Below are 141,680 nucleotides of genomic sequence, written 5' to 3' on the forward strand. Positions count from 1 at the left end.
ACAATAAATTCGACAACTGACATTCCATATTTATTGTGTCTTCCCTTGCACCTTCCAACTGTCCAACATACCTCATCTTTAGTTCTTCACCCAACCTTCGTAGCTTCCATCTTCACCATAATCGTATCATCTTTCATAATATTTATCTAAATTATATATAAATACATTAATACTCTTAGAATTATATTTTTTACTTTGAGCACAAAAAAAATAGTAAGAACTCACTTAATTAAATCTTTGGGCTGTTCAGTGCAACTTGCCCTCATTTTAGTATTTAAGCTAATCTCAAAGGAATCTTTTTGGGTAGCTATTTTTTCCTTTAAAAAAATCTATTATTCCCTCAGTCTCATATTAGTTATATACCTTAGTAAATACTTTTTGCAAATTACTTGCTAATATATAAAATGAAGATAAGATTACCAATTTGTCATATTTTATCCTTATAATCAATTTTTCTTTTTGAAAGTGTAAATAAATTTATAAAGTTTCTAAAAAAAAATTAAGAATAAATTAGTAAAATTATCCATATGTATGATTACTTAAGCTACGTGTAATGAAAAAAATGGATTACTAATATGATATGGAAGAGGTAATAAGAAAAACTGAACTTGCGTACATGTGTCATGTGTGAAAGACTTGCACTCAAATGACTTATTAACAACTCCTTTTGTCTAAATTTTATTTGTCATAGTTTAATCGATACGAAATTTAAGAAAGGAAGAACATCTTTAAAAAAATATAATTTTTTAGATATTATCATAGCATTTCTATAATGATTAAATTATAGGAGTAACTTTTAGTTTAACTAAGTATTCATAAAATTTTAAAATAATTTAATCTCATACATTGAAATGAGTTGGCAGACGTCATATTTTCTTCATTAAAAAAAGTTAGATGACGTCATAGTTCCTGCATAGAAATTCGTGTTAGCCGCCGGTAGTTAAATATTTATTTGCACATGAAATTTATATCAAATTATTTATATTTTAAATAATTTAATGAGGTAATAGTACATAATTTGTGATTGAGTGCCAAAAATTATTACTATATAGAAGCGTGAAGCCAACCAAACGACCAAGGGCAATATTGTAAATATATGTTCATTTAAAGGGCAAATATTAATTATATTTACTGAAAGCAAGTTAAGTGGGTTAAAAGTCCAATCAGAACAATTATTTTATTATTATTATTATTGTTATTTATCTTTTTGGTGTTCCCGAGGACCAATTAGGACAACGACCAGCCAATTCTAGATAATAAAAAATTTAATATTTCTTCCGTCCACTTTTAATTGTTATAATTTTAATTTTTAGAGTCAAACTATAAGAATTTTGATTAATATTTTATAATGTATTTTTCATCATATTGATATACACAAATCTGCAATTTATAGTAGTTTTTGTATACTTTTTGACTATCTATTTTTTTTAAATGTCTTATTAATATAATAATCTAACTTATCTTTGAAAATTAGTAAAATTGATTTTCAAAAAGCGCAACATGACGATTAAAAGGGGACGAAGCGAGTAATTCTTCTTTCTCCATACATATGGCAAATTTTTTTTCCGGAACTCTGATATTATTATTTCATTTTATAAAATGTTTTCACAAACATAAAAATACAGATCCATTTAATAATTAAATATTCAACTTTGATTCTATAATGTAGCTTAAATTATACATATATTGAACTTCATGTGATAATGAAACATGCTACTTAGTTCCATTTTTTATGTGTGTGATAAATAAAAAATATTAATCTCTCCGTTTCAATTTGTTTGTTCAATTTTGACTTGGAATGAAGTTTAAGAAATTAAGAAAGATTTTTTAATCTTGTGGTTTTAAATTAAAAATGTGTGAAATATAGTAAATGTCTTTTAATCTTGTGATCTTAAATATATTATGTGGAGTTGGAACTAAAAAAAGAAAAGGAACATTACTTTTTAATAGATTATAAAGAAAAATATGACAGATTAATTGAAATGAATAGGATAGATTTCAAGATAATAATACATAATAATTCATGATTTTTATATAAGATATATAATTCAATCTAACAGACAAATTAACATTGAATCCTAATAAATTTGTGTCATTATAGTAAAAACTAAATAAATTAAATATTAGACTTGAGTGTTTTACAACTTAAAAAATGAATCTACCCATCCTTAATACCAATTATACTTAAAAAATATTATTGGGTTAATTTAATATTTTTTATTCAATATTCAATATTCAATATTCATATTGAAGTTCGATTAATTCTAATGTACGCCGAAATAGGGCACATTCGGATATAGTGGTCCCTACTAAGAATTTTTTTCATATTCAAAACTCAAAATTAAGATATTTAATTAAGGAAGGAGCAACTCAATGCAATGATGCACTATATTCTTTGATGGTAATTTCAACATTTTTTATACTAATTTTTTTATCAGAATCAATATTAATTAATATTGACCAAAATGCTATAGAAGTGCCTTTTAATATTTATTAAATAATGATTAATAATCGATTATATTGGGCCCGTATCACGGACCTTAAGAATCTATAGAAGTGTGAAGACAACCAACGACCAAGGGTATTTTGGTAATTTTCCACTATATCAATCTCTATAATAGACAAATTCAGGAAGTGAAATTATTGGTGTGCTCAAATGCACATGTCCAATCAAATACATGTATTGATAGTATAAGTGCAAATGATCTTTACTTCTTAAGCAGTTTCTTGCCTATTTCTTTTTCCATCAAATTGAATTTTTAATTATAAGAAAAATTGTATATCTTGATTCATTTTTATGATGGGAGTTGCATATTTCTGAGAATTTCTTTTCTGAGAAGCACTGAGTTCATGAAAATATAATTTGGTTACTTTAGAGGTGATCTTTGAATTAATTTAATTTAATTACTTCAGAGTTAATATATGAATTGTCGTAGTAGTAGTATTTGTAGCTATATCACATCTATATAAGTAATAAATCAACAGACTCCGCGCTAAAATACAAAAGTTGCTTCAAAAAAAAAAAATTATTGAAAAAACTTTAGTATGAATGAGACATAATTGACCTCAAATAATTTGAGATTGCACTTGATCAATTTTGGTGTATATCTATTAGTAACTGATTTATAAATAGTTATATGAAAATGTAATTAATACTCCCATATGTATAATGTTCAATTTATAAATAGTTAATATACAAATGTAATTAGTACTCCCATATGTATAATGTTCAATTTATAAATAGTTATATGCAAATGTAATTAGTATTCCCAAATGTACAATGTTCATCTACGTAAATATTTCACTTTAAAAACAACATTCAATATAATGACATTCACAAAATATATAGATAACACGTTTAACTGCTATATTATTTATTTATTTTATATAATGGTGTTTATATGCGATTGTCTCATTTATATTAATCAATTTTAGATCACGAATAAGACCACACGTTGGGCCCGTGCTTAGCACGGGCAATTCTTATCTAGTTCTATATAAACACATGCTACTTTCATCGTTTCAATTTGACTACTTGACAATTTGTTTCAATTTATTTTGTTTGGCTTTGTTTTAACACAAAATTTTAAAAAATAGATTTAAAATATATGAAATATATTAAAATATCTTTGCCTTAAATTTTTTTTGATAAAAAATATAAGTGACTTTACGTTTACCATAAACAAATTTATTTGTGCATCTTGCCAGTTGTTCTTAATGATATTCTATTCTTGTATTTATTCAAGAAAAAAAAATGTGAACAGGAATTATGACACTATTTGGATAAAAAATTGACTTGTTCAACATTTAACAGTTAAATTATTCAAAAATAAAAGAACATTGAATTGGAGTTTCTCTTTGTGCAACATTAATTTCTATCATATTTAGTTAAGGAAAAAAGAGTCAATTTTGTCAATGATATTGCATAGGGCAAATTATTATTTTTTTCAATTTTTTTCCATCCCATAAAATCGTTAGCTATTTTTTTTATTTATTTACGTGAGAGAAAAATTGACCCTTTCCCCTCTAATTAATTAAAAATAATTTTATCACTTGAGATTTTTCGCCACATAAAAGATTAGTGATGCAGTTTTTTGAATATATGACAGGATAAAGTTCAATTTAATTACAGAAGAAAAGGTAATTTTGGCTACTTGGATTCTAGTTTAAGTATATTTAATGGAACATTATCAAATTCTTTTTAGAAGAAAAAAGAAAGTTAATTTGGATAAAGTTCATCATCATTTTCGAATAAATATTTTTTTGAGACCACTAAGTAGGAATGTATGGATTTAATGTTAAAGTAATGATATAAAAAAAGTTTGATTCGATTATGTACATTTAACATATGGAACAAATTAAAATGTGAATATATTTGATAACTTACATTTTTAAAAATTTATTACGTTTTTATATTTTGAATTTATTTTTACACGATAAAAAAACAATTATGAATTTCTAATTAGCGATTCATGAAATTGTCACGTTTTTTTGTTATAACCAACTAGTCATGAAGTCAATTTTAAGTGACTATATATGTATGTATATAAAATGCAACTACGTCAACCTAACAAGTTTTTGTAGGAGGTTTCTGGGTATGAAGTCATTGTTATTAGGGAGATATCAATGTGGACTTTTCAATATAAATTCGAATTTAATCGGACTTCAATATAGATACTGAACTAGAAAGAAAATAATTTATGTTATATCTAAAGAAAGATAGAATATATGTACTTTGTTTTACTAGTTTACATAATCAACAAAGTATTTGGTGCATTTAATATAGATACATACTTACTAGAATTTTGTTAGCAAAGGGGGAAATTAATTAAAATATACTAAGAGACCTTTAAGTGTTAATTAATTAATATTTGTATGCTTGACATAGTTTTATTTGTTTTGTCAAATATTTTGTATTATACGATATATATTTATCCAAGATACACAACTAGAGAGTTTGGTTGGCACGTCAAATCATACATATGTATAAATGGTATTTTTATATATATATATATATATTTATTTATTTTTTTTTTTTTTTTATTCTTTTACCTTTCTCGCAAAGTTAATTATGGACGAGTAAAAATAAATGGAGAGCTTATATATCAATTGCTTTCTAGAGAATTTTCATGAGAAAATTTCCACTTCAATGAACCCTTTATGATTTTCATCTGTTTTGGGGCCAAAATTAATTATTTTTTTAGTTTTCTATTCGATATTTGATATTTGTATTGAAATTCAGCAAAAATTAAATTTGCACTGAAAAATTTCACCTGAATGTAAAACACTTTCTAACCAACGCGAATAAAGAAATACTCATCAATCCATCAGTTCACTTATTGATGGGACCATTATTAAATATACAATTATATCTAAAAACTTGGCTTGTTTACCTAGTCAAATATCTTCTTTAAACCACTTTCAAAGATTATATAATACGTAGTATCATGTAGCTTTTTGCTCATTGATAACATTTTTAATGGACTTTTTGTCAAAAATCCTCTCACCAACATATCAAATTCCGACGAAATGTCCATCGAAACTTAGCAATTATGTAACAATAAATATCATGCCTAGTATGAATCATGATGAGGCACAAAAATTACTAATAACTATATATTCCTAATCTCATGAAGTTAGATAAACATAAAAAAGTAACACATTTAGATTCCTTGTACTTAGATAAATTATCCAAATTCCATAAAGGACCTAAAAAATAGACTGCCACTAACACAAATTAGTCTAATTAAATGTGATCTACCTACCCCATTTTAGCTTATTGGAAAACAACAGCCAATGAGACTTTACTCATCATGAAACAAGTAATTTCTTAACCCGTTTTATTTTACGCGTTTTAATTTGATTAGATATGAATTTAGGAAAAGTAAAAAATGTCTTAAACAGTACTAAAAGTACATTTAAGTTATAAAAATGCTCTTGAATCTTGTGATATTAAAAATATCATTTGAAATGCTAGAATTTAAAAGTTACTTAATATATATAATATTATTCTTTTCTAAACATTTTTTAAAAGAAAAACACATAAATTGAAATTCAGAGAGGGAGTTGCTAGTAAGTCCAATTTGACTCACTCTTTTGGGTTATTATTTGATATATATACATCAGAATTTTCACCATAAATATACAGTAATTATTTTTTTTACAAATATATCAAATGATGGAATTAAGATAATACAATTTAAAACAAATGAAAATCACTACCAAGAATGTGGTGATATTGATACATAGACGAATTCAGAATTTTGAGTGTATAAATTCTAATTTTTTAAAATATAACTCATTAAGTTATTGATTATTTATACATATATTTAAGTGACATACAATTTTGACCAAAATTACTGGTTTTATCGAATTCATAGCTCCGCCTAGGATGGAAAAATCCCCTCCACCCCTAATGCTATCAAGCGATCACAGATTCAAGGGAATCCCACTTCCTCTCTAGTAAATCTGAATTAATCAAGAATGTGGTGATATATTAACACATAGACGAATTCAAAATCATGACTGTACAAATCCTCAATTCAATATAATTTATTAAGTTCTTGATTATTTATACATATATTAAAATGACACATAATTTTGACCAAAATTACAGGTTCTACCGAATTCATAGCTCCGCCTTTGATAGGATGGAAAAATCCCCTCCACCCTAATACTATCAAGCAATCACGGATTCAAGGGAATCCTACTTGCTCTCTAGTAAATCTGAATTAATCGAGCTAGTAATTTTCTAGTATCAAATGTCTATATATATATATATATATATAAAAAAAAAAACAATTTGAAAACCATACATACTCCTTTAATTATTTCGTCATCCACCAGTAACACATGAAAACATTCTACGATGACTTCTAAATTTCAAAAGTTGTTTATCCTTCACCGGAATATTATCCTCCGGTAAAACTCCGCCGGTATATTCCACGTGGAGGGATTGTGTTCGTCTATGATGACGTTTTTTCTCTATCTGATTACCACCATCACTGTCAACCACCATCTTCTGATCATCAATTGATGACATTTCGTAATCTTTACTAGTATTTTTTGGATAGAAATTTTCGATATCATAAGTATTAGCAGTACCAAAAGAGAGACATTCATATTTTCGACGAGTTTTCGTTCTCTTAATGGTTTTGTATACTAATGGAATAAGTCCTTCCATGACACCTTTTTTTTTTTTGAAGTTGAAAGAGAAGGAGAAGAGGAAGAAGAAAAATGAGTTATTTGAAGACTTTTGGCTTAGCTAGTTTTTGTTATATATTAGGGGTTTGGTGAGAGTTTCCAAGTTTTATTTTTCTTCTTATACTAAAAATATCCGGAGGTTAAGTTATACCGTCAAATCTTTCTAGAACAGTTATTATTAAAAAAAATATCAAAAATAAAATTGATATTGATTTCAAGTCAAAGGTCAATAAAAAAAAGGATTTCTAGTGGGTAGAGTTTTTATTTTGTAAAAACCAACCTTAAAAAGTCTTTTTTTTTTAAAAAAGATTTCTTTTTTATTTTGTAAGAAAAACCTTTGGAGGTGAATTTTTTGCAAAATTTTATAAACCTAAACTGACCTCTGGAGGGCGATTTACATTTTTGGCATTAAAAAAGTCGATTTTGTTAAAAAAAACATATATTAAAAAATCAACATCCAAGGTCGGATTTTTCTAGGAGTATCATTTTTTGGAGGTCAATTTTTGTTGTGTTTTTAATTAGTAGAGTGTAATAACATTTTACTAAAATGCCAAATTCTTTTTGGCATTTATTTTTTATATTATGTTATACTGGTATGTTTTCTATAATATATATATTTTTTATAACAATCAAAAGATATTCACACAACAACACTGGTATATATACAGATTTAACTGTATATAATATTAATCGAACAAAAATTTTGTACCATTAAGTCAGTCAAATAATATCTTTACAAAAAATCATAAAATATATAATCTTGAAAATAAGATAATATATCTCCAATAATATATATGGAAGCACTACAATAAAAATGATCTTTAGTGGCAATAAATTCTTAATTGCCGCTAAATATATACTTTTAGCGGAAATTAACACTCTTTGTATATGTCCCTAAAGTTTTTAGCGACATTGAATCTAATGGTACTTAACTAATGTCGATAAAGACTTTAGCACTCTTTATTAGTATGTTTATTTATTGCCGCTAAAACTTATTTTTGTTACGGTGAAGTATATATATCTCTTTATTCTTTCATTATTTCTACATTGACTTGATCATATATCTTGCCCCCCAATCATATCCTATTCTTGTATTTGTTTATAATTTATTCTAGAGAAAAATGTGTATATGAAAATGACACTCAATTGAAGATTGACTTGTTCTTCAATATTTATTCATTAAAATAAAAAGCACATTGATTTGGATGTGGGATTTATCATGACATAAAAGATTAGTGATGCAAGGTTTCTAGAAGATATTAAAAGGATAAACGTTAGAATAATCTTTAACTAATATGCATCGATAGTGTAAAAAAATTATATACTATATCATTAGAGATTTAGTTATAAATAATTATTTATAATCGACGTAGCTTTGTGATCTACAAAACACGATAAGTAACTTGTTAAAACAAGTAAAAACAAATCAATAATGTTAACTTTTTTAAATGAGAGAAGGAAAAGGAAAGTTTAACTACTTTAATTTTAGAAATTTGATTATTATTATTATAGTATTTGATGGAATTTTTCTTCTTGATTAATTATTTATTTTCTTATTATTAAATGATAATTAACACGATTATTTTTCTTTTATTGACTTAGTTTAGCTTATGTGTATCCTCATCCAATTTGCCTTGTGAAAGATTACGTGTGTACCAACAACCTAAAACCTTGTTTAGTTTAATTAAGAAATTTCCTAATTGTGATCTTTCTTTGCTATATCTCAACATTGTATGTAGTTTTCATAGCTTAATTAACACTAAACATGACTGATTTAGTTTTAAATATTCGCATTTGGTGTATGTCTATAAATACACAATTTTTGTTATTTTTTAGAGTTGGTGAAATTAAAGTATGAAAAAAAGAAGAATTCAAACCCTTGATAAAAAAACCCACATAGTGATTCTGAATCGTCTATCTCTTCTACACAATGATTATGATTTAAAATTGAGTTATTAGAACATCAATTAGACAAATCCATTCAAAGTACTAGATGAATGAAATATATTGTATTTTCTTGCTAAGAGTCAAATAGTGGGAGTTCTTGCTTGATTTTTTTTTTTTTTTTTTTTGTATTTCACTTTCTAGATTACCTAATCCACTTTTGCCATAAAAAAAGAGTGATAATAACTGTTACTATCAAGTTAATAATGTACTAATTAATTAGTACTTTATATAAAAAAATATATTAAGTCATCTAAAGATACTAAACAAGTACTTGAAGCATTTCGTGAAGATATAGCTACTTCTTATGCCTCAGTTTATGTTGCACTTCTCGTTTTCGAGATTCAAATTATGTAAACTTCGAACGATATGTTATAAGTTGATCTAATCCAATGATTAGTTAAATTGACTTTCCGAATATCAAAATATTTCATAGAGGAAATAGTAGAATAGTTGGACTTTGATGTACCTTTTTTTAAATTTTTTTTTTTTTTTTTTTTTATATTGATGACTCTTTATTACAATATATTTTTAAGAGATGCACCTAGATAAGTTTGTTGAAACGTCAAATCATACGTATAATTTATAAATGCTACTATTTGATATATGTTCTGTATATGAAAATGTCCAAATTAGTCCATATACTATTTAAAATTGCTCAATTTTGACATTTGTTAATTACAAATTTTTTGTTTGTAAATCCTCTTATATTAGTCCTTATCTTAAACAAAGTTTCACCATGAATGGATTCCATGTATTCAAATTCTTTGAAAAAAAAAGTGAGATAATACTAGTCAAAAGGTTAGACAAACAATTAAGTTATTCGATTTCGAATAGTACATTAACAAATTTTACACTTTTCCAAATATGTGTCTGTTCTATTTTGCTCTTTTGTTTTTTTAGAGTTTTCATATGGTGTTCAATATTTTCTTTGGGACCTGAATAAATATTGGATTTGCGCTAAGAGATGTGAAGTCCGTTTTCAGAATAAAACACTATCTATCAAATGTGATTTCGTTTCCACTTCAAACTCAAAACTTTTAGTTAAAAATGGAACGGTATTTGATGATTGCTTTGCTTATAGTACTTTTACAAGGTAGCAGTAAGATCTGCGCACACTCTATCCTCATCAGATTTCACTAGTGGGATTACACTCTGGTATCTTCCTGTTTTTGTTTCTTCATAGTAAGTAGAGTTTGAGCTGAATTGAGCATTTCAAGATTTCATTTTTTTTTTGTCATAACCAATTCAACTGTTGAGTTAATTGAGATGTTAGATGAATTATGATCATGTTTAGATGATGCAATCGCGATTTTCGTGGCACTTCAATCTCCTGAAATTGAAGTAATTGGACTCACAACAATATTTGGTAATGTTCATACAACTCTGTCCACCAGAAATGCTTTACATCTGGTAAAGTTCTTTCCTTTATTTCATTCTATAAACCAGTACTGGACACAGAGTTTAAGAAAAAACGACTTTTCACACATACTAAATGACTAGAAATATCACTCATGATAATATGGGATGTTCAGTTCTCAAATATAGAAACGTGTCGTTCTTTTTAGAAGAGACTAAAAAGGAAAGGGTAACATATAAAATGGAATGTACGTTTAGTTCTTTTGCCATAAGCATGAATGTTGATTTCGGGTTTTGATGATTCAGTTGGAGATAGCTGGGAGGACAGATATACCAGTGGCTGAAGGCTCACACGTTACAGTCACCGTATGTCCTACTGCTTATCCTTGTTCAGTTCTCTGTCTTATTGCTCATCTAGACTTATTTAGCTGTCAAATGATGTATGAACTTTCCATATTACCAGACAAACGAATTGAAACGGAGGGAGTATAAGATTTACAGAATGAAATGAACACTTCTAACGTTTACAGTATTTCTGATTGTGTACCTTTGTTCATTAAGCACATTCAGAGCTAGCATAGAACTTTTTCCCCTCACATTCCGCGGACTTGTTTATATTCATGTAAAGGAAGGCGTAAAACTTCAAAGTAGCGGATATGTTCATGGCACGGATGGACTCGGGAACCAAAACATTTCTCCACCCAAAGGAAAGCCTATTGAACAGACTGCAGCTGAATTTCTCATTCAGCAAGCTAGTCTTTACCCTGGAAAGGTCACTGTTGTGGCCTTAGGCCCCCTGACTAATATGGCACTTGTAAGAATCATACTTCCCAACTTATAAACACAAGATATCTTATTGGTCAATAACACACGAGAGGTGCGATTTTCCTACCTGATCAACTATCAGGTGTTTGTGTTTCCTACTTGATCTATCACCAACTATTTATCAAAACACGCCTCGAAGTTAATGAGTTAGTTTCCATGTGGACGAAACTTTATGAGCAAATTAAGTTATCATGTGCCTTTTGGCGATTGTATTCAAACACCTGGTCTAATCAGTTTCGAGGTGTGCTTTGATAAATAGTTGGTGATAGTTTAGGTAGGAAAATCGCTAAAAAGTAATACTTCAAGTGAGTGTATTTTGACCATTATCTCTAAAAATAATGTTCACCATATTTTGTATATGAACAGGCTATTCAGTTGGATCCTGAATTTTTCAAAAAAGTCGGTCAAATTGTTGTTCTTGGTGGTGCTTTTGCTGTAAATGGAAATGTGACTCCAGCAGCTGAGGCAAATGTAAGTTGCTAATAGCTACATTCTTATATGTGCTTCAACTTCTCAGACTTAGTTTTTGATTTTTCTTTTTTACTCATACCCTTTTTTATTCTTCGTCTGCGCAAGATCTTCAAAGATCCAACTGCTGCTGATATTGTATTTACAAGTGGTGCTGATGTTCTTGCTGTTGGATTAAATATTACACATCAAGTTGTCCTTACTGGTAATCTTTTCTTTGTTGCTTGAGTTTCATTTCAAGCCACTGTCTCTGTTGCTATTTTGAATAGAATATGATTAATAGAAACAAATACGAAGAGAGTAGTGAAGAGGAGGTGCGAGAGTTTGGCTATAGCAAGTTTTAGCAGAGGTCGAGGTATAAGCCAAAGAAGAACGAGATAATGTGATTAGATAGGACATGACTAGTCTTCAACTTACTGAGGACATGATCCTAGATAGAAAGGTACGGAGGTCGAGGATTAAGGTAGAAAGGTAATAATCCTATTTACACATAATTGAGTATCTTATTCTCCATTTTTAACTACTACCTGTTACTTTTATCTTGTTATTTTGCGGTCTTAGCTCCTAGGGTCCTGTTTTAGTTAACTTCTCTAAATAGCATCTATCTTATTTACATTTATCTACTCTTGGTAGATTCTCATCGTGGCGAATTGGCAAAGTCCAATGGAAAATTTGCCAAGTATCTCAGCAAGCTTTTGGATGTCTATTTCGATTATCACCATACTGCATACAACACGAGAGGTCTGTCTGTCTGTTTCCATATTTCTTATTTGGTGTCTGCTCACTTTCTTTACGGGCTCTATGTAGGTGTCTTCCTTCATGATCCAACTGCCTTACTTGCTGCTGTTAATCCATCACTCATCACCTATTCAGAAGGTGTCGTTCGCGTTCAGACTGTTGGCATCACAAAGGGTCTCACAATCTTTTATAATAAACAGAAAAGGTATTTGGTTCATAGTGCCTTATAAGTGTTTGCTATATTTTCCTATAACTTACATATTTCATCTGCTATTGAATTTACAAGGGTTGTTGAAGTCACTGAATGGTCTGGAAAACCCTCAGTTAAAGTGGCAGTAACTGTTGATGCTCCTAAAGTTATCGAATTGGTGATGGCACGACTCGTTAATTCATAGAAGTATTCATATGCTACTATAAGAACACTTATTTGAACAATGCTATTGTCTTTCTGCACTCAATATTCAGAAACTTAACTGCCCCCTAAAGAGGTGGTTGATGGGAAGGTTGCAGTATATAAGCTATGAATTCGGGTTACATATCGGTCACCATGATGATTGCTTGTTTGTTGTGACTGTGGCATCTCTATTAGGCGCTATAAGGAACGGAATCTTAAACTATAGACCGAGTACTACTCTCAGGAACAAGGATGAATATATGTAAGAAGTAAGCTTCTGTATCTTAAGCAACACAGCTCATATACAGAATATGAACTTGCAAAAATAAGTTACAGATAGACAAGTCGTGTTCTGATAGATTTAATCTTGGTGTAAAGATTTGACATTTGAGCCTAACTCAATTCCAAAAGCTAGATCACGAGAGGAGGATTGCCCAAGTCCATATAAGGAGGTCGACCACATGTCCATTCCCCAACCAATATGGGACTCTAACCCAGTCTAATACCCCCTTCACATCCAGGCCCAACTGAAATGTGGATCACGATCTCAAACATGGATAGACCTGGCTTTGATACCATGTAAAAATATAACATTTGGGCCTAACTCAACCCCAAAACCTAGTTCCTAAGGGGAGGATTGCCCAAGTACATATTAGCAGATCACCAGTTGTGGGACTCTTTTGTCCAAGTTTTTGAGCTTCCTAGCAGTCTACGGCAGCTATCGGCCTTAGACTTGGACTGATCTCAGTCTTCAATTAAACCCTTCATACTTTGATATAATCAATTGATGGATCAAGAGGACAATGAAGTGAAAATAACTTACTGGATTGTGGATACTATATAAGGTATTATAATCTAATATCTATAGGACCTTCAACTTGACAATAAGAGTCATGTGATCAAGCAAATAAATTTCCTGTGAGAACCTCCATACATTTACATAGGATAGAACTATTGATAATATATTCAATTTCTGTTAGTATACACAAAAACTAAGATGAAGCTAGAGGGGAAGATTCTTTGCTACATTTGTGTGACTTTACTTTAACCCCTCAGGTTTTGCTTCATAAACACGACGGAAACCTAGTGAAGAAACATAAAAAAAGCACAGATTTCCTGAAAGATCTTTGCTTTAACAAACATAAACAGGAAAACAAGTTGAGACTCAATCCGCCGATTCAACTATATCAACTCCAACTGGATTGACAGTGTCTCTAAGACCCTGCCATCAATACTGCAAAAAAAGAGCACATTTCCACTTCTCCATTTGGAAATGCTCACACAAGTAGCCACTCGAGACCACATAACCACATACACTCGTTATGCTGTTTTAATCGCAACTGGTTTACCTCGACCCATGGAGAAGCCCCTGGTGCCATCTGGCATGCGAGGGACAGAAGCTTGCTTGACTGGTGCTGACTGATCAGAAAGCATTGAGGGTTGCCCTGCTAGACTAAAACGATTGATGCTTGATAGTGCACTTCCCACACTGTATGCACGCCTCATACTTGCTGGGGGAGTACCTAAATGACCTCCACGACTGGTTTGATGAAACTGAGGACGTCCACGTCCCTGACCAAGTCCCTTAACCCAACTGCGATTGAGTCCTTTCCTCTGCCCATCGACGCCATGCTCCTCCTGTTATTTAAAACACCAGTAAATAAACTCAGAATCATTCACTACATTACATATTCATTTTTTGAAAGATAACAACACTTACAGCAAGGTCATTCAGGTGAGTATCAAGGTGGTGCCACAGGTCGTCACTATGTTTCTCGCTGGCCTCTGATGAAGTATCGTCTTCCTTGAAGCTGACCTCACTCTCGTAACCAACTTTCTTCCCTCGAGTTTGACCAGATTTTCCCTGTGAGTTCAACCAAAATCTATAAATGCTTAATAGACAAGAATTCAAGACTTTAAATGGAACCAGAAGCTCTAATTCCCGAGTTTCAATGGCTGCAGTTGGTCCTAAGATTTGTCCCCAGACAAATTTTTCAGTCATAAAAAAAGATGCAGCTTTAGATTAACTATCAGGATAGTATATGTCCAACACATACCGTGCACCTGTTCAGTATACGGACTTTCAGACCATTTCGCCAGTTATCCTCATCATTTAGCTCCATAACCTACAAAATAAGATTGCAAAAGGTTAAAGGGTGCAACAGAGAGATGATCCGGGGTATCATATTGAACAAGTTTTGATTTACTTACCGCCTTCTCAGCCAATTCAATACTTTCGTATTCCACAAATGCATGCAACTGCATTTAGATATTTCAATTCAGATTCTAGAAATGAAAAAGATATACCAAAGATTAAGATAGACTACTCCATTCTACCACCAAATATTTTGGTTTCTTAATTTGCAGTTAGAATTATTCATTATCAAGCTGTACTCAACCGAATTCTTTACAACTTCAACTTGAGATTCATCATTTCATATATTTTTGATGTGCACCTTGTTACTATACAATGTGCTATCTGACTTTCCAGTTCTAGACGCTGCAGAAGCCCCGCCATTTAACTGTGGTTGGCATGTACGAATCATTCTTACACTGACAGAATCAATTAAGAAATGATCAGTCTTACGAAAACTGTTGATTTGTTTCTAAAAGCAAATTTCCTTAAACGATCTTGTTTATACCTTCCAACAGCTGAGAAAATCTTCATGAGGTTCTGGTGGCAGTGATCATCGGGTAAATTCTCAGCAACCACTATGCGAGACTAAAAGAGACAGAATCAAAGTAAGAAAAATGACAACCCGTAAATACAATGAGAGCAGTAATGATCCTGGCAGAGCCATGGTTAAGAAAGGGGGTTCAATTGAATTATACTGCGCAAATAGGGACAAAGGTAACTTTTTTTCATATATATATAAAAAAACTTCTGAATCCCCTTGACATAAGGGAAATAGTTCAAAATTGCTAAGTTGCAAGTTCGGATCTTTTGAATCCCCTTTGTTCAAAATCCTGGCTCTGCCACTGAATGTGAATATTCACAAACTCGTGATCAACTGTCCTTGTTCTAACAGATCGATACATCATAACTGCACTGCTCAAGACAGAAATTGAAACACTAGCCATAGAAAAATGAACTTACTTGCAGCTCTTCCAAGTCCTTTTCAGACAGCGGAAATTGGCGTCTAACCTTTCTTCCATCTTCACTAACCACCTAGAAACAGAGAAATCAATTATGTAAGTACGTAAAATGACTAAAGCTACAAAGAAATTAAATGCAAGATATCAAGACCTTCACATGCATTACAGGTAGCAAAGTGAGCGTTCAACATCTACTATATATACATAACAAAAATTTTGACCTTGTATATACAATAGAATTTTCCGGCAAAGGAGGTTCAGATGAACCCCCTTCCGCCCCTGATGGGGATGGTAGATGTGAGGGGCGGAAATGAGGAGGTGAAGAGGAAAAACTCACAAGCTTTGTTGAGCACTGCAGAATTTTCGCAACGTAGGCATGATTACTCGTAAGAGCTTTAATCTTCTTGAATGATGCAACCACAGACATTGGTACTACAACATCGAATAAAAATCGAAAAGAAACCAAAAGATTCATCAGATAAAAATTTGAACTTTGAAATATCAATGAAGACAAGATTATTATATTACTCTAGAAATCTTACCATATCCTTCTGGATCCTTGAACATAATCCTTATTAGATGATCAGTTGTTGCCAAATTTATATCACTAAAATAAAATTCCACCTGCACAGAATGTAACAAAGAAAAAATTGAAGTTTTTAAATTTGGAACATTACTTTAAATGGATTATTCTTAATCCAATTTCCAATACCATTTTCAATTTTTTTTTTTCCAAATTTCACCGTTGGCATAATACATAAATGTGTCTTTTAACTTCGTTTTAGCTAACATCTATGCCCTCCAGCTTTCAGTGAGCACAAGTAGGCCTTTAAATCTGTATAAAATTGAACAAATAGACACACATGTACGTCCTACATAGTATATTACACATAGCACGCCAGGTAGGATGTGAATTGTCACATAGCACGCCATGCAGAACGCATGTGTTTACTTGTTCAATTTTGTAAAAATTTGAGTGTCTACTTGTGCACACCCAAAACTGGAGGACGTATTTATGTATTATGTGATCACATTTTATATCCAAATGTGAATTAAACACACAAACAAATTAATCATACCTGATTAATAATTTTTTGACAAGCTTCATCACTTAACCGTTCAGAATCGGCACCAATAACCACCACCGCTGGCAAACCGCCATGATCGACAAATCCCCTTCCAATTCCGGCACCATAAGGATATTGCACAGGCAATTGAGACGCATAAATATAATTTTGTACAGGAACATGCGTAGTGATCTGATGAAATGTAGCAGACGGTGTTGCAATAAGATGCACCACCGTCTGTCCATTAACGGGCCCTGATCCAGGCCCAATCCTACTCCCGGGCCGATTATTTAAATCGGCCCGGGAGGATTGAGGATGTGACATTGTCGCCAATGAAGGCGAGGAAGATGATTTAGCGAACATAGCTGATGATAATGATGGAGAAGACGAACTTCGTGGAATAAATGCAATTGCACGGGCGTTGAGTCTTGTATAAGAAGGAGATAACGGAGATGAAGAAGAAGGCGTTGATTCGAATGGATGATCCAGATCAAGTGAAGCTGATGAAGATGTAGCAGTTGAATTCAATGAATCGAGGAATAATGTATCATGTTCTATAGCCATAACAATGCACAAATGATGTAATTTTTTTTTTGATGTATATAGATATAGATACAGATTATTATTATTTTTTTCGAGATCGAGTGTTTTTTTTTTTATTAATTAGTGTTATCTTTTTTTGCTTTTTCTTATTTCTTCTTCGTTTTCGTTTTCGTTTTCTCTTTCCCCCTAACGTGACGACGGGGGAAAGGGGAAAAGGAAAAAAAAGGAGATTCAATGGAAGTAAGAATCAAAAATGAAGAAGAAAATGGTGGGGGGAAGAGAATGGAGAAGAGTTCTCGGTTTTGAGTTTGATACTACAATTAACTATTTATACTTTTTTTAATTTCACTGATTTTATTTTAATTTTTAAAATTATTTGGACATGTGGAAGAAAGAGGAAGAAAAAACGCGTGAATTAATTAGATCCTATAATCGGATTACCGTTCAATAAAGAATTGGTTTGCATGCATGGGAGCTTGGAATATTTTTTTGAGGTTATATGGTTTTAAAATTAAGTTATGCAGAAATTAATAAGGAATATATATAATTACTCAAAAAGACCATATGGTCAATTTATTTTTTTCAAAAAAGAAGAGAAAAGAACACTTGGATCCCAAAAAGAAAAATTATTTATAAGCGGTTATCCTTTACTTTCATACCCCATCCTGATTTAACTACTAATGTGTGTGAAAATACTACTCATATCCTATCTAATCACTTCTCCTTAGTGTTTTTTTCGGCCTACCTCTACCTCTCCCTGTGCCTACTACATCCAACCCCTCGCACCTTCTCATAGGAGCGTATGCGCATTTCCGTTTTACATGTCCAAACTATTACAATCTTGCATCTCTCACCTTGTCTGTCATTGAAGTCACTCCTACATTTTCCTAGATAACAAAACTACACAAATTGGACCCATTAGGCAAAGTATTTACCTAAATTGGACCCAACTCAAAATATTACCTTATTGAACCCACAACCCAAACTATTTACCCGACTGCCCCCTTGTTCTATTCATTGAACCACTACTTCTTCATCCTTGGTATATATATTCTGATGATATCTATAAACTCTGATGGTATCAAGTAGTAATTGAATATTTTTTCACTGAAACATTGTTTGTTCTCCTTGATGTCCATATATATATATATAAACTCTGATGGTATCAAGTAGTAATTAAATATTTTTTCACTGAAACATTGTTTGTTCTCCTTGATGTCATATATATATACTCCAATGGTATATACTTCAATCGTATCAATGAGTGACTGACATAACTTCAGATTACCGAAGACCTGACCTTAGATATGATGGATGTGGAGGGTCACGTATTAGGGTGAAATGTTAGTAGGTAGGTAGTGGAGTGTTGCCTTGTTTTCGAGAGTTAATGGTTTTGTTGTTTGTCGTTGTACTAGTCGATCATATTCTTGTTAGTTCTAGTTTTTGATATTTATCTTCATCTGTCTATTTCGACTACTGCAGTACTATTCCGTTGTTGTTCATATTTTTTCCTTGTAGGCTCTGCGCTGCCTCTCCTATTAGTTGTTATGTTTTGTCGTTGTTTTCTTCTTCTTTACACCTGAAATTTCTGCACTTGAGTTTTAAGGGTCTATCGAAAACAACATCTTTACTTCCACAAGATAGTGATAATAAGGTCTGCGTAAACTCTACCTTCCTCAGATCTCACTTGTGAGATTTCACTGAGTACGTTATTATTTTTGTAATTATCTTTACAAGATAGGAGTAAGATTGCGTACATACCATTCTCCCCAAAACCACTTGTGAAACTAAGTGGCAGAGCAATACAGACAATTACTGGATCAGCTCGGTGTTACCATTTCAGAATCAAAATCGATTAAATCTTAAAATAGTACCATTGAGTTTGCTAAAAGGTATTGGACAAAAGATATGCAAATTGATCTTTCTCCAATATCTCTTAGAGCGTTGTTAAACTACAGTAAATTTGTTGTCGTAGGCTCATAGCAACTAATATGTATGGTGGAATTGTTATTAGTTAACATATACCAAAACCATTCATTCCTTAAATTTTAAGGACTAAAAATGTATTAAGAGTACACTTTGATGGTTAAATTAGTCATACTCCCAAACTTAAGGGACTATTTTGTTAAAATCTCCATTGTTATCCTTCATATTTTAATCTTAACAAGAACCCTTTCTTCTTCTACCTTCACGCCCCTCAAAAAGATCAAAGAAAAAGTTAGAACTCAAGAACAGTAACATTGATTTGTTTACAATAATTTGTCCGTTTTTGTCTATTTGATCCTCGCCGAGGACTCTCCGATCCATTAATTTCGTATTTTCATATTGTTTTTTCAGCTTATAGGGAGATCAATTACGAATAATCTAAAGGGTCTTTGCATAAAGATATGCAAAAGACCTCATTTTCGTTGTAAATTTATTATTTTTTTGTTGTGGGGTTGTTCAATTTCGTATTTTTTTTGTGGGTTTTGAATTTGGGAGATGGGAAATATATTTGTGAAGAAACCGAAGATCACCGAAGTTGATAAAGCGATTTTGTCTTTGAAGACTCAAAGGCGTAAGCTTGCTCAATATCAGCAACAGGTATAAGGAACTTTATTTTTGCCCCTTTTTGAAATTTTGATTGCAGTTGTCTTTTTGGTGGGCTAAACTTAAATTGCTTAATTTAGTCAATTCTTTGAAAGATAGATCATGGGTAGTTTTTGGATTTGTTTGTTTGTTTTCTGGGATTGGTTTTTGTGGAGAATTAATAGGTGAAATTATGAAATTATAAAATATGACAGCAAGAAGGCGTTTGGGTGTTTTTTGCAATGCACAATTATAGCTCAACAATGATGTTAATACTAGATTTATGATGTTGAGATTGAGTTGTGGAACTATGTGTTTTTTCTTGAGTCTTTCAACAATAACTATGTTTAGGAGGAATTAGTTCTCTATATTTGTATTTGAGCTGAAGGTCTATTGGAAACAACCTCTCTACCTTCAAGGTAAATGTATTGTCTGCGTACACTTTACCCTCCCCATACCCACTTTGTGAGATTACACAGGGTGAGATTACACGGGGTATGTTGTTGTTATAAGATTGATATGCAACGAGTTTAAGTGGAGTAAGATGATTAGTGAGGGTTCATAGCGGATCCCGACTTGTTTTTGTACTGAGGCTTAGTTGTTGTTGGTTCTTCCTTGACCATGACGTGATGCGTAGAGGAGCTGTGCATCAAAGTTTCTATATTTCTGAATGAATCGACCAGCTCTTCCACTTTGAGAAATGATTAGCATCTGAACTTGGCATTACCTAGAATATTTGTAAATTTTACAATACGCATTACATATCCCGCATCTCAGTGGTCATTATATAGGGGAGGAAGAGATGTTGACAGCTTGTTCTTACTTTCAACACATAAAAGATCTATTACACGGTGGTCTGATTTGAAAAAAGTTTGTACCTTTCATACAATGGTTTTTCATTTTTTGTAGAAGTTTTGATTAAATACTGCTTCGTATGATGCTGATAAGAAAAGTGAGCCTTTGATGGAGCTTTTGTCTTCTGTAGTTGCCATCCAAGGAAACAATCTGTCAACTGTATTCCTGGATGAAAGAAGGTTATAAATGACCTAATAGAGAACTTTCTTTTCTTTTCTCCAAGCCAGAAAAGAGAATCTTTGAATTGCCTAAATCTTCAAAACCATATAGCCTAGATATAAGTTGACTTACCACTTCTAGTTCGGAGCAATTACCTTCTATACAAGACCTCAAGTCTCAGCATCAACCATTGCTTGAAATAATGGCACTTTGTTGTTTATATCATATTTCTGTTAAAATGAATACAAAGTAAAAAAGGGCATTCTCAGTTATCATTGAAACTAGACATGCAGCTAATTTTAATTGTTATGGGAAGTTTTAGAGGAGAGTGACCCATCCCCTGATTATGCACTAAGTCAGAATGCTAACACTCCTAAAATATTGAAAGTAATAAAGGAAAGAAAACCCAAAAATGGGTATAAGTTGGTTTTACATGAGGTAGGGGAATTCTATTAAATGTTGCAACTGAAGGATCAAGATGATTGTCCACATTAAGAACTTAAAGGTTCTCTCCTTTTTCTTGGTGCCAAAGGCTCCACTTAGGCCTGATTTACAAGATGTCCTCAAGGAATATTCTACTGGATGCATGTGTTGGTTTCAGACCTGCTAATACCTTCTGTTATTCTTTGCTTTCAGCTGGATGCTGTTATTGAAGCTGAGAAACAAGCTGCAAAAGACTTGCTACGTGAAAAGAAGAAAGAGAGGGCCCTTTTAGCATTGAAAAAGAAGAAAGTGCAAGAAGAACTATTAAAGCAAGTTGATGTTTGGCTCATAAATGTTGAGCAACAAGTAAGTAATTCTTCTTAATTCAGTTCCATACTTTTACTACCATGCTAAATTTCCTTATTTCTCTTAAGCATTTAATTGTTTTCTGATTCTATGTGCAAATCCTTTTAGTTGGCAGATATTGAACTGACAAGCAAGCAAAAGGCTGTCTTTGAGAGTTTGAAAACTGGGAATAATGCAATCAAAGCAATACAAGGTGAGATCAACCTAGAGGATGTTCAAAAGTTAATGGATGATACTGCAGAGGCAAAAGCTTATCAAGATGTAAGCTCTTTTGATATCTCATCCCCTTCTCACTTATATTTGGTAGTGTCTACTCAGTCTTGTGAGATTTGGGAGTTCATTCATGCTTGTATAGTGATAGTAGTTTTGATGCAATACCGGAAGAGAGATGAGAGAAAGGTAAGGGGAAGAAAGAAAGTTAACAGGAAAGAGATTATAGCAAGGGGGATGGGGCAAAGACGAACAGACCAGGGAAAGAAAGGATAAGTGGAGGGAGAGAATTTTAAGAGGAGAGATCATAATAGGGTAGAATTCATGTATTTATAAAACAAAAGTATTAAAGGCGTCCTACTTATGTAAGAGTCTCGAACAATCTAGAGGTTTTGATACAATTAAAGCTCTATATGTATCTAAAGACACAAATAAAAACCAAACCAAGTCTACTTGATAACAGTTGGTGATGGAGTGAGTGATCAGAGATAGAATCTGAATATGAAAGATCTAACATAATCCGAAATGAAATGGAATTAAAAAAATCTGGAAAACGTGTAAAGATGTTATTTGTGGAGAATCTCGTGTTTTGGTTGAGATTCTCGACTCTTTTGCTTCTATCTTGTATAAGGGTTCCCCCTAGTTTCAAATTAATGAAATCATCACTTTAAACAACCACAATAACTATGTCTCAATCCCAAGGTAGTTAGATTATCTGTATCAATCCTCATTATCTTTGTTGCTGACCTTTATCAATCTTTTTTTGAAAAGAAAAAAACTTTGGTTCACTAGCACTAGAAATTCTCTACATTTTTTGACAAACAAATCCCTAAAAAGACTAAAAGACTCATAACAATCGTTATTCCTAATGTAAACATACCAACATGACCAAACTTTAATCCCAACTTATTAATTTTGTCTTAATGGTTCTTTTTCTCCATTGTGCTCTGGTTTGCACCAAGTCTGCACAGAATCCTAGAGATTGTAGGTCCTGCTACACTTCTTTCCATATGATTTTAAATCTGTCTATCCCTTGTATTTCCTTCAATCACCATGGTTCCACACCTACGTAGTGCGGTGAATAGTCTCTTCTTAGTAGACTTTGCTATCATCAGTTCTTTTTCTTGAAGTTCAGTTAATTTTTCTGCCTGGGTGTCACTGCTGCCACTTGATATAGCCAACTGTTGCAGTGATCTATTTTACTTTTAGTTTTGCTGTTATATCCTACTAGCTGCTATCTGATTATCTCCTGTATAATACCGGACAAATCCTGTTTCCTTGCCTGGATTCAATGTGTATAAATCTCTTGAATCAGTTTGAATTCAACACCACCCAATAGTAATGGGCTTCCACCATGTTTGGCAGAGTTTTTCTGTGCCTGACATACGTCATTTCCAGCTAAGGATATTCTCTATGCATAATCTCTTCTTCTTTTCATATAATGGAACTGGTGGGCATCAATCTATTTCCTGAAATGATTTTCTTTCCATCAGGAAGAAAGTTTCTTGATATTATCCCTGTTCTCGCTCTTACCTATGTATTGTATATTCCTAGTGTTTCTGGGTGAAGGAAGGGTATTAATATTCGAGGATAGATCAACTTGAACAAGAAACGTCCTGCATGACTACCTATGCTTGAGGTGGCCTCAAGGAATTGCTCCCAATTAGATTCTGCCACTAGGCACTTGTCCACCGAGCTCCCTTTGACTAACCTTTTTGCACTGCGTTGAACTAGTTTGCAACATAATTTTGTTAAAAAAGAAATTACGTGGAGCAAGGGATCACTGCTGATGCATTTTAGTCTTTGAGCAAATAATTTGACTAGGTATTATGAGAGATCAGTTTGACAGTGAAGACCGCTCCTTTCCTTTTCGTTTTTTTGTGCATGACTGCTCGTATCCGTTTGCAGGAAGTTAATGCTATTCTTGGAGAGAAACTATCTGCTGAAGATGAGGAGGAAGTTTTAGCAGAATTTGAGAATCTGGAATCTCAGGTCTGTCTATTTTTTATGTAGTCAATTGGTGCTAAAACTTGGTTCATTTCTTTGTGACTAAGTACTCTTTCTGTTGATGACACCATAGCAGCTTTGCCGCAGCTATTTCTGGTTAAACTACTAATTACCTTAATTTTTTCCCACCACAAATCATCTTATTTTGCATACTTATTCTGGCTATACTTCCCTGTCTTGGTTGAGAGATAATCAAATGCACTAAATGATCACCTTCGCTATAGCACAACAACATTATGGAGTTCTAGTATAATACCCTTTTAGTTTTTAGTGATGCTTTCTCCTTATTTGAAGGAAGCAAAAACTTTGCAGGTATTGAATACGATAATGTTATAATTCCACCTAGAGGTCTAGATGCCTTCGATATAATGATGCTCCCTCCGTTTCATTTTATGTGTCTTAGTTTGACTGAGCATGGAATTTAAGAAAGAAAAGAAGACTTTTGAATCGTGTGCTGTATCCTTTTCTAAAGAATCACTCTAATATTTTACCTGACGGTGGATAATTTGTACAGTTAACACTTCAAGATCTGCCAGAAGTTCCTTCTGCAATACCTTCTGGTGAAAATGTTGAAGAGAAACTGGATCTACCTGACGTACCAACTAAAGCACCAGTCATTACAGAAGCTGTTATGGAGGACACTCAAGATGCTTCAACCGCCGTGTCTGTGCAAAAGAAAGGTTACCATTTTTTCTCTATTATTCTCACACCCACCTTCTTTTCTCAGTTATCTATTTTTCTGAGTTTTTGTTTGAATTTGCACAGTTTTGGAGGAACCAATACCTACTTGATCCCAGCGCAACTTGGTTGATTCATAAAGTTCGAATTTGATGAAATTTATCAAAAAGAATGTCAAGTTTCAGAATGCTATAAACGTTTTCTCAATGCTAAGAATTTGTTATCTTTCGACTTTTCTGTCTCATCTCTTGTAATTTGTGCAGATTGTGGTTGTATTTCTGGGGATCAGATTTGTACAGTGCTTTCGTGATTTGTTGACACATACCAAGTCATTTACCATTGTCTTCATACTCATATCCTACTAGTTTCTTATAATTCTGCTACTTTTGTTGCATTATGCAAGAAAGAAAGCTTATTGTTCTTGTTTCTCAAACATTCTTGTAACTCACATTTTAGATTGTCCAAATGAGCCACATGACAACTAATGCCTATTGACTATACTTAAATATGTCTCGTCTTGTGGTTAATGAAGTGGATGAAAAATATAAGAATCACGACTTTGTATATGACTTTCATCACCCATTTATAGAGGTTTTAGTGTTTTTTTTTGTCAACTTGTCTGCCACTGTATTTTGCTCCCTGAAGGTGTGCACGATAGTCGAATTGTGCATGCACGAGAATAAATTTTGTATTCAATCAAATATCGGGCATATAAAAATGATATTATTGGAGTGTACAATAGTATTCTTTTTTCCTGTAAATGTAACTTTAGAAAATCTAAAAAAAACATTAATTATTTCTTTTACAAATTTACTATTGCATTAACAAATGATTTATACAATTATCTAAAAAGTGGATGTGTTTAGTATACAAGTAAAAAATATTATCTTAAAAAGATAAAAAATGGGATCGGCCGTATGTAGGTGGGGTTGAGGGTACGAGTGAAGATGAGGTGTGATTCAATAACACCCCTAGAATTTGTTATTCCAACTTCCATTACGAAAGTAATTTTTCTTATTATCAATGAACTTATTTTTCTCGAGAAAATATTTTTCGGACCATTTAATCTCTCCGCAATTCCCCCGAACTCTGCTCCTCTTCCCATGCACGTCCACTCCCTCTGCTTCACTCACTCTGATTTTTTCTTCACACAAATTTAAAGCTTTTTGCAAATTTGACAAATGAATCTGACTGGTAATTGAAATTTAGAGCGATATTTGATTACATGGATGGAATCAAAGAAAATGATGTACATGGATTGGATCATAATCCGAGTTGCACACAACCTGCTCGAGAAAAGGTTTATCACAAGGGGACGCATAATCTCATTCACAACAATAATGATGGCTCTTTACAAGAAGAAGAAGAATTATACAATGATGGAGAGGGTTCCCATTTGGTTAATCGAAAGGTTGAAGGCGTTGGGGTTGTAGCGGATGGTTTAGATGATAATCATCATCATCATCAATCGCCTTTGGCGGAGTTTGAAGGAACTGGTGGTGGAGTAGGAAGCTTTAAAGTACCAGCTCGTGCGCCTCTGCATCCTGCCCGTCCAACTTACCTTGAGATCAGGCCACATCCCCTCAAAGAAACACAGGTAATGAAATGCATATTTGTTTCATCATGGACAAGTTTTTTTATGAACGAAATCGGTAGATAATGTTTAGCCATGGGGAACTATTTTGTTGTTTATAAATCTATCTCACATGTAGTAATGGTATTAGGAGGAAGACAGAGTTTATTTTCTTTTGGAAATGGTAATGTAAGTGTTCTGTTTTCATTTTTTAGCATTAAGGTTAACAACAAGATAAAAATGTTGGTTAAAATCTATATATGTTGCTTGAAGTCTCCAAATATGATGACACACCCGTATCTGATCCTCTTTTTGGAGGGACCCGACATGCACCCTTTGGCATTTTTTAAGACCCCGAGCAAGGTTAAAACAAGAGATATGGGGTAAGAGTTAGAAATACTTGTAAAATAAAAATGACATAGATGAGATGTGTTAGCTTTTTTCTAGTGTTTGTGGGAGGTAGCAGGTACATCGTGGAATTAGTTGAAGTGCATGGAAGTTGGCCTGTACACTACGACAACATACCCATTGTAGTCCTATAAGTGAGGTCTGGGATGTATGCAGACTGTTTCTGATAGACCCTCAGCTCAAAAGAGAAGTTTCCGGAGCATGAAAAATTAATGACATCCACGCATAAGTGATAATATTATCTTCTTGGTGAAAAACATTTTCTTTGGAGAAAACACTTTGGAAGTACTAGAATGACTTCTTCAAGAAACATCATACCAAACACAACTAATGAACTATGTTTGTTCGTAGAAATAAGGCATAATACATAAATATCCCCTTTTACTTGGCTTCTGTTGGCATCTACGCCCTCCAACTTTGAGTGTACACAAGTAGGCACTTAAACTTGAATAATAGACACTTTCGGCATATGTGGCGTCCTACATGACAATTTTGTGTCCTATGTGGCATCCTTCATGTATTATGCCACCTAGGATATGTGTGTCTACTTGTTTAATTTTATGTAAGTTTAAGTGCCTACTTGTGCACACCCAAAGTTGGAGGGCATAGATGCTAGCTGAAAGTTAAAGGGCTTATTTAAGTATTATGCCTAGAAACAAAGGTACACATGTTGGGAGCACAGTTTTTGAATGTGCAAAAAAGAAGTCGGAAATCAATTGAACAATATTTGAAAATGGATAGTATGTTTTTGATGAGTAATGCATGAGCTACTGTAGTTTTTTCTCCTTATTATTCTTTCACATTTTCTCTTTCAAATTTTAAACAATAATGCAGGTTGGGAAATTTTTGAGGACCATTGTTTGTTCCGAGACACAATTATGGGCAGGACAAGAATCTGGCGTAAGAGTGTGGAATTTTTCAGATCAATATGAGTGTGGGATAGGAATTGGTGGACGGGCAAGGAGAGGGGATGAGGACGCAGCACCATTTTACGAGTCAGCTGATATATCACCCGCATTATGCTTGATGTTTGATTCTGGGAATAAATTAATCTGGAGTGGACATAAGGATGGCAAGATTAGGTCTTGGAGAACAGACCAGCCTAATTCTGATGACTCCCTTTTCAAGGAAAGCCTCTCCTGGAATGCTCATCGTGGTCCCGTTCTTTCATTGATGCTATCTTCTTATGGTAATATCTTAATTTTCCTTGCTTATGATCCCACAGTTTTTATCATTCCGATCACACTATTGAAATTCTTGTTAGCTTACGTTTCACTGAAAGAAGTGGTCTTCTCGATTTAATTATCTTAAGGTTGAGATGTGTCGGTGCATCTTAAGGTTGCTAAGACTTCCAACCCTTGGAAATTATTTCTTGTTTTGAGTAAGAGGATCTTATTTGTTTGTCAACATATGATCTTTCTGTCCTAGTAACAAGGAAAATTGATCAAGATACTAATGTGATTGCAACATGTTTTGAAGATATAAGTTGCACAATTCAAAGAGTCAAGATGAATTGTACATTACTATTTCATTTTTGGTGTAAAGGAAACTATGCAGATGAAGCTGAAACATTGCTAGAGTTTCTGAAGTCCTTGTGAGATGAACAAGGGCATAAGTTTTGTTTTTTGGAATTCTAGTTTGGCTCACTGCACAGCCTTTGTGCTGCTGATTAATACACAGTTACCTTCCTCAAAAAAACAAAAAAAATAAAGAAGTGTGCTTGCTATGGATCGTATCGGTGCAAAGGTCTCTCCAATGATTTGCATAACCGTGCTTCAAGTCATACAATTAGCAAAAAATGTAAATACACAGTTTTATAATGCTGCATTTGAAGTGACATATCCAGGTTACAACTTGGATGTTTCTGTCACTCTAGCTTAAACCCATAAATCCATGTCTGCCTCGTTTCTCATGGATTGATCTTAACGATTTGTGCTTCAAAGTTCTGTTGTTATATTCTCTTACTGGTCTCTGTGAAACCTCACTAACTCATCTTATCTTTAATTTTGCTCCTGATAAGGAACGATTTATCATGACTACTCTCTTCTTGGTCCAGGTGATATATGGTCTGGATTTGAAGGCGGTATCATAAAGGTTTGGCCATGGGAAGCAGTACAGAAGTCTCTCTCTCTATCATCAGATGAAACACATATTGCTTCTTTACTTGTGGAAAGGTCACTTGTTAACCTTAGAAGCCAAGTTACAGTTAATGGTGTATGTAGCATCTCACCTTCTGATGTGAAGTGTTTGCTCTCTGATCATGTAAGAGCAAAAGTGTGGGCATCAGGATCTTTATCCTTCTCGTTATGGTATGTTCCTCTACATTTCTTCCAGATGAATATGACGTATGCATTTGTTCTATGTTAATACATAAAAGAAGAGGTAAGAGTTGAGGCTTTCTTTTTTTGATAATTGCTTAGCCACTAATTACTCTGATAGTTCAAAAACTGCAGGGATGCACGAACCAGGGAACTCCTGAAAGTGTATAATGTAGATGGTCAGATTGAAAATGGGGTTGATATGTCATCTGTGCCAGACCACGCTGTGGAAGATGAGAGTAATGTCAAGTCTGTCTCCAAATCTAAAAAAGAAAAGTCACAAGGAGGTAACTTTTTCCAGCGTTCACGTAATGCTATAATGGGAGCTGCCGGTGCTGTACGTCGAGTTGCAACAAAGGGGTCAGGAGCATCTTCAGAAGATAGTAGGAAAACAGAAGCCCTTGTGCTTTCATCTGATGGAATGATTTGGAGTGGATGTTCAAATGGCTTACTTGTGCAGTGGGATGGGAATGGAAACCGTTTGCAAGATTTCCATCATCATCCTTGTGCTGTTCTATGCTTATGTGCTCATGGTTCTCGATTATGGGTTGGCTATATAAGTGGTATGGTACAGGTTCTGGACCTTGAAGGGAACTTGGTAGCTAATTGGGTTGCTCATACCGATCCTGTAATAAAAATGGCAATTGGGGGTGATTATGTTTTTAGCTTGGCTAATCACGGAGGTATACGTGGATGGACTCTCGCCACTCCAGGACCTATTGATCACATATTGCAATCAGAAAGAGCACAGAAAAGACATTTATACACCAGACAAGAAAATTTTAAGATTCTGGTTGGCACGTGGAATGTTGCTGAAGGAAAAACCTCACAGGAAGCACTGGCAACTTGGCTGAGTTCTGCCATTTTGGATGTTGAAATTGTAGTAATTGGGTTGCAAGAAGTAGAAATGGGAGCAGGTTTTCTTGCAATGTCTGCAGCAAAAGAAACTGTAAGCTATCAAAGTACACCCCTTACATCTCGTAAAGAAAATGAACCTTGCACCTAACTCAGATAAAAAAAAAAAAAAAAACTAGCTCATGAAGTGATGATTGTCCAACACCATTTATATAAGAAAACTACAGCACATTCCCTCGACGATGTGGAATATTCTATCCCCTGCATGCCAGGGCTAGACATTTGGAGCGTGGACAATATAACTAAGAGTTGAGATGAGTTTAGCTCCAATACTATTGAAAAATAATTAAATAAGAAAAAGATTTGCTCTCTCTAAGTAGGTTCTTAGATGAGATGGTCCCACACTTCAACGAGGTATCTTGACGATTGAGGGATACTTATATTTGGACCCATGGAGATAGTGACACCTTATGCTATCTTGATCTTGTCTACTGTGTACTGTAGGTAGGACTAGAAGGAACATCCAGTGGACAATGGTGGCTGGATGCAATAGGGAAGACTTTGGATGAAGGATCAAGTTTTGAAAGGGTAGGATCAAGGCAACTAGCTGGCTTGCTTATTGCTATCTGGTAAGAACTAATGTGGTTACTTTAATGAGAGATTTTCCATTTTAAGCTGAAATACAAGTTGTACTTCATAAAAAAAACCATGCATCGTAGAACAACATCTTCCTTCCACTGGCTCCTGCCTATTCATACTACTAAAATATTACTTTCATATTACTTTCCTGAACATTATGTAACATTGATCGTTAATCTTAACTTAGGGTGAGAAAAACCCTTCGAGTACATGTGGGGGACCTTGATGTTGCAGCAGTTGCATGTGGTTTAGGACGTGCCATTGGTAATAAGGCAAGTATTTCTTACTGTTAAGAGGTATAACAAAACAATGATCTTGTCATTAGAATTCATCAAGCTATTAAGTGTTCAAATTGGATAAAGAATTTGTTTTCATTTAAGTTGATGTAATGAAGATGATTGAGACAATAAAACAATATATAAGGGCTTCAGCTTCTAATCTATATTATTGTCGTTTTCTTTGAAAAGGGAATGAACTGCCACAATTTCATGGTTGTACAATTATAATGCAGGGTGGAGTCGGTTTGAGGTTAAGAGTATTTGATCGGATTATGTGCTTCGTGAACTGTCACTTTGCAGCACATTTAGAAGCAGTCAATCGCCGCAATGCTGATTTTGACCATATATATAGAACAATGGCTTTCACTCGGTCTTCTAACCTTCTTGACAATGTTACTGGTATGCTGCGATACCTGTTTTTGACTTGCTCTCTTGTCTTCTCCACATATTTACTGTGGCTGCTTTACTCTTCTGGCCTGCCATGGATCCTCTCTCTTGCAGCTGGTGTGTCATCTGCTGCTCAAATGCTTCGTGGTACAGATGTATGACGTGGTATTTGTATTCATCAGTTTCATACTATCTTCTTCTATTGAACTAAAGCTTGACTTCCTCTATCTCAGGCTGCAGCAATTAGTCCCGGGAAGGGAAAGCCTGACCTTGCTGAAGCTGATATGGTGATTTTCTGTGGGGATCTTAATTATCGTCTTTTTGGAATATCTTATGATGAAGCAAGGGACTTCGTCTCACAAAGATGCTTTGACTGGCTTAGAGAGAAAGATCAACTAAGAGCAGAAATGAAAGCTGGTAAAGTTTTCCAAGGGATGCGTGAAGCAATCATCAAATTTCCTCCAACTTACAAGTTTGACAAGGGGAAACCAGGATTAGGAGGTGAGGTATATTTGTAATGATTATAACATGTGACTCAACATATTACTTTCTTACACTGCGCCAAATATTACTCCTTCCGTTTCAATTTGTTTGTCTTGTTTTCCTTTTTAGTCCGTTTAAAAAAGAATGTTTCTTCCCTTTTTTGCCAACTTTCCACATGGCATGTTTAGGACCACAAGATTCAAAAAATTTCTTTATTTTCTTGAATTCAGTGTCAAGTCAAAACCAGACAAATAAATTGAAACGGATGGAGTAGTTAAACTGTCGATAGTGTTCTTATGATAAAGATATGTCCAAGGACCAGTTTAAGATTTCCCTTTTGGATTGTTGTATTGCTTAATGCATGAAATGTCAAAAAGCACTGAAAGACATTTTTGCTTTCCACTTTAGGATATGATTCTGGGGAGAAGAAACGAATTCCAGCCTGGTGTGACAGAGTGCTATATCGAGATAGCCGGGCAGCTCCTTCAATGCCGTGCAGTTTAGGGAGCCCTGTAGCTGCTTCCATTTTACAGTAGGATTTCTCAGGGCTTTCTTCAAGTAAGTCTTTCTTGGTCCATGTAGAAACTGATTTCACTTATGTGATAGGTACGATGCTTGCACGGAAGTAACAGATAGTGATCACAAGCCTGTGCGGTGCAAATTTAGTGTTGAAGTTTCCTGTGTTGATAGATCAGTAAGGAGACGAGAGTTTGGGAAGATCTTCCAGTATAATGATAAAATCAGGTCTATACTGGAAGAACTGTATTATATACCTGAAGTAACCGTCAGTACCAGCCAGATATTTCTTCAGAATCAAGAAACATTCAGCTTAATAATTACCAACAGAAGTACTAGACAGGATAATGTTTTTTTCCAAATCACTTGCCAATATCAATCAACTGTCGACAAGAACAAGCAAACATCAGGCTATCGTCCCAGAGATTCCTTTTGCTTTCCCCGTTGGCTTAAGGTAATTTCCAGGTCTATGGATCATTAAACTCTTATTCAATGGTTGGATTGGATGTTCCTTTTCTCATCATAAAATGGATTAAGGCGAAATTTCGTTTGTACAGTACATCATGTAGTAGCGAGTCTGTGAACGATGCAAAAAGCATATGCTTAACTTCAAGAGTCAGAGTTCACAATACTATACTTTCTTTACTAAAATAGAAAATTAGCATGTTATACTTCTCTGTACTGAAAGTAGACCTCTTCTGCAAGCAAGGCCATCTTATAATTTCATCTGATTCAGGTCACACCTGCGGCTGGCATGATCAAATCTGGTGAAGATGAAGAGATCTTGGTACATCAGGAAGAGTTCCGTAATTCAGAAAATATTCCTGAAGTTATGTCACCAAGAAAATGGTCTGAGGAAACAAGAGAAGAAGAGGTGATTTTAATGATCAATGTGAAATCTAGTGGCTCAACGAAGGTAAGAACACATCATGTACACCTGAGCTGCCGTTTCTCAACTGATGCAGTATGCATGTTATCAAGAAACAGTTCCACCAGAAATGAAGGGAGCTCCCATCACAGGTCAAACAGTTCCAGAAGAAATGAAGGAAACACTTATCAGAGGTCAAATAGTTCCATAAGAAATGAAGGGAGCTCCCACCACAGGTCTTCTCTTCAACAGGAGAGCGTGTCAAACGGTTCCAGAAGAAATGAAGGGAGCTCCCACCCCAGATCTTCTCTTCAACAGGAGAGTACCTCTGACATGAATAAATATAAATGACCATCAAGGCTTTCTGGTACCTGGTATCTGCATGAAAGCCTATAAACCTAAAGAAAACAAGGTTCTCCCCCCCTCCCCCCCCACTCAAACTTGGGGTACGGGAAGGGGATTACAAGGTGGAAAATCAAACCCTCACTTACAAAGTGAAAGTTCAGGTAGCCAACGAACTGAGCTACTAAGATTCCCCGACAAGAGGATTCAAAGATAATGTTCTGATGTAAAATTATGGATTCCCTTTGCTGAGAATGTATGGTAGGTCTTGATGTATATACTCGTAGACGATTAACGTTGGAATAATCCAGCTCAGAAATCTGGATATAGAGCATCAATTTGCTCTTCTATTTTTTCACTAGAATTGTGTTCATTAGTAAGCAGTTTGTTCTTCACCAAAAAAACTTGCTTGTAGAAATGCAGAATTCTTTATTGTGCATTCCTTTTTTCTTAACTAAACTGTTCCCTTTCGTTTTAGATACATTCATCGAAAAGCCAGTGTGGGAGTTTCTTGCCCTGCATGTATGCATGCCAATGCACATAAATAATGCTGGATATGTATTGATTCTGGTACCTCATTGGAATTACCACGTCGCGTCTAAAATCAAGATGTTCTGGATGGAGAAGAAAAAACAAAGTTGTGCTCGATACTCTTAGGCATAATACATAAACATACACTCATACTTGACTTCAGCTCGCAAATAAACACTCCAATTTTGAGTATGCACATCTAGACACCTCCAAAATTTATTTGCCATGTCAACGTCAGGTGTCCACGAGACACAGTGAGGAAGAGTTGGAATGTTTAGTTGTCAGTTGAGATCAAATTGAGGTGTCTAGATGTGCACTCTCAAAGTTGGAGTGCTTACTTGTCAGCCGAGGTTAAGTTTGAATGTCTGTTTACGAGCTCAACTTTCATAGAACTCTCTTTCTCAGGTTTTTTTTCTTCATGTTGGCAGAATTCTAACAAATGATGGCAGCTGAAAAAGATGGAACTTCCATGATGATGGAAAAAAAAGCTATCATAAAGTATACAATGACACCATTTTGTTTGATGAACTTAGAAGTTGATCAGGTATATAGGCATAAAAATAAATAGCAGCCATCCCCACATTCTTGTCACCAAGTTGCAATCTATGTACACTAATGCTTCATTTTGAACTTCCAAGAAAGATGCTGCAGCGACTGATATCGCTCCGATATTATTGTCAATCTATTGAAACTTTCTACTCATTTGTTCCTGAACAGTATAGATCCCTTCCATACTTTCACCATTCTAAATTTGATCCCATGTCAGTGTTGTTGAACTTCATGGTTGAGAATTACATATAATCGCTTGTAGTTTCAGTTACCGAGCTCTGCATTTGATGCCATAGGCAGACATCTGCCTGATTATTCTACCTATACTGCATACATCCTCTTGTAGTTCTCACTGCATAGCTCTGGATCTGATGCCACAGACAATGGGAAAGAACGTGAATTAGTCTCAGTTCTTCGAATGCTCCTCAACCTCGATTCTTCTAGCCTATGTTGAACCACACAATAGCACATGGAGCCAAATGTAGTGAGCATTATTATGCAACCAACCACAGTTGCATACACAGCAAGCCATCTTTCCTTAGCTCCAACTACCACATAACTAAGAGAGATAAAGGCGACTGAGATGAAGAGACAAGCTGCCCACATTAGCTTGTTTATCCAAAACATGAGTCGTTTCTTTGCTTTCTGTTCAATCACGACAATAGACGTCTGGACCACAACAACAGCAACTGAAATGAACAATGCCATACTGTCAAACAAGAAGAAGATTATGAATGCTGCTTTTCTCCCTATGTGTGCTTCTCCAAGCGAAAATCCATCTGTTTTCTTTTCAACATATTGCCCAGGTACAGTGAAGATGGCAGCAAAAGCAACAGTAGCAATAAGGACAGCAACAACTGTTGCATTGTTGATGGCGTTGTTAAGACCACTAATGTGGAGCTTCTTCACCTTCATTGCAATTTTTCGTACTTTGAAGCCAGTCTGCCGACTCTGTTGGAGCTGGGAGTGCACATCATGTTTTATGTCACTGACAGACTGCTTTAGCTGCTTTGCAGGACCGGGTGGCTTCCCATGATCTTTGGAATGGGTAGCTCCGGCTTCTTTCAAAATAGAAACAAGCTCCGGAGTTCCGAACTTTTCTGCAATATCTAGAACTGTTTCTCCAGCCTTATTAAGGGTGTTAAGATCAATGCCCTCAATTGATATAAGACATTGTACCATCTGCAATTACACATAGCATAGTGTTACAAAGGATGCTGAGTTTTCTTGATTGAACATGTAAAAAAAAACATTGTACCATCTGCAAGTACATATAGAAGAAAGCGCCCAAGGGTGTCGCCTAGTGGTCTATTTCCAACTTCTTCATTAAGTCATGAATGAAGTACTCCTTTTTGGTTTCTCTTGTGTCAAAACACAATCATAAAATAAACTACTTCTGAATAAGGACCAAAAAGATGGTACATTTACAAAGAATGCAGTTTATGTGTGTTAAAATTTCTATATAAAATTAAAAGTAACAGACGCTGACCATATCCCTGCAAATCATAGAATGAAATCAGACCTCATGAGGGAGGACACGATACATGATACTAAAAGATAAAGTGTTTCTGAATGTTCCTTCTCTCCAGGTACATAACTGTCCAGAAAGGACATTGGAACTTATCAGTAAGTCATTTCAATAACCATTTCGTGGCACGACAATGAACTCACCCTTGGCCTGCCCACAATCCCTCAAATTTGTGATTTCCATCTTGATTTTACCAAATAAACAGTATTCCCTTGATCTACCAGCATTTTTCATCAAGATATATAACACATCCCACATTGCCTCACACATAAAACAAATCTCAAGTTTACGGAAGATGCTTTACAAGAAAAAACAGTTTAAACAAACAAACCTGTATCCGTCCCTTTCTTGTTGCAATATGAAGTGCTGTGTTTCCTTTGTTATCTTCCAAGGCCAAAACAGCAGGATTTGGTTTGATTAATTCGAGCACGATGTCAACATTTTGTCCCTTTGCAGCCATGTGCAAGGCAGTCTGGCCTTTTTTATCTGTTCTAAAGCCAATCTCAGGATCCTTGCTAAGAAGGGATCTAACTATCTCCAAGTGTCCCATTCTTGCTGCTGTATGGAGCACAGTCTTTCCGTTGTTCCGAGCTATCTTAGCAAGGTTAGAATCAATCTCCAGAAGCATATTTACTACATAAATATGTCCCTGTGCAGCTGCGGTATGTAACGCCGTAGAATTGGACGAATCTGTGGTCATGACTAAGTTTGGAAAGGAATGCAGCAGTTCCTGTAGTACATCTGCAATTTTATACAAAAAAGTGTTTGCAAGTGCAAGTAAGAAAGGAACATACTGAATTCATGTTTAACAAGTATCCACAATAAGCTTGAAATAACAATAATACTCCCTCCGTCCCAATTTAAGTGTTTTACTTTCCCTTTTGGTTTGTTCCAAAAATACCATCTCTTTCTTAAACTTCGTGCCCAATCAAACTAAGACACTTAAACTGGGACGGAGAGAGTAAATCAAGACTTGACCATAAAGTTTCTTTTTTATGGTCACCACAAACATATAAGCTCTAATGTGATCGAGTTACACAGGTTGTGTTAGGATCGATGTTCCAGTTGATTTTTGCAGTTTGACAAAACAACCCTCAACGACATAATTGAGACTACATGGAGAAATGTACTAAAGAAAATACAACGATTTATGTGGTTCGATCATCAGACATGTCCACAGACGGATAGAAATTTGATTCTGGAAACTAAGATCTAGGATAGAAATTGCAGACTCTAGTCACCATCAGTATAGGGTCAGCCTCAGCCTGGTGCACTAAAGCTCCTGCTATGCACGGAGTCCGGAGAAGGGCAAGACCACAAGGGTCTATTGTATGCAACCTTACCCTACATTTCTTCAAGAGATTGTTTCCACGGCTTGAACCCTGGCCACATGGCAGCAACTTTACCAGTTACGCCAAGACTCCCCTTCCGTTACCATCACTATTAGCAGTAATAAAATTTCATGTGAAGCATCATCTCATTCATGAAGTTCACATTTTACTGGTAAATCTGGAAAGATACTCTGAGAACCACATGTAATATCAAAACTGAATTGAGATGCGAAAGAATCTACATTCTCTATGCCCTAAATTATCCTAATTAGATTTTTCAAGAATCGAAGTCGATTTGCTTTATAATAAATAGGGAACTCACCAAGATGACCCTGCCTTGCTGCAACATGAAGTGTATCATAACCATTATTTGCCACAATAGAAGCGATTTCAAGGTCTAAATGTTTCAAGAACTCTGCAACAACCAAACTATGACCATTCTCAGCAGAAACATATAAAGCAGTCTCACCCTCTTGGTTTTGCTGACATAACAAGTCTTTTATGCCTTTTTCATCAAACTTCTGAATAATTTCTTTCACCTTTCCGAAATTTCCAGCTCTAGCTGCAAGATGCAATGGGGAATCCCCTCGTTTCCCCGGTGAATCCTTACCCCTTTTCCTCTCACCACCAAAACTCATTTGCCTCTCCATTGCTATCCTAAAACTTTTCTGTTTTTCCATTATTCCTCTAAAGCTCTTCTGCTTCTCCATCGCTCCATTTCGAAAACTTTGCTGTTTTTCCATTGTTGCACCCTGGAAACTAACCTGTTTCTCCATGATCATAAAGAATTCAACCCCCAAAATCCTAATGGATTTCTTGTTTATTAGACCAAAAATAGCAACTTTTTCCACTTTCAAGAACTACAAAGATTGAAACTTTTCATCATTATCAATTCAACTTGGAAAGGGATATATTAAGATACAACAATAACAACAACATACCCGCGAAATTCCACAAGTGGGGTATAGGGAGAATAGAGTGTAGGCAGACCTTATCACTATCTCGTGGAGGTAGCTGTTTCTGAGAGATGAAAGATCCTCAGCTCGAGTGCAGCAAATTCAAGTACAAAGGGATATACTAAGATACCAAAAATTATCACCTTCCCCACATTTCTAGCTAAGAATCTATAAAAACCCCTGGCCCAACAAAATTTGAAGCAAATTTAAAGAACCCTTTATACTATTAAGTCTTGGAGCTATCTACCAAATCACAAGTCCAGAAAGAAACAATCTTTTCAGTGAACTTACAGAACTCAAAAGCATATCAAGAATTCAAATCAGACAAAAAAAGAACCAATTTTTCAACAAATATAGAGCTCAAACTTCACTTTTGATGAAACCCCAAAAGCTAAAAATCAGATGAAATCTTGAAAACCCCCCAAAAAATATCAAGAACAGGAAACACAAGTAAAAACAAAAGAGCAGTATAAGCAACAAAAGGGTCACTGAATCCAATGGTTTTGCCCACTTTTTGTTTTTGTCAGGCTCTTTTAAAGTTGAAGTATTTACTAATACTAAAATTCCCATATGAAACAAATCAACAGAAAAAACACTCCTTTTTTACTTAAAGAGGCTTACTTGTTCAAACATTCTGTTTTATCGCTTGTGTAGCTTAGTGATCAATGAAATAATCAAGAACTATGATGTTTTGATTTGGCACGAACCAAGATATTATTTAGTCTTGTGTCTTAAACACGTCAGGTAGAAAGTTGAATTAAAAGTTATCAACAAAGTAAAAAGTATAATAAATATCTCATAAAATTAATTAAGATGCGTGGAAGCTGACTCAGATATCACAATTAATGAAAAAAGGGCAAGTTGTTGGTCTCTGTTGATGTTATCTGTTAACATCAAAACGTGCACTAAAAGACAGAGATTACATTATATACAGCAGTGGGGGGCCATTGGCCATTGTTATATTGCTATATTCTTATGCAAGCTCATGAGTCATGAGATGATAAGATAATTGGTGGGGCCCCATCCTATATGTTGGGTCCCACAATGTGACACAAGAGAGTAGAAGAGTACCTAACATTTGAAGGGATAATAACCGATCAGGATTGTGATGGAGTGGTACATTCTTAACTAGAGCTTTCATGTTCGAATTTTCCGTGCTTTATCCTCCTCTACGTGGAATTTTTTAGCGCAAATATGAATTTAGTTAGATTTCAATATAGATACTCGACATCTTATTATCAATCAATAAATATCATAAGGCAATTATTTATTTATTTTTCTTCGAAATTCTCATCTTATTGTTTCCGTGTAACTCGAACTCAAGATGGTGTCATGTGAGGCAAAAATAGTGAAAAATATGGTAAATTATAATTATCGATCAATTCGTTACTATAATTCTCTCGATAATCAAAATGTACAGAATTTTAGGAGGCACATTCTGACACGCCTGAATGTAAGCATGTCTTTTCTTGGATTATTGAAAAGATTCCCACTTCTTTGGTAAAAAAATAATGTTGGGCTAGAATAGTTTTCAACTTTTTTTTTTATTATATAGTGTGATGTTATTTATTTATGGTTAAGTTTGTAATTTAAAGTTTCATTGCACTATATATGTAACTTTTTTTCAACTGTCAATAGGGAATTTTGTTCGACACCCAACAATTTTTTTTATTTATTAAAGTTCCACCTGACATATCATGCATGAGCTTATATGGGACAAATTGTGTATCATAAATCCATCTACTGAGTATTTATGATCACCAAAGTTTTTTTATATGTGTCTCTAAAGCTACGAGTAAAGATAGTAAATCTACACGAGTAACACTAAGTTGAATCCCTAGCCATTACTTTGTCATAGTCATACTTATATGTTGAATAATTGATTTTAATACTATTTGTCCATCGTACCAAACAACCTTGCAAAAATATACCAATTGTCTATACTAATAATTACATATTAAGTCCTTTTATTTAGTGTTTTATAACATCAAGACAAAGACACCGACCCTCGTGGAACTAATTTCAGTTTGACAAGTTTTACAGAATTTTGGAGTCCCATTCTGACATGCCTGTCCTTTTATCAAAATGATTCCTCTACTTTTTTTTTGGTAAATATTTTACTTTCTTTCTTTATGTTTATTTCTATAAATAAAATTATATGAGTCGTCTAAACTTTAACCTTTATTTTTTTTTTTCATATCCTAAAAGAAAGTAAATTCGTGTTTTGCTTCCTCGAATTGAAGTAAAAAACGGAGATCTTTCCAATCAGAAAGCTCCAAAAATGATACAAAAGAAACTCCAAAGATGACACAAAAGGCAAATCTTTTATTGTTACGATTGTTGAGGTTCTTAATTATCCAAATAACTATGAAACTCGTCCACAGGAGAATCAATAATATTTCCCCTTCTAGAATGACTCAATTATTAATGACTATAAGATCGTTATAAGTTGATGATGACAACGCGTTAAAAAGTGATTCCTAAAAAAATGATAGACACCCTCCTGACATCCACCCTTTGTTGTGTGGTATGGACCTCTTTGGCTTTTACACATGGAATATTACATTTGCTTGGTCAGTCACTAAATTATTGGTTTTGCATGGATTGTCCCTATTTTGGGATAGTACAAATTTGTGGACCATTGTTCTATTATTTATATGATAAAGTTCAAAATATATGTTTTTCTAAAAAGAAAAATTGCCAACAGTAATAATTTTTGTAAAGAATCCATTCCAATACTAATCTGTCAAACCACATTTCAAGTAATAATTCTAGACTCTCCAATCAATAATGGGTTACCAAATAGTATCAATCATGGGCATCTAGATTAGATTTAAACATCACTAGAGCAGCAATAACAAGATTTTGTGTTTTCATAGCCTAGAAATCTCTGAAGGCCAACAGAGCACGATTCATACGAGGTAGATAATGAGTCCGTCCCTCTACTCTTCTTCTGCCTTTCTTCGCTTAAATACAAAGCTTTTGAGCCTCGCGCAGAACTGGAAGGTGTTACATGCGTCAAATCCACATATCATGCACTCATTCTAATTGCTGAATCAAAGTTCTGGGGACAACAATAACAGGACCTGTCGTCCAAGCTGGGGCCAACAGCTACAAGCAATCAAGCTTTTCGCGATGAACTTCATTCAAGGGACTTACTTAGTTAGACCATTCTTGCACCACATTACAGCATCATCCGGGTTTGGGACCATGAAAATTGCATGTGTGACCCCGGCATTAGACTAAATATAGACAGCAGAAAAAAACTGGATTCTCTGGTGAATCTCCTGCCCTTCTAGACCAAGCTAATTACCGACTCTTGAGCCACAAATATCAATGTTAAGGAGACCGAAATGGAAAACCTTAGCAATCAATGCAAATGCCAGTTACATAGAGGATGTACTCTTATCGATCCTTTCCTTGATAGATATAACCAGCTCAGCTTCAAAGTTTGCTATTTCCAAGATGGCCTAAATCTGCAAGGAAATCATAAGAAACAAACATGTGGAAAATGAGCACATAGTTGCCTATATGGACAAATGAAGCCTATAACTCTTAACCCTCATACAAACTAAACCACACAGTACAGAAATGGACTGCTATAGGACTAAACCACATGCATATTAGCAAAGCATTTTCCCAACAGAAAAAAAGATCAATACTCCGTAACACGTCAATGAAGCATCTAATGAACCAAAGTTATGTGTGGTATAATTACTTTGTAGATAAAGGAACCATCGGAAGTAGATTGCATTTTCCGTCTGCAAATTGTCGCAGTTGTGCAATTATCCAATATAATCAGTGCTGTACCAGAATATCATCTTTGTCATCCCACCTTTTGACAACCTTTAGAGTAAGCAAGCTGGTTTTTGAAGTCAAACAAATAATTCAAAGCAAATGTCAGTTGAAAAATTTCAGCTTTTCCAATTTTACATTCCTTCTTGTATAGATTAAGAAGTCGTTTTGTAGAGTGTATTAGGAAAAATAATGCATGTGTATTACTAATACCTTGTTTGGTACTCTTTTTCAACCTATGTATAACTAATGCAACTCTATTGTGTATTACTAATACCATGGATTTCTAGGTATTAGTAATGCAATGGTTTTAATGCATGAATTAGCATGGTTAAAGACTCTATTGCCCCTTAAAACCTTTTTTACTACATCTGCCAGAAAAAAAACATATAAAACATGAGAGGAAGTGAGTATGATGTGTTTAATGTAGATAGTGAAGCTTATAAGTCTATCAAAAGCATATTACCTAGGTTGTTATCATACTCAACTGTACTCCATTCCCAACTACCAATAATCTCCGCAAGAACAAATACCGTCCTGAAAATGATGGTACCGGATTGGATCTCTTATGACAATGCTTCGACGCTCTATCTGTGCCAAAAGTTTCACAAATAAATGACAATCTCCACATATCCTGAGATTTTTCCTGATTCTAATGGTCTTCTCTCTAGACAGGCTCAGTACACCAAAGGCAACAGCTATTTTCTCACTGTGGTACAGAAGTGAGTCTTCCATCTGTTCATCTTCAAGATCTTGCAAGACAAAGTTTGTGTCTGGAACATATCCCACCTCCTTTAATCTCCAAATAATCTGATTTAGCTCTTTGTTAATTTCCTCCTTTTGTGGATGTGAGTTGTCTCCCATTATAAAAGCATGGATTTGTTTGTTTACTTCAATCCAGCTGCATCCCGGTTCCTTCTTCACTCCTCTTTCCTTCATGGACCTTCTCAAGTCCGTAACGTCTTCCCATTTTTGAGTACGCGCATATATGTTAGATAGTAATATGTAAGTTCCCGCATCACTTGGATCCAGCTTTATAATTTGTTTGGCAGCATACTCAGCTAAATCCATGTTACGATGTACTCTGCAGGCACCAAGCAATGTTCTCCATGTCACTGCATCTGGTTCACATTCCATTTCACGGATTAGTTTCACCGCTTCATCTAGCTTTCCAGATCTTCCAAGAAGATCAACCATGCAGCCGTAGTGTTCTCTTCCTGGATCAATACCAAAGAGCTTTTTCATTGAGTGGAAGTAATATTGTCCATCTTCTACCAGTCCTGCATGGCTACAAGCAAATAAAACTCCAAGAACAGTGATGTAGTTTGGTCTGATCCCTGAGACTTTCATCTCCTTGAACAATTCCAGTGCTTTTCTGCTGAAACCATTCTGGGCGTAGCCTATGATCATGGTGCTCCAGGAGATTACATCCTTCTCTACCATCTGACTAAATATTTGGTGGGAATCTTCCAAATTGCCACACTTGCAATACATGTCCAAAAGTGCATTATCAAGGATTAGGTCCCGCTTGAACTTGAGTACATGAACATGAACTTGCCTTCCAACTTCTAAAAGTGCTAAACTAGTACAAGCTCTAAGAGCACTTGTCAAGGTCGACTGATCGGCTGAGAATCCAGCTCTCTTCATTCTTTTAAAGAGAGTCAAAGCTTCATCCCCATCACTGTTTTGAGCAAATCCACCAATAATGGAATTCCACACAACAAGATCACCAGTCACCATCTCATTAAAAGTGCACATTGCACACTCGAGTTGACCCATTTTGGAGTAAACATCAATAAGAGCACTTCGGACAAATACATCAGACTCCAGACCAACTTTAAGTAAGCTACAGTGGAGCTGCCTAAGATTGGAAAGGTCATCACAAGCTCTCAAAACAGAGGAGTAAGTAAACATATTAGGTCTCACGCCATCTCTCATCATTAAGATCAAAAACTCCAAAGCCTTGTTATTGATCTTAGCACTAGAGTAGGCAGCTATCATGGTAGTCCAGGAGACAACATTCCTGTCAGACATTTGATCAAACAAAGCTTGTGCTTCATCCAACATGTTAAACTTCACATACATATTCATAAGTGTGTTAACAAGGAATGTTTTAGGCTCATAACCATTCGAGAACACATGTTGGTGGACTCGTTTACCTTGTTCCACTGCGCCACGAGCCAAACAACACTTAATGAGTTCAGAGTAGGTGACAGCATCAGCCCATATCTTTTGAATTTGCAAGGCATTCAATGCGTTCATGGCCCTGGGAAGATCCCTTGCATAGCAGTAAGTAGTGAACTCATCGAGCAAATCACTACATTTGATTGGTACTCTCTCATTCTGCCACTGAATTGCTGCACCAGAGCAACAACGCAGATGCTGAAGCAGAAGTGGTGACAATGGACCAGAAAAAACCAATCCACGTACTGATATGACGTTTTCGTTGAATCTCCATAAAGTTTTCATCTCATCTTATGCTGTAGGACTCTGAGGATTGGATAAAAACTAAACAATTTCAGCAAGGCAAATAGTAATTGCAATTAACAGCTCCTTATTCTCTTTGAACATTCCAAATGGATAAAGAACAGATTTTCCCCCCTGTTTCAGCAAATTCATACAAGGGCAATAAATTCTCCAAGATCAGATTTTTTTTCCTCTTCTGAGTTGTTTACCTTTACCCCTCTGAAAATCAACTTATATTGAACCTTATTCAATACAAAGAAAGACAAATTTGCTAAAGTAATTTTCTTTTGAGCATATAATCAAACAGGTTGTAGGCATAAGCAAAGATTAACAAATCAGAAAAAGAAACTGTCCTCACACTTCACAGAAATGAAACAGTTACACAAAGATTCAGTGTAAGCACTTTCAAGATTTTGTTTGTTGAAACTATGAATGTTGTCTGATTCAAACCAATCTCCAACTACCGCTATTTGGAGATATTGAGGAGCAGTTTTTTTGGACGATGAACATAAATTATGTATCAGTAACTTTGAGAAAATGACAACAATGATCTATTATGTTCTGAATATGTTTAAAATAATCCCTTAAATATACTTATGAACAGTTTGGTCCGTTTGAGTTTTTCGTAAGTTAACACTTTTGGTCTCCGTCAATGATAATAAATAAATAATTCTTATTTCAATTATCTTGAGGATTTTTTATTGGTGTCCGTCTCTAGTTAAAAATATTGAATCAAGTTGTTCATGTTTTAACTAATTCGTGAAATGGAATGTGAACCAGATGCAGTAACCGTGGACCAACATGCACACAACAACTAATCAACCGTATCTGTTATCTTCCACCAGCATAAATATCGAGTAGGTTTTGGTATAATCATGCACAAGGTCACATGGGATGGCTACTCAAGTTTGGCCTAAATTGGCTGTGATCAGTACCACCAATTTGTTCCAAAGAGTTAACTCCATAACAACCAGTAATCACTTAACACTACTAAAAGCACACATCAAAGCTCCTGTTGGAGTGGAAAGGAAAATTTCACAGCAGTCAAACTGAACTGATATGTATACGCGGAAACGTGTCCGTTAAACAAATCATCGTATAAAAATCAGTAGAAACTGTATAATACATTCATACTAAAAGCTCACCCTTATGGAAAAAGTGTTGGTCACAAGCACCCGGAATTTAATCAGAGAAAAGGTACAGAAAGCCTAGAAAAAAGTACTAATAAATACTATGCTCCATTCTCTGTTGAGATGTTTTTCTGAGCCAACATCTTTTCTATTATCATCTTGAGCGCAGGGGCACTTGCCTGGCATTTATCATCTGAAAAGCATGATCTTCCTTCTTCGGCTGCTTTACATAGCTGAGGATCTAGTGGTACTTTTCCAAGAAACGGGACACCCATATCGTTGCACATCTTTGCAGCACCTCCGCCACTGGTATCAAAAACTTCAGTACAAGCAATCAAGTTCAGCATTTCTGGGGCGTTCTCTCTCATATAAGACATGGCCCACTCAGTCATGTCTTTCTGTTCCCCAGTCTCTGTCGTTCTCGTGAATTTGAATTCTGAGAGTGGCTGGGAAAGACCACTCATGTTCTCAACAACGCCAAGAACCTCAACCCCAACTTTCTTGCAAAAACTAACTTCTTTCCTTACATCTATCAGGGATACCTGTTGTGGGGTTGTGACTATAACTGCGCCATCTATTCCAGTTGCTTGGAGGAATTGAACGATTGAAATATGTTCATCTGACGTCCCAGGTGGAGCATCAACCACAAGGAAATCAAGCTCTCCCCAATAAACTTCTTTGAGGAATTGCTTAATTAGACCATTCTTGCGAGGCCCTCTCCATATGACAGCTTCATCAGGGTTGGGGAGCATGAAACCAATTGACATAACCCCAAGGTTAGACTCAACGTAAATAGGGGACCATCCAATATTACTCTGGTGAATCTCTCGTCCTTCGAGACCAAGCATCTTTGGGATGCTCGGGCCACAGATATCAATGTCAAGGAGACCTACTTGAAAATCCATAGCTGCCAATGCAAAAGCAAGTTGAGCTGAGAAAGTACTCTTACCAACTCCACCTTTGCCAGATAAAACCAGTATCTTGTGCTTCACAGTTGCCATTCTTTCTACTATTGCAACCAAGTCTGCATGAAACCATCAATACAAAACCGCCGAAAATGAGCACCATGTGTATATCATTGATAAATAAAGCCTATCATGATACCACTGTACCACAGGTAAAAATAATTAAGGGAAAACAAACAGCTGGAAAATACCGCATGTATTGGAACTTTACCTTTACTAAACAAAAATATACCGCATGTATTGGAACTCTATGTCCTAACTTGGTAAATGAAACAATCTAATTAGTATTACGCTATCGACCACTTTATCATATCAATTTTCGACAATCTAGCTCTCAGTATCAAACAAATTATCCCTTAGAAAGCGTAATCAACAATCCCCCAAACTTTCCTTTGCTAGTCACTACAATATAGATTTTTGCTACTCATTGCAATATACTATACATACAAGAAAGAGCAACTTGAGTTGCACCATATCTACACACAATCATCAGATCAAAATTAACATAAAACAACAGTTCTAAATTTAGAAAAGATAACATTGAAATGGAAGATAGATGCCTCTGCCTGAGAGGTGCTTGATTTTATTTAGAGATTCTAGTGTGTGAACATTAGCACATTTGTCTCTGGAGAAGATGATCCTTTCTTTCCCTTTTCTGGATTAACAAAAAAGAGTCATGGCAAGAGCAGTATAATTTTGTTGTTGCTCATTCTACAACGATTTCTTAAGAAAAATAGAATTAAATAGACTGACTTCAACTTCTTCTTGAGTTGGCTTCTTGCTGCAGAGCCTAAAAACTCCCATCCTACCAATCATCGCAAAGCATGCACTTTGAAGCTTTGTATATCTCTTTTCTTTCCTTTTGTCTATGACATGCCAAGTTTATCTTTTACTCTGAACTATATGTTAAACGCTCTCTTTTCTTCCTAGTACTCATTCCAAGCTAATGCTTTAAACTTTTCTAATTCCTAAGTTAATGGTTTTATTAAGATTCCAACATAACTAATTTAAATATCCATCCTTTGTGCCTTTATACATACTTTACGAGCATAGTTATAGCCAAAGACCCTTAGGACCAACCACAACCTTCCAAACTCAGGGATAATATGTTCACCTCTCTAAGCATCTCCACTCAAATACCAGCTTTAGTTTACATGTTCAACACCCAAACATGCGACCTAAATTACAAGTCCCTCAACCTTTGCCACTTGAACTAAGCCCGGGGAGAGAGTAGAGTTCAAATTCATCAATAGAGCAGATAACTTCTTCTTATTTGCAAAGATTGACTTTATGTTCAAGGGTATGTTAAAAACCATCACCTTTTCTTTGTTTATATCACCGAGACACCCTCAACCAGACGTACCTTGGGAATACCACCCCCATTCAAATCAAAATAGATCAAGCACCTACTACTAAGGGGAATGGAAGGTTGACCATAGGGTGAGAGAATCTTATAATACGAGCCCGGTACACGCCCCACAAGCTCAGGAAGACAAAAAAAACCTAGATAACATTCTACTGTCACAATACACTCAATATCACAAATGTAAGAAAAACAAGCTCAAAAAAAGTATCTTTACACACGAAAAGAAGCAAAACAGTAACCTGGGTCAGGTCCTTTAGGAGCAGTAGCACAAATTTCTTGATTTGGGCATCCTTCACAAGCATCAGATTTTCCTGCTGTTTCAGATTGTGGACCTGGGCAATCTGAAATTTAAAAAAAAAAAAAAGCTTAAACACTGAAATCAAAGAATAAAGATGCAAACTTTAAGGTTAAAATCAAGAATCTACATACGTTCAGGAGCATTCTCTGGGATTTCACCGTTTTCCATCATCTTCAACTAGCACAACAACAAATTCTAAATAAAAATTTAAACTTTAATAGACTACTAAATCAAGAGTTACAGATTTATCAACTATTGAGGTTTCAATTGATGCGGCCCTTTGAGGTTCAGAGAAATTGCTGTAAATTCGTCTATTAGGGCTATGGAGTTTTATCAAAAGAAGAAAAAATAAGGTTTTATACCGCCTTTGACTTTTATTTTTTGTTTATTTAGTCCTTTGCTCCATGGATTAGGAACAAGTTATTTCGAATTAATTATTTTTAGATTGTTATTTCAATTGCCATGTTGGATAATATAATAATTTTGGGATAACTAGTTCGAGAAAAGTTATTCTCTAATTGTGTCTTAACTATTCTTAACAGAACAGGAAACAAACTCATTCTAAAATTAATTTTATAATTAGTTACGAGTTTTTAGTACTGTATTATTGTTTTTTATATATATGATAAAGTAATTTTCTTTGAAGCATATAATGAAACAGTTTATAAGCATAGTAGAGATTAACACTTAAGTTTGGCCTAAATTGGCTATCAGTACCACCAATTTGTTCCAAAGAGTAACTGCATAGCAACCAGTAACCACATAACACTACTAAAAGCATAACACATCAAAGTTCCTGTTGGAGTGGGAAGGAAAATTTTACAGCAATCAACCTGTTCGTAAACGCGGAGGTGATAGATAACATCCTCCACATTATTCAGAGTCAATTTCACAGAGGGAACATGTCCGTTTAACAAATCATCGTATAAAAATTACTAGAAAAAAAGCTCACTTACGAAAAAATGTTGGTCACAAGTACCCGGAACTTAATGAGAGAAAAGGTAAAGAAAGACTAGGAAAAAGTTACAAATACTATGCTCCATTCTCTGTTGAGATGTTTTTCTGAGCTAATATCTTTTCTATTATCATCTTGAGCGCAGGGGCACTTGCCCGGCGGCATTTATCATCTGAAAAGCATGATCTTCCATCTTCGGCTGCTTTACATAGCTGAGGATCCAGTGGTACTTTTCCAAGAAACGGGACACCCATATCGTTGCACATCTTTGCAGCACCTCCGCCACTGGCATCAAAAACTTCAGTACAAGCAATCAAGTTCAGTATTTCTGGGGCGTTCTCTCTGATATAAGACATTGCCCATTCGGTCATGTCTTTCTGCTCACCAGTTTCTGTCATTCTTGTGAATTTGAATTCTGAGAGTGGCTGGGAAAGACCACTCATGTTCTCAACAACACCAAGAACCTCCACCCCAACTTTCTTGCAAAAACTAACTTCTTTCCTTACATCTATCAGAGATGCCTGTTGTGGGGTTGTGACTATAACTGCGCCATCTATTCCAGTTGCTTCGAGGGATTGAACGATTGTAATCTGTTCATCTGACGTTCCAGGTGGAGCATCAACCACAAGGAAATCAAGCTCTCCCCAATCAACATCTCGGAGGAATTGCTTAATTAGACCAGTCTTGCGAGGCCCTCTCCATATGACAGCTTCATCAGGGTTGGGGATCGTGAAGCCAATTGATATAACCCCAAGGTTAGACTCAACGTAAACAGGTATCCATCCACAATTACTCCGGCGAATCTCTCGTCCTTCGAGACCAAGCATCTTTGGGATGCTGGGGCCACAGATATCAATGTCAAGGAGACCCACTTCAAAATCCCTAGCTGCCAATGCAAAAGCAAGTTGAGCTGAGAAAGTACTCTTACCAACTCCACCTTTGCCAGATAAAACCAGTATCTTGTGCTTCACAGTTGCCATTCTTTCTACTATTGCAACCAAGTCTGCACGAAACCATCAATACAAAACCGTCGAAAATGAGCACCATGTGTATAACATTGATAAATAAAGCCTATCATGCTACCACTGTACCACAGGTAAAAATAATTAAGTAAGGGGAAACCAACAGCTGGAAAATACCGCATATATTGAAACTCAGATATGTCCCAACTTGGTAAATTAAACAATCTAGTTAGTACACTATCGCCAACTTTATCATATCATTTCTCAACAACCTAGCTCTCAGTATCAAACAAATTATCCATTACAAAGCGCAAAACTTTCCTTTGCTACTCGCTACAATATAGTTGTTTTGCTACTCGTTGCAGTGTACTATACATGGAAGAAAGAGCAACTTGAGTTGCATCATATCTACACAAAATCATCAGATCAAAATTAGCATACCAAAACAACAGTTCTAAAATTAGAAAAGGTAACATTGAAATGGAAGATAGATGCCTCTGCCTGAGAGGTGCTTGATTTTATTTAGAGATTCTAGTGTGTGAACATTAGCACATTTGTCTCTGGAGAAGATGATCCTTTCTTTCCCTTTTCTGGATTAACAGAAAAAAGGTCATGGCAACAGCAGTACAATTTTGTTTTTGCTCATTCTACAACGATTTCTTAAAAAAAAAAAAAAGAATAAATTAGACTTCCTTCAACTTCTTCTTACGTTGGCTTCTTGCTGCAGAGACTAAAAACTCCCATCCTACCAATTATCGCAACGCATGCACTTTGGAGCTTTGTATATCTCTTTTCTTTCCTTTTGTATATGGCATGCCAAGTTTATCTTTTACTCTGAACTATACGTTAAACGTTCTCTTTTCTTCCTAGTACTCATTCCAAGCTAATGCTTTAAACTTTTTAACTCATTCCTAAGTTAATGGTTCTATTAAGATTCCAGCATAACTAATTTAAATATCCATCCTTTGTGCCTTTATACGTACTTTACGAGCATGGTTATAGCCAAAGACCCTTAGGACTAACCACAACCTTCCAAACTCAGGGATAATATGTTCACCTCTCTAAGCTTCTCCACTCAAATACCAGCTTTAGTTTGCATGTTCAACACCCAAACATGCAACCTACGTTACAAGTCCCTCAACCTTTGCCACTTGAACTAAGCCTGGGGAGAGGGTAGACTTCGAATTCATCAATAGAGTAGATGATTTCTTCTTATTTGCAAAGATTGACTTCATGTTCAAGGGTATGTTAAAAACCATCACCTTTTCTTTGTTTATATCACCGTGACACCCTCAACCAGACGTACCGCGGGAACACCACCCCTTTTCAAATCAAAATAGATCAAGCACCAACGACTAAGGTGAATGAAATGTTGACCATAGGGTGACAGAATCTTATAATACGAGGGCAGACTTACACGGTACACGTAATAATGGGAGTATACTATACACAAGCGCTCACAAAATTAACACCCAATATCACAAATATAAGAAAAACAAGCTCAAAAAAGTTCTTTACACACGAAAACAAGCAAAACAGTAACCTGGGTCAGGTCCTTTAGGAGCAGTAGCACAAATTTCTTGATTTGGGCATCCTTCACAAGAATCAGATTTTCCTGCTGTTTCAGATTGTGGACCTGGGCAAACTGAATTTTTTTTAAAAAAAAAAAAACATAGAAGCTTAAACACTGAACTCAAAGAATAAAGATGCAAACTTTAAGGTTAAAATCAAGAATCTACATACGTTCAGGAGCATTCTCTGGGATTTCACCGTTTTCCATCTTCTTCAACTAGCAAAACAAGTTCTAAATATGGGACAAGTTGATAGTAGTATTCTAAGGTTTCGATGTTAGGGCTATGGAGTTTTATAAAGAAAAAAATAAGGTTTTATACTGCCTTTGGACTTCTATTTTTTGTTTAGTCCTTAACTTGATGAACAAGTTATTTGGAATTGTTTCAATTACCATGTTGGATACTATAATAATTTTGGGATAACTAATTTGGAAAAAGTTATTTTTAATCGTGCCTCGACTACTACTAACAAAACATGAAACAACTCATTCTAAAATTAAACATATAATTAGTTACGAGTTTTTAGTACTGTATTATTGTTTTATATGGTATAGTGTATGTCCATTTAAATACAGAGTTTTATGAATAAATTTGTAATAACACAGAGAGCTTACTAGTACAAGTAACTTTTTTTGTTTACTCGTTAGCACATCAGCTCACATGCATTCTCAACTAATTCCGCAATGCATCTACTACCTCCGCCCAATATAAGAACTGGATGTAACTCGATCCACCTAGACTTGAGAAAATAAAAGCAGAAAACTAATAATACAGCCTCCACAATCCTCGTGATTCACTACTCATGAACCACTAGGTCACAACCTTAGACGATAAACAAACTCTTGACGTAGAAGAGTTGCTAGAATCATCCTCTCTTAACAAGTATAGTGCCAAGACGTTCAAAATGCATAGAGAGACAGGATAGAAACTCAAGAAAGACTGTATCACAGCATTGCTAATTACTATTAACCAAATTGCTTTCAAGAAAAACATTCATATGCCCTACTCCAAGAACAAACAGCTGCTTGCTCTAGAAAGAAACTTCTGCAAGAAAACCTTAAAATCAAAATTGTTTAATCTAACTCAAATTGCAAGGAATCTTAATATCATCTCGGCGCTTAAAACAAAAATATGGGGAACAAACAGACCACGACAAATCTAATGCTAATTATCTACTCTTCCTCAGCAATTCTTCCCTTCTCGCTGACGTAGATACCATCAAGGAACTTACGGATATCTTTGTTCTTCACATGGCATTTCTGTAGAAGAAAAGAAAAAAAGGTAAACTCAGTATGCAAGAACTTGAAATTCACTATAAAGAGTAAGCACACATTACAGTAAAAATGTAACAGACAGAAAGAAATGGAAAATTTACTTGGTTTATCAGGGCAGCTGATCGAGAGACAAGTTCAATGTCATTTCCATCCAAAACCAACTCATCCTTAACTTTCTCTGAGCGGACAACAGTGACACCGTCAAGCATATCAACTTTCCTCACCTGATAGTCACAGCAAACAAGTCAGTCTCTTACAGGCTTGCACTTAATTTACATTCACAAGTGTAAGAGCCAAAATGTAAACATTCTCAATGGTTTTTATTTAGATGTCCATCAAGCTGAAATCTGAGACAACAATGTGATGAGGACGACAGCATTCAAATCACTAACCACCAAGCATAGTAACCCAGTAAAACGAGTGTGAAGATTTACATTAAAAGATCAGTTCTACATTCTCTAATTTTAAAAGAAGAGAGTAGTCAAATATACCAATCAATCTAGGACAATTTTTCTTTTGCTATGACCTACTAGGAGAAAATAGTTAAAAGAAAAACACTTGGAATACATTCTTAAAAGTATGATATCATTGTCTTAGTACCCTTTTTCACCGTTTGTATAATCTTGAAGCAGACATCAATAAAATAAAGCACGATGAAAGCTCATAGTAAATAAATCGTGTATACAGACAACCATGGTTAAGAGAAATATAAAATCAATGATATTAGACTGTAAGTCTTGCCAGGTTGACCTACACATGCTAAAGGGATGGATAGAGTCAACAATTTAAGCTTCATGAACTAAGGGCAGAATGCTTCGCAATGCTTTTTCACTTCCTATTTGAAAAATCATAACCAAGTAGCTAATGAAATAGAAAAAGCCATGATCAAAGTGTATTTGGTAGGCATTAGTATCTAGGATTGGGGAAATTGTTTTCTACAAGGAAAAATTTCCACCAAAGGGACAAATTGAGTTCCACCCATTAGTTGGAGAAGGCATTTTTCCTTACAAACATCTCAACTCTTACAACATCTCACTTGCTTAAATCAGAACTTAGACATTGTTAATACTATGTTGCTCGGACTCTTCAAAAGAGTTGTGTCAGATCCTTCAAAAGTAGTGCATTTATCGAAGGACTAAACAAAGGTGCAGCATCATTTACGAGAGTCTGAGAAAACATAGCTTGAGTATATCATCAAAACCACTATCTTTATACCTTATATAAGGCACATTATAGTTCATACAAGTACCATATAAACCAAACACATTAAACTGATACAGAAACATTTTTCACCTAAGCTAATTTCCACAAAAAGCACTTGCCTTTTAACCAAACAAACTCGATAGGTATACAAGAGCACCATGAATAATCAAATATTTAAATACCAACAACAGAGTTAAACAAACAGAAATTCAATTAAGTTATCATCAAAAAGCTAAATACATAACCAAAAAAAGAGACAAAAAGGGAAAAAAATTAACCTTTTTCTCGCCGAGAAAATTACGGATCTCAATGGACTTATTCCCGCCGGTAATGGAAGCATTGATCGGAAAATGAGCATACACAAAACGCATCTTGTACCGGTACCCCTTAGTAACACCAGTGATCAGATTCTCCACATGACTAAGTGCTGTACGAATAGCAGCAGTAGCCTTGCGAGAACTAAACCAAGCATCGATTTTGAGCTTCTTCTTCCCAGTTTCTTCATCCTTAATGAGCTGAAAATCGAGATTTAGATGCTTAAAGTTTCTGGTAAGCTTTCCTCTAGGCCCTTCAATTTCAATTAGCTTTGCTTTCACTTTGATTGTTATCCCATCTGGGATGTCCATTGTTTCCGATGAGAGAATCGTCTTCATTTTTCGTTTACTTCTCTCTCCGTCGGCGGCGTTTCAGTGAAAGAAAGCAAAAACCCTAAAAAGAGATTTAATGAAGGTGGAGAATTAGGGATTTTAATAAACCTAGAAATGATGTTTTGGGCTTATTGAGATAAATGGGCCTTCAACATTATGGTCTAGCCCAAGATAATAAATACCCTTTCATCCATCATTAATATTACAAAAGGCGTAATACATAAACGTGACATTTAATTTGGCTCTATCTGTCATTTATGTCCTTCAATTTTTGATGTGCACAAGTCGACACTTAAACTTGTTTAAATTTGAACAATTAGACATATATATGTATTATGCCACATAAGATATGTGTGTCTACTTATTCAACTTTATACAAATTTAAGTGTTTGCTTATGCACACCTAGAGTTAGAGGGCTTAGATATCAGTTGAGTCCAAGTTAAAAGGCATATTTATATATTATTTCACTAAAAATTAGCCAAATCTCAAAATTAAAGTTACAATGTCTACCACTCTTTAATACAACAACACATGCAGTTTAGTTTCACATAATGGAGTTTGAGGATGGTAAAGTGTACACAGATTTTACCTCTCCCTTTGAGGTAGAATGTAGTTTTCAATAGACTCTCGGCAAAAAGCAATACAACATAGTAACAGAACAATACTATCACAAAAAAACACGATAGTCAAAGAACAAGAAACTACAAAAGTAACACTACAACTATTTGTATGGACGAACATCAAGATAATGCACTCCCACCTATTAATCTTCTGTCCTAATTTGTGCTTCTCCACCATCTCATAGCTAAGATTATGTCCCAATATGTTTAGTCACTCTAATACAAAAAACGTTATTTGGATCAGAGTATCCTTACCTAAAAGAGGAAAACTTGCGGCAATTAACATAATATGTTGGAGTGCAAATTTTTTATAAGTGAAACTCAAAATATCCCCTCAAGATTTGAAGAAATAGACACATGAATTAGTTAAAAAGAATTTGACATCTATTATATACACACAAAAAAATATTTTAACTATATATAAATAGTAGGAATGAACTCCCTAACTACGAGGTAACTCCACCCCTGCCCAACACATTGTTTATCATTTAGCATAGATAATGTGAAGTAGAGTTAAACTTCGTGTCCAGTAAATAATATCACATAAATTGAAACGAAGATAACATATATTAGACCATTGTTAATTCCACAAGTGTCACAAAAAGTCTTTTAGAAACTTGTATATCTAAATAGTATAATTGATAAGATTTGCAGAAAATTATTCAACTCCCAAATTCTAGACTTTGGAACTACTCCCTTCGTTCATCTTTACTTGTCCACTATACTATTTTGGGATATTTAACAATATTTGTCCAATTTATAAAATTAATGAATAATTTAGCTTGAAAGGTCTATTTTACCCTTGCTATTAAATACTATTTATTTTTCAATGTTTAGATGATTTAAATTTAATAAGAGGGTGATCTGGTAAAATTACTATTATCATTTAGTATTTTTTAATCTCTATGTGAAGATAATAGTGAACGATTATTATTGAACAAAGAGAGGATTAAACAAGGTAAAACATCATTTTCACAGCATTAAATAGATTTGGACTAATTCCGTGTTTGGCTGTTTAGCTTACAAAAAAAAGTCAAAAAGTCCATCCATACACTGAAAAGTACCAAAGACAGTCATTGACTGACTAATAATTCATTTTGAAGAAGGAATCAGTCAAATTATTCAAAACAACTTTTTGTTGCTTTTCATATGAGTCGGAGTATATCAAAATCAATTACTTCCTTCGTTTCACAAAGAATGACCTAGTTTGATTTGACACAAAGTTTTAAAAAATAAAAAATACTTTTAAATCTTGTGATTCTAAATTAAAGTTATATCAAATATATTAAATTGTCCTTCAATTTTGTGGTTTTAAACATATCACGTGGAAAACTGAAATTAAAATGTTACCAAAAAAAGAAAGATGACATTCTTTTTGAAACAGACTAAAAAGGAAATGAGGTAATTCTTTTTTAAACGAAGGGAGTACATTTTTTTCGAATCTTGCTTGTAGTTGTAATGATGCTAAAGAAAATAGTACTATATGTTTTGGGTGAACACATATCTATTTACAAAGTAGAAGACTTTTATTCATCAAATTTATGGATATTTATTTTGGAGCTTGTATTTAAACTTGTAATTTGAAGGTGAATTTTAAATCCTGTAAATCACTAAATCAATCTTAGTCTTATATTCACGGAGTTTAAATTTTTTTTTATACGTACACAAAAAAAAAAATCACCTTATATATACACTAGACATCGGAGCCCGTGCTAGCACGGGCCCAATATGTATCATTTTTTGTTTCAATTTATGTGACAAAGACAAAATTAAAGAGTTAATCAAACTTTAATATTAATTTAAAATAGTTTAAATTTTTAATTATTGTTAACTATGGTAAAAAATTTTTTATGTCTTTTAACATTCTAAATTGCTAATTATTGTTGTATGATTTGTAATATCTTTTACGCAATTTTGAAGTAATAAAGGTTATTTCTTCTTTCTCAATTTACGTGGTACTAATAAAATTTTGAGATTCAATCAATTTTTTTTGTCTTTAAAATATTCTATTGTTAATTACTGTAAATTATTGTACTTTCTAAGTAATTTTCAAATAATATATATTATTTCATTTGTCCAATTTATGTGTCACCAATAAAATTTGAAGAGTTAATCAGATATTTTACATATTTTTATATCTTTTGAATATTTAAGTAAATAATTATTGTGATTTATAATATTTTATACAATTATTTTAAAAAAATTAAACAACAAACAAAACGAATTCATCATAGGAAAATTACCAAAGCATCCTTGAATACATCAATAATGGGTCCCACTTTTTTTAAAAAAAAATATGCATATTGGGAGGATATTTTTGTCCAAAGTGGAAATAGAATAAGTATAAAGAATTAAAGTCGTTTAAAATTTTAAATTGTTAATTCTTATTGTATGATTTGTAATACTTTTACGCCATTTTCAAATAATAGAGGTCATTTCTTCTTTCTCAATTTATGTAGTACTAAAATTTTTTTGAGATTCAATCAATTTTTTTTGTCTTTGAAATATTTATAGTTGTTAATTACTGTAATTTACAGTACTTTCTAAGAAATTTTCAAATAATATATATTATTTCATTTGTCCCAATTTATGTGTCACCGATAAAATTTGAAGAGTCAATCAGATCTTTTATATATTTTTATATCTTTTAAATATTTAAATAATTAATTATCGTGATTCATAATATTTTATACAATTATTTAGTATAGTAAAATAAATTTAAAAGAAACAAACAAAACAAATTCATCATAGGAAATTACCAAAACATCCTTCAATACATCAATAATGAGTCCGACTTTTTGTTTTTAAGAAATTGCACATTCGAAGAATATTTTTGTCCAAAGTGGAAATATTGTGTAAAAAATGTGTATTTATTGTGATTTTGAATGTTTTGTGGGATAATAGGACGCACGCAAAGTTAAGGTATCTTTTTGAAAATCTGGAACAACTTCAAGTATCAGTTAATGTTTTTTCTCAAAATCTAATTTACTTTCGTAAACTATGTGTCAGATCAAAATCAGATTAACAAATTCAAAAGGAATGAGTAATAAATAGCTCATACAATAACATATTTATTATTTAACTAAATAATAAATATGTAACTAAAAATCTTGTTAGCTTTTGGTTAAAAGCTAACAAGATAGTTAGAATGATAGTTGCATTGTGAAAATCTTGTTAGCTTTTGGTTGAAAGCTAACAAGATAGTTAGAATGATAGTTGCATTATTATATATATATATATATATATATATATATATATATATATATAAACTTGAGGGGGCATTCCCCACTTGAATAAGTATGGTCTAACAAAATGGGCACACATAGGAGTAACTCCAAAAAAAAGTGGGGTCGGGGAGGTGGGGGACTGTGCTCCTTTCCTTGAGTTTGTGTCACATTAGGCTCAATTAAGATAAATATGTTTCTTATTGAGATTTTTTTTCATACCCTCATATCTTTAGTCCTTCCTTTTGTTTTATAAAAAAATCCCCAAGAGTGCCATTTTAATTTTTATATCATGAGTACCATGTGTTTGATACTTTTACAGTGAGAACATGAAACCATGAAGTCAAAGACTCATCCATAAATAAACACAAAATTGAAGCTTTTATTAAATTTGCTTCATCAGTAAACTACAAGAAAGTTTAGTTCCTTTACCTTACTAGTTTGACTGACCCCATTGTTACTAAAATAAATTCAAGATTTTGAAAGAAGTCTGTCAAGTATCAAAAAATGGAGAAAAAAAATTTCAAAATATTTCTTGGTTTTGTATTGATATTACTAGTTAGCAGAATTTGTATCTGTTGTGCTTCAGAGAGTGATGTTTATTGCTTGAAATCAATAAAAGAATCATTACATGACCCTTTCAATTCTTTAAACTCTTGGAATTTCACCCAAAAATCCATCTGTCGTTTTGAGGGAATTGACTGCTGGCAATCTGATGAGAATAAGGTAATGAGCATCACACTTTCAAACTTTGGATTAATAGGTGAGTTTCCTCGTGGCATTCGAAATTGTACAAGCTTGACAGGTCTAAATCTTTCTGGTAATCATTTGTATGGAACCATCCCTTCTGATATAGCAGTGATTCTTCAATATGTTACAGTACTTGATCTCTCAAATAACACGTTTTCGGGCAATATAACACCTGATATAGGTAATTGTCAATACATTAATGTTTTAAAGTTGGACTATAATGATTTAGAAGGTGAAATTCCAAGTAGAATAGGCTATTTGCCTCGCCTTAAGACGTTCAGCATAGCTAACAATTACTTGACTGGGCCAGTGCCATTGTTTTTTAGCAAGAATATCACGGCTGAGAGTTTTGGAAACAATCCAGAGCTTTGTGGGAAGCCCTTGAAAGGATGTGAGGATTCTTGGATATGGAAACATGTAGATCGTGCTTCGTTCATCAAAGCGTTTGTGATTGGTTGGGTACTTTTGTTTACAATGGTTTTAGTCCTTTGCTTATTTAAATTTCCTACCAAGGCTATCAACAAGATAGTCTCATTAAACATATGGAAGCTAAGGAAAAAAAAACATTTAACTTCAGGAAGTGAAGAGGAATTAAGCAGCCAACATAAGGTAAAGATCTTGCTAAATTTGCTGCACTGCTTATAGTCTGCAAAGTTAACCTTTTCTTCTGTAGTTCCAATTTTGTGATTAGTCCTTGCTAGTCCATTATGTTATAAATTCTTTATTCGATCGATGATCAAATATGATAGCAATAAGGTTCTCAAGTTTCTTTCCTGTTTTAACTTCTGTGTATATTCAAATGATTCAACTTACTGTTTTATTTACAGATATTAAAGCTGGAGAAGTTTGTTACGAGAATGAGCTACACGGAGCTTGAAAACGCGACTTCTGGTTTTAGTGAAGACTATCTAGTAGGAAATGGAATGTTGGGCAAAGTGTACAAGGCAATTCTTCCAAATGGCTGGATACTTGCCATCAAGAAGCTCAATGACTGGGAGAATTTGGAGGACGAGTTTGTCTCGGAGATTACAACTCTTGGTGGTCTGAGGCATAGGAATCTATTGCCTCTAATAGGTTTCTGCGCCGAAAAGCAAGAAAGGCTTCTTGTTTACAAATACATGACTAATGGTAGTCTTGATGAATGGCTGCACTCGAATGAAGTTAAGGCGAAAATTTTGGATTTCCCTCGGAGAGCTAAAATTGCACTTGGGATAGCAAAAGGCCTGGCTTGGCTTCATCATGGTTACGAATTGCACGTTACACATGGAAGCATAAGCACACGATGTATTTTGCTAGATCAAAATCTTGAACCAAAAATATCCAACTTTTGGGAAGCAAAATTTTGGAGTAAGAATGATTCTGCATTAAGTTGGAGTCTTTTCCCAGTAGCTGAATATTCTGGTTTAGGCTCTTACAAGCAAGACATCTACTGTTTTGGTGTTGTGCTTCTCGAGCTGGTAACAGGGAAGGAACCACATGAATTGACCAGCTCAAGAAATCTATTCGATCACTCGCCGTGTCTACTTGATGCAGATAGAGATTTGCTTGGGAAAGGAGCTGATGATTTGATCCTCCAATTTCTTGAATTGGCTTGTGACTGTGTGAAGTTCTTTCCTAATGAAAGGCCAACAATGCTGGAAGTGTATGACAGACTCAAGAATATTTCTCAAGGTCGAAGGGACTGGATACAAAAGATATCAAGTAAATATGACTAGTGCTATTGTTTTTATGGTTACTGACTCAAGAATATTTCTCAAGGTCGAAGGGACTGGATACAAAAGATATCAAGTAAATATGACTAGTGCTATTGTTTTTATGGTTACTGAGAAAAACAAATTAGGAATACACTATATTAAAGCATTAAATCCGTGCCTCGAGTCTGTATGCTGATAGTTTCTGTTGTAACTGTAATATATATGAATCTGTTCAAGTCATCATCTTGCAGTTTCTTTATTTAGATAGCTTTTATTTGCATATTGTAAAGAAGAGAAGTTGACTATGAATCTGTATACTAATAGAACAAATCAACCAGTTTGAAAAAAGAATATATACTTACAAATAAGAACAAATCAATTGTATTTAGTAGTTGACTTCAGTGTGCTATACAAGTAAGGTTGAACCAGTAACTCAAAATCTTATAAATTCTGTTTATTCTTACTATAGCAACAACAACATACTCAGTGTAATCCACAAGTGGGGTTTGGGGAGGGGTAGGATGTAAGCAGACCTTACCTCTACCTTTGCCGGGCAGAGAGACTGTTTCCGATAGACCTTCGTCTAGAAAAAACAGGAAAATTTCTGTTTAATGAAATTCTCTTGTTTTATAATCCCCAAGAGTGCTGCCCATTCTTATTTGTCTATTCACTTATCCCAACTTCCATATGTTTGAAACTTCTATGCTGAGAAAATCAAACCATGAATTCAAGAATCATCAATAAACAGAGACAAAAATTGAAGCTTTGACATTGCTACAATATGTGTAAATTCTAAAGCATAATCATTCTTCAGGAAGTCTCTCAAGATATGGAGAAAACCAACTTCAGCAAAAGACCTTTCTTTTTCATCTGCACATTTCTTGGCTTTCTATTGATATTACTTAGCAGAATTTCTGTCTGCAGTGCTTCAGAGAGTGATTTTTATTGCTTGAAATCGATAAGAGATTCATTACAAGATCCTTTTGATTCTTTGGGCTCTTGGGATTTCAGCAATGCTACCGAAGGCTTCGTCTGCCATTTCATGGGAATTGAATGCTGGAATAGTGATGAGAATAAGGTAATGAAGATCATACTTTCAAACTCAGGACTAATAGGTGAGTTTCCGCGAGGCATTCAAAATTGTACAAGCTTGACAGATTTACAGCTTTCTGGCAACAACTTGTATGGAACCATCCCTTCTGATATTTCAATGATAGTTAAATATGTTACAACACTTGATCTCTCAAATAACACATTTTCTGGCAATATACCACCAGATTTAGCTAATTGTGCATACATTAATTTTCTAATGTTGGGCAATAATAATCTAGAAGGTGAAATTCCAACCAGAATTGGCTCTTTGCCTCGCCTAATGACGTTCAGTGTAGCCAACAATCACTTGACTGGACCAGTGCCATCATTTGTTAGCGAACGAATCACAGCTAAAAGTTTTGCAAACAATCCAGAGCTTTGTGGGAAGCCCTTGAAAGAATGTGAGGATTCTGAGGATTCTTGGATATGGGAACATATCGATCGTGCTTCATTTATCGAAGCATTTGTGTTTGGTTGGGTATTTTTATTTACATTATTTTTAGTCCTTTGCTTATATAAATTTCCAACCAAGGCTATCAACAAGATATTTTCACCAAACATATGGAAACTGAGGTCAAAGGAACATTATAGTCCAGGAAGTGATCCACCAGGTGAAGAGGAATTAAGCAGACACCAGAAGGTAAAGATTTTGCTAACTTTCCAGCTTTTCCCCTGTATTGTTAAGCTAAATATTTTTCTGTAGTTCTAGTTTAGTTATTAGTCCTTACAAATCCATCATGTCGTATAATCTTGACTAGAGAACTGAATGGAGGTACAAATTCATTTGCCATTTTTTTTTACCTACAGAGCTCACGATTGAGCCCTAATACCAAATGAGAATGTTGTGGTGGATGTGTGGGCATACTAGAAGAGATTAGATTACAAATGAAGATATCCAGGTCAGGGTAGGAGTGGCCTCGGTGGAGGAAAAGATGCGGGAAGTGAGATTGGGATGGTTGGGGCATGTGAAGAGGAGATGCAGGGATGCCTAATGTGGAGGTGTGAGAGGTTGGCTATGAATGGTTGCACAAGAGGTAGAGGTAGGTCGAAAAAGTATTGGGGAGAAGTGATTAGATAGGCCATGACGCAATTGCAACTTACCAAGGACATGACCTTAGATAGGAGGTTGTGGAGGACACGGGTAGCCTTGCTTATCCTTCCATACTAGCAGTCGTAGTATTTCTTCTGTAGTGTCTTGTCTTTCGGTTTCTGTTACTATCTACTGTCTCTTGCACTTTGATTATCGCACTATTTTGTTGTAGTTACTATTCCCTTTTTTTTCAGAAGCTTTGTCATGCTTTCTATAGCATTTTTCCATGATTTCTTCACCTGTGTTATTTCTTTTTCGATCTACTTTGGTATGTTTTTCCTTGAGACGAGGGTCTATCAGAAATAACCTCTCTACCTTCCAAGGTAGGGGTAAGGTCTCCGTACACTCTACCCTTCCCAGACACTATTTGTGGAGTTACATTGTATGTGTTGTTGATGATTGATGAGCATACATGATAGCAATAAGCTTCTCAAATTTCTGTTCTGTGTGTGCTCCAATGATAACTTGCTGTTTTACAGATATTAAAGTTGGAGAAGTTTGTTACAAGAATGAGCTTCACCGAGCTGGCAAACGCAACTTCTGATTTTGGTGAAGATTATTTGGTAGGTAATGGAATGCTGGGCAAAGTGTACAAAGCTATTCTACCAAATGACTGGACACTTGCAATCAAGAAGCTGAATGACTGGGAGAATTTGGAGGACGAGTTTCTCTCGGAGATTACAACTCTTGGTGGTCTGAGGCATCGGAACCTATTGCCTCTAATAGGTTTCTGTGTTGAAAGGGAAAAAAAACTTCTCGTTTACAAATACATGTTTAATGGAAGTCTTCATGAATGGCTGCACTCGAACGAAGACAAGGCCAAGATTTTAGACTTCCGTCTTAGAGTTAAAATTGCACTTGGGATAGCAAAAGGTCTAGCTTGGCTTCATCATGGTTACAAATTGCACGTTACACACGGAAGCATAAGCACGCGATGTATCTTGCTAGATCAAAATTTTGATCCCAAAATATCCAACTTTTGGGAAGCAAAAATTTGGAGTAAGAATGATGCTGCATTAAGTTGGAGTCTTTTCCCAGTAGCTGAATATTCATGTTTAGGTTCTTACAAGAAAGACATCTACTGCTTTGGCGTCCTGCTTCTCGAGCTGGTTACAGGGAAGGAACCGCATGAATTGACAAGCTCGAGAAATCTGTTTGATCACTCGCCTTGTCTACTTGATGCAGATAAAGATTTGCTTGGGAAAGGAATCAACGATTTGATCCTCGAATTTCTAGAGTTAGCTTGTGACTGTGTGAAGTTCTTACCTAATGAAAGGCCAACAATGCTGGAAGTTTATGACAAACTCAAGACAATTTCTCAAGGTCGAAACGACGACTAGGTATAGAAAACTCTCTTATCAACTGGCATTTGAAGTCTATAGAACTAGTACTATTGTTTATAATTTACAGTATTATTGGAAAGTTGTATTTATTTGATTGCATTTGTGGTTGTCTTAAAGAATCTACTGATGCTGCATTGACTAATTAGTTAACATTTTGTAGTCATTTGTCACTAAAATTGGCCTCAAGTAGTTCCTCAGAACATCAGCATTTTGTCAACTGTAAATAGCACTTTTCAAACACTATAACCATGATATTCAAAACCAACTTCAATCCCCGCACCATTAACTAGAGGTCTTGAGTTCGAGCCCCTAGGAATGGAAAAAACCTTGTTGAGAGTGCCTCCCTTTTAAATAGGTCCTGCAATGCGTGAATCCGACACTTGATCAGTAATATCAAATATGTATAGATGCTAACTACATTGAGTCTAGTCAGTAAGGAAGTCTAGTTAATTCTGACACTTGAGAAAGATTGTGTGGCCCTGCACATATATGTGTGTTTCGATAACATTTGGGTGATAGTTCAGATAAAAAACTCGCATGAAACTCGAAAAAATCGAAATGCTTTAAGTGTGTTTATATTTATAGTAATAAGGAAAACTAGACAACGATCAACTACCTACTTATTAACCTTCTTATTAACCTTCTACCATATTCCTCAATATCCATTTCATATCCTCTTATTTAGAGTTATATACATTGTTTAAACATATAATCAAATGTCATCTCTAGTATAAATCTCCATATATAATAAGTTTTCTATGACACGAATCTGAATTAATTGAGATTATGATTTCGGAACACCAAATGATTACAAAAATAATTAAATGATATGTAGCAAATGATCATGCCATATTTATATGGTAACTTTTGTACTAAAAAGGTGCACATTTTTTGTGTGCCGTGTCTCCTCTTTTTGTTAAGCTTAAGCAACTTGAAATTACTTTATATTACTTGACGTGTTCTTTTTTTTGTTTCTCCCAAATGTAACTTGACGTATTTTAATCTCTATTTTCAATAATCATTAAACTTGTAGGTCAAGGAAAACATTATTTGTATTTTGTGTCGATTAGACTTGTATATTTTTTTTAAAAAATAAAATAAAAATTAGACTTGTATATTAGAAAAATGTGTACTTGTTTTTATGTGTTTCATAATGGTGTAATTAATACGATGTAAATACACATAACTCAAATTTAAAAAGAAACTTTTGGTAAATTCCATCTTTTTTAAATTAAAAAAAAAAAGTTGATCAGGCATGTTTTATCCTTTACGACATTTTTCGATGCGAATCTAAATTAGTCAAGCCGAAAAATTTAAAAAAATAAAATAAAAAATCCTAGTATGTTTATTACATGATGGTGCAGCTCCCCTCCCCCCCCCCCAACCCAAACCCAACACCACGACGATGCACATACTCAGCCGTTATTTTTTCACAAACAGTGATAATGTCGTCAACTTCTCTTTTGGACAAACAAGAAAATTGTGAGGAAAACATATAGGAATAACATATTATTTTATAATATATTTTTTTTAAAAAAATATGTAAACAATCGATTGAACTATTAAGATTCGCAGTAACATGTTTGGAATTATTATTTTTTCTCATTTTATCTAGCTCAAAATTTGAACTTTTTGTAGTTTCCTTTTATGTTTTGATGATTATTATCAATAAAAAGGACCAAATAGGTATGGATATTTTTATTTAGAAAAACTTATAGTGTGTTTGGCTAAATTTTAATTATTTGTTTAAAAAAAAAGATTTTTAATCATATACTCTGTTCTTTTCGTATGGCACAATTCGAATTTGGAGAGTCAAATTTTCTTACATTTGATTATGAATTCTTATGTATAATCTCTAAGTTTATTAAATAAAATTTATATATTTGAAAACTACATAAAAAGTACTACAAATCACAATAATTAACAATTCAAAATATTTAAAAGACATAAAAGAAAAACTTGTTTGGCTCTCGAAATAAAAAAGACACCACGTTAATTTTCAATACTAAAAATTAATAATTTCTGTTTGATCAATGTTTCCAAAAGTGTTTTTGCGGAAAAAATAACTTCTACTACTCAAAAAATATTCACAAAAACTTAGTCAAACATCTTAATTTTCTAAAATAAGCATATTTTTTAAAAGATAAATAAAAATAAACAGTGTATTAATTCCAAAGCTAAATGGTTTTCCTATAATTGTGTAAACCTGTCGTGGCCATGTAGCACTATAAAATAGGATATAAATTGTTCATGCCTAAAAAGTCAATTAACTGAATTAATAAAGCTTAATAAAGAACCGTTTTATATGAAAAAAGAAGCTTTATATATATATTCTTCTCTTTTTCTTGAACAAGTTCACGTTTAATTTTTCATAACCAACTTTCACTTTCTCTCATATAAAAAAATCATTTCGTATTAAATTGTTTGTCGTATAATATATACGTTCCTTAAAAAAATATTAAAATGAAATAAAATGAAAAATAATTAATTTTATCTCAAACTTTTAAAAATGAAAAAATATTTGAGACAACTGTTATTAAAAATCATGACAGATAATTTAAGACGGGGAATATTTTTTTCTGTTTAATAAATCGAAAAAGAAAAAAACAGTTCAGGTCAGTGACCCTATTATATGCCAAATTAAGCTCAAATTGTTTTCTTTAGCTTATTGCTAAAAAAAACTTTTAGTTAGTACAATTTTTTTTTTGGGCTAAACTCTTTAACATGTGACCAAAGAATATTTTTCTAATTGCCTTTTCTTTTTTCTCAAAAATTTCATTTTTTTAAAAGTAAGTTATACTGAAAAAAAAAACAGTTTTTCTTGCTTTTTTTATTCCATAAAAAGATCATTCTTTTATGAAGTGCAAAACTGAAGAAGTTATAAATTAAAGCTCATAACTCAGAAACTGCTCATAATTCTCAACTCTTGAAATCCTCTCTAATTTTTTTTAAATTTTTTTTAATTTTCATATTTCATCAAGAAACATGAAAATTAACAACCCCTTTTCTTCAATTCTTCTAATTTCATTTTTTTCAATTTTTTTCACAAAATCTATAGCTGATGTTATGTTTTTAAATGTTATAAACTTTGGTGCAAAATCAGATAGCAAAACAGACTCATCATATGCATTTTCATCTGCTTGGGACTTAGCTTGTAACTCTTCAAAATCATCAACAATTTATGTACCAAAAGGGAATTTTTTAGTTAAACAAGTATATTTTAAAGGAAAATGCAACAACAATGCCATAATTTTTCGTATCGATGGCACAATCGTAGCGCCTTTCGATTATAATGTGATTGGAAATGAAAAAAATTGGATTTTATTTCAAGGTGTTGATGGTGTTTCAATTCTTGGTGGTAATCTTGATGGACAAGGATCTGGTTTATGGACTTGCAAAAGTTCTAGCAAGAACTGCCCCAGAGGAGCTACGGTACGTTTAACTTATATATACTGACAGTATCACAGTGCGTACTTTGTTTTCCATGTTAGTACTAATCTCACTTTTTTTTTATGAATTGTTACATGTAGTTATCAACCCCATTAGATATAACTATTTTGTTTTGTTATCGAGGTTATGTGCTAGTTATGATCTTTTAGATAACCTGATAGTATAACTTACAAATTTCTTTCCTTTTTAGCAAGAACTGTTCTAGGGGCGAATTTTAACTTGTATATATTGACAACATAAAGAACGTAACTATATGTACTACTTTATCATGTTATAGCAAGTAACTTGCTGTTACGTATAGTTATCTTTTAGATAATTTGATATCGTGATATAGGTTGATCAAAGACTGTTCATTACTCAAAAAATTAGCAGTTTTCTTTATGAGTGTAACGTTTCCTTCAAATAAGGATAAATGTGTACTTTATGTGAATAACTGTCAAGACATTTTTTACATTGTTATTATGGTTTATTAATTTTTTTGTATTAATTAAGTTCTGTTTTTTGAACTAAATTTAAAAATTGTTATTGTTTTCTTGCTATTTTTTTGCAGACTCTGGGATTTTCTAACTCTAACAATGTATCGATAACGGGGCTAACTTTATTGAACAGCCAAATGTTTCATATTGTCATCAATGGTTGCAAAAATGTGAAATTGCAAGGTGTTAAGGTTTATGCCCCGGGGGAAAGCCCGAATACTGATGGAATTCATGTTCAATTATCGTCTGATATCTCAATCTTGAACACGATAATCAGTACTGGAGATGATTGCGTATCCATTGGTCCAGGAACTACTAATTTGTGGATCCAAAATGTCGCGTGTGGCCCTGGCCATGGAATCAGGTAATATTAGTGTTAAGGTCTGTCATATTGAAAATAAGACATGTAACCTGTTACAACAGATAAATGTTACATGATTTATGGGTAAACATCCTTAAAATGTAGGACCTGTGATCTTGAAAATAAGACATGCGACGTTCTACAACATGTAAAAATTATTCAAACTGATGATGTATATAACTTAAACTGCGTCTATTTTGTGCAGCATTGGAAGTTTAGCAAAGGATTTTGAAGAAGCAGGGGTGCAAAATGTGACAGTAAAATCAGTTATGTTTATGAACACACAAAATGGTGTGAGGATCAAAACATGGGGCAGACCAAGTACTGGATTTGTCAACAATGTACTTTTCCAGCACGTTACGATGATTGATGTACAAAATCCAATTGTTATCGATCAAAATTACTGTCCGTACAACAAAAATTGTCCAGGACAAGTCTCGGGTGTGAAAGTAAGTGATGTTACATATCAAGACATACATGGAAGCTCAGCAACACGAGTCGCGATGAAATTTGATTGCAGTAAGAGAAATCCATGTAAAGGAATAAAATTGGAAGATGTTAATCTGAGTTATAAGAATGAACCAGCTGCTGAAGCTTCATGTGCTAATGTTGCAGGAACAACTACTGGTGTAATTCAACCTACTAGTTGTTTGTAAGGGAAAATTCGATAAAAAATAGTTCATATTTTTTCGTATATTTAGCTTAGCTTTGTCATTTTCACCTTTCAAATTAGAAAAGTTTACTTGAGTCTATAGCGCGATTTGAAAGTGAAATTGTTGTCTCACTATTCATTTTAATAGAATGTCTTTCTACTTTCATCTATTTGAAGTTTCAATTACATACAATAGACTAAAACCAGAAGTCGCGATTTTCAGCTCCTTGAAGCTCATTGAACAAAACAGAACAAATAAAAATTACATTACATTCATTTTTTTTTCTACTTCTAGGTACATATAGCAAATTTAATATTCGTATATGAGTGTATTTCTTGGTTATATTCTGTAAATTTAATTACAAAATACATACTTAAATGTGTAATTTTTGTTGTTATTTATAAGCAGCTAGTAAGTTCTTTGAAACCAGAAGCTCTTCCTGCAGCATTAACACATGAAGCTTCAGCGCGACCATTTTTATAACTAAGATTTACATTGTCAAGTGTTATTCCAGAACATGGATTCGTTTTGCTACAATTTAATTTCACTGCAACTTCTGTAGCCGATGTTCCATGTATGTCTTGATACGTTACATCACTTATCTTCACACCCGAGCCCTAAAAAAACAGAAAGTATGTAATGTAATTAGCTAGATTAAGGTAAAGGAACACGCGATTCATCTTATTTTATCATAATTGTGATGAATTAGTACCTGATGAGGACAACTTTCATGATTAGGACAGTAGTTTTGGTCTATGATTATCGGGTTTTGAACGTTAGACATAACGATATGTTGAAACAGAACATGTCTAACAAAGCCACTACTAGGCCTTGCCCAAGTTTTTACCCTCACACCATTCTGTGTCCCCGTGAAGGTAACCGTCTTAACTGTCACATTTTGTACTCCTTGCTCTTTCGATGCCCAACCTAAGCTTCCAATACTACACAAAAATCGAGATTTGGACATACATTTTAGTCGAAAAAAGATGAATCAACATGAGGAATTAATCATTGATATGTTGTGTTTCAAACCTAATTCCATGGCCAGGGCCACAAGCAATGCCTTCAATCCATAAGTTAGAGTTTCCAGGGCCAATAGATATACAATCATCTCCAGTACCAATATTTGAGTTCATAATACTCACTCCTGAAGATGATTGTACATGAATTCCATCAGTATTAGGGCTATTTCCTGAAGCTAACACCTTCACTCCTTGTAGCTTCGCATTATTGCAACCATCTACTAAGATATGGAACATTTGGCTATTTTGTACAGTTACTCCGTTCATTACAATGTTGTTTGAGTTGTAAAAAGCTAGAGCCTGAAACCAAAATTTAACGTAAAATATGAAAACATTGTTCAACCAAATATTTTAAAAAACATTTTCAATGGAAAACATAACGCACTGTAGTTCCTTCGGGGCAAGTGTTTTTGGAGTTTTTGCAAGTCCAAAGACTAGCACCTTGACCATCAAAAATTCCACCATAGATAGAAACTCTGTTTACATTTTCAAATGTTATCCAATTTCCATCATTGCCAATCACATTATAATCAGAGGGAGCTAAAAGAGTTCCATCAATACGTATAGTAATAGCGTTACGTTTGCATGTTTGACCATTAAAATATGCCTTGCGAATCAAGTAAATTCCACGTGGCACATAAATAGTGGACGCGCTCGTAGAAGCGCATGCTGATCCCCATGCACTTAAAAATGCTTTTGATGAGTCTGTTTTGCCATTGGATTTTGCTCCATAATTTTGGACATTGTAAATGGTATTGGATGCTAATGATAAGTTGAAGAAAAAGAAGAAGAAAACTGCTAAGGGACTCATTTTGCTAAGGGAAAATTGGTACAAGATTTAAGAGGGATTTAAAGGATTAATTAATTGATCAAATGGTTAGGTGAATGGTGATGAGGAATTGGAGTAGTTTAGAGGGATATTTATAGAGGTAAAAAAAGAAGATGATATTTTTAATGAAAGTTAGGTTTTTCAAATAATATTTGGTCATGTTGAGATTTGGGGAAATGAGACTTTTAAATTACAATCCAATAATATAAGTAATCACACGAGTCCAAATCAACAAATTGTTGGCACCTTATTTTAGGGGGGTGGGAGGGGGTTAGTAGTAATCATCGTTTGATTGGGGAATAAGTTATTTATGAATTAATTATTTTGGGATTAGTTATATCAGAAATTTTTATTTCATTTTTATGTGGGATAAAAATAACGCTACGATCTCGAGATAAGGTATTTCTGAATTAGTTATTCCAGAAATTTTTATTTCACTCTCAATGTGGGATAAAAACAACACTGCGATCTCGAGATGAGTTATTTCTGAATTAATTATCTCGGGATTAGTTATCCCATAAATTTTTATGTCACTCTCAATGTGCCTAAAAATAAGACTATGATCTCGAGATAAGTTATTTCTAAATTAATTATATCGGAATTAGTTATTCCAGAAATTTTTATTTCACTCTCAATGTGGGATAAAAATAACACTACAATCCCAAAATAAGTTATCCTACAATTTTATCCTAACCAATATAGGATAAACTCATTCTAAAATTAATTCCAGAATATTCCTCACACCAAGTCTATCTGTCTTATTATAATGTTAGCAATGTATTGTTGTGTCCTGTTATATACGAACATTAAAATGATAGAAAAATAATGCCCATTCCCCTTTGCAACTTTCCACTTTCCATTTAAAATAAAAACTTGTCCAACAAACTTTTCAAGAGGGAAATAAAATAAAACTGATATTTTGATTCATAGAATTGTTGCTTCCATTTGATATATTAAAACTCTTATACCATTTTTGGCAATTCATTTAATTTGTAGTTATAAGCAAAACACTAACATCACATGTGTGAAATTAATTAGGATTGAATATTATTAGGAACTAATTAATCATATGGATTAGGGTAAAAAATTAGGTGGATATATACTAGGGATTACAAGTTTGAATGGATTAATTTATGTAAGTTGAATGTTGTTTATGGATATAGGAACTTATTCCTTGTGGATATTCATGTATTGTTTTGGTCTATAGTTGAATTTAAGCAAAAATACACATAGTTTAATTGACATATTAAAGTGTATGATCATATTACATAGAGAACACTTTTATTTTACTTAATTATATTTTAAACAAAATTCACATTTAATATGCTTTTTTTTAGCTTCTAGGTGAAAGTCATGTCACATGAAGCTTTGAATATAAGGTTTTGAAATTGGAAATACTGTTTGCATATTATCTACACAAAATATTTTAAAGAATTGACTACAACTTGTTGAAAACTTAGAACCCAAACAAAAGTGGACTTTAAGATCTCTCTTATATGCCAATTCTTCTAACTCTATGCGCCTAGCTAGTGGCTTCCAAATAGTCAAGTTGCCATACAAATTCACATCATATGTTTATCTAATTTCTTCATACTTTAATATATACTCCGTCAGTCTATTCATTTTTACTCCTCCACTATTTCAAAAATAAATTTTCACATATATTTATCACTTCTAATATATCAAAAATTAAATTAAAGACAATTATTCTTCTTCTGTTTTATCCTCAACATTAATTATTTATTCCTCAAATTTTTTCGAAGACATGGGACTAATACATTAATTAATATAAATATTATAATAAAATACACTGAGAGGTACAAAATTCAGAATGGATAAATAAAAATGAACGGAGCGAAAAAAGGCAAACCTAAAACATGGAATCCCAAAAATATGGATACGTGCATGCATGAAATATGCAGTAAACCCTTTTTCACGTCTCCTTTGTTATATACATGCAACTGTTACATGGACAAGATATATAATAGCTCAAAATATCAATTTTGTTTTATTCTCTTATTTAATTAATTAATTAATATTCTTAAGCCCCCCCCCCCCCCCTTCATTTTTTGTTGTAGCTATAGGCCAACTATTATTTCAGTTTTATGATATGTATATATGTGATGTGAATGAGCTATGCAACTTTACAATTAACAGCTCGCAATCGACTTCGGAATTTAATTTTTATAAATTTGATGAGTCTAAGATTTTACCTTAATTTATTTGATTTAGTGAGTTAAAATCAATTATTTATTCTGAATTAGTGAATATATATAAAATTTGAATCAAAGTTATTGAATTCGGATAAACACATTGTGACATGTTTAAAATCACAAAATAAAAGACATTTTAATATACTTAACATATCTTTAATTTATGATTACAAAATTTTTAAAATATTAATTCTTGAATTTTTTGAATTCTGTATTAAAAAAAATTAAAGAAATAAATTAAAATTAATGGAGGGAGTGTATATTATCTCTTACATATCATATGTATCAAAGATCACTTTGTTTGGGATTTTAATTATTATTTTTTATATAAGTAGTAAATGCTTCAACTTGTATAATAAAAAAAATGCTATCACTATCAACTGAAAATATCCTTGTGTTCAAAGATTGTGACATGACTGCTACCTGGAAATTGAAATGCATCTATAACTAATTATAAAGTTAAAATTAATGGAGGGAGTGTATATTATCTCTTACATATCATATGTATCAAAGATCACTTTGTTTGGGATTTTAATTATTATTTTTTATGTAAGTAGTAAATGCTTCAACTTGTATAATAAAAAAAATGCTATCACTATCAACTGAAAATATCCTTGTGTTCAAAGATTGTGACATGACTGCTACCTGGAAATTGAAATGCATCTATAACTAATTATAAAGGTAAATGGGTCCTTCATAACTAATTATACGGAAAAATTACCAAAATATATATTTTATTTTATTATAATCTCTAAAAAAAATACAATTATAAGAATTACAATTTTTTTTGGATACATCCCTATCACCTCTCAGATACATCTCTATCACCTCTCGGATACATCTCTCCTCTCGGATACGTCTGTGAGCTATTTATCCGCAATTTTTCTAGATAGCAATATATCACGACCTATGTATCCCCATGTTTGTTGATGTATCCAAAATCATTTAATTTTAGAGATTTTTATATAATTTGAAAAAGAGTAGAAATAAAATGTAATTAGCTCTTAACACTATAAGATTTATGTCATTTTTACTAATTATAAAGGTAAATGGGCCCTTCATATATTGACCCGCCCAAATTCAACTCATCTAAAAGTTGAATTAATTTATACTCCCTCCGTCCACAATTGTTTGTCAGGATAAGGTCATGCACACCCCTCAAGGAAAATTTAATACAAGGTGTAATTTGACTAATATAACTCTACTATACCAAGAATACCAAAAGTCCACATAACTTTTCAATTAAACTACACTATCATTAAGGGCAGAATTGGAAACAAGTGACTAATTATTTCTTGATTGTTTAAATTGACAATTAATCTTGGACATCTATTTTTAGTATACCTGCCAAACAATTGTGGACGGAGGGAGTACTAAGTATGTATGTATGTAAGTAATTAAAATTAGCTCATGAAATTTTTATCAAATTATTTAAATAAAATATTTTTTTTATTTGATATGTAATATATCATATCTATAATAACTATGGAAAGAAAGTGTTATTAGTTTTGTTTGATAATTAAACAAATTGTACGAAAACAACCAAACAAATTAAATCTTGATAAGAATTGAATAAATTGAAGTATGTTTCAATTGTTTGGCCCATTTTGACTCGATCAATCTAATTCCAAGTAACTTTTAGTAACGTTGGCCAATGACCCCGAATTTATTTGCTCAATTATTTTGATCCATCCAAATTTAATCGCCTATTAATCATGTGTGCATTTTATAGGCTCCTAAAAAGCTACTAGTAGTCTATTCTTCTACAACAGCCAACTTTATGGCTGCTGGATATATTTGGTGTACAAAGTAAACCTAAGTATAAACAAATTCAAATTGTAATAGTATCAACCTAATAAATCATTCAAGTTGTAATAGTATCAACCTAAGTATAAACAAAAAAGCTAAGTTATTGTAATACATAGATATACACTTAAATTTAACTTCAGCAGACAAGTAAATACATTAATAGCACATTCATATATTTTAATTTGGCCTCAATGGATAACTACACACTCTAACATGTGTATTCTGTGTGACATAAATTTTAAAGATGTCTAGATAGTCATTTAGAAAGTTAAGAATGTTCAACTGACATAATGCATACTCACTACTAAAAAAGTTACAATATATTTCCATTGAATTTTCTGCTGAAAAATATTCATTCCCACAGATATAGTTATTGAATCAACAAAGAAAGATATTCAGTGTAGTGTGCTATTCCTAGTATTTCAATGGATGGGTATCTGATTCCAAGTATCTCAATGGGAATCTGATTTCCAATATTTTAGCGAGAATTTATTTTCTATCATGTGTTTTTCTGGTGAGCTGATTTGGTGGGAATTGAGGTGAAAAAATCATGTTTTATAGCACAAAACTTTTATTAAATCCTCCTCCCTCCCCCCGAACAGGAGCTCCCACCTTTTTGCTCCCTTGGTGACTTGAACTAACAACCTTAAGCTTGAAAGTCAACCATCTGAGCAACTCCCTCTAGTCAAATTTTTCATTGATTTGTAATGGAAATATACCTTCGTTTCTAGTAATGATTCAAAGTTGGAGTGATTATTTATCAGCTGATCGGACCAATTTAGATATTTTTTATATATATATATATATATATATATATATATATATATTATGCCAATTAATTTCATGCATGCACGTATCCTTGTTTTTGGGATCCCATGTTTTAGGTTGGCTTTTATTAAAGTATGTAATGTAAAAAGTCACAAAAATGATGTGAATTTGTAGTGCTAACTTTACTATTTCAAAGTTAGGATTATTTCCATCATAGAGATCTTAAAGTCCACTTTTGCTTGGCTTTACTAATTTTTCAACAACTATAACAAATTCTTTAACACGTTTATGGTAGAGGATGCAATCATTTTCAATTACCTTTTTTCAATTTCACTCATAATATTAATTATTCTTAAAAATAAATAATATTGTATTAACTATATAACTAGAAATTATAATTTGCAAATTTATCTTTTTTACGTGATCATTGCAACAAAAATAACTTTCACCAGCAATAAATATATACATTAGTAAAGATGTTAAAGTCTTTACCGTCTTTAGTTAATTGTCATTTGATCCAATGTTGTTATAAACAATAATAGGCTTTAGAAACATTTACAAATAGTGTTAATTGCTATTAAAAATACATATTTAACGGCAAATAAGCTATTGCCATTAATTAATTACCACTAAAGATCATATAGTGTGTGTTTATCTATATATGTACGCGCTATGCTAGTGAATATAAATTAGTGAAACTAAATTCTTATTTATGATTTAAGGCTTGCACGCTGAAAGAGAAACGTGACAATTAAAATAAGACGGAGGAAGGAGGTAGATATTTACACGTAGAAGTTATGTCAATTTAACCATGCATGTGTGGCTTTGCGTAATTATAGCTATCAAATACCTAGTAGCTAGCCTATATATACTTTCCCATAGACAAAAAACAATCCATGAACATTAGTTACTATCCATAAACAAAAAATTCAACTTAGGATAAATCCATAAGATCTTGTAACAGTAGTATCCACCTAATTTTGACCTAGTCCCTTTAAAATTAAGAAGAATTATATTAATCTAAATAGTTGTTTATCTAACTGAATATGTGTATAATCAATGTATAATTTATGTATATCAATTAAAAAAATAAACAATGTATCTGTCAGGCTATATATTAATGTTATTTGTGTTGGGATCTCTTTAATTAATTGTTCCTAACATTCCATCGTAATTAATTCAACACATGTGATGTTAGAGCCTCACTTTATTACCTTTAAAGAGTATGCACTAGGAAACATTCAATTACGTGAATATAATCAAAGTATTCTTTTAATTTATTATGTAGTGGTAATTGACTTAATATTATTGCATTCAAAATCGTTAAAATATTTTAACAACATTTATATAGAATATTATTGATGATGAATATTATTGATTATAAATATTCACGCAAAATTGAATCTGTTAGACAAATAAGGAATATTAATTTTAAATGGAAAGAGGAAGGTTGCAAAGGGGCATGGGCATTGTTTTTCTATATTTTAAATGTTTGTATGTAACAAAACACAACTACATTGCTAACATTTAAAGTCATTTAATTAATATTCAAATGTATAAGAAACTTTTTATCCCCTTAGTTTTCTCCTTAAAATAAGGTGCCAACAATTTTCTTGATTTTGGGCCATGTGATTGCATGTGTTGGATTATGATTTAAAGTCTTATTTTCCCAAATCCCAACATGACCAAATTGAAAAAATAACCTAACTTTCATTCTAATCCAAAAAGCAACTATTAAAATAATATTTATTTTTATTTACCAATGAGAGTATACCCCAAACTCTATAAATATCACTCAAAACCTTCTCCAATTCCTCATCAATTAATATTCCAATTTTCCCTTAGCAAAATGAGTCTCTTAGCAATATTCTCACTTTTCTTCATCTTTTTCTTCAACTTATCATTAGCAACAAACACCATTTACAATGTCCAAAATTTTGGAGCCAAATCCAATGGCAAAATAGATTCAACAAAAGCATTTTTGAGTGCATGGGGATCAGCATGTGGTTCTACGAGCGCGTCCACTATTTATGTGCCACGTGGAAATTACTTGATTCGTAACATATATTTCAATGGCCAAACATGCAAAAGTAACGCTATTACTATACGTATCGATGGAACTCTCTTAGCTCCTTATGATTATAATGTGATTGGCAATGAAGGAAGTTGGATAAAGTTTGAAAAAGTCAATGGAGTTTCTATCTATGGTGGAATTTTTGATGGTCAAGGTGCTAGTCTTTGGGCTTGCAAAAACTCTAACAAGAATTGTCCTAAAGGAACTACGGTACGCTAAGTTTTCCATTTTTTTAAATGTTTGGTTGAACAATGTTTTTATATTTTACGTTAAATTTTGGTTTCAGGCACTGGCTTTTTACAACTCAAACAACATTGTAATCAACGGAGTAACTATACAAAATAGCCAAATGTTCCATATTCTAGTAGATGGTTGCCATAACGCGATGATTCAAGGAGTGAAGGTGTTATCTCCAGGAAATAGCCCTAATACAGATGGAATTCATGTACAATCATCTTCAGGAGTGAGTATTATGAACTCGAATATTGGTACTGGAGATGATTGTATATCTATTGGCCCTGGAAATTCAAACTTATGGATTGAAGGCATTGCTTGTGGCCCTGGCCATGGAATTAGGTTTGAAACACAACATATCAATGATTAATTCCTATCTTTTTAGAGAATTTAGTTTGATTAATCGTTCTTACAAAAATGCATGTTCAAAATCTCGATATTTGTGTAGCATTGGAAGCTTAGGTTGGGAATCTCAAGAGCAAGGAGTACAAAATGTGACAGTTAAGATGGTTACCTTCACGAATACTGAGAATGGTGTGAGAGTAAAAACATGGGCAAGACCTAGCAATGGTTTTGTTAGAAATGTTTTATTTCAACATATTGTTATGACTAATGTTCAAAATCCAATAATCATAGATCAAAATTATTGTCCTAATCATGAAATTTGTCCTAATCAGGTATTGATTATCACAATTATGATATAATAAGATGAATAATATCAATCGCGTTTTCTCTTATATGATTTTTTTTCTTCAGGGCTCAGGTGTAAAGATAAGTGATGTAACATATGAAGACATACATGGAACATCAGCTACAGAAATCGCAGTGAAATTAGATTGTAGCAAAACAAATCCATGTAGTGGAATAACACTTGAAGGTGTGAATCTTAGTTATAAAAATGGTAGAGCTGAAGCTTCATGTGTTAATGCTGGAGGAAGAGCTTCTGGTTTTGAAGAACTTAGTAGATGCTTATAAATAATAACAAAATATACTTTTATACATGAAAATATAGTTGGTAATTATATTATACATAATGAAGATGAATAATCTAATTATAATGATGTATTTTGTATTCTTTTGTAATAATATATTATTTATATACTAAGTTGTTATATTAATTAATGATTGTTACATTGGAGATGCTTTTGTAGAAGTTGAGGTGAAGAAGATAGGGAGAAAAAAAAGAATAAAAAACGAATAAAAAATTTAATATGACACGTGATAAATGATGATTGATGTATGACTTGCACATAATTTAACTATAAATGGTTGGGAATAAATATGAATATATATGCTACTTAAAAATGATTCCATAAAGTAACAGAATCCACAAATTTTAATTTCTACTTTACAAAAAGCAAATAAAAGACATTGAGATATTTTATTGTATTTACTATCACAAAAGTTGATTTTGGAGAAAAAGTCAAAAAGTTTACATCCACTAAGCCAATATCTCCATCACCTATAAAGATCGTGGTGTAATAATAATCTCTTTAATTTTTAATTAGAGATTTCATGTTCAAATTCCTCGAGTACAACATAATTGCCTTTTTTAAGAAAACACTTTACTTTATTCTGATGTAGAATTTCTCACCGTAAATTTAAATTTAAGCGAATTCAATATGAGTATCGGAGAACCAGATAAATAATAAAATAATAAAAAAAACCCCACTAAGCCAATATCCCCATCATGAACAAGACCCATAATTAAAGCACCTCATCTTATTTACTATTCCACCAGAGATATGGTGGAATAGTAAATAGTTCTTAATTCTTAATCAGAAATTTCAGATTTGAATTTCTTGAATACAAAGTTGCTTTTATTAGAAAACACTTTACTCAACTCGTGAGATTTCCCATCGCAAATTCATATTTAAGCAGAATTCAATATGGGTATCAAACATTCGATGGGCAATAAAATAAAAATATAAAATAAAATAAAAAAAGCCCACTAACCCAATATCCCCATCATGAACAAGACCCATAATTAAAGCACCTTATCTTATTGACACCAACAATAATTCAATTACATACATTGAATATCCGCCCATTTTTTCACGTTTTTTTTCATACTTCTTCATTATATAATATTTATATGGATACATAGACAGTGTGTGTGAGAAAAAAAAAATTAGAGTGAAAAAATGGGAGAAGAAATTAGTAACAAACAGATCTTACTAAAAGATTATGTAAATGGATTTCCAAAAGAATCAGATATGGAATTAAAAATCAGTAGTATGAAATTGAAAGTTCCAGAAGATTCAAATACTGTTTTGGTTAAAAATCTTTACTTATCTTGTGATCCATATATGAGACCTCGTATGAAGAAAACTGAAGGCAGTTATACCGACTCCTTTACTCCTGGCTCTGTAAGTCCAATCTTTTTATTTTTATAGTATGGTATTTTATATTTGAAATTTCGAGTTTATGAGTTCTGAATTCTAGAAAAGATACTTGATTGACTAGATCTCTAGTTTTGAGACGGAGCTAGAATGTTGAGTTTATGGGTTCTGGATTCTAGAGAATGTTTTAGATGGTAAGCACTCTCTATGTCGGATTTTGAGATTGTGGGTTTGATTGGAGTTTCTAGGAATGGGGTAATAAAATTGGATTTTTAAATACAAATAGTCTGTGTACCTCTAAACATCTCCAAAATGTATGTGTCATGTCGAGTGTTAGGTGTCCACGAAACATAATGTGGACGAGTCGGAGTGTGAGAACAAGTTGAGATGTTTGGATGTGCACGGTCGGAGTTGGAGTGTTTGCTTGTCAGTTGAGGCCAAATTTAAGTGTTTTGAACCAAAGCTACTAGATTGTGCTGAATTTATTGCTACAACTCTAGCTCTGTCCCTGGTTATGATGAATAGAGGCCGAGTTAGAATTTTGAGTTTATGGGTTCTGAATTCTGGAGAAGGTTTTACATGGTACCGCACCCTCTATCTTCAATCGTAAGGTGTGGTTTTGATTGAGTACAAAGGGAACAAAAAGATGGAGCTTCTAGGAAAGGGGTAAAAAAGAGTTGGATTTTTAAACAGAAATAGTCTATGTGCACCTTTAAACATCTCTAAAATTTATGTGTCACATCAGTGTTAGGTGTCTACGAAACACAGTGTAGATGCGTTGGAGTGTATAGTTGCTAGTAAGATGTCTAGATGTGCACTCATCTAGACACCTCAACTCGTCTCAGTTGTGTAGCTGAACACTCCAACTTACAAAATGATCATCTAGACACCTTCAAAATTTATGTGCCACGTAGCGTCGGTGTCCACGAAACACACTGAGGACAAGTTGGAGTGTTTAGTTGTCAGTTAATACCTAGTTGAGATATCTAGATGTGCACTATCAGAGTTGGAGTGCTTACTTATCAGCGGAGGCTAAATTTAAGTGTTTGTTTATGTATTATGGCCTTTTATAATTTATACATGAATGGCAATTGAATCCTTTTTTGTTTTACATTGTGTAGCCTATTGTGGGGTTTGGTGTGGCTAAAGTTGTGGATTCAGCTCATCCAAAATTCAAGAAAGATGAGTTAGTTTGGGGAATAACTGGATGGGAAGAATACAGTGTCATCAAGGCTCCTGAGACTCTCTTTAAAATTCACAATACGGATGTGCCGCTTTCTTATTATACAGGAATCCTAGGTAAGTCATTCTGTCAAGAACATCATGGGAAGTACCATGTCGAGACGTATTCCATATCGTAAAGTCTTGGAGTTCTGAAACATAATTTTGAGAATGTTTGTCCGTTTTTGGACATCCATGTTATATTGTTCACGCACGAGATGTCCTGTTCTGGACTTGTGGGGGAAGGGTGTTAGATGATCATATACTTCAATGCTTATATCTCGAATAAACCAAATCGCTTCAACCTTTGCTGGAACTGATCCTTTTCCTTTTTAAAATGCATTACACAAAAACAGTCCAATGTATGTTTGTGTTTCTAAGTTTGAAAACTTTTTATTTTTTCTTCTCATTGTGGAAACAGAAGGCGTATTAAGGTCTACGTTTATCCCAAATTTGCACTTTTTGTGTTGAAAACAGTTCTCTAAGATCCCTTGCTGATTATTTTTCACACATCAAATGGAGAATTATAAAATGGTTAGCGTTAAAACAATAGAAAAATAACTAATGTAATTGTATTCTTAGGGATGCCTGGGATAACTGCTTATGGAGGTTTTTATGAGCTATGCTCTCCAAAGAAAGGAGAAACTGTGTATGTCTCTGCTGCGTCTGGAGCTGTTGGCCAGCTCGTTGGACAATTCGCTAAACTTGTAGGTTGCTATGTTGTTGGAAGTGCTGGAAGCGAAGAAAAGGTAAGCTTTCTTCGTGAAACGCTCTTCACCAAAATGGTTGATCTTCTCAATGTTATTGATTTCAAAGCATGTTCGGATCTTGATGATATTCGGTTTAGCTAATGTCAAACCGACTTTCGTTGCCCCATCATTCCTCTAAACAGGGGAATCATGAGGCTGGAAGATCCTTTTCCATTGCTTGCTTAGTAAATGCATGACTTGTAGTCTATTTTCAAGAACATCGTCCACGAAGTAGGAGGTTTGAGATCCGATACCATCCTGAATTTTAATGTAATGTACGATATTGTCACACAATTCAACATGATGTCAGACCAAACAAAAGTCCTATGCACTCAAAGAAAAAGCAAAAAAAATATATCCATGTGTTTGGCTTAAGAAGAAAAGAATCAGGTTCATTTGTTGGGAAGACGTTAATAAGACACCGTATGGTTAAGAAATTAAAAGTGTGATCTCTCTAATATATGAAGCTCTTACATGAGATGGTTACACACTTCAACAAGATGAATAACGTCTTACTGTCAGGACAGCTAGAAACTGAGTTGGTTCTTAAAGATACTCTTCTAGCAACTTGTGACTAATTGAACAATATAAGGTATTGCGTGTATTAGAAATGAGAAATATTTATTCATTTATTAGACAGTTTGATCTTTCACAAGTCACAAAAGTATGTGATATTGCTTGAAGTCTGTTGGTACTACTGTTGGATAATATTACGCGAACAAAATCATGTAAATTTAGGCAGGGACTAGTACTTCTGATCCGATCTCAATGTTTTCGTTGTTTTTCTTGTTGTTAGGTTGAACTGTTGAAGAACAAATTTGGTTTTGATGAAGCATTTAACTATAAAGAGGAACAAGATTTATCAGCAGCTTTGAAAAGGTAAAAGCCGATGTTTTCATGGTATTTAAGTTCTTTTGGTGTTATTGATTTTTCTAATAACATATATTTCTCACCAAATGTTGATTTAGTTTGTTGAAGTGTATGACCATCTCTTAAGCTGCTACAGAGAACACACTTTTTAGTTACTTAATTATATCATTCCTGAATACAACCAGGTACTTCCCTGATGGAATCGATATCTACTTTGAGAACGTTGGAGGAAAGATGCTTGACGCAGTTCTTCTCAACATGAGAATCCATGGACGAATCGCTGTATGTGGGATGATCTCACAATACAACCTCGAGCAAAATGAAGGAGTTCACAACTTGTTCTGCCTCATCTCAAAACGACTCCGTATGCAAGGATTTTTGGCTGTTGACTACTTTCCCCTTTACAAAAAATTTGTAGAAATGGTTACTCCACACATAAAAGAAGGGAAGGTGAAATATGTGGAGGACATAGCTGAAGGAATTGAAAGTGCACCAGGTGCTCTAGTCGGCCTCTTCTCTGGTCGAAATGTTGGAAAACAGGTGGTGCTCGTTGCTCGTGAATAAACTTATCGAGTGTGTTTGATACGATGGAAAATACTTTCGTCGTGTAACTTAGTACCAACAAATAACTCTCATGTAAATCATCAAGATTGATGTGTAATTTTCTCCATCATACAAACATATCTTATCAAGTATGCTAAGTTTGTACAAACCAAAAGTTGTATTGAGTTTTGTGGTGTTGACACCCAATTTTGACCCTCCCCGATAGTAATTAATTTTTGAGCTCCATAATCTTCAAATGATTTAAAATAATTAGTTTCATAAAATTAAATATATATATATATATATATATCGTTTGCAGGTTATTTTAACTAGTTTTGTCACTTTTATAATTTTTAGATAATATATTTGTTTTACATAATTATGTATGTAATTAGTATATTTTATGATCATTCGAAAATCGTCCCAAAAATATTTAGTTTTACTTAAATATTTGGTTGACTAGTTTAGTTATATAATAGTTTATATTTTTGAAATAGTTAGTTTATAATTAAGTTAATTATTTTATTTCGTTGAGATTAAGAAGCTTGTTAATTGGTTAATATTAATTCATTCTATTTAATGGTTAACCAATTTCGTTCATATCAATTCAATTTGGTTACATCTTTAATCCACATGGTCTTATTCCTATTACAAACATAGCCAGCTCTTCTACCTCACTTTAAACCCATCAAAAGACCAAAATTTGGGCTTTTTCTTACCTATTTTCAGCAGGCCCAATCCTCACCCTTTATTCCTAGGCCCAATTTTCTTCTTCCCAATTGCAAGAAAAAGGTGTTCGCCTAATTTGGTGAAAGAAATTTTGAAGTTTGAGTTTGAATTTGGGTTCTTTTTGTCCGGATTTGGATCCGTTTTCCCCCCCCAAAAATCGAACCCTATCTCCTTCTATATATTCCTTTTTTCGTTTCAGTTTAAGGGGATTTTTTTTGGTGGGTTTTAAATTTTTTTTAGAACGTTTGTTAGAAAATAGAGGGGAAAAGATTGAGAGAAAAGACTCTGATACTCAAGAAATCATACACCTCTAGATCCTAAGTCGTGATAGAGTCTTTGTTTGGGTCTGGGTTGCATCTTGTGGTCAGCTTCTCGAGATTTAGATTTGTGTGGTGGAAGAAGTTCATCCTCTCGCTGTTGTCCCGTCTCAGCTCTCTGCCCTCGAAAAGGTAAAACGCTTTCTCTTTTATGATATTTTTGTCTCTCTTCCGTCTTTGAGATGAGGTTCTTGTGTGTCAAATGCTTAATGCTGGCTGTGAGTTCTGTTTTAGTTGCATTCAGCTCTTCGTGTTAGCGTAATTTTCTGTAGTTTTGCTTCCTTCCAACAGTGACAGCGAATGGAGGGGAGTCGAATGTTAGTGAAGTTTTTTTTTACTTAGTATGCTATGGTGTCGGTTGATTCATTTTTTTACTCGTATAGTAATTTGGTTGGCTCTGCTCTTCATAGTTTAACATTTTGGTTAAAATCCGGACAACATGAAATTTGTCACTTGGTACCTCCACTGTTTTTTTTTTACTTTGAGTTAACACAATACGAAATTAGTTGCTATCTGGATGACTTGCCTCTGTTCTTCCCCTCGATTATATATCTCGTGGATAGTGATTTATCTTCGATTTAACTCGTGATATCATGTTCACTCTTAGTCTATTGTTTATTGTCATTTAGCCGATGTTACTTTGATTTTTCAACAAGCCATCCTCCCATCCTTGTTTAGTCAGAAAATATCTGCTCTAAAAATAACATATCGTTTAATGTAGTCCTGGGTTTGGTGTTACTGCTCAACCGTGCTGTTCTCTCTGAATATTGTGTTCATTTCATGTTGGTTTGTGTTAATGACCAGCATGATAAATTTGAGTCACAAATTTCTCCTTTTATTAAAAAATAAATATAATAATAAAAAATTCAATCATTTCTTGTCTCTTTTCTTTTCTTTGCATGTAATGGTTTGGTATGCTACTGCCTCCAATGTATATATGTTTATTCTTATCGTGATAAACTATCAATATTAGGTTCCATTGGTAGAGTTAATTTTGATTATGGTATGAGATGCATTACTTGTGGATTATGCAATGTGTCTTCCTCCCAACATTTTTGAATTATTGTATGTTAATGGCTAGGTACTCCGTGTAATATAATATATTCATAAATGTATACATGTGTTATTGTTTAGTCTCATGGTCTAGCTTTGTTAATTTAGTTCATTTTGTCCTCTTTAAAAGTAATATGTCATGTTGGCCGATTAGTTTGGGGGCTGCTTGACTCTTAGTTTTTTTTTCATTTTGGATTTTCCTGAATAGCTCTCATTTCAATCGAGTTATGCCTCGTTTGTTAGTTAATCAAATTCTAATTTTGTCTCTCTCGTTTTGTTGTATGAACCTCTCCGAGTCCTCATGGACTTCTTTCCCTCCCTTGCATTTTTCTCGTTGGGCCATGGAGGCCTAACAATCTTTATTGAGTCAACCGGATCGGCGATATTGGTGTACAGGTTCCCGGAGCTGAAATACAGGGCTGGAGATTAAATTTCCAGATTCCTAAAAGCTGAAAATGGACTGATATACCTATTGTATACATCGATATACAGTCAGAAACATGCGATATACAGGTCTGAAATGACGATACAGGTGCTGAAAATTTGAAGTGGGCTGTCCACGTTCGACCTACAGTCCTATATACACAAAAAATGGATCGAAATACGCCTATATACATCGATATACCTTTGCTGTATACACAGTGGTTTTGGGAGCGAAAATGGGCTGAAGGAGGCCCAAAACGCAGCAATGGTCCCAAATTTGACATGCTCTTCCTTTCCCTCCTTTATTATTTTATTATATTTGACTAACGCCTTGATTATCTTATGATTTAACCTAATTAAATTCCTCAAGAATGGTCATTTCATGTTATTTTCGAATTAAAGTATATATATTTTATTACTTAGTTCTTATTTTAATATTAGTCTTTTCAACACTTAAATTTTTTCCCTTTAGAAAATTCCCCTCTAGTTCATTGCCCTTTAGATAAATAAAATGATAAAAAATAATAATAGTAATAAATAAGTAGGTTAAAATAAATGAGTTTTTACTTAGTTAAAATTTCCAAAATAAGTTAAAATAAATGAGTTCTTTTATTTAGTTAAAAAATTTCAAAAGATTGGTTAAAATAATTGAGTTCTTTTACTTCGTTAAACTTTCAAAATTAGTCAAAGTCATGAGTTCTTTATATGTTAAATTTTTAAAAAAGAAATTAGTTAAAATAAATGAATTCTTTTACTTAAGTTAAAATTTTAAAATTAGTCAAAATCATTTTGGTCAAATCGCTGGTCAACCGCAAGTTAGCGGGCATTCCGAGGGCCTAACACCTTTTCGGAATGTATATTGAACTTCGAACCCGTTTTCAATTGATTTTATCTGTTTAAATCTTTTGAAAACCGCAAGTATTTTTTCTTGATTTTTATTAAAAAATTAAGTGGCGATTCTGTTCTTTTGAAAATTCGATTTCTCTTAAACTATAAGTTTAATCGATTTTTCGAGAACTCAGTCATTTTCCTTGTATATATCTTTCAAAATAAAACATGTGGTTAGTGAACTTTGTGTTGCAATAGAAGAAGACATTTTGAATGACAATAAGTCATGAAGAGGTCGGATTCAATTAAATCCCCTTCGTTGAAAAATTACACTATATATACTACTATCGAACTCCTTTCAACTTCTTCATATTTGAACTCCCTGTTAAAAATCCTGATTTTGCCACTATATATACTTTTTCTATTTCATATTAGTTGATCATGTCACGACCCAAAAATAGACGTAATGACACTCGTCTTATCCCACCTAGACAAGTTAGCCCAAAACTCAACCATTACAATAAAATGCGAAAATTTTATAATCAACTCAAAAATACCCTAAAAATCTAGTTATCACGTGTACAAGCCTCTAAAGTATTATAATTTATTCAAAAGAAAAACACAAGTCTCAAATGACCCTGTTTCTAGAATAGAACAAGATCATAATTAAGGAGAAAGAAGGTCCGTTGAAATGACAAGCAACTACCTCACAAACCTCCACAAGAAGCCTTAGACAAGGAGAAGAGAAAATACCACAAAGGTTCGGGCTAATAACCTACAAAAAAAATGTAGTAGCAAGGGGTGAGTACCAAACCACACGGTACTCAACAAGTAAACCTTTAAACACAAGCTAAGGGGATAGAATACGGGTACTCCTTACACCTCAACCGAACCTCCACAACTACAACCTGCATAAAACCAGCCCAACCTAACAGTTCACAATTTACAAGCACATATCTCGACAACAACATTCTAACAATCACAGATTCTCAACAACAAGCTCAATATTCATTAATTACAACCTCTACAACTACAACCTGCTTAAAATCAGTCCAACCTAACAGCTCATAATTCACATAGCACACAGCTCAACCACAACACTCAAACAATTGCATATCCTCAATATTCATCATCAATCAAATTCCACAGAAACGAACTCACAAAGTTCCACAAAGAGGCACTCACAAGATTAGCAAAACACAATATCAAGTTCACTAATGATAAATATGTGCAATGCAATGGAATGCAATGTCAAGTATAGTGATGCATGTCTGACCTAGTGATACACACCCGCTGTCTCTCAGTCCGGGACCCATGAGGGATATATCTGTCCATGCATCCATCGCGGCGCGCGATACGACCCTCGATAATAGTAACCATCGCGGCGCCCGATACGTCCCTCGAAATATAGTATCCATCGCAGCGCCCGATACGTCCTCTTTAATTTCTTATTTTTTCTCAATGCACATAGCACTTGTCACAACCATGTCTCAGAACAATGAAAATGACATGTTCACACAAATAATAAGGAGATGACCATTTTCATAAAATTGCACAATTCACAACAACACAATCATGATACAACATCAACAATGATTCAACAAGTCTTTCAAACAATTCTCAACATATCACACAAACAATTGATCACATTGCCTTTTATTATCCCTTTTTTATCATTAGAAAATAATCAATATGTACAAGTCAACCCATCACCAAGCCTCATTACCCCCAAACACATATCACAAGGAAATACACGAATTACATACACTTAACAAGGGTTTAGAAATCCACTTGCCTCAAATAATCGAACAATCACTCCGGGAGCCTTTCCTTTTCGTTGAACTTCCAACTCAAAGCAATCTAGTCAAATAATTAACCACAATAAGATTTCCAAAACTAACAATACACATGTTACTATAGGTCTAACCTAGACCCAAAAACTCATCCCCATTCTATAATCAAGTTAACATGTAAATTCTCATATTCCAAATTTCAAGTCTAGGTTTAAGTTTCAATCTCTCCAATATTATAAATCTAATAATATGTATATAATATAATACCCCTAATATTTAATTACATATACTAATATACCAAATTTGAATCTTAAAATGATGACTAGATTTAGAGGCGTAATCAACATCCTTAACTATTGAAAACTTTACAAAAGTCTAGACTCCACCATTAATTTATTTAAATTTATCACATTGTATTCATAATGGCAATCATTGGCCAGCATCACATGAAGAATAATCACTTAGCATCCTATTTTTCTTTTCCAATTTACAAACACTATAATCCCTAACAAAAATCTTTAATTAATTCCACAACTCCAACGACAACTATGCTACAAGGGGTCTGCGTGCAATCCTATTTCCTCATCCAACATTATTTAACATACTAATTAACCATTACAACAATCACACATTACATACTATTATTCAAAGAACCCACATAAAGCAACAATTTTTCTCAATTCAATCTAATATTATAACTTTAATACGATAAGTTCATCAACACTGTCAGATCCTTACTTGCTAACTCATCTCTGCTAATAATGGACATTACTAATAGGTTATCATCATTACTAACTGACAACTAACATAAATGAAAGGATGTTATTTTTCCTTTCTTAAGTTATGCACCAAAAACTCTCAACCCTAATAATTTATTTTCCTATAAGTTCTTATTTTTCCTTTTTTAAGTTATGCACCAAAAACTCTCAACCCTAATAATTTATTTTCCTATAAGGGTCAAGTGGTATTAAACTAATTATAACTTGATCCATTAAGCAATAACTAAAATTAGTTATTTAATAATTGACCATCAATTAGTTCACTCTAGTTAAATAAATATTCAAAATTTTCAAAAATGACCTTCCGGGTCATTACATATCATCTTACTATAAACAATTGTTTCATATTAGTTGTTCACTTTACTAAATCAAGAAAACATTAATTAAAATTTTCTATTCCCTGTATTCCTTTTAGTTGTCATAGTTTCCTTTTTGAGAGTCATACGATATGAATTTTGACCAATATTTGAAGTTGCATTTTTTCATCATATTATCATGAAAAATGTTGCAACTTATAGTACTTTCCGTATAATTTTTTAATATCTAAAGTTTTATTTTAAGATATCGAATAAATGTAATTCAATTTTTTATTTGAGAATTAGTCAAATTGACTCTCGAAAAACGTAGCATGACAACTAAAAAGGAACGAATAAAGTATATTACACTTGCAATTTTTTTTAAAAAAAGTGTTCACATTTATTTGTAAAATTCCCAAGAAGTTTTTTAAGGGGTGAATCAGTAAAAATTTCTTATTTATAATTTCTTAATATGCATGTAAAAATGGAAAACGATCAACTAATATGAGACACAGAAAGTAATTGAAACTCGTTTAATCATGAGAATATGCGTGTCATTTTTAGTACACCAAACCAAAAAAAGCATACAAAATAATTTCACCATAGTTAATGTCAGCAAACTAATACCAATATTATTAAACAATACTAATAATATTAATACTCTATTCAACATTATTCTTATACACTTTACTGAACAATCCTTTTTAATTATAAATTATCTCGAAAAAAATGAAAATCTAAAAAAAAAAAATTGTTCAAACAAATAATAATATATCATGTCCTTCCAAAAAATATTTTTCCTACTGACCATACAATCGAATATCTACGGAATTATTCTAACACGAAAAGCATGTTTAACAGCTAATATAAAAAAAAAATGGCCCCACTAACTTTGGTAGTTTAAATAATTTTGAGATTCAAATTATTTGGTCGTGCGTTACTTAAAGTAGAATGTCTTTTAAAAATAATTTTTCTATCTCTATAATATTGAAATAAAGTTTATGTACACTTTATTATTTTCAGATTCAAGTATGTGAAAATTTCGCATAGAATATGTTATTGTTCACTTTATTTTATATATATATATATATATATATATATCCTTAACATTAATTACTAATTCTCCTAATTATTTTTTAAAATTCTATGTTTTCACGAAAAACAAAACATGTTTGAGAGGGGATTGGGTATTCCCACCTACCACGTTTAAATATTATTTTCTCTCACACTCTCTTTTAGCTCAAATTAATTTTTGTAATTTTTAAAAATAAATATCTTAAACTATTAGCATTTTAAAAGTTTAAGATAATTAATTATTATCTAAAACTACAAAGACATCTTCTAATTAATGATTTTATATTTAAAAAAACGTATAAAAAATAAAAAAACCACATTTCATTTGAGCCATAGTTTGTGTGAAGATTAGGTTTCCCACCTACCAATGAGTATTATCATGTATTATGTCACTTGGTGAATTTTTTCGTGATATCTGATCATGAAAATGATTTTTTTAAATTTTATTTTAAAAATAATTGAAATTGGATATGGACTTATGTTTGATCATACTTTTTTGCAATAAATAGTTATAACTTGAATACTTTGTTTAAAGTAATATGAAATTGATTCAAACATAAAATATAATTTAAATAAATCTATTTTATAAAAATATAAAAATAGGATAAATTTGAATTTAAAAATACAAATTCGTTGTCCATAACTCTTCTTATATTATAGTTATTTGACACATACAATTAAATAAAATAATATTTAAATAGCACATGCATATATATCAAATTATTTATGTAATTTATATCACGTGTTATTATGTAAAATAATATTTCCATTGAGCCTAAGGATATATTTTTCAAGTTGAATAATCATATCACGTGTTATTTCTTGTTTTTTAATAATAAGAAGACACGAAAAAGAAGAAAATATCACAATACAACCAAGTTTTGTCCATTTGATCACTAAAAGATGTTTTACTGTGTAGCTGTAAAAAAAATAAAAGAATACAATGCTATAACCAGTTGAAGTGTGTGATCATCTTGTATAAATTTTTAATTTAATTTGTTATATTATTAAAAGAAAGAAAAATGACATTAATATTTTTTGTGAGCGGTAGGTGGTCAGGGTAGGGTTAGTGATGGGTGGGATAAGGAAAAGAAAACACTAAATAATAATTTTGAGGCGTTAGGGTTGGAGAGGTGGGAGGGGGGGGGGGTGGTGAGGGTGATCAAGAGTTGGTAAGAAATTTTGCTCAGAGAAGAAGTTGGAGACTTATTATCCTTTAAGCCCTTAAGAGTTGAAATGATTATGGCCCTCCTATGGAGGGCTTTAATTCGTGCTTCAGAAATAAAGCACGGATATCTAAGACGATTTTGGTTGGGGGAAACCATGCTTGATGCATTTTGGGTCAATACATAGTAAGTATTGCTGATTGTATATATGATGCAGAATGTGGCAATGGTATTGGCATGTGCAAGTAGATTTGAAGGAAGTTGATATGCATCTATTTGAATGTGACAATGATATCAAGGATTTCTTTGAGTTTTAGCCTTTAGGTCCCTAGGGTTGGCACTTTTTTTTTTCTTTGTTGTTGTTGTTATACTAGTTGTAATTTCTTCTCAATTTTGTGATGGAAAAACTTCATGTGACTAATCTCTATTGAAGCTGAAGTTGTGGATTTGATTAATGAATTTTTCAAGTTTATTTTTGATAGATTCATGGTGGTGCATGTGTTGTATTTTTATTAACTAATAGTTTTAGTCGAAGATAACGATTTCATGGTGGTGAAGAGATAATTAGCGAGGTGGTGTTGATCTTTGACCAGAGAGGAGAGAGAGATGAAGGCGAGAGGAGAAGAGATGGTGGTCAAAATATGTATTTGATTAGGTGTACATGTATCTGACAAAATAAATACATGTATCTAATTATGAGTTCATGTATCCGATAAAGTGGACATGTGTATGAGTTAAGATTATGTGTATCTATGGAAACAAATTTCTGATGCTTGGAAAAAAAATGGGAAGAAATTTAGGGAAGAACGCGTGATGAAATGCTCCTAAATTGAAGTGTTTAACTACCTTTTATATTTAGATACACAAAATTAGATGTATCTTATTAATTAGAATGTATTTCAGTTGCATGCATCTGGATTCACCAGATACACCTGGAGACCAAAATATAATAGAAATGATAATATTGAAACTCACAAAAAGACAAATAATTAACTCTAAACTAGTGGAATTTGTGTTATTGAATTATCATGTCTAACGTTATCAAGTTGAGTTGTATATATAATTAAGAAAGAATATTATTTTTACAGTTTTATTTTAGAAACAACGTGATGAAAACTTAAATAGAAATAATATACTAATTTCTCTAACAAATTAAATTAAACTTTTCACACGAGACATGTTGGCATCTAATTTTGGTCCCATTTTTTTAAGTCCAAGTTAATATATTTAAGTTTTTTATTCTTTGAATAATTCAAAATACAATTTCTGTATTTTTAATACAATTTATCGATAATTATCCTTATTTTTCAAAATATTAGAATTTTGATTATTCTTAAGTATTATTTTTGTCACAGCCCGTTGAGTGTAAAATATTATTTAGTTTTGTTAAATCATCATTTTTCCGTTAAATTACATTTTTTATATGTCATTAATTTCATTTATTTTAGTGCAGTTTATTAATCATAACATTGCTGGAACACCAATCATAATAACATTGAAGATTAGGAAACCTTTTGAAAATAATACCCGGAGCACCAATCATAACATTGCTGGAACAACTACACAACCCCTTTTTCATTGAATTAAATGATGTCTCAGGATATATATATATATATATATATATATATATATATATATGCAACAACAACAACAACATACCCAGTGATATATATGTATATATATATATATATATATGCGGAATAGAATATTACAATTTAATCTTTCACATGGTATCGGTTGAGACATCTCTAATTTTCAAACATTTGGGTCCACATAGCTAGTCTATTTGATTTAATAGTTTTAGGAAGAGATAATTGAATAACAGTGGCGGACCTAGAATTTTGTTCAAGTTATAAATAATCATGGCAACGATCAATAATAATAATTATCAGTTTTTTTTTAAATTATATCCTTAACAAGTTATTTTGAGATGATATTCCTAACAAAAAATATACTCTATTAAATTTTTATCTACTTACAAAAAAATTTTCCACATATTTTCAATTTAACAAGCTACTTATTACTCATATATATAAGACTAAAACTATAACAATTTTGAAAACCATAAATAAATAAAAACTAGTAAAATAATAAATAAATAAAAATGCACTATCCTAACTTTCGTGTATACCAAGTAAAAAGGAAAATAAATACAAAATTTGTATACTTCTAAAAATAAAACTAAGTACTACTCATCCGTTTCATAATAATTGTTTATTTTACTAAAATTAGTTGTCCACCTTACTAAATCAAGAAAGCATTAATCAAAATTTTTATATATTATCCTTGTAATTAATTCTTTTTGAAAGTGTTCACATTTATTTGTAAAATTCGCAAGAAGTTTTTAAGGGGTGTATTAGTAAAATTATTTTCTTCTTAATGATTTCTTAATATGCATGTAAAAAAGAAAATGATAAAATAATATGGATCGGAGAGAATATTTAAAACTATGAACTTATTGTCTAAATTATTGACAATTTTACAAATACAAACATAAAAAAAAAAAAAAAAAACTTAACTAATAAATTTAGAATATTACTGTTGTTATTTCACGTGAACTAAAAGTCTAGATCTATAATAGTCTACATTTATTAGTTAATTTTAAAAAGGAAAAGTATCAAGAAAGTCACATGAACTAGAAGTCTAGATCTATAATAGTCTACATTTGTAAATGTCGTAATGATAAAGACATTTGGCACAAAATATCCTAAAAATAATAACATTTGACACGAAATGTTATTTAAACAATCACATTAAATATAAATGTCAACAATATTATGACATTTGTTTCAAATGTCATATCATTTGACGCTAAGTACCAACATTTACACCTAATGTTGAAAATTAAGATTTTTAAAATTATTTTGTCACTCTTTATATTAAATTGTAGAACAAAATTATTGAATGCTTACAAAATAAAAGTAGTAAATTTTTTATATTGGCAAAAATTTAATTCTAATGTGACAATTTATAAAGGTCACAAATAAACGTCGTAAATCGTTTTTCAAAAATAATTTAAATATCAAAAAATTTAAGTGACATTTTATATATGTCGTGAATAAATATCGCTTATTAATTATCGATATTTTTTTAAATGTCGGAAAATTCTCGACAATCAAATGTCAGTAAGTAGTTTTGCAACATTTAAACAGCCTAATACGACATTTACAACAAAAGAAAATGAAGTGATAAATAAAGGGTCAATTGAGTATTATTCACTACAAAGAAAATGAAGATACAACCTTAAATAACATGTGCATCAACAAAAGTTCTGATGGAGTGATAAATATTTCTTTATTTTTAATTAAAGATCACGAATTTAAGCTTTACCTTCTAATATAAAATTTTTCGACGCGAATCTGAACTCAATCACCATTCAATGTGATACCAAACACTGATGAAAAAAAAAATGTTACACGTGCATTGAATTCTCAAGAAAAACAAGTGTGGTGTCAATTGACTTTCGTAAACAAAAATTTGGAGTGTATTGATTAAACAGCTACTTTGATAAACGACAAAAAAAATGATCTAACACTGTTAAGATAAAAGAATACTATAATAATATGCTCGTTATATCATAGGATACTCACTTTTAAGTCTTTTTCTCAGTCCATATATCAAAATATCTAAAACAATCTTATTTTATCTTATAATATAAAATCATTTTGAATATTAACACAAATTTGAAGAGAATAGAATGTATATAAATATTATTTTATGTTGTAATATAGAAATAAAGGTTTTTATTTTATAAATCCTCAATCAAACAAGTTAAATAAATCTGGATATTAAAACGAAAAATAAAAATATTAGTCAGCTGATAATATGAGTATATGACTTCTCATTTCCTTCGGTACTTTTTTTATTGTGCATTTTTCCACAATTTTTTTTCAAGTACCACTCAAACTTTACATTTTCTCTTCATTTGGTTTCATTTAAAGCTTTAAATGACAATTTGAGTCCCACAATGTCTAAAAGTTAGTGGATCCTAGTACAAGTTTCTAGGGCATCTCCAACTCAAACACCAAATTTTACATCAAATTTAGTGTCAGCACTATTTTTTGTGTGATTAACTCTAATCCACTGCACTAAATTTTATGCCAAAAAAGAATATTTTTCTCTCTCTTCATTATTATATTATTATTTTTTTTTTCATTTATATTTTCTTATTTCATAAAACAAATTCTTTCTAAAACATTCAATATATAATTCATGGTGAATGTCAATTACTACTTTGTTGAATGTTTATTATTTACGGTTATTTTTAAGTACATTGTATTATTTGTTTGAAAATTTATATGTTTGCATTTTTAATTTTTGTGAAGGTTAATTGTAGTTATATCCAATTATAATTTATAGTAGAATTAACATAAATTTAATTTTTAAAAAAAAGTCATATATAGAAAAATTAATTTATAAAAAAGCTAAATTTTATATCTAAAATTAATATTATAAAAGTATTACATAAAAAATAATTAAATATACAAGAGATTTAATTAAAACATACAATTTATATAATTAATTAAAAATTTGTGTAATGAAATAATAATAAAATATTCAAAAAGTGAATTTCTGTGATGAATAGTGTTACACCAAATATGGTGTAACACTATTCATACACCAAAATGGTATTTTACCTTTGTTATTTTACCTTTTTGAACATTTTTACCCTTTTGACTTTAATATCTTTTAACTAAAAAGTGAAAAAAAGATTAGTTTATTTTAAAATAAAAAAGATATTATAAACTATTTAATTTTCTAGCCAAATTTTGGCCATTTAGCATTATCCATTTTTAATTAACTCAATTAATTGTTAGGGTAATCAACATGATGATAATGAATTTGTTAATTGAGGTTATCATTTAATTAGACCGTTAAAGATAAGGGCAAGAAAAAAAAAACCAAAAGATTGACGTCAGGGACATTTTATGCCTGAGTAGGTAGATAAAGAGTAATTTGTACCAATTCGCATAATTGAGAGCTATTTTATGCCCTTTTCCGTTATTATTATTATTATTATTATTATTATTATCATCATCATCATCATCATTTTACATTATGGGTGTGTTTGGTATGTTTTCAATTTTCTCATGTTTGGTTGGGTTAAATGTTATGGAAAATGTTTTTTAAATCAACACATTTTCCTCAAATTTAAGAAAAATGATTTCCCTTCAAAACTTAAGGAAAACATTTTCCAAAACTCTCTTCCAACTTCAAATTACAATTTTTTTTTTGGTTGTAAAAATTAATTTATTTTGTCCCTACCCTCAAACCAGCCCCCATAAAAAAATAAAATTTAAAGCTTGTTTTTTAAAATGTTTTTAACTAGACACCTACCACCAGCTCCCCTCCAAAAAAAATAAAATTAAAAGTTGTTTTTAAAAGATATTTCTAATTTCAATTTTTTATTTTTTTACCCCCACCCCACTCCCTACCAGCCCCCCACCCACCTCCTACCAGCCTCCCCACTCCCCCAAAAAAATTTAAGTTTGTTTTTAAAAAATATTTTCAACTTCAAAATTTCATTTTTTCACCATACCCTCGACCCCCCCCCCCAACCCACCCACCCCCTACCATCCCCCCACCCTCCAAAAAATATTTTAAGTTTGTTTTTAAAAAATATTTTCAACTTCAAATTCTTATTTTTTTCACCCCTACTCTCGATTCCACCCTCAGAGAGAAAACATTTAAGTTTGTTTTTAAAAAATATTTTCAATTTCAAATATTATTTTCTATTCTAGTAAAAATAAAAGATATTTCTCAAAAACATTTTTCATTCATAAACCAAACACTAAAAATCTTTTTCGAAAAATATTTTCTATTCACCAACCAAAGAAAATAAATAAAAAATCTACTTGTTTTCCAGGAAAACATTTTCCTTCGTACCAAAGACACCCTATAAGTAGCTGCATTTTCCCCAAATGTTTCCAAGTGAAAACTTAAACACTTTAATACAATACATCAAATTTTGTTGGATAATGTTTTCTCGTCACTCATATTTGGTAGTCCCTACACAAACCTCCGTCGTAAACTTCCCGGCATCCATGTCTCCACCATCCACCGCCGTTGTCTACGACCAACACGGCCCTCCCGACACCGTCACAAGGTCCGTTCTAGATTCACAATGTCCTCCTACCACCACCCCTACGTTGTAAAAAATTATACTATATATATACCGTTAATTTTTTTATTTATATATAGTAAATGTTTATTTTATTTTTTTATATTTTAAATTACGTTAGTGAAAATTCTAATTCCAACAGGGTTACGAAGATTCCACCGGTGGAGATGAATGAGAACGAGGTGTGCGTGAAAATGCTTGCAGCTCCCATCAATCCCGCCGATATCAACAGAATAGAGGGTTAATTCCATTAAATTCTCTTTTTCTCCTTTATATATATAAATAATATCAGTGTTACAAGAAAAATAGAATGAAAAAAGAATATTTTTCAATCTAATAGTTGATATAGTAATTACTAGGTTGTAGGTTTAATTAATTTCAATAAAGGAAAAAATACTTTGTGATTTCTTCGAAGGAAAATTACACTATATGAAGTTGTGCTTGGTTATATTTTTTCTAAAGAATAAGATTGAATGTACATAAAAAGTGAAAAATGAGTTTAAAAAACTATTGCTAGTAGAATATGTCAAAGGAAAATTACACTATATGAAGTTGTGCTTGGTTATATTTTTTTCTAAAGAATAAGGTTGAATGTACATAAAAGTGAAAAATGAGTTTAAAAAACTATTGTTAGTAGAATATGTCAGACATTTCATGAGATTAGTCTTGTTGAACAGGGTTATCTGTTATCTATTGTTAGTAAAATATGTTAGGCATTTTATGAAATTAGTTAAGGTGTGCATAAACTAGCTATCATTTTGGTTGTGGGGGTGGGGGGGATTCATGAAGTTGTGATTGGTTATATTTTTTTCTACAGAATATTCGAATAATCTTCAAGGTTGAGTGTACATAGATATAACATGAAAAGTGAAAAATGAGTTTAAAAAACATATTATAGGCCGTTTTCCAAATTTAAAATACAATTTCAAGTTAAATATATAACTTCCATAATTGAGAAAAAGAAGTTAATAAAAAAGTGAATAATTTTTATGATAGAGTCCTTAATTTTACTAATAATTGCATATCAGGAGTGTATCCAGTACTGCCACCAACACCTACAATAGGGGGATGGGAAGGTGTTGGAGAAATACATTCTGTGGGCTCTGCTGTTATGGCTTTTTTCCCTGGAGATTTGGTTATTCATGCAGCTTATCTTTCAGGTAATTATTCAAACTATAGCTATATTAGATAATTACGTGTCAAATTATCATGAAATAGGATTTAAGTTACAAGTTTAGCTAGTATTCTCAATAACTTTAGTTCAAATCTTATAAATGATTATGACATAAGAATTAAATTCAGAACATGAGATTCTGTACCAAGAACATTGGCTTTTCATGTCAATCTTATGTGCAATCATCTTTGTTTAGTTTACTATTTAACGTCCTCCCAGTCCCACTACAATAAAAAAATATTTTAACGGATTGCCGCTAAAAATACATATTTAGTGGCAATTAAGTTATTATCATTAATTAATTATTGTTAGAGAACGTTTGTGATGTAGTGACCCTAGTTATATAGGTACAACCCAAAAGCTTCCTCTTTCATATTGATGAAAGCGCTAGACACATAAAAAATTCTGATTTTCCTTCCCAAAAGCGCATTTACAAAATAAAAAAAAACTCGTAAAATTCAAATTTTGAACTCGTAGTTTTATGTCTTTTATGTTCCAGGGACATGGCAAACCTATGTGGTAGAAGATCAAAGTTTATGGTACAAAATAGACAAAAACACTCCAATTGAATATGCTGCCACTATTTCTGTTAATCCTTTGAGTGCCTTGAGAATGCTTGAGGACTTTGTGGCTTTAAAATCAGGTTTATTATTTAAATTTCCTAATTAAAAACATGTTTAATTATTTTAATTTGATTTAAAAATTAATTAGTTTTTTTCGATTAAACAGGGGACACAATTGTTCAAAATGGAGCTACAAGCATAGTAGGGCAATGTGTTATTCAATTAGCTCGAATTCGTGGAATTCATAGCATTAATATCATAAGAGATAAACCTGAATCTGATAAAATTAAAGAAAAATTAATTAAACTTGGCGCTAATAAAGTATTTACTGAAAGTGAACTCGAAGTCAAAGGTGTCAAAAATCTCCTGGTATGAATTTAACTTTTATATACGAACAATATGATTATTTTTTAAATAATCAACGAGTATATATATATATATATTTTTAATATGTTGTAACGATCGATGATGTGTTGTAGGGTGATATACCTAAACCTAGTTTAGGTTTGAATTGTATTGGTGGAAATGCAGCTAATATGGTGGTAAAATTCTTAAAGTGAGATACTTTTTTTATTTTTTTAAATATTGTTTTCTTCTAAGTTAAAGTTTTTACTTTTTTTTTGGTTAAATATTGAAGATATACAATATTTTTATTTTTATTTTTAAGGCAAGGTGGTACTATGGTTACATATGGAGGGATGTCAAAGAAGCCAATTACCATATCTACTCCATATTTTATATTCAAGGTTAGTTTTCAAATGATCAATTATGAAATTTAAACACTAAGTAATTCTTTGGATCATATATTGAACGGCTATGAGTATATCGAAATTAATATCTACGTACACTTTATTTATTTCAAACTTGACCATTTGTAGATCACTGAATATGTTGTTATATATTGAATTATCTTCTTTTTTTAAAGGATATTTCATTGAAAGGATACCTGTTACAAGAAAAGAATTTAGATGAAGCACAATATAGGTGTTCGATTGATCATCTATTGGCCCTCGTTCGTGCTGGGATATTGCAATATGAGTACAATTTCTTACTCTCTCGAACAATTAATTTTGTAATTTTTTATAAATTTATTTTAAATTTATATATATAATTTTACTAAAAAAGAAGAAGTTATTTTGAATTTAAAATGAACAAATAGCAATATTGATTTTTTTTTTTAAAATTTATTACAGGATGGAGATGGTACCTTTTAAAGATTTTCATGTAGCTCTTGAAAAGGCAATGGGGAAACAAGGAAGTCAAAGGAAACAAATTCTAAAATTTTAAAATATGTTAAGTAATAAATAATTGTAACAATAAGAAAAATATTTTTCCCCTGAGTTTGGGGATATATTTTTCAAGTTGAATTTCGTAATTTCATTTCTCCCTTCATCATTTGATTTTACGCATCTAGTTTATTATCCATGCTAATAAGTATTAGTATATTTTTAATATAAATATTTAAAATTCAATATTAGATATTATATTAATTATTATTGTTAACAAAAAAAAGGTTTAAATATATCATTAAATTTTGAAAAAGATACATTCATGTCATCCGTTAAAAGTTTGGCTCATATCTATGTCATTTTCGTTTGAGAAAAAGCTCATTTATGACATTATTTGTTAACTTAAACCAATTCCATTTTACAAAACTATTTTTTACACGCGGTCAATTATGAAAAAACCATTTTTTACACGTGGTCAATTATGATTCAGCCACATCATTAGTTAAATTATTTTTTTAAAAGGGAAAAGCCTCAAATATGTCATCAAACTTTGAGAAAAGGTTCATATATGTCATCCGTTCAATGTTTGGTTCATCTATGTTATTTCAATTGACAAATAATGGCATAGATGAGATGTTTCTCAAACGAAAATGGCATAGATAAGCTAAACTCTTAATAGATGACATAGATAAGCTTTTTCTCAAAATTTGATGGCATATTTGAGTTTTTTAAAATTAATATGTTACATTCTCTCATCAATTATTATAATATTTTTGGTTTGAATTTATATATAATTATTACTCCATGAACAGGTTGTCTAAGTCATTAGGTACTCTCTCAGTTTCAATTCGTATGTGCTACTTTTCATTTTTATTCGTTTAAAAAATGAAAAAAAAAAAACTCTTTTATTTATTAGTAACTGTACTCTTTGATTTTTAATTTTTCACGTAACATTTAAGATCACAAGATTCAAAAAAAAATTATTTAAACTTTGTGTCAAGTAAAAATATGACAAACAAATTGAACTAGAAAGAATATACTTCCTAGATCAGTTCACTTTTACTCGTCATTTTTCACATATCAAGAGTAAATAATTATTTTTCCATGTTTTGCCTTTAGTGTTAATTACTTTTTTCCCAAATCATTTTTCAAGATTTAATACTAATTATCAATTAATAGGGGTAATATGCTAATTAAAATATCATGTCAATTTTTATTTTTTTTAATGAGTGTATCATATCCAAATTTGACAAATAAGGGTAGGTGACGAAAAAAGAGAAACGCGAAAGCGTATTACAAGGTTGGAGTATCATCAATCACTCACTAACAAAGTGAAAATTCGTATAATCAACTAACTAAGCTATACTAAGATTCTCCGCTCTCTTACTTAAATACAAGTTAGAATGCGAGTTTTGTTTACAGTTTCTTATTGAGCTAGCCAAATTCAAGTTAAATTATCTTACTTTGATCAAGTTGCTAAGAAAACACGTCCCTTTTGTTCTATTTTATCCCAAAAACAACTTTTCCATTACTAATTCTATGGTACAACAACTTGAAGATTTTGATGAAAATAAATATTTAATTTGTCAAGATCAAGGTGTTACAATATATTGATAAAAGCCAAGGTCAATATTTTTCACATGTAAATTCTTGCTTTAATAACAACAAGAAAACAAAGAAAAAAATCACAAGTCTTGTCGATTTCACTAAAAAGATGTTTCAATACTTAGCTGTAAAAGAAATATACAATGCTATAATGTATGTGATAGTGTCGTGTAAAAGCTTAATTTAATTTGTTATATAGTCCTTCGGGATGACTCAGTTGATTTGGAGGATAGTCCATCACACAGATGATTCGGGATCGACTTCCCCTCAATGTTTTCTAAGTCGAGCATGTTGCATAAAACTTGTCTAGTACGATTTACATCATGTGGTTTGTAGGCTATTACCACATAGTGACTATCTGAAGGACAGAGGGTCATGTAACAAAGGTTATAACAGCTGAAAGTTATACAAGTCCTAGAAAGAAAAGAAATTAATTACTATATTATTTATGTTTATTTAATTATGTTTTCATCATGCTTTATCTAATACAAAACTATATATAAAAAAGTTTACTTGATTATTTAATCAACACTTTATTTGGACAAACTTTGAAAACGTTACACTACAACAAAAATAATTTTTAGCGGCAATAAATAGACACATTAATAAAGAGTGTTAAAATCTTTAACGACATTAGTTAAGTTATTGGCACAAGAGACGAACAAAGATGATACAATAAGAAGAAAAGCAGAGAGAAACTTAAGTATTTCTTATTTCTCATAAAACTACCGTACAAGATTATAAATAGCACTTGGAAAACAACAAACTAAGAGAGAAAATAGGGCACCATCCCATGACCTGCTAATTGACTAACTGCAACTAAATTAGGACTCCTAATGCTAATAAACTGTCACGCCCCGAGCTACCCCTGAGACGCGGACACGGGACCTAGGACCACAAGTGATCCCAAGCTAACCCTGCTGGCATGATCATGAGCATACTAAAGATAATAAACTGATGCGGAAGCTAATTCATAAATAAATCTGAAAAGATGGGGAATACCTATATACTGTAACTGAATATATCAAATTTGAGAGTTTAATACAAAAGAAATATCAAACTCAAAACACTAAGTTGAATCTAACTATGTCTGAAATAAGCCTCTAAACTGACTAGAAATGTTGGGACATGCCCCAACTAGATCTAGCAAAACTGAAACTAAAGACTAAAAGCGATAAAGATAAACATGTCACTAGTCCTCGAAGAATGAGGACTCACCACTGATGCTGCTGAACTGAAGATCGAGAACCGATCTAAGCGTGATCTGGATACTGAGAACCTGAACCTACATCACGAGAAGATGTAGCGCACGTATGCGTCAGTACTTGAAAGGTACTGAGCAGGCAGGATAGAGTAAAGCTGAAAGAACATATAACTGAACAAAGCAATAAAGCAATGAAATAATCTGAACATGATATAGATACTGAATACTGAGCTACCTGAATGCAATAACCAATTTATAACATACTGACTGAATACTGAATGAACTGTAAATTTGGTCAATGCAATAGAGTCTGACTGAACTGTGGGAGCTACTAATAATCGACATAAAACCACATGAGCTAAATGTGGAGTCCGATGTATACGCCCCATCGAGAGGACCCAATATACCCTGCCAGAGGTATAGAGGCATGCTGGCGTGATCACTAAACTGATGTTGCCCACATAGGGGACTTACACCTACGTGGCTCGTAGTTCTGGGACTATATGGGTACGCTGAAACCCTAGTCCAACTCGGTATTATGCTACTCCCAATGAATTAAGTGGTTAACTAGTTATGACTGAATTTCTGTAAATACTGGATAGCTCGAAACTGAACATGCAAACTGAGAATGCAACAATTAATCTGATAATGATGCATTCATAAACTGAGGCATGTATAACTGAATACTGAAATATCTGACCTAGCATGTGTAATTCAAGAACTAAAGAAATAAATAGCTAGGGTTCTGAAATTCATGCGATAAACTGAGCAATACCATGATAATTTGATTTGGAACATTTAAATAACTAATTCATGATGATCTGCTATAATTCTAGAAACCCTAGGTCTGTTCATAATCATGGAATCAAGAATCTGACTGAATTCTAGGGACCTAATGGGCGAAAGGAACCCACTAGTGAAATCCCACATACCTGGTAACGAATTACACAGAGAAATCTTTCGATTTTGGGGCTGGAACTGAAGAAACCTTGTTGCGTTCTTGAACTAGGGTTCTTGACCTTTTTCTCTTTTCTTGCTTCTAATTCTTCTAAGTTTGATTAATTATTTGACTTAGGTAAGTTCTAGTTATGTTTCTAGGCTTAAGCTGATTAAAATCTCATGATTTAGGGTCTAAACGACGTATCTTAGGGGTTAAACGAAATAGGAAAAGACCAAAAGACCCCTGAATTAACTGCTGTCGGAGTGATCGACGGAATGGACTGACGGTCCGTCGATTGGGTCCGTAGGTCGAGTCTGCCCGACAGGGCTTCACTAAAACGAGAATAACTTTTTACTTGGAGGTCGGAATTTAGTAAATTTGGTGGCGTTACGAAGATAATTCAATTATCTATCTAACCATAGGTAATGGGACACATAATTCATTTTGTGCTAAAAGTTATGACCATCTGAAGTTGACCCATCAATATTTTTCATCTAACTAGGTGCTAACCTTCGATCTACGGTCAGACCTACGGACCGTGGATCGAATGACGGTCCGTGCTGGTCAACCGTAGTTCGGGACTGAAGCTGGGCTTTTGGGGCATCGATCCACGAACACAAACTACGGTCCGTGACCTGACCTACGGACCGTGAGTCCATCTACGGTCCGTGGATAGTGTCCATGAGTGCCACCTGTAACACCAGAAATCTGAAATATCTATTTTCGGATACGGGGTGTTACATAAACTGAATACGTAAAAGGCTCCTAACAACACTGACAGTAACTTAGTGACATTTGAATCAGTCAATTAACACTTCCCCTTGATTCAAAATCACACACTCCCAACTGCAACCTGAAAAATTCATGCTTAGCCTGAGGAAGAGACTTCGTAAATATATCTGTTGCCTGCTCGTTTGTGCCGCAGAATTTCAGCACTATTCTTTCATCAGCTACCAATGTCCGGATGAAGTGATATTGTACATCAATGTGCTTGGTCCTCCCATAAAAAAAGGGATTCTTTGCCATAGCAATTGTTGATTTGCTATCAGAAAAAATCTCAGTAGACTCCTTTTGCTCGTAACTAAAATCTGCAAGTAGTTTCCGGAGCCATAAAGTTTGTTGTGCTGCTAAACTTGCTGTTGTATACTCCGCCTCAGACGTTGACAGAGCTACTGTCTCCTGCTTCTTTGAACTCCATGTCACTGCTCCAGAACCAAGCTGAAACAATTAACAGAAGTACTTTTTCGATCGTCCAAACAACCTGCATAATCACTATCTGTATAGCCAACCAATATGAAATTTGATACTTTAGAATACCAAATACCAAAGTTTGTCGTTCCAGCAACATAACGAAGAATTCTTTTTGCAGCACCTAAATGTTGCTTTGTCTGACTCTGCAAAAATCTGGACACAACACTAACAGAAAAGGCAATGTCAGGTCTAATGTGTGTTAGATAATTTAAGCCACCAACTAGACTTCTAAACAATCTTGGATTTGTTTTCTCAGTTCCATCTGCACACTGCAACTTTTCATTGATATTCATAGGCGTAGCTGCTGCTTCACAATTCAGCATACAAAATTTTTCCAAAAGATCCTTTGCATATTTCTTTTGAGAAATAAAAATTCCATCTTTATCTTGGATTACTTCAAGCCCCAAAAAGTATTTCAGTAAACCCAAATCAGTCATCTCATAGTTTCTCATCATACTAGACTTGAAATCATCAACTAAAGACTTTGAGGAACCAAAATAAATCATATCATCAACATAGAGACAAACTACCAAATATTTTCCATTACCTTGCTTCTTTAAGTACAATGTGGATTCATTTTCACTTCTCTTGAATCCGCTATCCTGAAAGAATGAATCAATTTTGTTGTACCACGCACGCGGAGCTTGCTTTAGCCCGTAAAGAGCTTTTCTTAGCTTGTAGACTTTGTTCTCATTGCCATTAATAACAAAGCCCTGAAGTTGTGAAACATAAACCTCTTGTTCTAGATCACCATTCAAAAAAGCGAACTTCACATCAAATTGATACACGGGCAAACACAATTGTGCAGCCAAAGCCAAAACAACTCTCACTGTTTCAAATCGTGCAACATGAGAAAAAGTTTCTTCAAAATCTATACCTTGTTGTTGTGAATATTCTTTTTGCCATGAGACGAGCTTTATGTTTTTGAATGCTACCATCTTCATTGCACTCTGTTCGAAATACCCACTTGAGCCTATCACGTTCCTTCCTTCAGGTGAATCAACTAACTGCCACGTAGATTCTTTCAATTGCTTGCATCTCTTCTACCATAGTATTCTTCCATTCAGATTGTTCTGACGCTTCTTCATAACAAACAAGATCTGAAACAAGCAAAGCAAATTGACAAGAAGTATTTACATTGTTAGGATATCTAGGATTTGGTTTCTTTTCTCTTGTTGATCGTTTTGGTGGAATTGGCTCATCAGAAGACTCGTCAAGTGTTGCAGTTGTTGTTGGTGCACTAGGCAAGTTTCAAGAAGTAGGATCTGGTGCTGCAGGTTCTTCATCAGTAGATAACAATTGGAGATTTGATCTCAAATTCCCAGAATTAAAGTTTCAAGAGACATCCCCATTAAACACAACATTTCTACTTATGATCTCTTTGCCACTTATGGGATTATATAAACGATATGCTTTGGATTGAAGACTATAGCCAACGAAAATACATTTTTCAGATCTTTCATCAAGCTTCGAATGAAAATTAACCAAAGCATATGTTATACAACAAAAAATTATTAAGTGGCTTACCTGTGGCTTCTTACCATTCCAAGCTTCAAGAGGTGTCGTGTTCCAAACACTTTTGTTGGAGATATGTTTAAAAGATAAACAGCGGTTGCAACAGCTCTTCCCCAAAAGTAATCTAGTAGACCCTTTGCTTTCAGCGAGCTTCTAGCTATTTCCACTATCGTTCGGTTCTTTCGTTCGGCCACACCATTCTGCTCCGGTGTGTATGGTGTTGTAAGTTCCCTGTGAATTCCATTCTTATCACAAAAGACATTAAATTCTTTAGACAATAATTCACCACCTCTATTGGTACGGAGTGATTTTATCTTCTTGCCACTTTGATTCTCTACTGATGCTTTAAATTTCTTGAAATTCTCAAAGGTTTCTGATTTGAATTTCAAGAAATAAAGCCAGCTAAAAGGGCTGTAATCATCAGTAAACATTAAAAAATACTGACTTCCACCGAGGAATTTCGTTTTCATTGGCCTACACAAGTCAGCATGCACAAGTTCAAGACAAGTTGTTGTCCTCCATGATTTTCCTACCGAAAATGATTTCCTAGCTTGCTTCCCATAAATACATCCTTCACACAAGTCAAGTTCATTGATTTTTGGCAAGCCAATAACCATATCTTTTTGAACCAAAAGTTTCAACCCATTAACATTCAAATGCCCATAACGTAAGTGCCATAGATTAGTCTCATTCTTTCTTTTGACAACTAAGGCAATATTTTCAACGCTTGAAATATCAAGGGGAGACATTTTATTTTTAGTCATAGATACATGAGTTATGGTGCATCCAGATTTCTTATCTTTAATATCACATGCTTGATCATCAAACACAACTGAGTACCTACTAGTCATCAATTGGCCAACACTTAACAGGTTGTGAGCCAAAGTGGGAACATATTTCACGTCATATAAAAGTTTCACATTACTTGGACAGTTTTAATCTCAACAATACATTTCCCTTCAACGTGCACTTGTTTGTCATCTCCTAGCCGCACCTCGCTTTTCTGTGACTTATCAAGATCTCTAAATAGAGACTTTGAACTTGACATGTGATTGGAGCATCCGCTAACAATGAACCACACAGCATTCGCACTTTCAGTTATTGGGGAATGAGTCATAAACAACTTACTTTCTTCTTCCACATTTTGAGTGAAATTGGCTTCCTTCTGCTCGTCTTTCTGCTTCGTCCAACAATCAACTTCTTTGTGGCCAAATTTCTTGCAGTATCGGCATTGAATATTGCTCTTGTACTGACGAAATTCACCAACTTGGTTTCTACCTCTGCCGCTACCATCACAGCCTCGACCATGAAAATTTCCTCTGCCATGTCTACGTCCTGTTGAGTTTTATGTTTTTCCCTTACATCCAAAATCCCCTTTAACCTGAAATGCCTTCTCTTGAACTTTCTCACGAGACCTATTTAGCCTATCTTCATGAGCTAGCAAGGAACTCATTAATTTATCGAAAGAATAGGTAGATAGGTCCTTAGTTTCCTCAATTGCAGTAACAACATGCTCAAATTTGGTGGTTAAACTTCTCAACACTTTAGACACTACAATCTGATTAGCAATTTTCTCACCATAGGACCTCATCCTATTAACAAAGCAGATGTTCTAGACAAATATCCTTGCACATATTCGTTTTCATTCATGAATAATGTTTCAAAATCACGTCGGAGAGTTTGTAATTTAACAGTAATTACCTTATCATCTCCAAAGTACTCTTGCTTGAGGATCTCTCATGCTTGTTTGGAAGTCTCAGCTGGTGATATGCGAGGAAAAATTTCATCATCAAGAGCCTGTTGGATCGTGAATAGAGCTTTTGAGTCTCTCTTCCGATGTTCTCTCAGCTGGTTTGCATTCCCTTCTGGAATTCCAGTCTCAACTACATCCTAGAGTTCTTGAGACTTGGAAAGAGTCTTCATCTTAAGACACCAAAACTGATAATTCTCCCCTCTGAAAATTGGAATCATGGGTTGCGACAATGCTGTTGTACCGTTCCCTGCCATGGAAATATTTTGCTTTCTTCAAAAAGATCTCACAATATTTCACTCTTTTTTTTTCCTCTTACTTTACCAATCCCTACTTGAGGAAAGGATGGATTCTAACCTGGATTTATACTCTGATACCACAATTGTTGGCACAAGAGACGAACAAAGATAATACAAAAGAAGAAAAGCAGAGATAAACTTGAGTATTTCTTATTTCTCAGAAAACTAGCGTACAAGATTATAAATAGCACTTGGAAAATAACAAACTAAGAGAGAAAATAGGGCACCATCCCATGACTTGCTTATTGACTAACTGCAACTAAATTAGGACTCCTAATGCTAATAAACTGAATACGTAAAAGGCTCCTAACAATACTGACAGTAACTTAGTGACATTCGAATAAGTCAAATAACACAAGTGTCATTAGATCAAATGTCGCTAATGGCTTAAGGGACATATACAAAGAGTGTTAATTGCCGCTAAAAATACATATTTAACAACAATTGAGTTATTCCGTTAATTAATTGCCGCTAAAAATCATGTAGTGTTAGTACAATAATTCAACTGAACTGACCCTTTATTTGAAAGGATTTTGAGGTGATATGGATTTTGATGTTGATCGACATTTTTTCATCAAAAAATTACGTTTTAGTTATAATAAAAATATTTTTTTGATATATATATATCCAAAAAGTTGTTTTGAGGTTATAGGGAATACATTGGGACCTCAATGGGCCATAAGTAAGGACATCAAAATATTAGCTGAAAGAAAAATAGGTGTATTTATTAGTTCAGTTCATTTACTAAGCCGACTCAAGCTCCTCAATACTATGTATAAAAATTATAGAAATTAGCGATAAATAAAATTTATTGTTGAAGAGTAAAAGTTTATTTTGACAAGAGAATAGTGACAAGTGATAAAAAAAAAATCTTGTTTGTTACAGAATATTTACTGATAAATTAGAAATAATTTCGTAGCTAATTCATTTTTTAAAAGTTATAATAGTAGTAAAGTGATGGATTCAAATATAGATTTTTAATAATAAATCTCTCATTGATTACTACATTATAACATATTTAGTGTAGGTTTATAAAATAGAGTTAGGCGAAAATAGAGTGTACGTGCATCGTATTCCTACCTCAGAAGTAGAGAGGTTGTATTTGATAGATATTTGGCTTAAGAAAAAATAGTCTAAAAGAGAAAGACCGCAAGAAACAACAGATAATAAAAAAATTAGTAGATAGTAACAGAATGGAAAGTACAGTTAAATAATATAACAATCGAGGTACAAAAAATAATAGTAACAAAAAATAACAAGAACTTTTCTGCTGCGGTTTATTAGGACTACTCAACCTACCGGCACTTTGTTTGCCCAAGAAAAAAAGATGCATTTATTAGGACTACTCAACCTACCGACGCTTTGTTTGGATGGTTGTTACGTATTGTTTCATAATGTATTATATTGTGTTATATTGTATCGTATTATATTATTTTAATGCATATAATGTTTGAATAGATTGTATTCAGGTGCAAACCTAGAGGTTGCCGAGGATTACCGAACCCCCTCAACAAAAAATTATGTTATATATTTAAGATATTTTTGAGATTTAATACTAAATATATCAATTAATAAGGATAACATGCTAAAATAGTGATCATGTCAGTCATTGTTTTCTAATGAGTGTATCAGATTCAAATTTGACAAATAGATTAGCGTAGGTGAAGAAAAAAGGGAAATGGGAAATCGTACTATAAGGTGGGAGGTGAAAATTCGTATAATCTATTTTTGTCACGGGGCATTAAATATGTGAACGTGATACCAATTATGTTTGTACAAATCACGATTTTTTCCAAGGTGGTTCAAAAGTTGGGAATTCCAGTATTTTTCACATGTCATTTCTTGTTTTAATATTTACAACAAGACGAAGAAAAAAATCACAAGTCCGGTTGCTTTCACTAGTTTCAATGCTTAGCTGTAAAGGAAATACACACTACTTATAAAGTACTCCCTCCGTCCCTATTTACTTGTCCATATTTCCTTTTTTAGTTGTCCCTATTTAGTTGTCCATTTTGACAAATCAAGAAAGGACAACAAATTTTTTCCTATTATACCCTTATTTACACTTCTTGAAAATTGTAAAAGTGTATGTTGTTTCCCTCCAATTTATTTCACTTGAATTCAAATAAGTGGTTGTAATTTTGAAGTGAAAAATTGTCATAAGGGTAAAATTATAACTTCACTGTGCTAATCATTGTTGTCTTAATCTGTGTGCCATTTCTAAAGTGGACAACTAAAAAGGGACGGAGGGAGTATGTGATACTTACCTCCTTCACGTGGTTTGTAGGCTGTTACCACATAGTAACTATCTGAAGGATTGAGAGTGTGACAAAGATTTTTTTTTTTGGTTTTTTATTCGGTGTCTGATATCCATATTAGAATCTGATTAAATTTAGATTTGCGCCGGGAAGTCCCACATTGGGGGAGAGGGGGGGTTAAAGCGCTCTCTAATAAAGGTGACTCTGTACCCAAGAGGACTCAAACCCAAGACCTTTTGGTTAAGAATGAAAGAGTACTTATCACTCCACCACAATCCTTGTTGGTGAGATTGTGACAGAGGTTATAACTGCGGAGTGTTATCCTAGAGTTCTAAAAAGAAAAGAAAATAAATTAATTAGTATATTAATTATATTTATTTAATTATGTTTTCATCATGGTTTTATCTAAAACAAACTATAAAAAAATAAGTTTACTTGATTATTTATTCTACACTTTATTTGGACAAACTTTGAAAACTTTACATGATAGGGAATTAGGGATTAATGAGACCTCAATGGGCCATATGTGAGGATCAGTGGTGGGTAGAGCCACTTATAGGTGTGGGATAGTGATAGATACTTCATCGTCGGAAAATTATATTGCGTATTAGTTAGAATAAAAATATTTTTTGTCATATATATTACATACGGACACATTTTAACTTTTACATGATTTTACTTCTTTATATTTTAGCATACCTTAATTAATATTCTTGCTCCGCCACTAATGAAGACATGCCAATTTATGTATTTATCGAAACATCAATTCAAAGAAAAATAAGTAAACTCCTTAATTATTATGCATATAAACCTATAAATAACGACAAATAAAAGTTATCGCTAAATTTCAAGTATTACACCTTAAGCTGAACTAGATCTTCAAAAAGATAATGAAGAAAAAGAACATGTGAAAAATAATGTTGAAAAGGATATATTGGGGAAGATATATTTTCAATAATGCAACCAAGCAAGGGGGGAGCCACTATATTGTCAGGGGTTGCGAACTCCTTTCGATGGAAAATATTATTATTTATATATGGTTAAAATTATCTTTTAGGTATATACAGTAGATGTCGAACCCCATTTAACTAGTTCATGTGTTTACTTCTTCAGATTTTGAACCCTTTATTTAAAATCATGACTCCACCACTGCAACTAAGTGTATGATTGTCTCACATAATGTTTTTATCTAAAATAAACTATAAAATAATATTTTTACTTATTAATTAGGTATTCTAACACTTTATTTGGGTAGACATTGAAACGTTAGTACAATAATTTAACTCAACTAACCGTTTATTTAGAAAAACTTGATAACGTTAGATACAAGAATCAAATAACATGTGAATTTAACTTTAAAATGTTGTCTTGAGGTGATGATGGGAATAAATTGGGACCTCAATGGGCCATAGCCCATACGTAAGGACATCGAAATATTAACTCAAAGAAAAATAGGTGTATTAATACTATATATAAAAATAATAGAAATTAGCGATAAATAAAATTTATTGTTGAATACTAAAAATTTATTTGACAAAAGAATAGTGACAAGTGATAAAAAAAAAATCTTATTTGTTACAGAATATTTACTGATAAATTAGAAATAATTTCGTAGCTAATTCATTTTTTAAAAGTTATAACAGTAGTAAAGTGATGGATTCAAATATAGATTTTTAATAATAAATCTCTTATTGATTACTACATTATAACATATTTAGTGTAGGTTTATAAAATAGAGTTAGGCGAAAATAGAGTGTACGTGAATCTTATCCCTACCTCAGAAGTAGAGAGGTTGTATTTAATAGATATTTGGCTTAAGAAAAAATAGTCTAAAAGAAAAAGACTACAAGAAACAACAGATAATAAAAAAATTAGTAGATAGTAACAGAATGGAAAGTACAGTAAAATAATATAATAATTGAGGTACAAGAAATAATAGTAACAAAAAATAACAAGAACTTTTCTACTGTGGTTTACATCCCCTAGAGAATGACGAAAAAGAACATGTGAAAAATAATGTTGAAAAGGATATATTAGGGAAGATATATTTTTAGTAATGCAATAATTGTCTGATCGTTTAATATAAAAGTTTAATTTAATTTGTTAAAGAAATTAGTATAATATTTATATTTAGTTTTCATCATGTTTTATCTAAAATAAATTATAAAATAATATTCTTACTTAATTATGCACACCCTCCGTCCCTTTTTATATGTCATTTCTTTCTATAAATAGTTGAATCACAATACTTGTCATTTTATAAAATTTATGCATAGATTACCATATTTTGCTTATCATACCCTTGATAAAGTAGTTAATTAATCTTGAAAATGTATTCATCATTTATTATAAAGTTGATTTAAGAAAAACATTAAATAAGAATAAAAGGATAAAAGTTACATCATTTCTTAATGCAAGCAGAGGCGGATCTAGGATTTGGAGGTCCTGGGTGCCACAATGTTCAAGTAAGATAAGCAGGTCGGTTGCTTTAATTTTGGGTTACAATTTGAGTCTTTTGTCTTTTTTCGATTTTTATAAACAAATCGATCAAACATGCATGTTAGTAATATTTTCTTTTCGATATTATAATATTAAAGATAACTAAACAATTCAATTTTTATTTCTTTTTAGGAATTAGTGGCCTTATTCTTTGAGGAAAAAATAGATTTTTCACACTAAAATTTGAACTTGTATAAACTATCTAATAGTGTTAACTTAATATATTTAATATTTCATTGACTTTATGTGTTGTTGCAAATATATAACAAAGAGAATAAAAATTTTAGTTTCAAACTAGTCATCTTACTTAGCAGGAACGTCGGTGAAGATCCAAAGAACCTTTAAATTAAAAGAGTTCTAATAATAATATTCATCATTTTTAAACATATATTTTTATAAAACTACTAATAATATATTCTTAATAATATTTATGTCACATTCATAATTCAGTACTCATTAATTGATAAAGAATAAACACACAACACTCATATCAAGAGATTAATAATTAGTGAAAGAGAAAATGAAAAAAAAATAAGAATTAATTATGGTGAATAGGAGTCAATTTGAATTAATAAAAAATATTAGTAAATAAATAAGAATGAATGGAAGGAAAAGAAAAAGCCTTCACACATTAATGAAAAAGACAAAAAAAAAAAAGGGGGGGAAAGAAAGAAAGAAAAAGCTCCAAAAAATTAATGTTGCCCGTGTCGTGTGGCGAATTATCTGCTTTACCAATTGAACCATTCACCATTTTGTTTAGTGGTTGGCAAAGAAAATATATATTACTTTATTTTATATATATATATACTAGTAAAGAAAGCCCGGGCAGCAACATTAATAAAGTTATATTGTTATTTTCTCCGTCCCATATTAGATGAGAATCTTACTAAAAATATTTTTTTCATATTATTTGAGCACTTATTAAATTAGGATAGAATTAATTAATTCTTTTCCATTTTACCCCTACAATTAATATGACCATTCCTATATTGTATGTGTATTTTTTGTAACTCATTTCAATGTGCATTGATATAAACAAAGGGAAAAATGGTGAAGTCTTCCAATTTATTAATGATTTCTTAATCACCGTGTAAAGTTGGAAGTGCCCATCTAATATGGAACGGAGGGAGTATAGTTTATGTATTGTTATGAAATTAATAAAGATTGTTATAATATATTTTGCTCATAAGTGAGCTAATATAGAAACTTATTTGTCATTTGTCTTTTTAATTTCAATTTTAAATAGCAAATAAATGTAGCGATAAGATTGAGGGTAGAAATGAAGCATATCTTTCTAAATTTAAGTAAAAATAAATAGAGTAGAAGTAACATTAGGGTTATCGATAGGACGATTCATTCGGTTATTTTTAAAAAAATTATATCATTCAATTTTTTGGCTATTTTATAATGTATAACCAAAATTAAAATTTTAAAATTATCCCAATCCTAATTTATGTGACAGAAGCAGTACAAAAATTAGTCTTTTTTTTGTTGTCTTGTAGATATTTTAAGTTATTATTTATTGTAAATTATAGTACTTTTTATTAAAGTTTTTAATAACATATGTTACTTTTTATGTTTGAGAGTTAAACCAACTTTTTTTATATGTCTTTTAATTTTATATGTGTTTTGTCCTTTTCCATTTTGAAAAACCAATACTCTCTCCATTTTATTTTATATGTCATTTCTTTTTATAAATATATTGGTTATTCCCTCTTATTATTGGAACACATGTTCACTTGTGGTGAATACTTATTCCCTCTTCTATAGAACGATTCATTCGGTTATTTTTAAAAAAATTATATCATTCAATTTTTTGGCTATTTTATAATGTATAACCAAAATTAAAATTTTAAAATCATCCCAATCCTAATTTATGTGACAGAAGCAGTACAAAAATTAGTCTTTTTTTTGTTGTCTTGTAGATATTTTAAGTTATTATTTATTGTAAATTATAGTACTTTTATTAAAGTTTTTAATAACATATGTTACTTTTTATGTTTGAGAGTTAAACCAACTTTTTTTTATATGTCTTTTAATTCTATATGTGTTTTGTCCTTTTCCATTTTGAAAAACCAATACTCTCTCCATTTTATTTTATATGTCATTTCTTTTTATAAATATATTGGTTATTCCCTCTTATTATTGGAACACATGTTGACTTGTGGTGAATACTTATTCCCTCTTCTTATATAGTAATATATATATATATATATATATATATATATATATATATATATATATGAGAGAGAGAGTTTTTTCCGAGACCACTGGAACATTAACTCAAAGAATAAAAAGATGCATTTATTAGTTCAATTCATTTATTAGGACTACTCAACCTACTGACACTTTGTTTGAATGGTTGTTACGTATTGTTTCATAATGTATTATATTGTATTGTGTTATATTTTATCGTACTATATTATTTTAATGAATACAATGTTTGGATAGATTGTATCCAGACGCAGACCTAGAGGTTGTCGAGGGGTTCACCCGAACCCCCTAAACAAAAAATTATGTTGTATATTTAAGATATTTTTGAGACTTAATACTAAATATCAATTAATAGGGATAACATGCTAAAATAGTAATCATGTCAGTTATTATTTTCTTAATGAGTGTATCAGATTTAAATTTAACAAATAAATTACGGTAGGTGAAGAAAAAAGGAAAGTGGGAAATCGTACTATAAGGTGGGAGTAGTGGTGACAAATGGGCGGGTTGGGTCAAATGTTGAAATATATATTTTTGGAGGACCAAAGACTTTATCTTTTCAATTATAGTGAAAAATAATTAGTTCTATAGAAGAACATAAAAAGCAAGAGAAATTATAATATTTTAAAAATTTATAGTGAATAAAAGTTAGAAACTTAACCCATTTGACTAATTCATATTTTATCCATAGTTTATCTATATTTTACCCATATTTTTATGGATTGAATATGAATAACAATCCATATTTTACCCATATAAAAAATCACTTACCCAACCCATTAAAGATAAGCGAATTATTAAAATATGGATTTATTTTGTCGGCACAGATGGGAATATCAATCACTCAATGACAAAGTGAAAATTATGCTTGCACAAATTACGATTTTTTCCAAGGTAGTCCAAAAGTTGGGAATTCCAGTATTTTATTCACACGTCATTTCTTGTTTTAATAATTACAAATATATTACTATCTGATACAGTCTTAATGAGTGTATCAGATTCAAATTTAACAAATATATTACGGTAGGTGAAGAAAAAAGGAAAATGGGAAATTGTACTATAAAGTCTCAATGAGTGTATCAGATTCAATTTAACAAATATATTACGGTAGGTGAAGAAAAAAGGAAAATGGGAAATTGTACTATAAGGTGGGAGCAGTGGTGGCAAATGGATGGGATGGGTTAAATTTGGGCAGATTGAAAATGGGTCAACATAAAATGGGTAATAATTCAATCCGCTCATATTTGATATGGTAAAAATGGATTGGGTAAGAAATGAGTTGGGTAAAATACTAGTTTATCCATATTTATTCATATTTTCATGAGTAAATAGTAGTACTTACTTAAGAATTCAACATGAAGAAAATGTTTTAGTCTTTTTTAGATGAAAAATGTTGAAAATGCTTCATTTAGTTTTATTGTATTATAAAAGTAAAAAAAAAAAATCTTATAACTTTTCAATATAAAATACAATTATGTAAAAACAAGGAGAAAATATTTTTAATTTCAAAGTAAATGAATATTTGCATTTTAGGACTAAAACATGCTTAATGCACTTTAAGCAATGTCAAGACTAATATACGATTTGCTTATTTTACACTATATTCTATTATCCAATATAAAATTAAATAAATAAAAAAAATATAGTTATAAGTAACAAAAGATATATACATTTAAAATATATATTTTTGGAGGACCAAAGACTTTACCTTTTCAATTATAGTGAAAAATAATTTGTTCTATAGAAGAACATAAAAAACAAGAGAAATTACATTTTTTTGTATTGATATCATGAATTTATTGTGAATAAAAGTTAGAAGTTTAACCCATTTGACTAATTCGTATTTTACCCATATTTTTATGAATTGAATATGGATATCAATTCATATTTTATTCATGTAAAAAATCACTCACCAACCCATTAAATATAGGCGAATTACTAAAATATGAATTTATTTTGTCGGCAGTAGATGGGAGTATCAATCACTCAATGACAAAGTGAAAATTATGCTTGCACAAATCACGATTTTTTCCAAGGTGATCTAAAAGTTGGGAATTCCAGTATTTTATTCACACGTCATTTCTAGTTTTAATAATTACAACAAGACAGTTGTCTATTTCACTAGTTTCAATGCTTAGCTGTTAAAATCATTATTTACATAATATTATTTTAATCTTTTTATTTATATTATTACGTATATGCAAAACAATATAATAAAATTGCACTTTTTTTTTTACGTGGAATACGGTTTTATTTACTATTTTTTGGGGTAGTGTGCTTATTTTATGAAATTGATAATTTACTATTTTACCTTTTGAATTTCAAGCACAGTCCTGTTGTGATACATTTTTTTTTATATAAAAAAAAACACCTTTTAATTTCTCTTTCTTTCTCTCTTAATTTTTTATCATGAAATCATACCACTTAATTTTTTATGCTCTCACATATCATCGTTAGTTTTTTAATAAAATCTCCATCTTTCCTCATTAAGAATTTTGGTTCTTCAAAATTATCTATATTTTGAGATAAAATTATGTGTTTTTTTTATTTATACGATTATGAATAGGAAAATTTCATGAATTCGATTTGTAGAACTAATCTGGGTATTGACAGTCGAATTGCAATATTAATAATCTTGACGTGTGTTTGAAATTAAATTTTGAGTTGAATGCATTCTCCCTAATGTTGTTATCGATAGTGAAAGGTCTATCTATATTACTCCTAATTTGACAAAAAAGAAAGGTAAGGAGAAAGAGGTTTCAACCGTTGATTCGAAGGAGTATTCGTATGATAGTAATTTTATATAGAAGTTCATCTTAGAACAATTTCTTCCATCACTTTATCTTATTTTGAGAAATTATTTTGTCATACAATTAAATAAAAAATAATTGTTTTTTGATGATTTTTTTTGTATTTCATTGTGCCTAATTTTTAGTCTTTCTAGAAATTCTGAAAAATAATATTTCTCAAAATGTGGTATTGTTCATTCTAGTGTTGGACCTGAAAGGTAATATTTGATAGAAATTTTGTTGGAGTTCATTGTGGTATAAAATGACTAGCTAAAAAAATATTTATAAAATTATTAACAAACATGCATTATATGATATAAATTATGGTATAAGAGTTGGTATTCAGGCAATCAATTTAGCAAGAATATATGCTTTAGTTTTTTGACGGCAGGGGCATCAATGTCCCAAAAGTATGACGGAAGATATATCCATACCAGTTACGATAGTTCGGAAGTATATTTATCCTTTTTCCCATATTCTTGCTCCGCCACTAATGAAGACATGTCAATTTATGTATTTATCGAAACATCAACTCAAAGAAAAATAAGTAAACTCCTAAATTATTATGCGTAAAAACCTACAAATAGTGACAAATAAAAGTTATTGCTAAATTTCAAAATATTACACCTTAAGCTGAACTGGATCTTCAAAAAGATAATGAAGAAAAAGAACATGTGAAAAATAATGTTGAAAAGCATATATTGGGGAAGATATATTTTCAATAATGCAACCAAGCAGGGCGGAGCCAGCATATTGTCAGGGGTTACGAACCCCTTTCGATGGAAAGTATTATTATTTATATATGGTTAGAATTATCTTTTAGGTATATACAGTAGATATGGAACCCCATTTAACTAGTGTGTGCGTTTACTTACCAAGTGTATGATCGTCTCACATAATGTTTTATATAAAATAAACTATAAAATAATATTTTTTACTTATTAATTAGGTATTCTAACACTTTATTTGGGTAGACATTGAAAACGTCAGTACAATAATTTAACTCAACTAACACGTGAATTTAGAAAAAACTTGATAACGTTAGATACAAGAACCAAATAACACGTGAATTTAATTTGAAAGTGTTGTCTTCAGGTGATGATGGGAATAAATTGGGACCTCAATGGGCCATACGTAAGGACATGTACGTGCGAAACATTAACTCAAAGAAAAATAGACGCATTTATTAGGTCAATTCATCTATTAGGACGACTCAACCTACTCACATTTTGTTTGAATGGTTGTTACATATTGCTTTATATTGTATTATATTGTGTTGTATTGTATCGTACTGTATTGTTTTAATGGATATAATGTTTAGATATATTATATCCTTTTTTGTCGCTATATAATGTCATACATTCATAAATTAAGTGATAAATCTATAAGAAAAGTAGGGTACGGAGTAGAACTATGATGAAATGGTAGTATAAAAGATGAAATATGATTATTAAATAATAAATAAAGATCAAATAAGAAGAAAATATTAAGGTAACGATGCGATCACACCTAATCGGTTGTTACATAAAATGAGTCTTTTCGTTGTTAGCCAACAATACGATACAATAGAATTTAAGTAACAATCAAAACAAACATTGTATTTAAACTAACGATACAATACAATACAACAGGTAACAACCATCCAAACAAGGTGTTAATGTTGGAAAATATTGAAACACTTAATTAATATTATACAATAAAATCTTACTAAATTAATACTTGGTTAATTAATAACTTCTTTAAGATAATATTTTCTTCCAATCTCGACTTGGGCCAATGAAAAAAATTACCCATTTTTATAAAATATATTTTCAGAAGACTCATATATAAATATATGGTCCCATTAATATTATAAATTAATAATTCTTTAAAAGTACAAATATATCTAAAACAATTTAGTAAAATATGATTCCACCGTTAAAATTTAATCTCGTTGAAGCTCATCCCTAACTTTTCATTCGCGGTGTTGTCTTTTCGAACTGCATCGTAAATTGTGAAGAGTTCTAAATGTGATAAATGTTTTCCTTACGCGTGATTGGTTCTAAATGTCTTGTATCATCTTCAACTTTATCATCAACAATAACTTTTCAATGATATCCATAATTTCTTCTAAGCTCTGGACTTCTGAACATGTATCATTTTCATCTATCCAACAAGTTATTAATGTCCATTTTATTGTGATAACTAAGATCATTAATCATGACCTCAAGTTCATGAATGTCAATGAAGAAGAACTTGTCAAAATTAATGTAGAAAAGAATATACATACGAGGAAAGATAGTTTTTCAATAATAAATCTCCTATTGATTACTATAATATAACATATTTATTGTAGTTTCTAGTTCATAAACTTGAGTTTAGCGAGAATAGATCGTACACGAATCTTATATATCCTACTTCAAAAGTAAAGAAGTTGTATTAGATAGACATTTGGCAAAAAAATAATAATCTAACAAAGTGGAAGTACAAGAAATAACATATAAAATATAAATTATTAGATAGTAACAGAATGGAAACTACAACAAAATAATACAATAATCGAGGTACAAGAAACAACAGATAGTAATAAAAAAAATTAGAAACTGCAGGAGCAATATTATATACAACTATTAATATTAATATAAACAAACAACAAGACAATGTATCCAGAGGCGAACCTACCTTATTAAGTAGGGGTGCACGTGCATCCGTTAACTTCGGAAAAAATCATGTGTATATATGTATATCTATCTTAAGAAACTGATAAAAATTAAGATATAATTAATAGTGCACCCATTCAAAACATATGAGTGTTCTTGTGCTGTTGGTATAAGGCACAGGAACCACCCGTGAGACTAGGGTTTGAATCAAGCTAAAGTGCTAATTCATTATGTTTATTTTAAGTTTTGCTCAGCGATCATATTTGGTGCACCTGAAGTCTTCAAATCCTAATTTATTGAACATCTACTAAATAAGATTCCAAATTATTTTATATTCCATGCATCTAAACATACAAACAAAATCAAAACAATTCAATCATTCACTATCTGTATCCCAAACATATTAAAGATTAAAAAATCTATATTTTTACTTTAAAATATGGTTGGTGATTCTGTACTTTCATCTCCTTTGGGTCCTTCTGCATGTGAGAGAGATGCAAAATACTTCAATTCATTGAAGAAATAACTAGAATTATTGATGTCGTCCAACAAAGTGTCTTGGATGGGATATGACCTGAAACTCCCAAATTGAATACCTCAGTGACCGTCTAACTTTTGAACCCAATATTCAGATAGTAACTTATGAAGATCTTCAGGTGAAGATCCAACATACAAAATACGATCCAGATCCATTTTCGAATCACTTCCAAACAATTTAAAGAATCAACAGTTAATGAATACCTGATCGTTGATCATTTTTGTATTTCACCGATAATTTCAAAGTTCAACAAAATCAATCGAATTCACTTCGAAATTTCCAATCAATTATTTCAAAATTTTCTTCCGTAATGGAACAATCGCAAATTAGTCAAATTTCACTTCGACAAATGTTGAAAATATTTTTTTTCTCAAAAAAATATTGAAAATATTTTGAATGATATATGAGATTTCTTAGAAATATAGAAGAATTTGATTTTAAAAAGGCAAGGTTTAAGTTACTTGAGAATATGAAAGAATGGAAGAAATCATGAGAGAGAAAAAGAAAGGATATAATTTGGGTAAAAAAATTTAGAGAGAGAAGTGAGTAATGGAGTCTTTTGTTTTTTCCTTTCACCCATAATGAAATCAAAAAGTGCTTCTAATTTGAGAAATAAAAGAAAGGAAAATTTTCTACTCTTGTTTGTCCTTAAAAGAAACTTGACAACTTTAAAGTGACCACACCTGTTTTATTGAGACCACAATGAATATTTTTTTTCCCATTTGGTATCCGGTAACTAATTGAATCTCGATTAAATTTAGATAGGGGTGTTAATGGTACGGTTTAATCGGTTATTTTTTTAAAATTATACCGTTTCAATTTTTTTGGATATTTATAATATATACCAAAAATTAAATTATTTAAAATCATCCCAATCGTATCGATTTCTCTTCGGTATTCGTACGATTCAATTAGTTTATGTTATTTTTTTATAGTCTACCCAAATGAAGTTGGAACACATAATTAAGTAAAATATTTTTTTTGTAGTTTATTTTAGATAAAATATGATGAAAACGTAATTAAGTAAATATAAATAATATACTAATTTTCTTTTACACGAGTCGATCACACAATTCAATAATTATAATATTTTTTGTTTAGGGCAAAATATTAGTAGCTAGATAGCATTGCGGTGTTTTTATGTCCATTTATATTAGTATTCTCTTGTTCTTTTTTGTTAATAGTTATATGTGTTTTTATTTCTTGTACTTTGATTATTGTATTATTTTGTTGCTATCTACTATTAGTTGAATACATGTTGAATCTAATATGTTAGAGTACTATTTATTTGCCTTTTAGGGTGTGTTTGGTACGAAGGAAAACATTTTTCGGAAAATGTTTTTCAATTTTTTCATGTTTGGTTGGGTTAAATATTTTCCAAATCAACTCATTTTCCTCAAATTTAAGGAAAATGACTTCCCTTCAAAACTTAAGGAAAACATTTTCCAAAACTCTCTTCCAACTTCAAATTACAATTATTTTTTGTTTAAAAAAACAATTTATTTTGTCCATACCATCAAACCAGCCCCCAACCACCCCCCCCCCCCCCAAAAAAAATAAAAATAAAAATTAAAGCTTGTTTTTAAATTCAATTGTTTTACCCCACCCTCACGCCTACCCCCATCCCCTCCCAAAAAAATATTAAAAGTTATTTTTAAATGATATTTTTAATTTCAATTTTTTATTTTTTTACCCCCTACCCTCACCCCCCCACCCCCTTCAAAAAGGAAAAAATTAAGTTTGTTTTAAAAAAATATTTTCAACTTCATATATTTATTTTTTCATCCCTATCCTCGACCCCCCTCCCCCCGCCCCCCCCCCCAAATGAGTTTGTTTTTAAAAAATATTTTCAACTTTAAAATTTTATTTTTTCACGCCAACCCTCAACCGGTGTAGTGTGAAAGACTAAATTGTAATATTTTATTATATTCCGCATATATCCTGATGCATCATTTAATTCAATGAAAAAGGGGATTGTGTGGTTGTTCAATTCCAGCAATGTTGTGATTGATGTTCCTAAAGGGGCTGTTCTGTCTAGATTTAAGAGGAGGTGGGTGGCTCATCGGAGCTCCGGCGAGCTATTCGCCGGAGAAGAAGATGAATAGTGAAACCGTTTGTTAAATAAAAAATCTGAAAATTATTCAACCTTAATTTAAAAAATTATCCATCACCCTTGAAAATTTAAAATCACTCATTCTACGAAACTACTGGTTCAAAATCATGGGCTAATTAAATATCTGTGATTCAGTGAATTAATAGACTGCGCTAAAATAAATGTAATTAATGATACATATATAAAAAAAAATGTAATTTAACGAAAAATGATTGTTTAATAAAACTAAATAATATTTTATATTCTGACAAAATATTAATAATCAAAATTAACTAATAAAAATACCCTCCCTCCAACAAATTAAGTTGTAACAAGATAACAAATGCAACTTTATTATATTACCAAATCCAAAATGACGACGACGACGACAACAATAAAGTAAATAAAAATTGCCAAATCTTAGAGACCTAAACTCTAAAACTGAAAGAAATCCTTGATATCATTGTCACATTCAAATAGATGCATATTATCTTCCTTCAAATCCACTTGCACACAAATCCCATTGCCACATTCTGCATCATACAACCAGCAAACTTGACCATGTCTTGACCCAAAATGCATCAAACATGGCTTTCCCCAACCAAAATCAGCTTCTTGTATAGGAAATTTACACAAACTTGAACTTACGTACCTATCAACTTCATCACTTCCTCCCCAATCTTGTGCTAGAAAACTTTCATTATATATATTTGACACCGCGAACACTATGTCCTCCGGTGAAGTCTTGTCACAAGTAATAATAGTTTCCTTCACAGTGTCATGAATTAATGTCACGAATTCGTGCAAATCCATCTTGTTCTCCCCAGGTATGAATTTTATAGGGGCGTCAACTCCAAGATTCCCGAAAGATTTTTCTACTTGAGGTAAAGAAATCAACCTAGTGCGCAAGTTTATTGGGATGTTCATTAGAGAACGTCTTAGATATCCGTGCTTTTTTTCTGAAGCACGGATTAAAGCCCTCCATAGGAGGGCCATGATCATTTCAACTCTTGACGGCTTAAAGCATAAGTCTCCACCGACTTCTTTTCTTAGCCTTGAAATGGAATCTTCGTTGATGTATAGCCTTTTGGCTACTAATTTAGACTCCACACGATCTAATGGAGGAACACGAGGCAAGAGAAGCTTCGATAAATCTCTGGTTGGGAAAACATCAGCCAAATTAAAGCTCATGAAATCGATCTTCTCTACAGGAATCTCAAGTCTACACACTTTGGACCACTCGTTGATAACAGTAAAAATTGAGTAACCATCCATTGCAATGTGCACGAGGCTCAAGGATAGAGCCAAGCCACCACACTCGAATTCTGTAATTTGGATAATGACAATTGGCATGGCGTATAAGTTGGATGCATCTACATTCCATGAATCTTGAGGCCAACAGAGCAATGAAAGGTTGACATCCTTATGTGCTTTCTCAAGAAATTCATTGAGTTTACTATTCACTTTTGCTTTTATAAATTTAACCCCTTGGTCCTTGCAGGATATCGAGTTATCCTCCGTAAATCTGCCAGAAATAGGGTAAACATGAGTTAAAATCCTAGATAAGGATTGCTCAAGTTGTTCTTCATGAGCTGAAAAATTAATGTTGTTGGTAGGAGGATAAAAAAGAACAAGAGGTAAATGTGTCTCATCAGTTGTTTGATCAAAGAAACCTAACTTGTAATTTTGGAGATGATTTGGAGTAGGTGAAGATGGTTTTATGAATTTTGTGGATATGATTTCAACTTCCATGTTTTCTTTTTGAAATGTCAGATGTGGTGAAATAGCAAAAGAGAGATTAAGCAAACAAGTGAAGAAGCTAAGATTTATAGTGGCACTTCACTCTTCCCCTTTATATAGAAAAAAAGATGATTTTCAGTTTATCAATTTTTGATCTTTTAACGATTCGGTTTAACCAATAAGAAAATGCTCATAAAATAAATATACGGCTTCTCAAATAATTTGGCGCGACAAGATAACAATGTAACTTTACATAATGGTCATACTTAAAATAGAAACAATATTAACTACCATTAAAATGAAAAGAACTACATACACAAGTGCAATACAAATAAAAGAACTAGGACAATAATGTGAATCCAAGGCTAAAGGACAAATTAAAGGTAGTAACCATTAAAAAATATATACTGAAATAAATATTTACTATATTTATGTAGAGTTAAATGAGGAAATGACTACATTCTTACCGGGTTATCGGTTTACTCAATAATCCAAAACTAAAAAAAAATCATAATCGAACTGATAATCCGATAATATTTTTTTATCTATAAAATCATTAAATAACATTTTTATATTTATCGTAAATAAATGTCGCTTATTAATTATCGACATTTTTTTAAATGGTGGATAATTCTCTGCACTCAAATGTCGTTGTATCTTCACTTTCTTGTAGTGAATAGTACAACTCAACTGACCCCTTATTTAAAAAAAAACTTGAAAACCTTAGATAACACGTGCATCAATCAAAATTCTGGTGGAGTGATAAATATTTTTTTATTTTTAATCAAAGATCTCGAATTTAAGTTACCTTTCAATATGAAACTTTTCGACGTGAATCTGAACTTAATCGAATTTCAATGTGATACCAAAAACTAATAATAAAAAAAAACATGTTACATGTGCATTGAGGTCTCAAGAAAAACAAGTGTAGTGTCAATTGAGGACTTTGGTAAACAAAAAAATGGAGGGTATTGGATTCCCGTCACCTCAAAATTAAACAGCTACTTTGATAAACAAAAAAATCACCTAACAAGTTAAGATAAAAGAAATACTCTAATAATATGCTCGTTATATCATAGGATTCTTCTAAAAAATTCACTTTATTACACTTTTAAGTCTTTTTCTCAGTGCATATATAAAATATATAATTTTAAAAGTAACTCGAATTTAACAAAAATAGAATATACACAATCTTATTTTATCTTATAATATAAAACCATTTTTACAAATAACGCGAGTTTGAAGAGACTAGAGTGTATACAAATAATATTATTTTATCTTATAATATATAATTTTTTCTTTCAATTTCCACACAAACTTTACATTCTCTCGTTTCATTGAATGCTTTAAATGACAATTTGAGCACCACAATGTCTAAAAGTTAGTGGATCCTGTACAAGTTTTCTTGATAGTACAAGACAATTTGAGCCCCACAACGTCATAGTAAATCTTTTTTGGAGTAGGTGGATGTTTTGTGATATTTTTAATTAACTCAATTAATTGTTAGGGTGATCAACAAGATTGTAATGAATTTGTTAATTGAGGTTATTATTTAATTAGATCGTTAAAGATAAGGATAAAAAAGAGCCTAAAGATTGACGTCGAAAGCATTTTATATCTGAATAAATAGATAAAGGATAATTTTGTATCAAATCACATAATTATGAGATATTTTAAATCATTTTCCGTATTATTACTATTATTATCATTTTTAATTATAAGTAGTTGCATTTTCCCCAAATATTTCCAAGTGAAAACTTAAAAACACTTTAATACAATACATCAAATTTTGTAGGATAATGTTTTCTCGTCACTCAAATTTGGTCGTCCCTAAACGAACCTCAGTCGTAAACTTCCCAACCACCATGTCTCCGCCATCCACTGCCGTTGTCTACGATCAACACGGCCCACCCGACACCGTCACAAGGTCCATTCTAGATTCACAATGTCCATCTACCACCACCCCTACGTTGTCAAAAATTAAACTATGTTAATGTTCAGATTCAAGTATGTGAAAATTTCGCACAAAATATGTTATTGTTCATTTTTACTTGTTTATTATACAAAAAATACATTTTTTTACTGTTTGGGAGGGGATTGGGTATTCCCACCTACCACGTTTAAATATTATTCTCTCACTCTCTCTTTTATCTCAAATTAATTATCCTAATTTTAAAAAATAAATATCTTAAACTATTAATCATTTTAAAGGTTTAAGATAATTAATTATTATTTAAAACTACAAAGACATCTTCTAATTAATGATTTTTATATTTAAAAAAACGTATAAAAAAAAACAAGCCCCACATATCATTTGAGCCATAGTTAATGTGAAGATTAGGTTTCCCACCAACCAATGAGCACTATCATGTATTATGTTTGATTTTTTTAAAATTTTATTTTAAAAAATAATTGAAATTGAATATGGAGTTATGTTTGATCATACTTTTTTGCAATAAATAGTTATAACTTGAATACTTTGTGTTAAAGTAATATGAAATATGATTCAAACATAAAATAAATTTAAATAAAACTATTTTATAAAAATATAAAAATAGGATAAATTTGAATTTAAAAATACAAATTCGTTGGCTATAACTTTTCTTATATTATTAGTTATTTGACACATACAATTAAATAAAATAATATTTAAATAGCACATGGATATATATCAAATTATTTACGTAATATATATCACGTGTTATTGTATAAAATAATATTTCCATTGAGCCTAAGGATTATTATCATTTTACATTATAAGTAGCTGCATTTTCCCCAAATGTTTCCAAGTGAAAACTTAAACACTTTAATACAATACCTCAAATTTTGTAGGATAATGTTTTCTCGTCACTCATATTTGGTCATCCCTACACAAACCTCCGTCGTAAACTTCCCGGCCACCATGTCTCCGCCATCCACCGCTGTTGTCTACGACCAACACGGCCCTCCCGACACCGTCACAAGGTCCGTTCTAGATTCACAATGTCCTCCTACCACCACCCCTACGTAGTAAAAAATTATACCATATATATACCGTTAAATACATAGTAAATGTTTTTTTTTATATTTTAAATTACGTTAGTGAAAATTCTAATTCCAACAGGGTTACGAAGATTCCACCGGTGGAGATGAATGAGAACGAGGTGTGCGTGAAAATGCTTGCAGCTCCCATCAATCCCGCCGATATCAACAGAATAGAGGGTTAATTCCATTAAATTCTCTTTTTCTCCTTTATATATATAAATAATATCAGTGTTACAAAAAAAATAGAATGAAAAAAGAATATTTTTCAATCTAATAGTTGATATAGTAATTACTAGGTTGTAGGTTTAATTAATTTCAATAAAGGAAAAAATACTTTGTGATTTCTTCGAAGGAAAATTACACTATATGAAGTTGTGCTTGGTTATATTTTTTTCTAAAGAATAAGATTGAATGTACATAAAAAGTGAAAAATGAGTTTAAAAAACTATTGCTAGTAGAATATGTCGAAGGAAAATTACACTATATGAAGTTGTGCTTGGTTATATTTTTTTCTAAAGAATAAGGTTGAATGTACATAAAAAGTGAAAAATGAGTTTAAAAAACTATTGTTAGTAGAATATGTCAGACATTTCATGAGATTAGTCTTGTTGAACAGGGTTATCTGTTATCTATTGTTAGTAAAATATGTTAGGCATTTTATAAAATTAGTTAAGGTGTGCATAAACTAGCTATCATTTTGGTTGTGGGGGTGGGGGGGGATTCATGAAGTTGTGATTGGTTATATTTTTTTTTAACAGAATATTCGAATAATCTTCAAGGTTGAGTGTACATAGATATAACATGAAAAGTGAAAAATGAGTTTAAAAAACATATTATAGGCCGTTTTCCAAATTTAAAATACAATTTCAAGTTAAATATATAACTTTCAGAATTGAGAAAAAGAAGTTAATAAAAAAGTGAATAATTTTTATGATAGAGTCCTTAATTTTACTAATAATTGCATATCAGGAGTGTATCCAGTACTACCACCAATACCTGCAATTGGGGGATGGGAAGGTGTTGGAGAAATACATTCTGTGGGCTCTGCTGTTATGGCTCTTTCTCCAGGAGATTTGGTTATTCATGCAGCTTATCTTTCAGGTAATTATTCAAACTATAGCTATATTTGATAATTACGTATCAAATTATCATGAAATAGGATTTAAGTTACAAGTTTAGTCAGTATTCTCAACAACTTTAGTTCAAATCATATACTCCCCCGTTCCATTTTATGTGAGGTAGTTTGACTCGGCACGGAGTTTAAGAAAAAAAGGAAGACTTTTAAAACTTGTGGTCTCAAATGAATGATAGAAATTTGTGTGGCTGTAAATCATTTTATTAAGGGTAGTCAAATTGTTACTTATTATAGAAATGTGTCATTCTTTTTGGGACTGACCAAAAAAGAAAGTAAATCACATTATTTAACGTCTCCCAACCTTACTACAATAAAAATAACTTTTAACAGAAATAAATATGCACGTTAACAAAGAGTGTTACAACTGTTACTGACATTAGTTAATTGTCATTAGACCAAATGTCGTTATAGGCTTTAAGGGACATTTTACAAAGAGGGTTTAGGCGCCGCTAAAAATACATATTTAGTGGCAATTAAGTTATTATCATTAATTAATTGTTGTTAAAGATCATTTTTGATGTAGTGACCCTAGTTATACAGGTACAACGCAAAAGCTTCCTCTTTCATATTGATGAAAGCGCTAGACACATAAAAAATTATGATTTTCCTTCCCAAAAGCGCATTTACAAAATAAAAAAAAATCGTAAAATTCAAATTTTAAACTCGTAGTTTTATGTCTTTTGTGTTCCAGGGACATGGCAAACCTATGTGGTAGAAGATCAAAGTTTATGGTACAAAATAGACAAAAATACTCCAATTGAATATGCTGCCACTATTTCTGTTAATCCTTTGAGTGCCTTGAGAATGCTTGAGGACTTTGTGGCTTTAAAATCAGGTTTATTATTTAAATTTCCTAATTAAAAACATGTTTAATTATTTTAATTTGATTTAAAAATTAATTAGCTTTTTTCGATTAAACAGGGGACACAATTGTTCAAAATGGAGCTACAAGCATAGTAGGGCAATGTGTTATTCAATTAGCTCGAATTCGTGGAATTCATAGCATTAATATCATAAGAGATAAACCTGAATCTGATAAAATTAAAGAAAAATTAATTAAACTTGGCGCTAATAAAGTATTTACTGAAAGTGAACTCGAAGTCAAAGGTGTCCTCCTGGTATGAATTTAACTTTTATATACGAACAATATGATTATTTTTTAAATAATCAACGAGTGTATTTTTTATTTTTTTAATATGTTGTAACGATCGATGATGTGTTGTAGGGTGATATACCTAAACCTAGTTTAGGTTTGAATTGTATTGGTGGAAATGCAGCTAATATGGTGGTAAAATTCTTAAAGTGAGAAACTTTTTTTATTTTTTAAAATATTGTTTTCTTCAAAGTTAAAGTTTTTACTTGTTTTTTTTTTGGTTAAATATTGAAGATATACAATATTTTTTTATTATTTTTAAGGCAAGGTGGTACTATGGTTACATATGGAGGGATGTCAAAGAAGCCAATTACCATATCTACTCCATATTTTATATTCAAGGTTAGTTTTCAAATGATCAATTATGAAATTTAAACACTAAGTAATTCTTTGGATCATATATTGAACGGCTATGAGTATATCGAAAATAATATCTACGTACACTTTATTTATTACAAACTTGACCATTTGTAGATCACTGAATATGTTGTTATATATTGAATTATCTTCTTTTTTAAAAGGATATTTCATTGAAAGGATACCTGTTACAAGAAAAGAATTTAGATGAAGCACAATATAGGTGTTCGATTGATCATCTATTGGCCCTCGTTCGTGCTGGGATATTGCAATATGAGTACAATTTCTTACTCTCTCGAACAATTAATTTTGTAATTTTTTATAAATTTATTTTAAATTTATATATATAATTTTACTAAAAAAGAAGAAGTTATTTTGAATTTAAAATGAACAAATAGCAATATTGATTTATTTTTTTAAAATTTATTACAGGATGGAGATGGTACCTTTTAAAGACTTTCATGTAACTCTTGAAAAGGCAATGGGGAAACAAGGAAGTCAAAGGAAACAAATTCTAAAATTTTAAAATATGTTAAGTAATAAATAATTGTAACAATAAGAAAAATATTTTTCCCCTGAGTTTGGGGATATATTTTTCAAGTTGAATTTCGTAATTTCATTTCTCCCTTCATCATTTGATTTTACGCATCTAGTTTATTATCCATGTTAATAAGTATTAGTATATTTTTAATATAAATATTTAAAATTCAATATTAGATATTATATTAATTATTATTGTTAACAGAAAAAAGGTTTAAATATATCATTAAATTTTGAAAAAGACTCATTCATGTCATCTGTTAAAAGTTTGGCTCATATCTGTCATTTTCGTTTGAGAAAAAGCTCATTTATGACATTATTTGTTAACTTAAACCAATTCCATTTTACAAAACTATTTTTTACACACGGTCAATTATGAAAAATCATTTTTTGCACGTGGTCAATTACGATTTAGCCACGTCATTAGTTAAATTATTTTTTTAAAGGGAAAAGCCTCAAATATGTCATCAAACTTTGAGAAAATGTTCATATATGTCATCCGTTCAATGTTTGGCTCATCTATGTTATTTCAATTGACAAATAATGGCATAGATGAGATGTTTCTCAAACGAAAATGACATAGATAAGCTAAACTCTTAATAGATGACATAAATAAGCTTTTTCTCAAAATTTGATAGCATATTTGAGTTTTTTTAAATTAATATGTTACATTCTCTCATCAATTATTATAATATTTTTGGTTTGAATTTATATATAACTATTATATATTATATGAACAGGTTGTCTAAGTCATTAGGTACTCTCTCAGTTTCAATTCGTATGTGCTACTTTTCATTTTTATTCGTTAAAAAATGAAAAAAAAAAAACTCTTTTATTTATTAGTAATTGTACTCTTTGATTTTTAATTTTTCACGTAACATGTTTAAGATCACAAGATTCAAAAAAAAAATTATTTAAACTTTGTGTCAAGTAAAAATATGACAAACAAATTGAACTAGAAAGAATATACTCCCTAGATCAGTTCACTTTTACTCGTTATTTTTCACATATCAAGAGTAAATAATTATTTTTCCATGTTTTGCTTTTAGTGTTAATTACTTTTTCCCCAAATCATTTTTCAAAATTTAATACTAATTATCAATTAATAGGGGTAATATGCTAATTAAAATATCATGTCAATTTTTATTTTTTTTAATGAGTGTATCATATCCAAATTTGACAAATAAGGGTAGGTGACGAAAAAAGAGAAACGCGAAAGCGTATTACAAGGTTGGAGCATCATCAATCACTCACTAACAGAGTGAAAATTCGTATAATCAACTAACTAAGCTATACTAAGATTCTCCACTCTCTTACTTAAATACAAGTTAGAATGCAAGTTTTGTTTACAGTTTCTTCTTGAGCTAGCCAAATTCAAGTTAAATTATCTTACTTTGATCAAGTTGCTAAGAAAACACGTCCCTTTTGTTCTATTTTATCCCAAAAACAACTTTTCCATTACTAATTCTATGGTACAACAACTTGAAGATTTTAATGAAAATAAATATTTAATTTGTCAAGATCAAGGTGTTACAATATATTGATAAAAGCCAAGGTCAATATTTTTCACATGTCTTGCTTTAATAACAACAAGAAAACAAAGAAAAAAAATCACAAGTCTTGTCGATTTCACTAAAAAGATGTTTCAATACTTAGCTGTAAAAGAAATATACAATGCTATAATGTATGTGATAGTGTCGTGTAAAAGCTTAATTTAATTTGTTAGATAGTCCTTCGGGATGACTCAGTTGATTTGGAGGATAGTCCATCACACAGATGATTCGGGATCGACTTCCCCTCAATGTTTTCTAAGTCAAGCATGTTGCATAAAACTTGTCTAGTACGATTTACATCATGTGGTTTGTAGGCTATTACCACATAGTGACTATCTGAAGGACAGAGGGTCATGTAACAAAGGTTATAACAGCTGAAAGTTATACAAGTCCTAGAAAGAAAAGAAATTAATTACTATATTATTTATGTTTATTTAATTATGTTTTCATCCTGCTTTATCTAATACAAAACTATATAAAAAAAAAAAGTTTACTTGATTATTTAATCAACACTTTATTTGGACAAACTTTGAAAACGTTACACTACAACAAAAATAATTTTTAGCGGCAATAAATACACACATTAATAAAGAGTGTTAAAATCTTTAACGACATTAGTTAAGTTGTTGGCACAAGAGACGAACAAAGATGATACAATAAGAAGAAAAGCAGAGAGAAACTTGAGTATTTCTTATTTCTCATAAAACTACCGTACAAGATTATAAATAGCACTTGGAAAACAACAAACTAAGAGAGAAAATAGGGCACCATCCCATGACCTGCTAATTGACTAACTGCAACTAAATTAGGATTCCTAATGCTAATAAACTGAATACGTAAAAGGCTCCTAACAACACTGACAGTAACTTAGTGACATTTGAATCAGTCAATTAACACTTCCTCTTGATTCGAAATTACACACTCCCAACTGCAACCTGAAAAATTCATGCTTAGCCTGAGGAAGAGACTTCGTAAATATATCTGTTGCTTGCTCGTTTGTGCCGCAGAATTTCAGCACTATTCTTATATCAGCTACCAATGTCTGGATGAAGTGATATTGCACATCAATGTGCTTGGTTCTCCCATAAAAAGAGGGATTCTTTGCCATAGCAATTGTTGATTTGCTATCAGAAAAAATCTCAGTAGACTCTTTTTGCTCGTAACTAAAATCTGCAAGTAGTTTTCGGAGCCATAAAGTTTGTCGTGCTGCTAAACTTGTTGTTGTATACTCCACCTCAGACGTTGACAGAGCTACTGTCTCCTGCTTCTTTGAACTCCATGTCACTGCTCCAGAACCAAGCTGAAACAATTAACAGAAGTACTTTTTCGATCGTCCAAACAGCCTGCATAATCACTATCTGTATAGCCAACCAATATGAAATTTGATACTTTAGAATACCAAATACCAAAGTTTGTCGTTCTAGCAACATAACTAAGAATTCTTTTTGCAGCACCTAAATGTTGCTTTGTCTGACTCTGCAAAAATCTGGACACAACACTAACAGAAAAAGCAATGTCAGGTCTAATGTGTGTTAGATAATTTAGCCACCAACTAGACTTCTAAACAATCTCAGATTTGCTTTCTCAGTTCCATCTGCACACTGCAACTTCTCATTGATATTCATAGGTGTAGCTGCTGCTTCACAATTCAGCATACGAAATTTTTCCAAAAGATCCTTTGCATATTTCTTTTGAGAAATAAAAATTCCATCTTTATCTTGGATTACTTCAAGCCCCAAAAAGTATTTCACTAAACCCAAATAAGTCATCTCATAGTTTCTCATCATACTGGACTTGAAATCATCAACTAAAGACTTTGAGGAACCAAAATAAATCATATCATCAACATAAAGACAAACTACCAAATATTTTCCATTACCTTGCTTCTTTAAGTACAATGTGGGTTCATTTTCACTTCTCATGAATCCGCTATCCTGAAAGAATGAATTAATTTTGTTGTACCACGCACGCGGAGCTTGCTTTAGCCCTTAGCTTGTAGACTTTGTTCTCATTGCCATTAATAACAAAGCCCTGAAGTTGTGAAACATAAACCTCTTGTTCTAGATCACCATTCAAAAAGACGGACTTCACATCAAATTGATACACGGGCAAACACAATTGTGTAGCCAAAACCAAAACAACTCTCACTGTTTCAAATCGTGCAACAGGAGAAAAAGTTTCTTCAAAATCTATACCTTGTTGTTGTGAATATTCTTTTTGCCACGAGACGAGCTTTATGCTTTTGAATGCTACCATCTGCATTGCACTTTGTTCGAAATACCCACTTGAGCCCTATAACATTCCTTCCTTCAGGTGAATCAACTAACTCCCACGTAGAATTTCTTTCAATTGTTTGCATCTCTTCTACCATAGTATTCTTCCATTCAGATTGTTCTGCTGCTTCTTCATAACAAACATGATCTGAAACAAGAAAAGCAAATTGAAATGAAGTATTTACATTGTTAGGATATCTGGGATTTGGTTTCTTTTCTCTTGTTGATCGTCTTGGTGGAATTGGCTCATCAGAAGACTCGTCAAGTGTTGCAGTTGTTGTTGGTGCACTAGGCAAGTTTCAAGGAGTAGGATCTGGTGCTGCAGGTTCTTCATCAGTAGATAACAATTGGAGATTTGATCTCAAATTCCCAGAATTAAAGTTTCAAGAGACATCCTCATTAAACACAACATTTCTACTTATGATCACTTTGTCACTTATGGGATTATATAGACGATATGCTTTGGATTGAAGACTATAGCCAACGAAAATACATTTTTCAAATCTTTCATCAAGCTTCGAATGAAAATTAACCAAAGCATATGTTATACAACCAAAAATTCTTAAGTGGCTTACCCGTGGCTTCTTACCATTCCAAGCTTCAAGAGGTGTCGTGTTCCAAACACTTTTGTTGGAGATATGTTTAAAAGATAAACAACAATTGCAACAGCTTTTCCCCAAAAGTAATCTGGTAGACCCTTTGCTTTCAGCGAGCTTCTAGCTATTTCCACTACCGTTCGGTTCTTTCGTTCGGCCACACCATTCTGCTCCGGTGTGTATGGTGTTGTAAGTTCCCTGCGAATTCCATTCTTATCACAAAAGACATTAAATTCTTTAGACAATAATTCACCACCTCTATTGGTATGGAGTGATTTTATCTTCCTGCCACTTTGATTCTCTACTGATGCTTTAAATTTCTTGAAATTCTCAAAGGTTTCTGATTTGAATTTCAAGAAATAAAGCCAGCTAAAAGGGCTGTAATCATCAGTAAACATTAAAAAATACTGACTTCCACCGAGGAATTTCGTTTTCATTGGCCTACACAAGTCAGCATGCACAAGTTCAAGACAAGTTGTTGCCCTCCATGATTTTCCTACCGAAAATGATTTCCTAGCTTGCTTCCCATAAATACATCCTTCACACAAGTCAAGTTCATTGATTTTTTGGCAAGCCAATAACCATATCTTTTTGAACCAAAAGTTTCAACCCATTAACATTCAAATGCCCATAACGTAAGTGCCACAGATTAGTCTCATTCTTTCCTTTGACAACTAAGGCAATATTTTCAACACTTGAAATATCAAGGGGAAACATTTTATTTTTAGTCATAGATACATGAGTTATGGTGCGTCCAAATTTCTTATCTTTAATATCACATGCTTGATCGTCAAACACAACTGAGTACCTACTAGTCATCAATTGGCCAACACTTAACAGGTTGTGAGCCAAAGTGGGAACATATTGCACGCCATATAAAAGTTTCACATTACCTTGGACAGTTTTAATCTCAACAATACATTTCCTTTCAACGTGCACTTGTTTGTCATCTCCTAGCCGCACCTCGCTTTTCTGTGACTCATCAAGATCTCTAAATAGAGACTTTGAACTTGACATGTGATTGGAGCTTCCGCTAACAATGAACCACACAACATTCGCACTTTCAGTTATTGGGGAATGAGTCATAAACAACTTACTTTCTTCTTCCACATTTTGAGTGAAATTGGCTTCCTTCTACTCGTCTTTCTGCTTCGTCCAACAATCAACTTCTTTGTGGCCAAATTTCTTGCAGTATCGGCATTGAATGTTGCTCTTGTACTGGCGAAATTCACCAACTTGGTTTCTACCTCTGCCGCTACCACCACGACCTTGACCTGATATGAGGATCAACTGATTTGATGTTTACCTGTATCAATTTATTTTTTTGTAATTTTGTACCAAAATAAAATAAAACTTGGACTTTTTAATATTGGGCCTATATGGGCCATTACCCCTAGTTTGTCCTTAAAAGAAACTTGACAACTTTAGAAGTGACCACACTTGTTTTATTGAGACCACAATGAGCATTTTTTCCCCATTTGGTATCCGGTAGCTAATTGAATCTCGATTAAATTAAGATAGGGGTGTCAATTGTACGGTTTGATTGGTTATTTTTTAAAAATTATACCGTTCCATTTTTTTTGGATATTTTATAATATATACCAAAAATTAGATTTTTTAAAATCATTCCAATCGTATCGGTTTCTCTTCGTTATTCGTACGGTTCGATTAATTTTTGTTATTTTTTATGTCACGCCCCGAGCCTACACCCTGGGCGGGACTGGCACTCGAAGACCATTGATGGCCCCAAGCGAACCCTTGACCTGACTTACTTAACTCAACGGAAGACTTAAACTCAACAAATATATATATAAGTTCATATAATAAACTGGAATGTTATAAAGGTACATTCAACTGGCCATTAAGGCAAACTCAAGTCTCAACATGGAATAATGAGAATGAAAAGACCAGAACTAACATTTGACTGTCTATGAAGCCTCTAATAACAACTGAGATGGATGTTGGGACAGACCCCACAACATCCTAATAAACTAAATTAGAAAGCAATGAAATAGATCCTCCGGAATGCAAGGAGGCTCACCAACAGACTCTGAACTGCTCACTGGATCAACGATGCGCCGGAATGCCGATCCTAGTTACTTGTGTCTGCGTCATAATAAGATGCAGGTCAACTGACAACAGTACATTGAATGTACGAGTATGCGAGTTGGAATGCTAAAACAACATAGGTTGGAAAGAGAATCTGAAAGAAACACTTACCTTGGCTCTTTTCAACTCATGAATACTTAACTGAACTGATTTCAATATAAAACAATTTAAACAAGTGCAATATAAAGAAAAGTTGTTTAAAAACATGATGTCAACTTTGTGTATGTACAAGGATACAACATAACTCTGAAATGTATGTAGAAATACAATAAACTGATGTATATAAAAATACAATAACTTCTGTGGGAGTTTCTCTAGCCGACAACCATCACATAAGAGCTATAGTGATGATACAACAATCTACCTCACGCTGTCAGCGCATCCTATACCCGGCCAAAGGTATAAGACCTGAACTGCCTAATAGATCCACTAGTCTACTGCGAAAATGATTCATCTAAAAGTATGACCCTTTTCTACCCATGGTGGCTACATGGTTCTATGGTGACGTGAGTTATCTGAACTCATGCTCGTCCCCAATTCGGTGCTCAATACTACTCCAAAAATATACTGGCTCTTATGTTTTAAAAAAACATACTTCTTCTGTGATTTGAGATTAGTGCTCAAAAACTTAGCTCAAAGGCTATCTTGGAAATCAAAGTTTTCCCTGTTGCTTCATTTAGAAAGCAATTACTTTTTTCTAAAAACTAGCCCGAAGGCTCTTTTGAAATCTCAGTTTCCGTTCTTATCTAAATGTGAAAACATTTTTTATCTCTTTGGGAATACTTAGTGCCCATATACTTTTGAAGAAATGAACTTCAACTTTACTTCTTTACTGAACTAAAAAACTTAAGCCCTAAAACAAAGTTAAAACGTTTGCAAAAGACGTTTGGAAAACTCTGAGAACTTCTCTTGACTTGACTCTTAACTTCTCTTGACTTTGATCTTAACTGCTCTTGACTTGACTCTTAACTGATCCTTGAATTGAATTATGGATTCAAGGACTATGATTTGTGTTTGGAAAGACCTCATGATGTTTAGAAAGGATTTTGAATAGCTAAACTTGAGAAAAGTTACGAAAACACCGTCTTGGAATAAGTCTGCGACGCGGAGATGTTTCTAAATAAATACTCGCGAAATTTAATTTTTAGACAGAAGAGTCTGTGTCTTGTCCGCGACGCGGAGTCAATTTTTGTTCACTGGGGGAACAAGTCCGCGACGCGGACTTGTTTGACGAAGTCTGCTCGACTTTTTCCTTTTTCATTTTCCAGCCCCAATTCGCCTAAACTCGAATATTTCCCTCAAATTCATTTTAGATCCCGATACCCAGCGTATGTACTCAAGAACCTAAGTCAAGGTAACTCTAAAACACAACGCAAAGATCTCAGAAACTCCACAATTCCACCCAATTCAAGAACAACATTCAAATTCAAGAATTCATGTCAAGAACATCAACGTTCAAACTCTTCTAGGACGAACTGCGCTGAACTAAACATGTTTGGGGCATGGGTGAATGAACCCAACGCTATGAGAGACTCAC

At 32.3% G+C, this 141,680-nt stretch overlaps 19 protein-coding genes across 20 annotated transcripts; 10 read left to right on the forward strand and 9 right to left on the reverse strand.

The window, feature by feature from the left end:
* Window positions 1-6,829: 6,829 nt before the first annotated feature.
* Window positions 6,830-7,195, reverse strand: LOC125820060 (uncharacterized). Its single transcript, XM_049499476.1, has one exon. The coding sequence runs from the start codon at window positions 7,181-7,183 to the stop codon at window positions 6,836-6,838; it is 348 nt and encodes a 115-aa protein (XP_049355433.1). The 5' UTR covers window positions 7,184-7,195; the 3' UTR covers window positions 6,830-6,835.
* A 3,002-nt stretch (window positions 7,196-10,197) lies between these two features.
* On the forward strand, window positions 10,198-13,071 carry LOC125820380 (probable uridine nucleosidase 2). Its single transcript, XM_049499812.1, has 10 exons — window positions 10,198-10,230; window positions 10,281-10,332; window positions 10,445-10,560; window positions 10,813-10,872; window positions 11,135-11,320; window positions 11,698-11,802; window positions 11,908-12,004; window positions 12,433-12,540; window positions 12,607-12,742; window positions 12,824-13,071. The coding sequence occupies exons 1-10, from the start codon at window positions 10,198-10,200 to the stop codon at window positions 12,930-12,932; spliced, it is 1,002 nt and encodes a 333-aa protein (XP_049355769.1). The 3' UTR covers window positions 12,933-13,071.
* A 751-nt stretch (window positions 13,072-13,822) lies between these two features.
* Window positions 13,823-17,683, reverse strand: LOC125820030 (la-related protein 6B-like). The gene is made up of 10 exons (XM_049499449.1): window positions 17,107-17,683; window positions 16,570-16,651; window positions 16,365-16,459; window positions 16,029-16,100; window positions 15,574-15,653; window positions 15,388-15,484; window positions 15,143-15,190; window positions 14,989-15,057; window positions 14,652-14,795; window positions 13,823-14,569 (listed from the first exon to the last, which is right to left on the reverse strand). The coding sequence occupies exons 1-10, from the start codon at window positions 17,656-17,658 to the stop codon at window positions 14,252-14,254; spliced, it is 1,557 nt and encodes a 518-aa protein (XP_049355406.1). The 5' UTR covers window positions 17,659-17,683; the 3' UTR covers window positions 13,823-14,251.
* A 2,161-nt stretch (window positions 17,684-19,844) lies between these two features.
* LOC125820055 (vacuolar protein sorting-associated protein 20 homolog 2) lies at window positions 19,845-25,209 on the forward strand. Its single transcript, XM_049499472.1, has 6 exons — window positions 19,845-20,220; window positions 21,856-22,008; window positions 22,117-22,269; window positions 24,127-24,210; window positions 24,740-24,905; window positions 24,991-25,209. Exons 1-6 carry the CDS (start codon window positions 20,119-20,121, stop codon window positions 25,014-25,016), a joined length of 684 nt encoding a protein of 227 aa, XP_049355429.1. The 5' UTR covers window positions 19,845-20,118; the 3' UTR covers window positions 25,017-25,209.
* Window positions 25,210-26,128: 919 nt separating this feature from the next.
* On the forward strand, window positions 26,129-33,639 carry LOC125820061 (type I inositol polyphosphate 5-phosphatase 12-like). 2 transcript variants are annotated; one of them, XM_049499478.1, is made up of 12 exons: window positions 26,129-26,500; window positions 27,719-28,073; window positions 28,941-29,193; window positions 29,338-30,151; window positions 30,562-30,686; window positions 30,884-30,968; window positions 31,208-31,373; window positions 31,476-31,516; window positions 31,595-31,862; window positions 32,253-32,376; window positions 32,451-32,814; window positions 33,097-33,639. In XM_049499478.1, the coding sequence occupies exons 1-12, from the start codon at window positions 26,129-26,131 to the stop codon at window positions 33,577-33,579; spliced, it is 3,450 nt and encodes a 1,149-aa protein (XP_049355435.1). In that variant the 3' UTR covers window positions 33,580-33,639. The 2 variants fall into 2 exon arrangements, with proteins under 2 accessions (XP_049355435.1, XP_049355434.1); XM_049499477.1 differs by having other exon boundaries at window positions 31,208-31,516.
* A 941-nt stretch (window positions 33,640-34,580) lies between these two features.
* LOC125820028 (ankyrin repeat-containing protein At5g02620-like) lies at window positions 34,581-38,445 on the reverse strand. Its single transcript, XM_049499446.1, has 3 exons — window positions 37,832-38,445; window positions 36,510-36,919; window positions 34,581-35,832 (listed from the first exon to the last, which is right to left on the reverse strand). The coding sequence occupies exons 1-3, from the start codon at window positions 38,289-38,291 to the stop codon at window positions 34,972-34,974; spliced, it is 1,731 nt and encodes a 576-aa protein (XP_049355403.1). The 5' UTR covers window positions 38,292-38,445; the 3' UTR covers window positions 34,581-34,971.
* Window positions 38,446-42,764: 4,319 nt separating this feature from the next.
* On the reverse strand, window positions 42,765-44,744 carry LOC125820026 (pentatricopeptide repeat-containing protein At2g03880, mitochondrial). The gene has a single exon (XM_049499444.1). It carries the CDS (start codon window positions 44,727-44,729, stop codon window positions 42,765-42,767), a length of 1,965 nt encoding a protein of 654 aa, XP_049355401.1. The 5' UTR covers window positions 44,730-44,744.
* A 997-nt stretch (window positions 44,745-45,741) lies between these two features.
* LOC125820048 (cytosolic Fe-S cluster assembly factor NBP35-like) lies at window positions 45,742-48,797 on the reverse strand. Its single transcript, XM_049499466.1, has 3 exons — window positions 48,617-48,797; window positions 48,427-48,528; window positions 45,742-46,880 (listed from the first exon to the last, which is right to left on the reverse strand). Exons 1-3 carry the CDS (start codon window positions 48,654-48,656, stop codon window positions 45,958-45,960), a joined length of 1,065 nt encoding a protein of 354 aa, XP_049355423.1. The 5' UTR covers window positions 48,657-48,797; the 3' UTR covers window positions 45,742-45,957.
* Window positions 48,798-49,503: 706 nt separating this feature from the next.
* LOC125820049 (cytosolic Fe-S cluster assembly factor NBP35-like) lies at window positions 49,504-52,213 on the reverse strand. The gene is made up of 3 exons (XM_049499467.1): window positions 52,146-52,213; window positions 51,946-52,047; window positions 49,504-50,443 (listed from the first exon to the last, which is right to left on the reverse strand). Exons 1-3 carry the CDS (start codon window positions 52,180-52,182, stop codon window positions 49,518-49,520), a joined length of 1,065 nt encoding a protein of 354 aa, XP_049355424.1. The 5' UTR covers window positions 52,183-52,213; the 3' UTR covers window positions 49,504-49,517.
* A 719-nt stretch (window positions 52,214-52,932) lies between these two features.
* LOC125820057 (60S ribosomal protein L9-1-like) lies at window positions 52,933-55,173 on the reverse strand. Its single transcript, XM_049499474.1, has 3 exons — window positions 54,729-55,173; window positions 53,349-53,471; window positions 52,933-53,232 (listed from the first exon to the last, which is right to left on the reverse strand). The coding sequence occupies exons 1-3, from the start codon at window positions 55,101-55,103 to the stop codon at window positions 53,146-53,148; spliced, it is 585 nt and encodes a 194-aa protein (XP_049355431.1). The 5' UTR covers window positions 55,104-55,173; the 3' UTR covers window positions 52,933-53,145.
* Window positions 55,174-59,449: 4,276 nt separating this feature from the next.
* On the forward strand, window positions 59,450-61,407 carry LOC125820027 (probably inactive leucine-rich repeat receptor-like protein kinase At5g48380). Its single transcript, XM_049499445.1, has 2 exons — window positions 59,450-60,301; window positions 60,520-61,407. Exons 1-2 carry the CDS (start codon window positions 59,450-59,452, stop codon window positions 61,405-61,407), a joined length of 1,740 nt encoding a protein of 579 aa, XP_049355402.1.
* An 808-nt stretch (window positions 61,408-62,215) lies between these two features.
* LOC125820381 (probably inactive leucine-rich repeat receptor-like protein kinase At5g48380) lies at window positions 62,216-64,943 on the forward strand. Its single transcript, XM_049499813.1, has 2 exons — window positions 62,216-63,118; window positions 64,048-64,943. The coding sequence occupies exons 1-2, from the start codon at window positions 62,216-62,218 to the stop codon at window positions 64,906-64,908; spliced, it is 1,764 nt and encodes a 587-aa protein (XP_049355770.1). The 3' UTR covers window positions 64,909-64,943.
* Window positions 64,944-67,890: 2,947 nt separating this feature from the next.
* Window positions 67,891-70,005, forward strand: LOC125820038 (polygalacturonase-like). Its single transcript, XM_049499457.1, has 3 exons — window positions 67,891-68,343; window positions 68,912-69,201; window positions 69,404-70,005. Exons 1-3 carry the CDS (start codon window positions 67,897-67,899, stop codon window positions 69,852-69,854), a joined length of 1,188 nt encoding a protein of 395 aa, XP_049355414.1. The 5' UTR covers window positions 67,891-67,896; the 3' UTR covers window positions 69,855-70,005.
* Window positions 70,006-70,233: 228 nt separating this feature from the next.
* LOC125820042 (polygalacturonase-like) lies at window positions 70,234-71,689 on the reverse strand. Its single transcript, XM_049499461.1, has 4 exons — window positions 71,259-71,689; window positions 70,884-71,173; window positions 70,564-70,792; window positions 70,234-70,468 (listed from the first exon to the last, which is right to left on the reverse strand). The coding sequence occupies exons 1-4, from the start codon at window positions 71,682-71,684 to the stop codon at window positions 70,250-70,252; spliced, it is 1,164 nt and encodes a 387-aa protein (XP_049355418.1). The 5' UTR covers window positions 71,685-71,689; the 3' UTR covers window positions 70,234-70,249.
* A 6,626-nt stretch (window positions 71,690-78,315) lies between these two features.
* On the forward strand, window positions 78,316-79,781 carry LOC125820039 (polygalacturonase-like). Its single transcript, XM_049499458.1, has 4 exons — window positions 78,316-78,776; window positions 78,853-79,142; window positions 79,249-79,477; window positions 79,557-79,781. Exons 1-4 carry the CDS (start codon window positions 78,342-78,344, stop codon window positions 79,773-79,775), a joined length of 1,173 nt encoding a protein of 390 aa, XP_049355415.1. The 5' UTR covers window positions 78,316-78,341; the 3' UTR covers window positions 79,776-79,781.
* A 1,065-nt stretch (window positions 79,782-80,846) lies between these two features.
* On the forward strand, window positions 80,847-84,716 carry LOC125820051 (2-alkenal reductase (NADP(+)-dependent)-like). The gene is made up of 5 exons (XM_049499469.1): window positions 80,847-81,169; window positions 82,264-82,441; window positions 82,946-83,112; window positions 83,909-83,991; window positions 84,168-84,716. The coding sequence occupies exons 1-5, from the start codon at window positions 80,945-80,947 to the stop codon at window positions 84,544-84,546; spliced, it is 1,032 nt and encodes a 343-aa protein (XP_049355426.1). The 5' UTR covers window positions 80,847-80,944; the 3' UTR covers window positions 84,547-84,716.
* A 15,438-nt stretch (window positions 84,717-100,154) lies between these two features.
* Window positions 100,155-102,246, forward strand: LOC125820052 (enoyl-[acyl-carrier-protein] reductase, mitochondrial-like). Its single transcript, XM_049499470.1, has 7 exons — window positions 100,155-100,264; window positions 100,778-100,921; window positions 101,008-101,210; window positions 101,321-101,397; window positions 101,509-101,587; window positions 101,767-101,879; window positions 102,035-102,246. Exons 1-7 carry the CDS (start codon window positions 100,216-100,218, stop codon window positions 102,126-102,128), a joined length of 759 nt encoding a protein of 252 aa, XP_049355427.1. The 5' UTR covers window positions 100,155-100,215; the 3' UTR covers window positions 102,129-102,246.
* A 23,728-nt stretch (window positions 102,247-125,974) lies between these two features.
* LOC125820384 (pelargonidin 3-O-(6-caffeoylglucoside) 5-O-(6-O-malonylglucoside) 4'''-malonyltransferase-like) lies at window positions 125,975-129,281 on the reverse strand. Its single transcript, XM_049499814.1, has 2 exons — window positions 129,244-129,281; window positions 125,975-127,482 (listed from the first exon to the last, which is right to left on the reverse strand). The coding sequence occupies exons 1-2, from the start codon at window positions 129,279-129,281 to the stop codon at window positions 126,099-126,101; spliced, it is 1,422 nt and encodes a 473-aa protein (XP_049355771.1). The 3' UTR covers window positions 125,975-126,098.
* Window positions 129,282-130,305: 1,024 nt separating this feature from the next.
* LOC125820385 (enoyl-[acyl-carrier-protein] reductase, mitochondrial-like) lies at window positions 130,306-133,716 on the forward strand. The gene is made up of 9 exons (XM_049499816.1): window positions 130,306-130,367; window positions 130,507-130,604; window positions 131,397-131,528; window positions 132,254-132,397; window positions 132,484-132,680; window positions 132,788-132,864; window positions 132,979-133,057; window positions 133,237-133,349; window positions 133,505-133,716. The coding sequence occupies exons 1-9, from the start codon at window positions 130,306-130,308 to the stop codon at window positions 133,596-133,598; spliced, it is 996 nt and encodes a 331-aa protein (XP_049355773.1). The 3' UTR covers window positions 133,599-133,716.
* Window positions 133,717-141,680: the final 7,964 nt, after the last annotated feature.

This window comes from Solanum verrucosum, unplaced genomic scaffold (assembly GCF_900185275.1).
Source record: "Solanum verrucosum unplaced genomic scaffold, falcon-dt-bn FXZP01000229.1, whole genome shotgun sequence".
In the NCBI taxonomy this organism is placed as follows: domain Eukaryota; kingdom Viridiplantae; phylum Streptophyta; class Magnoliopsida; order Solanales; family Solanaceae; genus Solanum; species Solanum verrucosum.

Coding starts and splice junctions, on each gene's coding strand:
- LOC125820060 (XM_049499476.1), bottom strand. CDS start 7,183: ATGGAAGGACTTATTCCATTAGTATACAAAACCATTAAGAGAACGAAA.
- LOC125820380 (XM_049499812.1), top strand. CDS start 10,198: ATGGAACGGTATTTGATGATTGCTTTGCTTATA. Junction 10,333..10,444: donor CCTGTTTTTGTTTCTTCATA/GTAAGTAGAGTT, acceptor GATCATGTTTAG/ATGATGCAATCGCGATTTTC. Junction 10,561..10,812: donor CCAGAAATGCTTTACATCTG/GTAAAGTTCTTT, acceptor TTGATGATTCAG/TTGGAGATAGCTGGGAGGAC.
- LOC125820030 (XM_049499449.1), bottom strand. CDS start 17,658: ATGGCTATAGAACATGATACATTATTCCTCGATTCATTGAATTCAACT. Junction 14,796..14,988: donor GTATACTGAACAGGTGCACG/GTATGTGTTGGA, acceptor TTGAACTCACAG/GGAAAATCTGGTCAAACTCG. Junction 14,570..14,651: donor CTCACCTGAATGACCTTGCT/GTAAGTGTTGTT, acceptor TTTAAATAACAG/GAGGAGCATGGCGTCGATGG.
- LOC125820055 (XM_049499472.1), top strand. CDS start 20,119: ATGGGAAATATATTTGTGAAGAAACCGAAGATCACCGAAGTTGATAAA. Junction 22,270..24,126: donor AGGCAAAAGCTTATCAAGAT/GTAAGCTCTTTT, acceptor ATCCGTTTGCAG/GAAGTTAATGCTATTCTTGG. Junction 24,211..24,739: donor TTGAGAATCTGGAATCTCAG/GTCTGTCTATTT, acceptor TAATTTGTACAG/TTAACACTTCAAGATCTGCC.
- LOC125820061 (XM_049499477.1), top strand. CDS start 26,129: ATGGATGGAATCAAAGAAAATGATGTACATGGATTGGATCATAATCCG. Junction 28,074..28,940: donor ATTGATGCTATCTTCTTATG/GTAATATCTTAA, acceptor TTCTTGGTCCAG/GTGATATATGGTCTGGATTT. Junction 29,194..29,337: donor TCTTTATCCTTCTCGTTATG/GTATGTTCCTCT, acceptor CAAAAACTGCAG/GGATGCACGAACCAGGGAAC.
- LOC125820028 (XM_049499446.1), bottom strand. CDS start 38,291: ATGATCATGGAGAAACAGGTTAGTTTCCAGGGTGCAACAATGGAAAAA. Junction 36,920..37,831: donor AGCAAGGCAGGGTCATCTTG/GTGAGTTCCCTA, acceptor ATAAAATTGCAG/ATGTACTACAGGAACTGCTG. Junction 35,833..36,509: donor CAAGAAAGGGACGGATACAG/GTTTGTTTGTTT, acceptor GTGTAATTGCAG/ATGGTACAATGTCTTATATC.
- LOC125820026 (XM_049499444.1), bottom strand. CDS start 44,729: ATGAAAACTTTATGGAGATTCAACGAAAACGTCATATCAGTACGTGGA.
- LOC125820048 (XM_049499466.1), bottom strand. CDS start 48,656: ATGATGGAAAACGGTGAAATCCCAGAGAATGCTCCTGAAC. Junction 48,529..48,616: donor CCCAGAGAATGCTCCTGAAC/GTATGTAGATTC, acceptor TTTAAATTTCAG/ATTGCCCAGGTCCACAATCT. Junction 46,881..48,426: donor TCCTAAAGGACCTGACCCAG/GTTACTGTTTTG, acceptor GGTTTCATGCAG/ACTTGGTTGCAATAGTAGAA.
- LOC125820049 (XM_049499467.1), bottom strand. CDS start 52,182: ATGGAAAACGGTGAAATCCCAGAGAATGCTCCTGAAC. Junction 52,048..52,145: donor CCCAGAGAATGCTCCTGAAC/GTATGTAGATTC, acceptor AAAAAAATTCAG/TTTGCCCAGGTCCACAATCT. Junction 50,444..51,945: donor TCCTAAAGGACCTGACCCAG/GTTACTGTTTTG, acceptor GGTTTCGTGCAG/ACTTGGTTGCAATAGTAGAA.
- LOC125820057 (XM_049499474.1), bottom strand. CDS start 55,103: ATGAAGACGATTCTCTCATCGGAAACAATGGACATCCCAGATGGGATA. Junction 53,472..54,728: donor ATTTTCTCGGCGAGAAAAAG/GTTAATTTTTTT, acceptor TGTGACTATCAG/GTGAGGAAAGTTGATATGCT. Junction 53,233..53,348: donor CAGCTGCCCTGATAAACCAA/GTAAATTTTCCA, acceptor TTTCTTCTACAG/AAATGCCATGTGAAGAACAA.
- LOC125820027 (XM_049499445.1), top strand. CDS start 59,450: ATGGAGAAAAAAAATTTCAAAATATTTCTTGGTTTTGTATTGATATTA. Junction 60,302..60,519: donor AATTAAGCAGCCAACATAAG/GTAAAGATCTTG, acceptor TTTTATTTACAG/ATATTAAAGCTGGAGAAGTT.
- LOC125820381 (XM_049499813.1), top strand. CDS start 62,216: ATGGAGAAAACCAACTTCAGCAAAAGACCTTTCTTTTTCATCTGCACA. Junction 63,119..64,047: donor AATTAAGCAGACACCAGAAG/GTAAAGATTTTG, acceptor GCTGTTTTACAG/ATATTAAAGTTGGAGAAGTT.
- LOC125820038 (XM_049499457.1), top strand. CDS start 67,897: ATGAAAATTAACAACCCCTTTTCTTCAATTCTTCTAATTTCATTTTTT. Junction 68,344..68,911: donor ACTGCCCCAGAGGAGCTACG/GTACGTTTAACT, acceptor ATTTTTTTGCAG/ACTCTGGGATTTTCTAACTC. Junction 69,202..69,403: donor GGCCCTGGCCATGGAATCAG/GTAATATTAGTG, acceptor TATTTTGTGCAG/CATTGGAAGTTTAGCAAAGG.
- LOC125820042 (XM_049499461.1), bottom strand. CDS start 71,684: ATGAGTCCCTTAGCAGTTTTCTTCTTCTTTTTCTTCAACTTATCATTA. Junction 70,793..70,883: donor GGCCCTGGCCATGGAATTAG/GTTTGAAACACA, acceptor ATTTTTGTGTAG/TATTGGAAGCTTAGGTTGGG. Junction 70,469..70,563: donor ATGAAAGTTGTCCTCATCAG/GTACTAATTCAT, acceptor CTGTTTTTTTAG/GGCTCGGGTGTGAAGATAAG.
- LOC125820039 (XM_049499458.1), top strand. CDS start 78,342: ATGAGTCTCTTAGCAATATTCTCACTTTTCTTCATCTTTTTCTTCAAC. Junction 79,143..79,248: donor GGCCCTGGCCATGGAATTAG/GTTTGAAACACA, acceptor ATATTTGTGTAG/CATTGGAAGCTTAGGTTGGG. Junction 79,478..79,556: donor ATGAAATTTGTCCTAATCAG/GTATTGATTATC, acceptor TTTTTTCTTCAG/GGCTCAGGTGTAAAGATAAG.
- LOC125820051 (XM_049499469.1), top strand. CDS start 80,945: ATGGGAGAAGAAATTAGTAACAAACAGATCTTACTAAAAGATTATGTA. Junction 82,442..82,945: donor TTATTATACAGGAATCCTAG/GTAAGTCATTCT, acceptor TTGTATTCTTAG/GGATGCCTGGGATAACTGCT. Junction 83,992..84,167: donor TTATCAGCAGCTTTGAAAAG/GTAAAAGCCGAT, acceptor GAATACAACCAG/GTACTTCCCTGATGGAATCG.
- LOC125820052 (XM_049499470.1), top strand. CDS start 100,216: ATGGCTTTTTTCCCTGGAGATTTGGTTATTCATGCAGCTTATCTTTCA. Junction 100,265..100,777: donor TCATGCAGCTTATCTTTCAG/GTAATTATTCAA, acceptor TTTATGTTCCAG/GGACATGGCAAACCTATGTG. Junction 101,211..101,320: donor AAGGTGTCAAAAATCTCCTG/GTATGAATTTAA, acceptor GATGTGTTGTAG/GGTGATATACCTAAACCTAG.
- LOC125820384 (XM_049499814.1), bottom strand. CDS start 129,281: ATGGCGGAGACATGGTGGTTGGGAAGTTTACGACTGAG. Junction 127,483..129,243: donor TTGGGAAGTTTACGACTGAG/GTTCGTTTAGGG, acceptor TATAAATCTTAG/CTTCTTCACTTGTTTGCTTA.
- LOC125820385 (XM_049499816.1), top strand. CDS start 130,306: ATGTCTCCGCCATCCACCGCTGTTGTCTACGACCAACACGGCCCTCCC. Junction 130,368..130,506: donor CCTCCCGACACCGTCACAAG/GTCCGTTCTAGA, acceptor TAATTCCAACAG/GGTTACGAAGATTCCACCGG. Junction 130,605..131,396: donor CGATATCAACAGAATAGAGG/GTTAATTCCATT, acceptor ATTGCATATCAG/GAGTGTATCCAGTACTACCA.